This window comes from Gobio gobio (genome assembly GCF_949357685.1).
Source record: "Gobio gobio genome assembly, chromosome: 12".
NCBI classification, from domain to species: domain Eukaryota; kingdom Metazoa; phylum Chordata; class Actinopteri; order Cypriniformes; family Gobionidae; genus Gobio; species Gobio gobio.
The window spans coordinates 13,889,343-14,003,546 of NC_137105.1; the positions used below are offsets into that span (position 1 = coordinate 13,889,343).

The window sequence follows — 114,204 nt, forward strand, 5'->3', positions numbered from 1 at the left end:
TACACAAACCCTTCAAAAAGCCTTGTTAACCCCCGGAGTCATGTGGATTACTTTTATAATGGATGGATGCACTTTTGTGGGCTTCAAATTCAAATTCAAATTCACTTCAAATTTTGGGCTGCAATTATAATGCTTGGATTAGCCAGGACCTTTTTTTTTATATATATAACTCTGATTGTATTGGTCTGAAAGAAGAATGTCATATACACCTAGGATGGCTTGAGGGTGAGTAAATTATGGTATAATTACAATTTTTTTGTGAACTATCCCTTTAACTCTAATTGATGGTGTGTATCTTTTCATTTCTTAAACAAGAGTCAAGAGTCAAGCATTCTGTAAAGTCTACTCCAGCACATCCCAAAGACTTTCAATGAATTTAAGTTCTGGACTCAGAGGTGCCAATTCACGTGTGAAAATGATTCTTCATCTTCATGCTCCCGCCCAACCATTCTTTCACAATTTGAGCCTGATGCAACTTGCTTCTGACATTGTCATCCTGAAATATGGACATGATGTGTTTTCGAAAATGGTTGTTTTAAGATATGCTGCACACTCCATCCGTTAGGGTTAGAAGAACTGTCGCCAAACATAAAACATGCAAGAAACATAATAATCACAGCAATAATGATCCAGTCATAGACTCTTAAGTATTTGTCAATTTAAACCCAAACAGCAACGTGAGCAGTGTATAAATAACCAAAGTGAGCAGTGTATATAAATAACCAAAAACACAACCTTTTCTCACCTATTTTGAAAAATACTGTAACCTATAATTGCCCACTTGAGTCCATCACTGTTTAATAGATGTCATCCAGTAGCAGACATACAAATTTGCCTCTGTAAAACCTACATTATGATATAAGACAGCCAAAGAGGTTTACAGTGGAAAATCCCTTGCCACAGGCACACAAATGATTCCCAGAACTAACCATTAAGAGGATGGAGGAATGAGGATTAAAGAACTACTGCCTCCTCTTAAAGCAGCATTGCAGGGGCCAGATACTGTGACCTGGACTATACGTTTTCATCGAAGTTTATCCTTACCTAAGACAGTGTAATAAAGGGATAACCTGCAAAAAATACACAACTTTAGTCGTCACATTTCAAATAGCGTAATGAAACTGGACACTTTTATATTTAGACTTACTGTCACTCACACGCCATATTATCTCAGCCAAATCCACTTATTACCAGCATGTTATTGCTTTTTTATATTTTAAACACACCAGGTCACTGGAGATGATGTGTGTACAATCCTATTTTTTCCTCTGAAATATTCAAAACCTCATATTTATCTAACTCGACCTAAGCCCCGTGAGCAAAACGAGAAAATGCAAAGAAAATATAAAGCATGCTGACTGCTGTGCAGGCTCTTCACCTACTGTGGGGTTTGATGGGGTCTGCCAGAGTGCAGGAGTGCTCCACAGTTTGCGGTTAGCTGTGGGGAGCGTGCAAGAGTTTCCAGAGCTGAGGAAGCTTGTTCACAGTAAGTGCACTTGAGTGAGATGCATGTGTGGTTCTAGATGAGTGCGCCCACCAGCAAACCAAAACTTCATCTCATTCAGTTGGCCCCAAGCTCTCTGACATAGGAAGCTCAGATTTCACGTCCAAAATATGTGCAAGAGTAGATCTCAGTGAAATGCGTTTATTAGCGTGCCAAAATTCTTGAAAACACAGATTAGGTGGCCCATCTCACAGTCGAAAAACATGCTTGCTAAGTACATAAGGGTAGTCAGTTAGTCCGCCCAGCCAATCTATTTTGGTTTTGGTTTTCTTGGGGTTTATTTTGCGATCATGACTGGATGATTTTACATTATACGCCTACTCCTCAAATAAATAAATACAATACACAAACATAAAATATAGATTTGAGCTGAAATTATATAATTATCTTGCCGCTAAGAAAATAGTCCATTAACATGCAAAACAATCGGACTAGCAACAAGACAAACAATATGACTGTAATTGCCTACTAAAGCCCTCTTTGGTCTGACTACTGTACAATCTATTTTTCAATACAACCGATGTACGTAAGATGGTGCAATTTAAACAAGAGAGAGCTGGCCTGTGGTATAATACAAGAGATAAAAAAGAAGCACCAGTTAAGGTGGTCATGTCCCAAATGGAGCGATAAGCCCTCGCTATCTTCCTCTGAGTTCACATTTTCGTGATGTCTTGCCGCTTTGAATGTCGGGTAGAAGTCTGCTGCGGAGCTCAACAAAAGTGCGCATTGAGGGCGCATATCAGACACAAATGGGGCGCTCACGAGCACCCTTCTGAAACCTAAAATGACAAATGGGACACTCTATGGTCTTGTAGACTCAACGGACATGCGCACACAGTGGCCATTGTAAGTCCACAAGACCGTAAGTGCGCATGAAGTGTGTCATTTGGGACAGGGTCATTGTAGTAAGAATGGTCTGAAAAATTTTACCAACACAAGATTTGAGCTTTTTGGAACGCTCTCTTTTGACTCGTCTAGATTGCGATCAACCAATCAGAATCATGTATACTAGAGAGCCGCAGAACATTATTTTATTCAAGTTTATCAAGTAGGCTAGTGCAATACTGTACCCAACACGTAGCCTGAAAAACCACACCCACATCAAGATGTTGGGTCTGGGAACACACCATTGGCAGGGCTCAATCCGAGGGACGGGTTAACGGTTGTCTTTCAAATTCCCTCTGCATGCAATAGGATAGCGCTACAACCAACCAGAGCAACGAAGAAGGTGAAGCGGAGCTAGTTGATAGATTAAACTTTTGCCGTATCCGGTCGGCAAAACTCCGAACACATCTTCCTTTTGTAAGAATGACTTCAGTGCCGTTCTTTGTTCTTTTCTCAAAGAAAAGCTTAACTCCAAGTCTTCCAGAGTCGCGGCCAAAGCTGATTCGAAAGACTGCTGTTCGCCAGCTTATTTGTTTGCAAGTAGTATGCGGAACTGCCGCAACTCTGTCGTCATTATGTTAAGCCCGCCCACCGACTCTATACACGATGTGATTGGCCTGACTAGAGTTAGTTTTTTTCAGCTCGCAAGCCAACAGAGAGTTGCTAGACTACCCTGGCTGCAAATTACATTTGCTGCCGCTAGGGTGCGTCTAGATTTCTAGGCTACCAAACACGTGTATAATGAATTACTGAAGGGGTTACTCTTATGCCGTAAGTTGACTTGCGTAGGCGACTCTAAGTCTGTCAGAAGCTAGTATGTGTTAATATGTTAATTTTTCTTACACAAATGCATCGCTTTGCTTCAGAAGACCTTTATCAACCCCCCAGAGCCGGGGTGTGGATATCTTTTATGATGGATGGATGCACATTTTGGGCTTCAAAATACACTAGTTTTGGGACGCCTGCCTTTACATGCACATGAATGTTAATGACATCCCAAGTTTAATATGGAGTTGGCCCACCCTTTGCAGCTATAAAAGCTTCAACTCTTCTGGGAAGGCTTTTCACAAGGTTTAGGGGTGTGTTTATGGGAATTTTTGACCATTTGTGAGGTCAGGCACTGAAGTTGGATGAGAAGGCCTGGCTCGCCATCTCCACTCCAATTCATCCCAAAGGTGTCCTATCGGGTTGAGGTCAGGACTCTGTGCAGGCCAGTCAAGTTCCTCCACACCAAACTCGCTCATCCATGTCTTTATGGACCTTGCTTTGTGCACTGGTGAACAGTCATGTTGGAACAGGTAGGGGCCATCCCCAAACTGTTCCCACAAAGTTGGGAGCATGAAATTTTCCAAAATGTCTTGGGAGAAGGGAAGTGCAGTCTGCTCCACACAGGATGAGGCATCACCTCACCTTAGGTGGCACAGGAAATTTCACGAATGGACTTATTGCACAGATGGCAACCTATCACGGTAACACATTTGAATTCACTGAGCTCCTGGGAGAGATCCATTCTTTCACAAATGTTTGTAGAAGCAGTCTGCATGCCTAGGTGATTTTACACACCTGTGGCCATGGAAGTGATTGCAACATTTGAATGCAATGATTTCTTGTCATGTGACCTCCTTGCCCATATGTGATCATGTCATGTGCTTCCCTAGTTAATGTGTCTTGTTCTGATTGGTTCCCTTGTCTGTGTCATGTTCTCATTGGTTGGTCTAGTCATGTGTCCATAGTTCTCATTGGTTCATTGTCTTGTCATGTGGTTGAGTTCGGGCTGTTCATTGGTTGTCATAGTCAAGTCAAGTCAATATAGTCCTCCATGTTTGCTCCCTCCATGGGTTCATCTACACTCGCCTCCAGTGGATCTATGTTACAAGGACAGAATTATCATGACTGATGTGATCTTTTTGGAACGTTCTCTAGATCGCTGAATGCCACGATTGACCAATCGTGTATGCCAGAGAGCTGGGTAAAACTTTTTATGATTCAAAGTAATGCAAGACCAAACATGTGTATAATGAATTAACAAAGAAATACTGCCTTTTTTGAATGCAGTAGGAAAAACAAGCAGTGACTGTCGAGAGGTCTGCTGATGTGATGGAGTTGTGGTTTGAGGCTGGCCTACTCTGCATTGTATATGTCTCTTTAGATTTTCTATTAACTTAAGAAAGTTCATAGCCTAGTTTATAGCCAATAAATGTGCAATGGCAACCATCATTCAACCACATTTGAAGAGTTTAAGGCACTGAACCGCAAGTTTTAATGCAGATCACAGGCGGCGCGTAGCGCAATATATCAGTCTTTCGGATACATTATCATCATGGTTGGAGTTGTGTGGGGAAAGCCATGCTAATCCCTTTCCCTCGTATCAATCTCTGGTCAGGTCTGCAACAAGATCCCATGTAATTAGTGTGAGTTGCCCGTACGTACGTATACCAGCATGACATTGTAGCAAAGTGCACTGTGGCAGACTATAAACAGACTATCAGTGTCTCATTAAAATGTTGTTTTGTTTACAACAACATAATGCTATGGACCAAACACTGGAGCGGGCACTGATGTTTGGACTTGTTTGCAGACATCAAAGTCTGCCCAATCAATCTAATGAAGAGAGCGAACGCACACATCTGCCCCTCTCAACCGCCTCCTGCTTACCTTTGTCCTGGTTCTGCCAATTACATGTCCCTTCTCAGAAACCATGTAACAACTCATAATGTAATAACTGCACATAATGTAATATATACACAGGTATATACATTTACAACATTTGAACACAGTGTTGGTATTTAACACTGTTTGTCATTGAACAGTTAGTATAACATATGTATACTATATAAATAGTAGAAATAGTAGTAGCAGTAGTAGAAGTAGTAGTAGTAATAGTAGTAGTAGTAGTAAAAGTAGTAGTAGTAGTAGTAGTAAATGTAGTAGTAGTAGAAGTAGAAATAGTAGTAGTAGTAGAAGAAGATTTTTAGGGAATGCTAATATTTTTTATATTTTAAAAGCTATTACAATAATGAAAATATGACATGTTTTTGGTGAGTTGATAGTGTAATAATTTTCTAATAATGTAAAAATTGTTATTACATTATGAGCTCAAGATTTTATTACATTTTGAGATTATTACACTATGAACATTTTATTAAGATAATAATGTAATATTTCTTTCATTATGTGTAATTTTTACAATATGTGCAGTTATTATTACATTATGAGTTGCTACAAACCTCCCACTCTAATCTCACAGATAGCCTAATAAGGAAATATTATTCATTAATTAGCCTACAATTGCCTCCAAATTTGGTTTCATTAGTGTCCTACGGTTAACGGCAGGGAATGTGATTTGTTCCAGAAACATTTTTTGTTATGCTGGAATATTTTCACGAAATATTTATATAAAATTAATAAAATTATAACTGTCCGTCATTTTGTCAGATTCCGCTGAGGGTGATCGATTGTAAGTTGTAACTGTAATTCTCACCTCTGTCCACTTGGTGGCGAGTGCGCTCTTGTTGACTAACTATCAAGACGAACAGACAAATGGCAGTTAGTTACGACATTGCTTACACGCTGTTTTATTGACGTCTGTGGTTGAAACACTGATTGAGCGATTACATTAGAGACATGATACGGATCTCGGTAAGTTGGACTGTATCTTTCAACATATTTTATGATGTTCCTTCATGTTTATTTCGTTCTGTAATGTAGTAAAGAGGAAGAGATAATCGTGTTCACTCGCACTCCTCTTCGCTTGAATAGCGCCACATAAAAGAGCGCCAAAATTGTTGAATGTAGTGATATAATGGACAGAATTTGAAAGCCTAGACTTAAACTTAAACTAAGTAACAAATCACAGAGCTTAGTGTGATTTATCGGACAGGCATTTATTATGAAACCTGAAAAGTGAGCCACAATCTCTGTTCAACTTCCTCAAAAAAAACAACAACAACTTTCTCTTCAAAAATAAATAAATGCCTAATCTAGCCTATCTGCTTGTCATGTGAGTTTGTCAATAAAATGAAAATGTGAACAAAAACAGGGGCTATTAAATGGCGTATTATTATTAAAATATTAACATAAAAATGCCGGATAATAATAGATTAAAGCGTTTAAAATGTTGTCCAGAGGTCGCGTTAGACTTAAAAATTCCATAAAGTTTTTTTTATTAATATTTTTACATTAGTATCATTAGATATTTGAGTAAGTTGAAACCCAATACTTACATTTAAAAGTGTAATTTGGCAACTTCTCTCAAACAAATCCTCACTGGCGCAATGAATTCTCTGGTAGGCAAGGCGTGAAGGATTTATCTGTTGTATTCTCTTGGGATATCTGTTGTATTTATCTGTTGTATTTTAAGGGAAACGAAGCATGCATTTGGAGGTGACGATTGAAGGAACCTTTGAATTTGGACAGCCTTCATCGCTCCGTGGTGATGCAGCCTCTGAATTGGGACGCAGCACCAGACAGACGTCAGCTCGAGCACCGCAACCGAAACAACAGCCACCTTTTACAGTTCCTCCTGTACCAAAACAATGAGCATATGCTCCGTCCACCGTTCATTTGGAAGTATTGGAAAACCGTGACTTTATACTTGGAGAGGTTAGTGACTGCGAATTTATGCGTTTCTATGGCAACACTATCAACGCCAAAATTAATCTGCAGCAGTCAGGTGGTACAGGTAAGTTGCTTATGTTCATTATTATTGTTATGTTATGTGCTTTGAGTTTGAGACATGGGACCTTATTTTAATGATCTGAGTGCATGGTCTGAAGCGCATGCCGCAGGTGCGTGTCCGAATCCACTTTTGCTGGTTTAATGACGGAAAAAACGGTTGGCACGCCAGGCGTATGGTACAAAAGGGTTGTACCTAGTTTCTTAATGAGTCATGGGTGTGTTTTGGACGTAACGTGCAATAAACCAATCAGAATCTCATCTCACATTTCCTTTAAAAGCTAGTTGCGCTTGCACCATGGGGGATTTGCTTTTTTATACATGGCGGAATTTATACATGGCGGAATTTGTGAGTGGAAAGACTGAACGCTTCTCCATAGAGGAATCATGTTATTTTTAATATTAAAAAATGTTTGTGTGCTGCTGCGCGTCCCTGTGCAGGGCTCCAGACTAACTTTTTTCACTAGGAGCACAGTGGCCCCCAACTGAAAATTTTAGGGGCACAACCAGAAATTTTAGGGGCGCACACCGTAAATCAACATGCTAACCAAATCTACTAATTTCCACTGTATTACTAATAGGGATCGGTATCGTTAAGGTTTTACCGATACTGCTTATCGATCCGGTACTTTAACAGTATTCTTACCGGTTCTTTTTTATAATACTTTATTTTATTTTTTATATATATATAAAAAAAAAACATAATTAAGAACATAATTAACATGGCTTTATAATCTGAAAAGTAAAATATCTATAGCAAAAGAAACCGCAAAGTTTGAACAAAAATATAAAACATCTATTTGTAAATGGACCAGTGTGCAGGCATTCGGAAGGTCTGCTAACATTAATATTACAGTAAAGAACAAACCTACAAAGAAATCTAATAAAGTAATGAAATGTAAAATAACACTGCATAGTTTTCACTGTATACATTGATAGATTAATGCTTATAAAAGCTCAAGTTATTAATTGAAGAGATGTGAATATTTTCTATTTGCCTTTTGTTCGATTCGAATTAATGGCTCAATCGTCAGCAGGTTTATTAGACGCTGCCCCTTTAAGACCGATCGAACGTAGAACTAATAATATATTCTCCTATTTCTCCAAACTATTTACGCCCATTTAAAATATAAACTGTTAAAATAACTACTCTCCAATCCGGTCATTTTGACACCGGCTATTTGTTGTTTATTTGATGGTTTAGACGCGCACACAAAGCCTAAAATATGAAGTGCAAGACGGTCCATTTCGCAGCACACACACATAAGCCGCCTTGAAGTTGGAAACAGCGTCTCTTGCGCGGATTATTGTGCATTTAATAGCTCTTTATTATCAAACACATCCGCAGTTTAGCAACAGTAGAGACTGCAGTTTACAACAATCACTGAATCTGACGTTTAGTTTAGGTTTAAGGAGAAATGACAGCGCAAGGCTGTGACGGGAAGGATGTCGCGCTATAGGAATAGTTTTACCTCATACCATCTTTTTATAATTCTTGGAAGCCAAAATCGAAAATAAAATTAGAATAATATCACAGCACATCCCTAAAGTTTAAGCAGAATAAACTTTTGTTTAGTTCTTGGCCATCGTCACTCATTAAGCTGACTGTGGTGTTGTGTTCGCTCGAGCTCCACGTGAGATCGCTCGCTTTCTCTCTCTCTCTCTCTTCTGGATTGCGAATGGCAAAAATGCATCACGGACAAATGGTTTAATATTATCTCATATAGAAACGGCTGGCAAAGATAGAATTTGCCAGACATAACGTCTATCAATTATTAGTAAGTGTATTTTCTTAATTTCTCCAGTGCCGACAGCAGGCAAATTTACTGGTCGCACATGTGCGACTGGATGTAAAATTTAGTCGCACACTCTCAAATTTTAGTCGCAAAATGCGACCATTTAGTCGCACTCTGGAGCCCGCTGTGTGTGTAACAAGTGTATGCACGTTGTGCACCCGCCTATAGGCGCACATTACTAACGCGCCCTTTAAATAACACAAAATATTCTGCGCTATTGACTTTAGACCAGGTTTTTGTTGGTCAATGGCGCAGTCGTTTTCAGTTGCCTCAAAATAGCAACGCGCCAACAATGCACCTGAACACACCTCGTTTTCAGACCAGCACGTGAAAATGATAACTGCGTCGGGCTGAAACTAGCAAAAAACACTTTACGATAAGGTAGTTTAACGTCATCTATGGTGCCGCTTTTGTTCGCTCCCTGCTGTATGCGTTCACGTGTTTTGAAGCGGGTGTGGCTTTGGAGATGTTCTGAAGGAGGGTGGGATCTGCTTTCAAAACTAGAAAATTGCCTACCCTACCTTTAATCAAAAAACATCTACTCAGATTGTGAGCTTTTTGGGTGGAGGATGGCAGGACCGCAGGAACTTCAGCATCACTTTGTTGCTCAGGTGCTTTTTAAATTCCAGTTCAGTTCCTGAATTTGAATTGAGGTAGCAAAGCATGTGAATATAAATAAGTATTAAAAGGGATTGAAAGTTATATGAACGACACTGTTTTCAACAATGATAATAATAAGCACAGATACAAGAATGATTCCTGAAGGATCATGTGACACTGAAGAGTAATGGCTGCTGAAAATTCAGCTTTTCTAATTTTAAAATAATTATATACAGGTGCTGGTCATATAATTAGAATATCATCAAAAAGTTGATTTATTTAACTAATTCCATTCAAAAAGTGAAACTTGTATATTATATTCATTCATTACACACAGACTGATACATTTCAAATGTTTATTTCTTTTAATTTTGATGATTATAACTGACAACTAAGGAAAATCCCAAATTCAGTATCTCAGAAAAATAGAATATTGTGAAAAGGTTCAATATTGAAGACACCTGGTGCCACACTCTAATCAGCTAATCAACTCAAAACACCTGCAAAGGCCTTTAAATGGTCTCTCAGTCTAGTTCTGTAGGCTACACAATCATGGGGAAGACTGCTGACTTGACAGTTCTCCAAAAGACGACAATTGACACCTTGCACAAGGAGGGCAAGACACAAAAGGTCATTGCAAAAGAGGCTGGCTGTTCACAGAGTTCTGTGTCCAAGCACATTAATAGAGAAGCGAAGGGAAGGAAAAGATGTGGTAGAAAAAAGTGTACAAGCAATAGGGATAACCGCACCCTGGAGAGGATTGTGAAACAAAACCCATTCAAAAATGTGGGGGAGATTCACAAAGAGTGGACTGCAGCTGGAGTCAGTGCTTCAAGAACCACTACGCACAGACGTATGCAAGACATGGGTTCAGCTGTCGCATTCCTTGTGTCAAGCCACTCTTGAACAACAGACAGCATCAGAAGCGTCTCGCCTGGGCTAAAGACAAAATGGACTGGATTGCTGCTGAGTGGTCCAAAGTTATGTTCTCTGATGAAAGTAAATTTTGCATTTCCTTTGGAAATCAGGGTCCCAGAGTCTGGAGGAAGAGAGGAGAGGAACACAATCCACGTTGCTTGAGGTCCAGTGTAAAGTTTCCACAGTCAGTGATGGTTTGGGGTGCCATGTCATCTGCTGGTGTTGGTCCACTGTGTTTTCTGAGGTCCAAGGTCAACACAGCCGTATAGCAGGACGTTTTAGAGCACTTCCTGCTTCCTGCTGCTGACCAACTTTATGGAGATGCATATTTCATTTTCCAACAGGACTTGGCACCTGCACACAGTGCCAAAGCAACCAGTACCTGGTTTAAGGACCATGGATGGTATCCCTGTTCTTAATTGGCCAGCAAACTCGCCTGACCTTAACCCCATAGAAAATCTATGGGGTATTGTGAAGAGGAAGATGCGATATGCCAGACCCAACAATGCAGAAGAGCTGAAGGCCACTATCAGAGCAACCTGGGCTCTCATAACACCTGAGCAGTTTCATTACACAAAGACTGATACATTTCAAATGTTTATTTTCTTATACAAGTTTCACTTTTTGAATGGAATTAGTGAAATAAATCAACTTTTTGATGATATTCTAATTATATGACCAGCACCTGTATATTTTGAAAATGACCAATGTTTTCGCTAGATAAGACCCTATTCCTAGTCTGTGATCATGCAGAGCCCTTCAAAGCACTTTGAAACTGCATTGATTTGGACCTTCAACCCGTGGTTACCATATAAGTCCATTCTGTGGAGAAAAATCCTGGAATGTTTTCCTCCAAGAACATCGGGACGGGACAGGAACTTGGTCGGCTCGGATTGCATTTTCAATTCCTCATTGAATTTTGCTACATTCAATGCGGGACATTTAATAAAAATGCAATCGCAAGTATCTTAACTGTGAGTGTAAATGCAAGTAAGAAAAATAAAATTTAAATGACTAATTGCATAAAGGACTTCTTTTAAAAACATTAAAAACTGACCCAAAACTTTTGAACAGCATTGTAGATCGTTAGATATGTTTGAAATGCCACCTATAGAAGTTTGTATTCACTTTATATATTTTTTATCATTATAAAATGAACTTTTGTGGACGAAGTTGGGAAAACATTTTATTTCCCATACATCTGTGTTGAATTTCTTTGAACTACAATTCAGAAAATTAATTTTCCAGTTATTCCAATTCCAATTCTACTTCCTGTGATATGTTTTTAATTTAATTTCACATTTATGTAAAATGAAAAAGTGCCAGTTCTTCAATTCTGAATTTTTCACAGCCCTGCAGGTCTGCATCCTGTATCATCCCTTCTCCTTCTCATGGCCCATTTGCTTGAGAATGAATGATGCATGTGATGCGGTTTATGATGGTCCCTGTGGACTTTGAGATTTGATTGTTATTTACTCTGTCGGTGGCTTTCATCATTATCTTAACATGCTATAAATGATACGGTGTGTATATAAAACGGTCACCAAAAGCAATTGGGTTTCCATAGTCACACCACACATTCCATATCATTACTGTTTATGGTCACAGCCTGTCCAAATATACAGATCACACATACACACCTGCAGAGATATTTAAAGCACAAGGTGTGTATCAATAATGGAGAGGTGTGAAAAGACAGATGGTTGATGAGAGGTGTGCAAACACTGTACTTTCGCTGGTTTGGTGATGAAAGTGAGTAAATAAAAAAAAGGCAAACATCCACAATGGCAATATGATAGCTGGGCAAACAGAATTATGAGCAATAATAGCATGCAGATGCTTTTGGATGTGACGCCCGGATAAGAATAATTCCCTCCTTATGCTGAAGTATTTCCATTACCTGTTCGCAACAGGTCCCTCGCCAGATTCTTGTTTAGAAATAAAGCACAAAATGTTTTTCAATGCATTTATTGGCTTTTATTTTAGGCCCTAAACCTGTCACTCAGGCTGTTAGACTGTTAACTGAATCATTCAACTAATTAAAATGTTGGGTTGTCTGCAGTGTTGGGGAGTAACTAGTTACATGTAAATAGATTACATAATTGAATTACAAAATAAATGTAACTAATCAGTTACAGTTACTGAGATTTAAAAAAAAATTAAATTACAGTTACATATGTTAATAATTTCAAAGGGGTTTACATCTGAATATTTTCTGTAAAAAGCTAGGATATGTTGAATAATATACATTTTTGTTGCTTTGCCTATTTTTATGTGCACAATGCCTCTGCCATTTAAAGGGTGTTTAGTAAAATGATGCAATTCTGATGCTTTTGATTGGTTTTCGTTTGAATTTGCAGCGCACCACGTCTGCCAATTACATCAATTCACATTGCCGCTGAATATGAAAGCTTATGGGTAGCAATTTTCAATTAGCAATGTAATATGCAAAATGGCACTGTGATGGCCGAACCTGCGGCCACACATTGATAAGGGTAACTTGCACAAATTCATTCATTCACAGTGCATTCCCCTCAAATACATTTCACTATATATTTATTCAAGAGTGCACACTTACTGGCTTGTGCCTTACTATCTGGCTTTATCACAGGCACTGCAATATGTAAAATGGTTATGCATTTCAGTATTTAAATTTACATTTTTAAATACCATGTGTGCAACATTTGGAGCAAAATGATAATTCAAAGTGAATAATATAATTTACATTTGCTATTTCTTATCATTTAAATTTAGTCTATATTTTAACGTTTTATAAGTTGCAAAATGAAAATGAAAATGTATTACAGAAATGATTCGATATGTTTAACATGTTCAAGCACAAATTGTAGCAAAATGGTCATTTAAATGTTATTTTTCTTACTTGCATTTACACTCACAGTAAAGATACTTGCGATTCCATTTTCATTAAATGTCCCGCATTGAATGTAGCAAAATTGGAAAATGTGGAATTCAAAATGCAATTCGAGCTGACCAAGTTCCCGTCCCGCCCTGTCAACCATTGCATCATGGCAGGGCCAGGTGTTGGAAACATGGCGGCCGGCAGCAGAGCTATTAAAGGGATAGTTTACCCAAAAATTAAAATTAGCCCATGATTTACTCACCCTCAAGTCATCCAGGTGTATATGACATTCTTCTTTCAGACGAATAAAATCTGAGTTATATTAAAAATGTTCTGGCTAATCCAATCATTATAATAGCAGTAATAGTTGCTTTGTTTTTGAAGTCCATAAAAAAAATGCATCTGTCCATCAAATAACGTGCTCCACGCGGCTCCGGGGTGTTAATAAAGGCCTTCTGAAGCGAATCAATACGTTTGTGTAAGAAAAATATCCATATTTAAACATTTATGTAATTTTTTTTTCTCTGCATCAGCTGTCCCCACGCCATCACTTCCGGCAAATAAGGTCAAAATGCATGCAAAATACCGGCGCGATCATAGATATATATATAGATTCCTCATTAGTTCCTGTGCGGATCGGTCGAATGAGGCATATATGTATATGTATCTTTGACCCCGCCAGTATTTCACCTTATACGCCGGAAGTTATGGCGCTGGGAATACTAGATGACATGCGTCTGATAAGAGGTAAAAAAATAACATAAATACTGTTCGGTTTCTTGCAGAAACCAATCGTTTTGTGTCTTAAGATATCTGTGTGTCGCCACAAGCCGCATGGTTTAATATGGATTTGTATGTCTATGTGTTTTTACTCTCATTGCTCTCATACTCTAAAATATCCCCATTGACATGCATTATATGACTATCACACTCTAACAGTTAGAGTTAAAAATCTTCATTTGTGTTCTACTGAAGAAACAAAGACACCTACATCTCGGATGCCCTGGGGGTAAGCAGATAAACATAAACATTTAGTTTTTGGGTGAACTATCCCTTTAAGAGCGAGGCATTTATTGGAGCAAGAACTGAGAAATATCAATGTTCCTGACGATTATGTGCGTCTGCCAGTGATAGAACCATTACGTTATTAGAACCATAGATATTTATGCTTAGAACGTCTCGCAGAGAACGCGCCTGGCGCCCGTGCACCTTTTCATGAGCGTGGTCGCATGTCTGCTGAAGAGAAGAGCGAAGATGGTTCTAATAACGTACTGGTTCTATCACTGACAGACATGCATAATCTTCAGGAACATTGATATTTCTCTGTTCTTGCTCCACTTAATTTGCCAGTAAATGCCTCGCTCTTAATAGCTCTGCTGCCGGCCGCCATGTTTCCAACACCTGGTCCTGCCTTGATGCAATGGTTGACAGGGCGGGATAGGAACTTGGTCGGCTCAGATTGCATTTTCAATTCCACATTGAGTTTTATACATTCATTGCGGGACATTTAATGAAAATGCAGTCGCAAGTATCTTAACTGTGAGTGTTAATGCTATTAAGAAAAATAAAATTTAAATGAGAATTTTGCTACAATTTTTGTTGAACATGTTAAACATATCTAATAATTTCTGTAATACATTTTAATTTTGCAACTTATAAAATGTTAAAATTTGTTTAAATGGTATGTTAAAACTAGTGTAGGAAATAGCAAATGTAAATTATATTATTCAAATTAAATGATAATTTTCTCCTAATGATGCACACATGGTATGGAAAATGTCAATTTAAACACTGAAATGCATTGCCATTTTGCATATTACATTGCAAATTGAAAATTGCTACTCATGAGCTTCCATAGTTGAAAGATTTAGGCTGCAACCTGTCTGAGAGTTGCCACCATGACGAGTGATAAAAATGTGTTCCAGTGCTGGAAAATAGAAAAGTAATCAAGTGTAATCAGTTCCATTACTTTAATAAAGTAAATGAAATTACACTACTTATTACATTTTAAATAGGGTAACTTTCTAATCTGTAACCTATTACATTTCCAAAGTAACCTCCCCAACACTGGTTGTCTGTGGAGAGAGATACCATTTTGTGATCTTATAGGAGCTCCTGTGTCTTTCTGTTATTGTCTAGTTTTATGCATGGATACACTATTTTCATTGAATTAATTTGGTGTTCAGCCAAGAGTGTTATTTTTATTCATCATTGGTGATGTAGACCTTTAGAGTAATATCAGCAGTCACACTTCACTACGACTGTGTTGTCTTTCATTAAAAGACTTTATTAAGATAACAATCCTTTTCATTGACTATATTCAATGAATCTCACTGCATTTGACAGACAACCAAAAGTCAAAAATGAGCCAGTGGCTGTTAAAACATGCGGTTTGATTGTGAGAATGATGTCCTTCCTGATCTGTGGAAAAACATGAGGACAGAATCCGTGTGTGCCAAGTCCACCGTGGAAAACATTTGCACTTCCAGGCATCAATGTATTACCGCTTTCTGTCAGTTGTCAACATCAAACGCAAAGCTTCTGTCTCACGGGATAGAGGAGTCTGCAATCACTGCGCTTTTATCTCATGGAAACATGTTAAACGCCTTTTGCAGGGGCCCCTGTGTGATTTCCAGGGACCTGGAAAGTGAGATAGACGTTCTGGGATTAGGTAGCACACACTGAAAGTCATACTGACCATGAAAAAGAAAACTATTCAAAGGCTACCACTACACAATTAGGGGTCAAACTGAAGGCTAATGCATGGGGCATAATATCTATCAGGTGACACACTAAAATTATTATAGGAAATGAGTACATTAAAAAATTAGTATTTTTTGATGTTTTTCATTTTTTTCATTCTCAACAAGGCTGCATTTGTTTGATAAAAATGTAACATTGTGAAATATTATTACACATTTTAAATAACTGTTATCTGTTTTAATATATGTTAAATGTAATTTATTCCTGTGATGGCAAAGCTGAATTATCAGCAGCCACTATTTCAGTCTTCAGTCAGTGTCACATGATCCTTCAGAAATCATTCTAATATGCTGATTTGATGCACAAGAAACATTTATTATTATTATCAATGTCGAATGTTGTGCTGCTTAATATTTTTTATCGAAACCTGAACATTTTTTTTCAGGTTCAAAAGTTCAAAAGAACAGCATTTATTTCAATCATTTGTAATCTTATAAATGTCTTATTTTTTGACACTTTTGACAAATGTAATGCATCCTTGCTGACTAAAAGTATTCTTTCAAATAAACAAAAAAATCTTACTGACCCCAAATTTTTGAACAGTAGTGCTTTATGTGACACAGCCATGACTTCATTTTATTATTTAGTTATTAATAATATAGTAAAATGTAAACATTATAATGAAATAAAATTTAATATTTTGGGATAGTTATATATATATGACATAATATATGACATTCTTCTTTCAGATGAATACAATCTTATATAAAAGTTATATAAAAAAAGCAAGCATTATAATGGCTGTGAATGGCAGCCCAAAATTTGAAGCCCAAAAAAGTGCATCCATCTAGTATAAAAGTAATCCACACGGCTCCAGGGGGTTAATAAAGGCCTTCTGAAGCGAATCAATGGGTTTTTATAAGAAAAATATCCATATTTTACATATATTTTAAAAATATCTAGCTTCCGGCGGACCGCCTTCAGTATTCAACTGTAACTGGTGCGATGATGCCGTTGGACGTAGTGTTTTGAGAGAGAGAGGCCTTACACTTGCCTGACGTCGTCATACACAATTCTAGTCAGAATATGAGACTGAATATGGGTCTCCATTGGGCTGTAATGGCACATGAACACAGATATTTAGAAGTGACACTGTCAGGCTTTATCATTTACAACAAAGTATGCTAGCATTGTAATATAACAATTAGCCTAATATATAACGATACAGTTTACAGTGGCTTCATAGATTAATTCAAAACGTAAAAGATTAAAACTCACCTGATGCGCATTCTTTGTTCTTCATTTTCTATAAGCAGCGTTAACAAATCTTGCTGTATTTTCGTGTAATTCATTAAAAGAAGGTACACCGCCATCTTGCTACGACCAAAGAGACTTGAACACACATGATGCCGTAAGAACGACTTCTCACCTCTTAAATACGAACATCCCGGGAGGACTTAAACGCACCATGATTATGAGGTGTGTTCAACCGAACCAGGAAAGAAAATGCCTCTGCACTCAATTGGATAGACCTTCAACCAATCAGAGCAACGGAGCGACGCATAGTTGTCAACAGAACTCAACTGCACGCACACTGGAAGAAGTAGAAGAAGAAGATGAGTGTAAACAACCTTTGCCTGTGTTGTAAAAATAATTTAAGGATACACGGTGGTGTACAGCAGGTACAGCAGGTGTTCACCAACACGATCATCACTTTACTATTTTTGAGAGAAATAGTAAAGGTGAATGCATATACTAACAAGTTCTCTGTTTAGGATTAGAACGAATTCAACCTAAGCGCTCTTTGGTGACGTGGATGATTACGTTACAGTTGATCATCTGTCCATCATCGTATAAAGCCCGCCCGATCGTTCCGAACAGCTCTGGTTCGAGCATAGTTGCTCCTCAATGGATCAAGTCCAGACCAAACTTACTGACCTCAAATGTTGTGGGCGGGGATACATTTGGCTGGCAGAGCGACACGCGTCATAATCTGAAGAACTCGCCCACCGGGGAGGAAAACAATCAAACGCTCTCCATTAACTTTGCATTGCGTGAGGCTGCCTCCTTGTCATTTCGGACTTATAACAAAAAACAGAACAATGTCTAAAAGTGGATATGTGACAAAGTGTACAGCAAACAAGCTAAAAAACACAGAAGTTTTTATAAGCTGTTGACCCAAAAAACGAGCTTATAAGGACACAAAAGTGGATACAAGCCATTGAGACAGAGCGCGACTGCTATATTTCACTGAGAACTTCACCCACTAGAGGGGAACGTAATCAGCGACACAAAATATAATATATAAAACTGACATTTGGATATTTGACTTGACAGTGACTAAATATTTACTGCACACATATGCAAACTGAGGCATACTGAGTGTCAGGATCCCAAAATTTACACATTCTTCCTGCTGAAGCTTCACATTTTATTGCCTTTATCCACTTTTGTCTCCTTAAACGCTCGTTTTTTTGTGCCGACATCTTATGAAAATGTATTTCTGTGTTTTTTAGCTTGTTTGCTGTACATTTAGTCACATATCAGCTTTTAGACATTGTTCTGTTTTTTGTTATAAGTCCGAAATGACAAGGAGGCAGCCTCACGCAATACAAAGTCAAAGGAGGGCTGTCTCTATCCAGGCTATAACGTTACATTTTCTTCATAAGTTGAATACGGAAGGTGGTCTGCCGGAAGCTAGATATTTTACTTTATAAAGTTTAAAATGTGGATATTTTTCTTACACAAACCCATCGATTCACTGCAGAAGGCCTTTGTTAAGCCCCCGGAGCTGTGTGGAGTACTTTTATAATGGATGGATACACTTTTTTGGGCTTCAAATTTTGGGCTGCCATTCACTGCCATTATAATGCTTGGAAGAGCGGGGGCATTTTAAATTTTTTTGTATTGATCTGAAAGAAGAATGTCATATACACCTAGGATGGGTTGAAGGTGAGTAAATCATGGGATCATTTTCATTTTGGGGTGAACTATCCCTTTAAGGTATAATCAGCCCAAATTTGATCAGATAATAATGCAATATAATTCTCAACCACCAGAGGTCTTGAGGCAGCTCCTCAAACTAGGGAGAACTTATTACTGACCTTGAAAACTTTCCAAAGTACTATTTTTCAAAATTTCAAATAGATAAAATCTTAGTATATGAAAGAAAAAAAAAAACATTAAGGATTAATTTAATGGTTCCAATGGTGTTATTTCAACAGATATTAATTCAAGAATTAAGTGATTCATTATAAATCCAGGCAGGTGACCTCTTGCAATTGAACAAACAACGGCATTTTCTTTTATAGTCAGCAGACCCATTAAAGCAGTATTTGAAAATGGTATGGACTCTTGAGACTTTAGGTGTGTCCGCTCTCTGGGCTTTTGTAATTTTTATATGGTAGTTTTACAGCTTTGGTGCATGAGATGAAAGGAGTTCTTTGGCAAGGATTCACACATTAGTGCCCTGCCTTATCACAGAGACAACCCGACCTTTGTCAGGTGTAACATATTCTTATGTAATTTCCTGGCAGTGTTAAAAGAGCAGAAAGAAAGCTCTGGGATTCCTGAGAATGACGTGTTCCTGAGTATGAGGTTAATCACAGTGATGTGAAAGCCGCACAATAGTCGCAGATTACTGGGGGTAAAACTAGGAGTGGAAAAGGGAGAGGCAGATCCCTCTGTGTAAGCTCTGCTGTCGAAGCAATATTACACCATTTCTACTGGAGAAACAGATACAGCCTTGGGCTATATTCCTCTGTGTCATATATAGGCGAGAATGTGTACGTGACATCTCTCAGATTGTTGATGCGCAACGAGAAGTGGGACTCTGTGTCTTTAAGAAAGCATGAGGAAGTTCACCACTGTATGTTCCTATTGACATCTTGATTACAGAGAATGTGGCTTTAGATTAGCTATTTTTATGCGGCTTATTTCAGATCTGCTTTATTTCAGAAAGGAATAGAAATTATAAAACAAAGCACACTACTGTTTTTGAAAGAAGTCTCTTATGCTTTGATTAAAATGTACAATGTAATTACAATGTAACTTAATTATTACAGTTTCATATTTTAAAATGTGATTTAATCATGTGATGCTGATTTGGTGCTTAATAACATTTCTTATTATTATCGTCAATGTTGAAAACAGTTGCTTAATGTGCTGCTTAATGTTGTCGTGGAAACCGTGATACATTTTCATACGAATTGAAAGTTCAAAAGAACAGCAATTATTTGAAAAATAAATCTTTTGTAACATACAAAATGATTGATTTGATCAATTTAATGCACCCTTGCTGAATATAAGCATTAATCCATGGTATTTTTATTGCCCAAAACAACTTTTAAGTCTTACTACTTTAAAACCCACCCGCCATGCAAATCTGGAAAATGAAAGAGACACAGTAATATGTGAATATTTCAGAATGACTCAGTCATGTTCATGCTTACACCAGCATGTATTTCTGATTAAATACAAACACACACACACACACACACACACACACACACACACACACACACACACACACACACACACACACACACACACACACACACACACACACACACACACACACACACACACACACACACACACACACACACACACACACACACACACACACACATGTTTGTTTTTGTGAAATGTGAGGACATTCCATAGGCGTAATGGTTTTTATACCGTACAAACCGTATTTTCTATCCCCTTACACTGACCCTGCCCCTAAACCTAACCCTCACAGGAGACTGTGCAGTTCACTTTCTGTGAAAAAAAACTTGTTCTGTGTGATTTATTAGCATTTTGAAAAGTGAGGACATGGGTAACGTCCTCATATTTCACCCTCTTTTTGTAATACCTGTGTCATACCCATGTCATTATACACATTTGTGTCCTGATATTTCACAAAAACATGCCCACACACACACACACACACACACACACACACACACACACACACACACACACACACACACACACACACACACACACACACACACACACACACACACACACACACACACACACACACACACACACACACACACACACACACACACACACACACACACACACACACACACACACACACACACACAGTATGTACATTCTGTGGTACAACAGCACATACAGATATACTGGACAAACAAGGCCCTCCCTTCTTTTCCTTACTTGTAAACAAAAGCTATGACTTCTGTATTTGATATATACGTATGTACACTCACCTAAAGGATTATTAGGAACACCTGTTCAATTTCTCATTAATGCAATTATCTAATCAACCAATCACATGGCAGTTGCTTCAATGCATTTAGGGGTGTGGTCCTGCTCAAGACAATCTCCTGAACTCCAAACTGAATGTCAGAATGGGAAAGAAAGGTGATTTAGGCAATTTTGAGCGTGACATGGTTGTTGGTGCCAGACGGGCCGGTCTGAGTATTTCACAATCTGCTCAGTTACTTGGATTTTCATGCACAAACATTTCTAGGGTTTACAAAGAATGGTGTGAAAAGCGAAAAACATCCAGTATGCGGCAGTCCTGTGGGCAAAAATGCCTTGTTGATGCTAGAGGTCAGAGGAGAATGAGCCGACTGATTCAAGCTAATAGAAGAGCAACTTTGACTGAAATAACCACTCGTTACAACCGAGGTATGCAGCAAAGCATTTGTGAAGCCACAACACGCACATTCTTGAGGCGGATGGGCTACAACAGCAGAAGACCCCACCGGGTACCACTCATCTCCACTACAAATAGGAAAAAGAGGCTACAATTTGCACAAGCTCACCAAAATTGGACAGTTGAAGACTGGAAAAATGTTGCCTGGTCTGATGAGTCTCGATTTCTGTTGAGACATTCAGATGGTAGAGTCAGAATTTGGTGTAAACAGAATGAGAACATGGATCCATCATGCCTTGTTACCACTGTGCAGGCTGGTGGTGGTGTAATGGTGTGGGGGATGTTTTCTTGGCACACTTTAGGCCCCTTAGTGCCAATTGGGCATCGTTTAAATGCCACGGCCTACCTGAGCATTGTTTCTGACCATGTCCATCCCTTTATGACCACCATGTACCCATTCTCTGATGGCTACTTCCAGCAGGATAATGCACCATGTCACAAAGCTCGAATCATTTCAAATTGGTTTCTTGAACATGACAATGAGTTCATTGTACTAAAATGGCCCCCACAGTCACCAGATCTCAACCCAATAGAGCATCTTTGGGATGTGGTGGAACGGGAGCTTCGTGCCCTGGATGTTCATCCCACAAATCTCCATCACCTGCAAGATGCTATCCTATCAATATGGGACAACATTTCTAAAGAATGCTTTCAGCACCTTGTTGAATCAATGCCACGTAGAATTAAGGCAGTTCTGAAGGCGAAAGAGGGTCAAACACAGTATTATTATGGTGTTCCTAATAATCCTTTAGGTGAGTGTATATACAGTAAATGAAGTTGCAGAGGAGGAGAAATATATGTCAGTCATCACAGTCATGGGAGATATGTTTTGCTTCTAGGAGTGGTGATCAATTCTGGGAAACTAGTGCGCATTGTGATTCATGACATTCAAACGCTTATAATAGCACGGAGCAGTGTTTTTATCCGGTCCACCGATAATTAACTGAGAACAGCTCTGTGCTGCTGGGAACACCCTTGGTGTCCTTGAGCAAATGACTCTGCACACTGAATACATGCAGACACCTGCACAGGCACTCACCAGAAGCAAACGCCAACCAGTGCGGCAAGATGACTTGATAAATGTTGATGAAGCATGCCCTTTGGGTCAAACGCAGACATTTCCATTTCCACTTTATTTCCTGTGGGAAAGCGCCATTGGCTGTGATGTCTAAGCTTGTCCGGCAACTCTGAGTTATGTCTGTGCGCTGCCGATTATGCTTGAGTGACTCAGATGCCAGTGTTTCTTTGGGGATGCCCTTGCTGAGGATTACAGAGGAGATCCCTATTGCCAAAGTGATGGGAACTCCAGGTCACAGCTGATGTGATCACGAGCTCCTTAAAGGAAACGTAAGCCACTCTAACCTAGCCAGTAATCCATTTAACACAATACAGAACAGATGCACCACTCCTGACAAGACAATACACGTTTCATATCACTTACTGATTTCTAGTGACTTTATAATGAGCTAATGATATTTTCTATATCCTACCCCTTAAAGGGTTTGTTCACCCAAAAATGTGAAATTCTGTCGTTAATTACTCACCATTATGTCGTTCCAAACCCGCAAGACCCTTGTTCATCTTTGGAACACAAATTTATGATATTTTTGACTACAGTAGGGGTGTAACAGTACACAAAACTGACTGTTCGGTACGTACCTTTTTGAGCCTTTGATATATAAAAGTTTATCGTGATATAAGAATATCCTGTAAGTTTCAGAGCTGAAAACGCCCTTGTTAGTCCAAGAAAAGCTTTTATTGACACCAGGCCCAGAAAACGAGAGATCTCAGAATATGTCGACCACTGACGTCATAGAATGCAGAAGCACCACCTCAAGCCCGCCCACCGACTCGTGGAGCTAAACGGGTCGCGCTACCGAGCAATAAACATGCCGGTTCCAGCTCACCTGCGTAAGACATTGTGCGTTTGTTCGCTTCAATTCACAGCAGAATCGATTGTAAACAAGATACAGGTTGAGACTGGATTTGCAGACATATTGAGATTAAAATACAATGCTGTGCCTTCTATATTGGATCCGACAGGAACAGTGCAACACACACTTATGTGAGTAAAACATGTTTTTTTATGTGTGTTAGTATTGCATTGTTACAGATCGTTTGATATCTATCGATAACATACCTTAGCACTCGGTCACAGGCTGGAGAAAGTGTTATTGGTTCATTTGTGATCAGACTCGGACTTGTAACGCCAGTGCTCGCAAAGCCCAACATCCCGGGGCTTATATATTTGCGGTTATATTCACCGATCGGGCGGGCCAAGTAATACAAAAATAACATTCCAATCTATCGCAGGTGGATGAGAGATGAATCATTGTGTTTGTTTGATAAAGGCATTTTGCGAGCCCTGTGAGCAATTCCCCAGACGCTTTCAAAACAATCCCCACATGTACTGAGGGGAGCTGAAGCTTATTAAATATGCAAATCTTATCCAATCCTAGCCGTGGGCGTTTACTTCCAAGTCTTCAGTGCGGCACGCCCATCAAAACCGAGCGTTTTTCAGAGAGCCTCAAAACCCTGGCAGAAAATAGCCTATTACTTATTCATTATGATGTTTTAGAATGTAAAAACCACGCGAACGGCATAAGTTGACCTCAGACAACAGTATAAAAAAATAAAAAAAGCCAGTTCATGACACCGTTAACTTCTAAATCTAATTATAAAATAGTTTTTTCTCCAATTCGTTGTTGAAATGTAATCATTTATACACAGTGGCTGTCATTTTCATGACAGATTTATTTAAACATACATTAAATAAACAAGAGATCACTAATAGGTTAAGTAGAATATAATGAATTATATAGACTAATATAGTGCATATATTTAGCGAAAGAGTTGAACACACACTGTAAAAAATGTAAGGCCTCTCCAATCTTTCAGTTGGCCAAATTGAATTTCTGTGAATTGACAATTTAATTCACAGAAATTCAATTTGGCCAACTAAAAAATTTAGATGTGATCGGTCACTAGCAATTTTTGAATTGGAGAAATGTTTTACAGTGAAACTGTGAGATTGGTCCAATTAAATGTTTTAAATTGTAGTCACAATTGTTTATTTCTCACTGTCCCAAAAGACAAAAATGACTAAAAACATAGCCTAAATGTATTAAGCAAAATACAGAACACAGACAACAGGGTTGACATTTTATCACATTACTTTATTAACAAGTAAATTCCAACACAGGATATTTGGTGAAAATACCTTATTTTCAATAAGGAAAAACTCTGAATACATTCAATAAGTCTTCTGCATAACAGGATGTCTTAATGTGGTGAAGAAAACGCGGCACTGCATAGGCTAAAAACCTGCAATTAAAAATAAAAACTAACATTAATGACAAGGTTCCCCTGCATCACATCTGGCAAATGACAGAACAGAAGTTACTTCATTATATAATGAGGATGAGACGAATTAATGGATGAATAAGAAAATCACGAGCTTGACGTGTTTGAAAATAAAAGGCTCAAGCCCTGAAAGAGGCCGACTCCAAATGCAATCTAACGGCACTGGGTCGCATGGCACACATATCACACAAATGACTTAATTTACTTATTACCTATTGTTTTAGACATATAAGACATGAGGAAAATAAAACTATTGGCTACAGGCTACCATTAGATAATTATGTGGTAAGCGAGAACACACGCATGAAACCAATGAATGCATTCTACAAAATGTCTTTTAAACTTCATACCGGGTCATAAAGCAAAACTCCATGAATATCTCTATTATCTTGGGAATGTCTGTTTCGGTCTTCAGCACCTGCTGGTTCGTCTCGCGCTGCCGCTCCCGCGCTCCGCATTTGAAATCTCCACACTAACGGTTTTCTTCAAGTGCATTTTCGCATGGGTATACCGTTTGTCGGACGTAGGACTTGTTCAGCCAACATGGATTTTTCACTTCGACTTCATAGATTGACTGAGCACAATTAAATATGTTCGGTGAATATACAATTTTAATTTTGAGTGAAGACCTTAAGCTATGATTAGTACAATGCATCTTTTTGCATGGGGATAATTATTTGGAAGTCATTTATTGGGCCAATATGTAATGATAAATTTGCACAATTTTCCCCCCCCAATTTTTTTTTTTACAGTGCAGCCGCTTGAAGTGAACTGACGCACATATACAGTGATCTGTCACGTCACATTAAAGAGCGTCAAAACGGCATTTATCATTTGAATTTCGTGATAAAATGGACCGAATACTTAAAGGGTTAGTTCACCCAAAAATGAAAATTCTGTCATTAATTGCTCACCCTCATGTCGTTCGACACCCGTAAGACCTCCGTTCATCTACGTCATATTCTCGCGCATGCGTCGTGGAGGCACACACGGAAGACAAGAATAAGTTGGATAAAGGCGTTATTTTGATTTTTTTTGCGCACAAAAACTATTGTCGTCGCTTCGTAAAATTATTGTAGAGTCACTGTGGTGAGATGGACTTTGTAACGACGTTTTAAGTGCCTTTTATGGGTCTTGTGAGTGTTAATGTACTGAATGCCAATGGAGGCCTATCTGAAGCCTTTCTCAGCCATCAGCTTTCAACAAAAATATCTTCATTTGTGTTCCGAAGATGAACGGAGGTCTTACGGGTGTGTCGAACGACATGAGGGTGAGTAATTAATGACAGAATTTTCATTTTTGGGTGAACTAACCCTTTAATATGTTCATTTGGGAACTCGGATTGAAGTGTGTTCCGCGCTTAAAACAAGCCGACTGTTAAAGATTGCATTCGGAACCGTTCGGTACACACGTGCACCGTACCGAAAGCCCTGTATTGGAACGGTTTGGTACGAATTCGTGTACCATTACACCCCTTAATTTTATGAAGCGATGATAATACTTTTTTTGCGCAAAACCCCCCCCAAAATAACAACTTTATTTAACAATCTCTTCTCTTCAATGTCATTGTCCTAAGCTATCCATGTAGTAAAGATGGTTGAAATACTGTGGTTCAACTTTAAAAATGAGCCAGCATTCTGACATAGAACCTGGAAGCGGGTTTTTATTTGGACACAAAAAGTATTCTCGCTTCATAACATTAAGGTTGAACCACAGTATTTCAACGATCTTTAGTACCTTTCTGGGCCTTGAAAGTTGCAATGCCGTTGCTGCCTATGGCTGGTTCAGAAGCTTCTCAGAAATATCTTCATTTTTGTTCCAAAGATGAACGAAGGTTTTACGGATTTGGAACGACATGATGGTGAGTAATTAATGACAGAATTTTCCTTTTTTGGTGAACTAACCCTTTAAACTGAAGCCTCAAACAAGCCTTCCTGCATTTTTGGCTTTCCACAATTTAGATGACAGTTTTTTATGGTCCTCATGGCGACATTTGGTCCCCACAATGTAGGCAAAAGCCGATTCACACATGAAGTGAACAGCAACAGGTCCTTGAATAACTATGTAAGAAATCCTCCCAGTTTACTTTAATAATCCCTGTTTATTTTGGGCCAAACAAGATACATGCACGTGAACAATGACCATGTTTACATGTATATAATTTTCCAATTCTGGTTAAGACTTTACTCAGAAAAAGATGTACTCATGTTGTGCTGCATTTTAAGTAATATTGGACAATGGACATAGTAATGAACATATTCATTCTCATTTGTGTCCTTAACAGTAACACAGAAATGTGTGACATTACTTTTAATGTTTACAAAATGTTGAAGCACCGCCTTTCTCTATAAGATCTTTCTTACCCAGAATTATCAGGATAAAGGGATAGTTCACCCAAAAATGAAAATTCTATCACCATTTGTTTTCGTGATCTAAAATTGTAGTTAATACAGGGATATCCAGTAATTAGATTGCGATATTGATTTAAAGTATGGCAATCAGGATATACATAATAATCAAAACATTACCAAATTCTCATTAATATCAAAATATTCTGTATGTAAACAGTCAATGAAGCAGAGTTGACAATTAGATGTCTCACTATTTACCGCCTACACTTTTTCTTTCCTAAACAATGTGTCATGCATGTGGGCAGGGAAAACAGGTCACTATGATTTTTGAATAGAAAATGGAAAAACGTGATGTTGAAAAGTGCAACAGTTCATGGATGATATACATCTCGGTAGATACTAAATCTCATTCTGTCATTTAATAGCTGCTCCTCTAACATTATGAAAGGGCATTTCAAAATTAAATCTTGGGATGTGCAATTCAAGTAGACCTAATGTCACTGCGCGTTCTCGCCCTGCCCTGATGCATCAAATTGCAAGAAACACAAGACATCTGTCGCGGTTTGGAGTCAGAGGAGCGCCTTCTGGAGAAATTTCACCAAGGGAGTTCCCTCCTATCAAGACAAGGAAGAGGCCGGGCGGGTAGTCTCGGTCAACCCCACTCCCTCCTCCCCCCTCCTGCTGCTCCACGGGGACGCGCGCTGGGGGATCCGATGACGTCACAATCACACTGACACACACGCGCGCAGATTCTCTCTCTACTTCTTCCCTCTCGCTTTTCTATTCTGGGAAGCGACGCTAGGAATAACCCCGTCTGCTCCCCCCCACCACCCCAGCCGGTCGTGAAGCCCCAGCCGAAGCGGACTAACTCACTTTCATCTCTTCCTGAAGCAAAGACGCACCACACTGTACTCCAACACCTGGCGTCTGCAGCAGTTGTGTCCCAATTCGAATTGAACTGATATTTTGTGCCAGTCTGGAAGCGACAGTGGCTTTGCATGAGGCGTTTGACACTTTTTTTTGGAATGTTGTGGGCGGATTTGAAAACGTTCTACCGGTAAGTGCTACACCTTGTTCTTAGCATGTCAGGGAGTGACAATTCTTTTGAAAGCGTGATTAAGTAACATGCCTCGCGGATGGGTCTCCTCCAGTTATTGGGACATGTGGGGAATACCCAGTTTGCAGATAGTGAATATTGCGTAATATGCTAAAGAATTTGCAGGTCTGTTGCGAAAAGCGAGATAAATGTCTATCCTGAGAGCGACTGTCATGAATGTAGAAGGGTCTGTGCTGTTTGTGTTGTTGTAGACCGTTCGTTTTTTCAGCATGGGTAATGTTGTGATCTGTATTTTCATGTACACACCGCCAGTGCGCGTGTATGTGTGTGAGCAGGAGAGCAGGTGGGTGGGACTTTGGCTCGTTCCGGGAATGTTCCATGACGCGCTCGCAGTCAGTGAAGGGCCCCTTTAGGGAGGCTCTCGATGGGCGATTGTTGCTGAAGTCAGGTGGCACCTGCTATAAATGACCATGTTGTGATATGATAGAACAATTAGCCTATTATTATTTTCTGTTTAACGTGGTAATTCAAACATGCATTACATACATTGTCTTGTAATTAGAGAGCTGAAATAATTAAAAGAATGTTAAAGTGTGTGTGTGTACATGCATATATATATATATTGTACTGTATGTATGTCTGTATGCATACATACACACATATTCTTGAATATATGGTTTACGGGGACTCTCCAGCGTATTGGGTTTTATACTGTACAAACCATATAATCTATCCCCCTACACAACTCTACCCCTAAATCTACCCATGACACAAAACATTAGAATTTTTTTTAGGTAACACTTTATTTTACAGTGTCCATGTTACATATGTTACATGTACTTACCATAGTAATAACAGTAAATTATGCATAATTACATGCAACTTACCCTAAACCGAACCCTAATCCTACCCTAACCCTATAATAAGTACATGTAGTTACTAAATATTACTCAGCACTTAAATATATAATTACACTGTAACAATAACACCTTAAAATAAAGTGTAACCGTTTTTAAAATTTAATATAAACAGTTTAGTATGTTTTTTAAGCCATTTGGTACACAAAGACACAGCAAGCGTCCTCATAAGCCATGTTTACCTTGTAATACCCATGTACACATTTGTGTCCACATATACCTGTACACACACATCCAATGACCCAAGTCACGCATCAATCAATTCAGCCTTTTTTTTCCAAAATAAATATGTTTATTTGCATTCTATTTCATTTTTAGGCTGAATTTGTACTATTTTGTTCTTTTGATTAATTTAGGACATTATATATTGTGTATAGGCATAGGCAGTAAGGTTATGTAAGCAGCATCATAGCAGTAGAGCAGGGTCAAGGGTGTAACCAAGTATTTACAACCCATCAGGCAAATTAGTTTATTTGACTATGCCAAATAGATGAGCCAGTGCTCTTTGCTCTGGCTTGATATATATGTCCAGGGCAATGCATAAACTCACCCACAGTATCTCTTCCTGACACTGACATATGATACATAAACATCATTTTGTTTTCCATCACCTGGGTTCTATCCATCAAGAAGCAACAGACAGAGTTGGAGGTTTGACAAATGTCCTTACGCATTTTTTCCACAACAAAATCAATCACATTGATTCCATGTTGAGCTTTGACACATCTAGGCTTTCTGGCAATTTGTTTGCAATTGTTTCTGTTGGAAAGTCACTTTTAAAGGTAAACTGACCCACCTTTTATGTTCTCACTTTAAACCCACACACACATACACACACATTTTTGATTCACCTCTCGAAATGGCTTTCATTCCCTAATGCCAACATAAACAAATGGGTTCCTGGAATCAGGGAAGCATATTCAAAGGCTTCAAATTCTTAAGTGCCCCTTTGACGGAAATTTTAATAAGCGTTCTTTGTGACAGCCTGTTCCTCGGTGCAAACCAAACCATTAAATGCAGAGAACCCTCAGTACAATTTTAGGAAGTCAAAGGTCACCCTCCGGCACTTACTCAAACCACAGCGCTGTCATTGGTTACAGAGGGCACTGGTTTCAAGTCTTTTAGAGCTCATGCCATTTTAATTGATGAAGGAACAAACTGCACACAAATTGCATTTACAGTTTAGCAGACTAAATTATCCAAAACAGCTTTTGCATTCAATGTCACAATATATCACAATACAGAAATGCAACAGTATGTATCGTGGATGGCGACAATATGTACTGTGTATAGTTAACCCAAAATGAAAGTTTAGACAGATTTTATTTAGCGTCAAATATGATAATGGTACATCAAGTATGGTAAACCCAAAAGGTCACACATTTGAGCTTCCGTGTTAATTATTATTGAAATGAAAAATAAAATACATTATTTGGGACAGAGTGCAAGCATATGTGTCTAACATAATTCTGTATTTTTAGCTAAGCAGAATCATAAATATGTCTATTCTGGTGTCACCATTGTCCTGTGCTTGGGGGAGAAGGGAAAAGACCAAACCTATTCAAGTCGATTCCTGATATAATGCCAAATTTAGCATTTTAATCCAAATAACTTTTTGTCAAATGTTATCATATTTCCGAGATTTTTGTTGGCTCTACTTTGGCTTTGTTTGAGATCATGTATCGAACCAAATCGTGACATGAATGTATTGTTGCACCCCTAATTTAAAGGGTTAGTTCACCCAAAAATGAGAATTCTGTCATCATTTACTCACCCTCAAGTTGTTCCAAACATGTATGAATTTCTTTCTTCTGCTGAACACAAAAGAATAAATTTTGAAGAATGTCTGTAACCAAACAGTTGATGGGCCCCATTGAGGAAAATAAAATACTATGGAAGTCAATGCGGTCCATCAACTGGTTATTGACTTTCAGCAGAAGAAAGAAATTCATACAGGTTTTGAACAACTTTAGGGTGAGTAAATGATGACGGAATTTTAACTTTTGGGTGAACTAACCCTTTAAGATATACATTTAATCGCTTAAACCCATGACCTTGGGGTTGTTATCGACATGCCATTTGAGCTACAAGAAAACTGGCATGCACCAGTTGTGGTTAAATGCTGAATTGTGCAGTGAGCCACTGTTGTTTTTTGTTTGCGTGATGAGGGGAAGGATTTGTTCTCATGGTGCTGGTATGGAAGGAAACAGTTGAGGCGTATCACCGCTTACACAGTGTGACAGAATGGATGCCTGCATCTGGGCTGTGCTTTTCCACCTGTTGCTTCAGGTTACATAATTGGATTTCTTGTTGAAGATACAAGGTTAAGATGGAAGATAGCGATCTGGGGGGGCGGGGGGGGGGGGCATACTTAGGGCCGATTCCTTATCGAGGGGGATCAGAGATGAGTGATATGCCTATGTGCTTCTTTTAATGTGGTTTTAATTGTCTCACAACAGTTTGTACAGCATATACAACCAATACTCTTTTAAAGTAGTATTAAAACATTAGATCTAGCTCTCCAACTCACATCGCAGTGTTAAGTTGAATCTGGGAAGGATGCTGGGAAGAATCTGCATGTGTGTGTTGTAATCCTGAGGTCGTCTTGAGAGTGTCAAGATGAGCCGGCGTCTGTGTTGACACCCCGCCAGAGTGAGAATGCTGCGCGTGACGTCCTCGCTCGCTTCAGCTGCACAACAGGAAATACTCACGGCCTCCCCTCCTTCCTGCTTTGAAAAAGAGGTAGTCTCTTGCTCGCGCTCACTCTCCTGCCCTTCTTTTCTTTCGTTTTGTGCAGCAGCAGGGCAAGGCGAGACCTATTTTAATGCCTGCAGCCATTGCCCGTGTGCCTTCGCCTTGGTTGACACCTCCTTCGGACCATCCGGCCAATCAGAGTGCAGCTGCTTACGTCGAAGAAACATGATCATTTTTTTCACTCTTTTGCTCCTTTCTCTGAGCAAGTGAAGGTAGCAGGAGTGGGAGCAACCAAAGAGTGTACGAAAGAGGAGGAGGGAGAGAGGGAGAGAGAGAGAGAGAGAGAGAGAGAGAGAGAAGGCTGCAGACAGCGGTAGGGAAATAGCTTCTCGCACAGAAAGTGAGCGAATGGTGATTTGTACGGGCTTGCGCGTTTGCCACAACAGAGAGGAAAGAGGTTTGGAGCCCCTGAGGATCTGAAGGATGCCATGTCAGGTGAGCGACTGACCTGGGCAGGGGGAGATAGTAGAGGAGCGGTGAAAACAAATGAGAATGAAAGTAAAGAAAAGCTGCTTGTGTTGTGGCTTGTGGTTTTGTGCTGCTTTGCTGCTGCTTGCTGCTTGTTTTTAAGTCCTATATGAAGTCTGGCTGAACTGACAGCTGGCTAGTGGGCACTGACAGGGAATCTGACCGATGCTGGACACAATCGCACAAGTTTATTGGCTTACGGGAACAAGTTTGCTAACCCACTGTCATACCTTTGCTGATAATGTGTAGTGTTAAAATACAGATACCTTACCCGATTATTGGTAACTTCTGCACTAGACTAGATGACATGGCATAATGAATATTGCTGCACATATTTTTTTTGTAGGTATGTGTGTGTGTACTTTAATAAAACCAGTGTTGCAGGCACTAATGACATTTATCTTTTTCTGAACAGGGTGTGTGAGGAGGGTGTGTACCTGGATTAGATTCCTGGGACCGTCAGGAGAAGAAAACCAAACACTGGGTACAGTATGTTTGAGATACATTGTGCCATGTCGATTTACATAAATTAGCACAGGTGTTTATGCTATGCTTATAGCTGCATCAATCAGAAGTTCGTAAAGTGGCGACGTCATCGGTTTCTGTGCGTTTGGTTAAGCGTCCCCAGAAACGCTCGTGCAAGGGTGGATTCACACTTTTTTAAACTGCAGTTTCCGAGCTTTGTTAATAGGACTGAATAATTAATGTGCAGGTAATTGAGTTGGGCTAATTATTCATTATTAGAATGATGAATATCATCGCAACAGACCGATTTGGGAAGTATTTCTCGGCTCTCATTATTTTCAGTCACTTTTTGATGAACTTTTCATTCAACTTGGTTCAGGGATGAGTTTAAGATAACAGAGAATGGATTAGTGGGACTAGAACCGGAAAGAGGAACTGAAAATAGTAAAAGTAAATGCACTTTCTATTCTATTCTAGAATTTAGTCATCTTCAGTGCATGCATTGTTTTAGCGGAGGTTTTTGAGGTAGGCCTGATAGACTTGTATTATGCCACTCTTTGTGTAGACCAGACCTCTTCTGTTTTTCTTTCTTTCAGTGTCCCTCAACCATATGCTCGGTTTACAAAGAGCTGTTTGTGACTGTACATAGTTTGCACCATATAAATAGATGTATAAAATGGTGATAACTATCAGGCACCACACAAGCCTGCGAGCGGATCAACAAAATTAAGGCACCAGCTACGCTGAGCAAATTTTACAAGAGTTTATAAAAGTAAATTGAACGTGCGTTGGTTGATTCAGGGTGTGGTGAAGTCATGTTTGTTTGTCGATGTGAAGCTTGGTGGTTAGCACCACCGGTCCGTAGGTAGTGTGTGAACTGTTGTGTCTGTCTGGACCGGAGTATTGTGGGTGGCAAATGTTGATCCATGCCTGAAGCAATCCAGTGATGTAACCACAGTTTGCTCGAGGGGATGGAACAGGCAAGGCATTGAACTTTTCTGTTTGTTTAGTCTGTAAAGTTCAGATAATGTTGAGCAACAAAATTTAAATAGTTTGATCGATAGGCACGCCGATGTTTATCACTGTGGGTTAAATGCCATTTGATTGTTCTTGAATCCTGTTGGCTAGGAGTGTTGGGATGCTTTTTGCTGATTTGAGTTGACAGTAAAGTGCCCTCTGGTTATCATACGCCGTGCTAATTGGAAAAACATGCGGCCCCTGGAAGAAAGACAGCTGGACGAGAGTCAGGCATTCTTATGCCCTCTTCTGAGTGGCATTTGCCCTTGTTTACCTCAGGGAGCACGAGCGCGGTGGGCATGAAGAGGTCAATAGGTCATTCTTCCAATCCTCTCTGAGCAAGGGGTTGGGTTATATTTGGGTCAAAATGACAAAGGTGATGAGAGGAACTCTGTATGGGTGCTTCTGAATCTGAGTATGGAAAATACTTCCACATTTTGGACTTTGTCAGCCTTTACATTTATGCTGTATGCAACTTGAAGTGAATCATCATGCCAGATAATATGTTAACTTGAACATTGGCATGCTGAGTATGACTAGATATTGATACAAATCTCCTGAGCTCAATTTGTTGTTGTTGTTGTTGTTGTTGTTGTTGTTGTTGTTGTTGTGTAGCCTATATTTCAGTGATAAAGTTCTGAAATACTGTAAATTATATGGGTTTTTCAGATGGATTTTATGGGTGAAATTATGGGTGTTTCAGATTGATTCAAATCAATAACTTTTTGAACTGTTTATTAAAAGAACCGGTTCAAGAATGAATTTGTTTCGGGTTTCAGTCTACATTGGTCATGCTGTATGTTTCTGATTCAAACCCTAGGACAACACAATAGAAATACTTTTTTTGTCAATATTTTGGAATTACATAGTATTTATTTTAAGTGTCCAGCACACTGTAAATTTAATCACATAACTAATATTGTTTCTGGTGTCTTATGGTGACATTCTGACTGATGTTTGAGCCCATTATTGTCATCAGCAAGTTGTCTTTGGCATTTTTAGTGTGTGTTACTAAAATGACTGTGGTGTAGTAAATAATGCATTTTGAAAATGCTAAAAATATTTTCTTTCAACATCACATTTTTGTGACATTAATGCCACCCTTGAATACCAGTTGAACTTTTGACCAGCACGAGCATGATGTCATTCACTCAGCTCAACAACAGTCCAGTAATAACAGTAATAAGTCAGCACTGATTAATGCTTCTCACCTGCTCACCTTTTCAGCTCAATGTGGCGATGGAGGATTTTTGTTATGGATTATCGTTCATAAAATGGTCATGGTCAGGGCATTTCCTGACCTTTGTGTGTGTGTATGTATAAGTAGATGTTTGTCCCTATAGTGCATGACACTTTTCACCCTATTGAGGGGCTGTCAGGTCAGACATCTTCCATCCAAGGCAAAAAGGTCAGAGCTGCCAATGAATGCAGTGACCACAGTTCTCTGGAGAGAGGCATGCTTCCTGCCTTACAGCTCTTTAATGTTTTGGTCTACAATTAGTCTGCGACAAAAAGCCTCTGATTGCTGCCAATTCAGAGCGCAAGCTGTTTAAAATCTCTCTGAATGGTCGTCAGGTGTGCATTCTGAACCAAATAGGGAGAAAGCAATAAGCAACTGAATGAAATTGTGCAATGAGAGAGTGAGGGATTGAACTATTTGGCACATTTTTCTCTTTTATTTGTACAGATTAATGCAAAAACATTTGAAAGCTCTTCTTCCATGTTGCTTGACATGCGATGTTTCTTTACTTTAAGGAATATTCTTTAAGTTTGTGGGATAATGTTGATTAAAACAAATCATTTTGACTAAAAAAGCAAAAATCAAGGTTACAGTGAGGCACTACAAAGGATGCAAATGATTATAATATTATAAAAAGAACATTATTTGTTACAATATTTTTACAACACTAAGTCACTTTTGGTGTATTTTGTGTAAACTATTAAAACAGTGAGTCTTTTAACGTTAACACAGTGGCCCGTTTTCTTCCATGATGGGCTGGACAATTGGGTGCATACGTTTTAGGGCTGCACAATATTGGAAAAAACTGACATGGCAATATTGAGTTTTTCTGCGATATGTATTGTGATATGAAAACAAATTACTTGAATGATTGAGGTGATTTTGTAGGTGAGTGACTCTGCATAGAAAATAATAAGCAAGCACATTACAAGCATTAGATTAATACAACAGAACAAAGATACAACTGAAATAAACAGTGCTTTATGTTTTTCAGGAAAGTTTAAAATAAATTAATAAGCAAAAATAACACTTAACTGTATAAATAAAATATAATTCATCTTTGTTAAAGCTACAAAAGTTTTTTCTTTGAGTATTTTGTTGTTTGATTAACATTAATGACAGACAGCAGCGGGTATATTAGGCTGCTGTCGCTTTAAGAGCTAATGTACAAATCCATTGTTTACGTTGACATAAGCCATAAGTGACTGTGATTACAAGGATAATCGCCGAGTTGGGTATTTTATCTAACATTATTTTGCATATATGTGCCTGTTCAAGCTCAAATAGAGGCGGAAGAGAACGGAACTCTGTGTTCGTGTGCTGTCGAGCACAGCAAGTTCGAAATGCGTCTTCTTGCGCTCGCATGGCTTAAAATCACTTGAATGTTTAAAGTGACAGGACCTAAAACACGTGCAAAGGATAAGCTTTCACTCTATGATGGTTAAACTTTGCAATTAATCCGAGAATCACATGCGTTTCAAACCGCTGTGCTTGATCCATACGGATCGCATATTTTTGTGATACACATACCATAATGGCACAAATGCTGTCGATTGAGCCTGCCTTGTATTAAAAATAGAAATTTGAAATCAAATATGTGTTGGGAGATGTCGGTCTTATAGTATGCACTATGAAACAAATTCCATCTCAGACATAGTGTGCAGGTAGTACAGCATAATTTACCCAGATGCACTGCCTGTTTACAGTTCCTTTATGCCATCTGATATTACTTAAATCCTTCCTTGATACATTTAGTCGTCCATTAGCCTTTAAGTGGAGGAGGCGGTCTAGTATGAGCGATTGACTTAGTAAAACACACGGCGCAGCAAAAACACTATGCATGATGATTATACGAATATTTCCCTGTCAGCAGTTGCGTGTAATATGCTAATGAAGGATCTTGCTCATCAGAAGAGCACAACCTCCCTGATATTCAACACTGAGATGTTTACAACGGCATGGGTTCCAGGTTGCGCCGACGGCTCAAGGTTGAGGAAAACGAGAGCTATTGGTCAGCCCGCCGCTTTTGTGAGAACCCCGATGAAGACAATGCACAAAAGCCCCCTAAAGCAGCAACACATACTTTGTTACTATGGGAACCTACCAGAACTGTGCTTTGTCCTTGATGGAATCAGATGGATAGAGAAGCTGTATTAGTGGAGCTTAGAAGAGAGAGGAACAGACAGAGAAAGAAGCATAAAAAGCAGGAAGCAGCTTGTGTGAGGATGAATGGAGACACAGTACATCTACCTTTGAGTGAATTTCATCACGGTGGGGAGACTCTTGACCCTCAACCCTTGCTTTGATTGATCTGTCTGTATTGATTCAATACATTAAGAATTTATAATGCTGCTAGACATGTCACTAGATTACATGAGCTCTTTGCTGACTAATTAGGTAACGTTAAAACAGACAACAGTGTATTGGCAAAGCAAAAGGTTCTACGCACACGTGCACATGTGAAAAATGAAGCACATGCTGCACAGGGACAAAACCAGTCTCATCTTTCCCAAGCAGAACAATAGTATGTGCAGGTGTTTCATCTGATCAGAAATAGAGCACCCACCCACCCACACACACATACAGTTATACAAAGACACACGGAAACTCGTACGTACGCACCAACGAGCACACACATACACCCTCATTCACCTAAACCGTTTATGAGTAACCACGCATGGAGCACACCTTTCTTTAAAACACAATGTTACATTAGATACAGTGTCTGTGGGTCGGAAAATAGGTTAACGGAGTTGTTACACAAAAATGAAAATTCTGTCATCATAATTCACCTTGATGTCGTTCCAAACCTCTATGACTTTCTGTCTTCCGTGGAATGCAAAAGGAGTTTTTTTTTTGGACAAATGTCTTGGTCACTCTCTGTTTAACTGCAACGAACGGGGAGCTTTCAAGCTTCAAAAAAGCACCATAAAAGTATCAGAAAATATCATAAATGTGGTTCATACAACTTGTGTGCTATATTCGAGAGTCTAGAGTCTGTGAAGCTGAAATTTAAGTTGATTTTTCTTCCAATCCAGTGGGCCTGCTACAAATGGATCATTGTGTTAGTGAGTTGAATTTGAGCACCGGATCAGTCTGATTCGTGAATGAATCTGGTTTTGTGAACTGGATTAACCAATTAATTGAAAAAGATTTGATTCAAAAGAATCGTTTGGGCAGATTGAAAGGTTTTTAACTTAACTTTGCTCTTCACACCAATCTATTGTATTGCTTTAATTGTAATATAGAAGTGCTGTCAAACGATTCAACGCGATTAAAAGGTTTGTGTTTACATAATATATGTGTGTGTGCTGTGTGTATAATTATTATGTATATTTGAATACACACAAGAAATATTTGCATGTATATACTGTATATATTTTTATATAATTTATATTATATATATATATAAGTATATAAATATATTTTTCCCCCCCTAAATGTATACATGCATGTGTGTGTATTTATATATACATAATAATTATACACAGTACACACACATATATTATGTAAACAAACCTTTATTTTGGATGCGGTTAATCGCTTGACAACACCTATAATATAGTGCATTAGTCACACTTTTATGATTTTTCTCTTTTTGGACCCCATTTACTTTCATTATATTGAAATAATATTCTTAAAACATTCTGATTTATTAAAACGCCTTTTGTGTTACACAGGATGAATTGAGGGTCGTGAATGATGACAGAATTTTCATTTTTGGGTGGACTATCCCTTTAAATAACTGTATTTTTACTGCCAGGCCATACAGTAGACATTCAGCACCGCATAGCCCCTCATAGTTGTTCTATTCTTCCTCATGCCACTTCCAGATAACAGAGCATTTGAATTTGAATAGTCCAGGATTGGACAACAAGCTTGTGCGCTGCTGTTTCCTGTAGCCGGGCAGAGACGAGGCGCACGACGTGTGTCCGTAGGCAAAGCACATGGAAAGCAGCGAGAGAGCGAGCAGGAACTGTCCTGCCTTGCTCTCCCACACATCGCGCCGCACACTATATACGGCGTGCTGGCAGAGAGCTGAAATACGCCCTCCTTTCGTTTCCTTCTCTTTGTCAATGCAAATCGCACACAGTCCAAAAGCTGCACCGCTGCAACGGAGCACGCTTCCTGTTTGACAAGGTGCATGCGTGAGCTTCTGCAGAGGTGGAGGGATGCGTGCTGGAGATGAAGCCGGGCCTGTGGTTTTCATGCCCACTCGGTTGCCACATGCAAGTGCGTGTGCGGGCGCTCAGCTGTCTTGATAAGGTCAGATGGCGATGCTGTTTCTGGCATGGTATTGCATCACAGCAATACCAGCAAGAGACCCATTACATTTGCGGCGGTTTCACGAGTAGAACTCTGGGTTCTAGTGATGCATATCTCCCTATCTCGCAGGCTCCCCTGTGCACTGCTGTCTCCGGATGTGTGCGGAGACAAAGGCGGACAAAGAAGCACTTTTATGACACCTCTTTAACTTAATCCTATATTTGAATCATGCTTAATCCGTCGTAATCTAGTAACCCAGCATCTGCAGATGACCCTCAGAATGCATTGCTAATTTGCATGCAAATCTGTCATTACATTACTAATACACGGTATGCTGATTACTAGATGTATGTAAGATAGCACCAGATGGCAATGAAATCAGAAATGTCTTTTTTAAGATGTCTTGACATGGATTTTTGAGGTTCACTTATGGTTGGCTAACGTCATTGAATAGAAATGTTTTTTTGTTTTGAAAACATTATCCATATAATATAATGAGGAGGACATTGTAAGCTATGAAACACGCAGGACATTTTAATGGTAAAAATACCTCTTATACGTCAAACTGTCAAGGAAAATTCGATTTTTCACGTCAAAAAGAAAAGAAAAAAAAAGATCCTAGGCTTCTTTAGTTTTTGTCCTTTGTCTCAATGTTTTTGTTGTTGATCAAATATTCCTGGATGGAGTATTATGTTTATATCATATTACTGGCTTAATACATGAATCGACTGTAATTGCTCATCATAATGACTTTTTGGCAGTGGTTTGTCAGAAAGCTGGAGAAAATAGGAAACCCTGATTGGGGGTTATTCAAGGAGAGATCTGTTTTTACTCTCTCTTTTGCTGTGGTGCTTGTTGAACAGGTGGTGAGCTGAGCTCGGTAGGATTGGTTGGCATAGGCTGTTCGTTGAGTTGGTGAGGTGGCAGCTGTGTTGAGCACCGAGCAAAAAGTAGCGCTTTCCTCCCTCCCTGTCTCACTTTCAGCACACCCACGTGCCACCCGCATGCCGAAAAGAGCTGCTCTCGCCCCACTCTCGCTGCGACGGGATGAGGGTGTAGTGAGGGGGCGGTTCGGGGGGGGGGGGGGGGTGGTGGTGGTGTGGTGTTGCAATCAGTGCAACGGAGAGATGGGGAAAGATTTCAGTATAGACCAATGTCATTGTTTATTCCGTCAGTGAAATATTCATTAAAAAGTTTTTTTTTGTCAATGATAATATAGACATAAAAACTGCACATTTCAATTACACAATTGAACCTATTGTTTACAAAAATATGAGAATACATTACAACTGCTAGATATTAACAATGCGCTAATCTTTCATTTGATAAAATAATTTTAAATATTCTGTTTATTTAGTTTTTTCTTATAAACTGAAACATTATTTTCTAATTAGATGCATTTTAATATTATTTATATTCTATTATAGTATTTGTTAATAATTTGAATTTGACTTTTATTTTTATATGTACAGTTTACATTTTAAATTTTAGTAATTATTTTGTGCTTTTGTCATTTTTATTAGTTTTTTAAAAAATGTTTGTTAAAGAATTTTGCCTTCGTTTTTTATACATATATTTTTTTATATTTATATTTTTAGTTTTAGTCATTTTAGTTTTTTCAGTTAGTTGCCAAGAAACATTTCTCTTAATTTTTTTTTATAAAATAAAGGTTTTAAAACTTATTTTAAGGAATAACTTTTTCATAAATATATATATTTTAATTTTATTAAATTAACATTTATTTTAATTTTATTATTTTATTATTATTCTTTTATTATTATTTTAGAAATATTATTTTATTTCAGCTTTGTCTCAATGAATGGAAATTATTTTTAGTTAGTTAGTTTTAGTTAACACTAACAGTAACAACACTGATTAAATGTCTTTTTAGTGTAAAATAAATTATGATAATATGACAAAAATATTGACTAAATTTAATGACAAAAACAATGACTATAACAAAAACTGCTAAAATGAACAGTGCAAAATAGCCATTTAATCCTGCATTCAGGGGTAATTGTTTGCCTTTTTGACTGTTTTTAGTGTCTACGCACTATCTAGTCATTGTTTTGCTCATTTTGGCAGTCGTCATATCCAAGATTTACTTCCTATCTCTATCATAAATGCTTGATTTCTGTTCACTGGTGCAACAGCAATCTCATCTGTCTCCTCTTTTTGAAGGTGACCTACTTCTAAGTAGACATGGAGTATTTTCCCCTATTGTGTGGTATAAGGCAGGTAATCCTTACTGTATGTCATCTGTCATCCAGCACTCTTGCATATGGAGGATTTGGCTGGTGATGAGGGGTATAGAGGGGGTAGGCCACCCCCCTGCCTGCACGATGAGTGCCCTGCTGGGAATGGAGCACCTCCGACACTGGCCTGTTGGCTCAACTTCCCAGGTCAATAATCCAACATTCTGTCATTAGCGCTCCCACGCTGTTCCTCAGCAGCTGTCCTTCACACTTGATAGCAGTACATTGAAGTGCTTATTAAACAGAGCACAGGGTGGACAGTGTGCTTCTATTGACTCAAATGAGCGGCGGATGACACTCAGCTTCTCTGCAATCAGGAAGGGTGCTTGTGATTAATTAGCGGTGGTCTCTCCAGCTGAAGATGCAGCCAAGAGGTGCCCTAAGATGTTTGTACTTTGGTCAGGTGGCTAACAACAGCACACATGGGGATCAAGAAGTGGTTACTTAGTTCTGAGTCAAACTAAATTCCTAGGTTTGTGGGAAACAGAATCCGATAACCAACAACATCAAATTGAAATTGTGCGGTCGGCCAATTAGCAAAAGTTAATATCCGCCAAGGCATGTCTTTGACAATTGACCTTTCACTAAAAGTGAATGTGGGTCGTGGGTCGTGAATGATGACAGAATTTTTCTTTTTGGGTGGACTATCCCTTTAAATAACTGTATTTTACTCCATTGTTGATTCGAATAGTAAATGACTCTTACTGCACACACCGCAACAGACTTTTAGGTTGAAATAAAATTCCCGAACTTTAAAAAAGTACTACCTCGCAAGCAGGGCCGTTTCGAGGAGGACATTTTTATTTAGACCCCAGTTCCTGTGGTCGAAACACACCAAGTACCACCCCAAAGTCCCTAGTTCCTGGGGAAAGTTCAAACAGTCACCTCTGAAAACAGATTAGAATAGTAGTGAAAAGTGCTATACAAATAAATGTGAATTGAAATGAATATATTTAAGGCCAATTATTGCATTTATGCCACCTCTAAAGAAAAGTAATTTTGCTATAATTTGCTATTTATTATTTAATTATCTCTAAAAAGGTCTAAAATGAATGGCATCAAGGAAACTGGAATCATCAGTTTTTATTATAACCCTTTTATTGTAATCGTGCAGTATTCGATATGAGCCACCCTATTTTTTCAATAGCCATTGAGAAAAACCCCCCACATTGTTTGGCAACTATTGGACATCTGTAATCGGTCAACGGATGTAATTATGCTAATGAAGTATTATGAGGTGAGAGACAGAAAAGAAGAATTCTGGATGGATAGTACACACGTGGTTCTGATCTTTTCCCCGTTTGTGATGGACGACAACATTTGAATCTGCATCTGTGTTAATAATCCCTCTCTTGCCCTCCTCGTAGCTTTTGACGGATCCATCCAATGCAGGATTGCCAGCATTTCATATACCCAGGAGTGTTCATTTTGTTTCCTAATGAGACATTTTGTCATGAAATGGCCAGAATGACTCTTATAATTTGTTGTTCTTCCTTGCTAAATAAGAAAACTCTGAACTCTTTGGACTACCCAATAGACTGCTTGGAATGTTTTTATTAAAACTGCCATCTTCACATATTCGTCTGGTGATGAATGGCCTGCTAAATCTTTCCCTTGTTCCAATTTACTGCAGGGATTAATAGAAGCCAAAGTTTAATTACGGCATGCGAGCGGAGACACGTATTAAAGCTCTTTGTTCTCCCTGTACATGAAAGGTGATTACAGGTGTAGTACAGATCTATGTATCACTGCCTTGGAAATACACCTTAGCGAGTCACCTTTACTAATACTCAAGTGGATGCATCAAAATGTCGGTTATCTTAGGTCTGTCAGTTAGCTGATTAGGTTTTAAAGGCCAGTAAGTTCATTTACTGTATGTGTTGACATTTCTCTGATTTCACTGTAGCTGCTACAGTATGCATATGTGGCAAATGTCTTGATGTATTATCTCCTCATTTCCTAACTCCGCATTTGTATTGGGATACAGCTTTGTTTTATACCTGTTGAGGTTGGATTAAGGTTCTGACTAAGGAAACTCTTACTATATCTCACACCGCTAAGTCAGGGAGTTACAGACGTTATGAATCAACTAGCAAAGCTAGCAAAGTGCTGACAGAACCCACGACGTATTACTCACCTGACTTCTCTGTCACAGAATTTCTTTTTCCACCATAACAGTCCCTCCAGACAACTTGGAAAGAGATGTTGGAAACAACAGCATCATGGGATTGGGTTTTTCTAATGTGCCTCACAAATTAGTGTCATATTTATCTCTAGCTAGACAAAAACGTTAAGACATTTCATATATTTGTACTCTATTCAGTGCTGTAACCAGTATAGACAAATGGCCAAATTGTCCCCCTCAAATCCATCATGCATCGCAGTTTGACAAAAAGTTTTAAGTAAAATTTTTAGGCTGGTTTGCCTCAGGGGTCTAACACACGCCAATGTCAAAATGACTGAGATAGCCAATCAAATCAAAGAAGGCGGGATATGCAAACATGAATTACAGCACTATGCTTCCGTTTTAGCGGTGCGACAATGCGAGGTAAGATGTAAATAGCTAAATATTTAATATTCAGCAACTGTTTTATGATAGAAATGTTAAATGACCGATAGTAATATATGCAAAACTACTCTGCGTTTTTGTCAAATTTCACCGCTTTGAAACTTGAAAATATATAATTTATGTGATTCATGTAGGCTAATTCATAACAGAATGTGACGAGACAAGAAACATTAACCAAGCTGTAGGGCTGGGCGATAAAACGATAACGATATAATTTTCCTTGATAAAATGATAACAATAATTTGATAAAAGTTTGATATAATGTTTATGTATAATTAGTAATTACAGTATTTTTTGTGATTAAGCTATAGCATTTGTGCATTTATTCTAAATGTATTTAGGCTACAATTACTGCTTTCATACAAATACCATAGAATACATGATACATTTTACTATGGTATTGAGGTGCTTTATTTTTAACTGTGGTTATCATGATTTAAATTTATGCTACTATGGAAGGCCAGTTGTTAATTTTAATCAAATTCAAACAGTCAGAATATTTACATTTTACCAAGTAAAAATGAGGTTGTTACAATTTTTTCAGATGAAATATCTTTTTTTTGTTAATGAACATAAATTTACATCTGCATCCTAACTCAAGCTACTGTCAAATAAGACAAAACATGTAATATTATTAATATTGCAGCCTGCACTGCAAACTGTGCTGAAAATATGCATCATCATAGTCAGGCAACACTAACCTGTTTCAAGACTTGAAACAAAATCACCCATTAGCACATGCAGAAACTAAGAAATTATTATTTTTTTCCAGTAAGATATTTATTTTGTCACTTTCTGACAATAAAGAGTAGTTTAAAACCACAATTAACGGTCTGGTTCCTACAACTTTCACCTAGGAGCAAAAATCTGCCTTTAAACTTAACTTTAAACATCTAGGCCCATCATGATAATTATCAATATTGACTGATTTTGAAAATGTAATCGTGATAATTATTTGGCCTTATCGCCCAGCCCTATGATTAAGAGTGAATGTGTGCATATTTTTAAATAAAAAATCTTATTTTAAGTTCAAACTGAATGTAGTTCTTTTACTGTTCTTAAAATAAAAAGAGCCCATTCCCCAAAAAAGGTTCGGTTACGGTCTTGCTCTAAATCACTGCATGTTTTGAACAAAACTGAAGTAGCAAAACTTTTGGTGTGCTGTGCCCAGCGTGTTTCTGAGGCATTTAGAAGCACAGGCTACTGATGTACACGCATTTTGAATCTTTGCATTTGATTTGTGTTAAGCTCCTCTTCATCACAGGAGGACGGAAGGGCCGCCACTCTTCCTCCTTTGAGCCCGGATCCCTTGATCTGCGCATTCAGAGGCTTTACAGCCGCCTGCACCACCAAACATGCAACCGCTCGACGTACAGTATGTGTGCCGCACGGCGCTTCAAAGACCCGAGCTGTCTGCCTAGGAGCATTGATCCCAGTCTCTCTGAAAAAAAGAAAGAAATAAAAACACTGACAATATTAGCAAAAGAGATGAGCTCTCGAGTTGACGTGTGTCGAAACATGCCCTGCTTTGAGAGCCCACTGAGTCTTTTGAATAAGAAGAGGGAGGGGGTAACTACGCTTCATGACATGCTTTTTTAAACGCTTTTGGCTGTGAACGGCTGTTTCTTCGTGCAGTGGAAGAAACGGTGGCTTTTTTTTTTTTGCTTGAGCGGCAGGATCAACCAGCTTGTCTGGGCCACCGTGTGACAGGAAGCATCGCAAATAGAGATGTTATTACGCTGACAGCCAAAATAAAATACAACATTAAACATGCACTATGCCATACCAGATGTGTGAAGTTTGTGATGAGATAAAATAGACCTGTGCTATCATTATTTGAGTGTGTTTACATCTGGCCACATCCATCTGGTCTTCTTCACAACCGACCCCATTAGCATGGTTTGGTTCATTATGCCAGATATGTCTCCTGTTGCCAGACTTTTGACTATGACAAGTCAGGTCTTTACTGCAGCTTATTCTGGCAAAGTACTGCCCACTTACACCGAAAGAGAACATTTGACCAACCACAGTTTTTTTTAGGTGCTAATGTTTAGGATCAGTATGATTTTTTTTTTTTTTAAATGACTAAGTTAATACTTTTATTCAGCAAGGATGCATTAAATTGATCAAAAGTGAAAGTAAAGGCATTTATTAGATTTTTATTTCAACTTTCTATTCATTAAAAAATCTGAAAAAATGTACATGGTTCCCACAAAAAATATAAATTAGCACAATTTTTTTTAGCATTGATGATAATAATTTCTTGAGCACCAAATCATTATGTTTGATTAATACTGAAGGATCATGTGATACTGAAGACTGGAGTAATTGCTGCTGAAAATGCAGCTTTGCCATCACAGGAATAAATTAAAATGTAACATATATTCCAATAGAAAGAAGTTATTTTAAATTGTAGTAATATTCTGATAAAATAAAAGCGATTATGAAAATAATCTTACCAACCCCAAACCTTTGAACAGTTGTGTGTATATAATAATGCATTTTATTTATTATATAATTTATTATTATTATTATTTTTTTCTCTCTCTCATACCATTTTCTTTGTTATTGCTTATTTGTAATTGTGCAATATTCACAATATATCAGATTGTCATTAAACAGTTCATGGGCAGACTATAGCACAGTTTTGAAATGCCATTTCATATCACTAAGCTGAGACAATCGCAGTCAAAACAAAAAACCTGATGATAAAAATCATTATTTGATCACTTTCCAAGCTTCAGAATGTTTTTTTTTTTTTTGTGGTCACGAGATAGATGGAAGATTACACAGCCGTTTAGCGGAGCACTCTCATTTAGCTCGATGACTTTCTGATCTTTGTTTCCTCTTCTTCGAGGGGTAGCCACCTGCTCAATGGGATGTCAGTGATGTCTGCTTTTCCTTGCTCAACATGTGGTGTGATGTAGGGTGGTTGAGAGGAGGTGTTGCTGGTGCACGCGCACACGCGCACCCTCACACATGCACACACCGTACTGGGAAGGCTTAGGAAGTGTGAGCTGCCACAGTGTCAGGTCTCTGGTGCTCCCAGCAACCCACTCTGAATACACTCGCAGCTTCCTGCCTGAGCCGACAATCTGCTCTCTTCTGACTGCTTGTGCGAGCATGTGTGTGCGTTTGTGCATGCAAGTGCAAACACTGTGAAATTCTGTTCCTTTGAAATGTCAGGTGCGCAGGCCTAATGCAAAACCGTGTTAGTCACAAGGCATCTATCGGTTCCCTGGAAAGATTTTGCTAGCCTTGAAAGCTTTGGAGGAACAACATAAGAAAGTGACTGTACAATCTCTGTAAATTGCAACCTGCGAGTATGACGTCCGAATGGTTTCGGAACCAAAATATCTCAGCCCTTGCTCACTTTCTCCCTCCAGTCACCCTCTGGCCAAAACAAATTGTGTGGCAAAGCAGGAACATTTTAAGTGAGACTCGAGGCGCTGTTCCTGGAGGACTGGATCTTGGCAGGGCTGTACCGGTAGCGTGGCAGGAGGGGGGTTTCACTTTATCTCAATTCTGTCTGTTTCCTCATCCCATCTGTGAGCTTGGCAGCCTTGTTAAACTGACATTGCTAGTCTCCTATCTCACCTTCTAATTTTTGCCCCACAGCCCATCCAAGAATCGCAAGTGCATCCGTTCTCCCGTGCTGCTGGTTTCCATGGCGTTGAGGAAACGTGGTCTGTGGTGGCATGCCAGTTTGTTGTATACTGTGCACCAGTGCACTTCCTGAAGTACTGTACAGGTTTTTTTTTTTTTTTAAACAGACTGTCCTCAGGATTTTTGAAATAATAATTTCTCGGGTCATGATTTAAAAGGATGGTTCAGCTAAAAATGAAAATGCTGTTATCGATTACTCACCCTTATGTTGTTTATGTATCACCTGGATGTAAAAAACAAAACGTAATTTTTTTTTTTTTTCTCCAAATGTCTTTGCTTGTGTTACAAAAATCATACAGGTTTGGAATGCCATGCAGGGGATTAATTAATAGAAACCTGTGGAATTAAATCATCATTTAATCCAATTTTTTTTTGCTTTAAATAATTTTTTTTTTTTTGCTTTAATTTAAATTATTTGTATTATTAAATATTTAATATTAATTAATTAATTAATTAATTAATTAATTATAAAATTATATAAAAACTAAATTTTTATATTAATAATTATATACGAGTACATGATAGAAACCTTCAATAAATCTAGGCTTTTGTTATTGTAGTCACACCAACTATGGAATTTTTAATTTTATTTTGAAGCAGCAGATTTCGAGGCTCGACACTGTATTTCTGACAAAGATTTTTGCTGAGGTTCCTTTCCATAAATATATGCAGGGGCCATCTGAGGGTTTCGTAGCCAACATTTAACACTGTCACGGGCTGCCAGTTTGCAGCACGGTGAGTAATGTTTTGAAGATCCAGGAAGGGAATCGAGGGATGCAGGAAAAGTTTAGAACACTGACATTTTTGCTGTGTTTACCACGACTAGATGTGGCTCCCAATGAGACTGGGACTCGGCACAGGAAGCTGAACCATGTTAATTAGCCCTAAATAGGTACGACAGTGTTCTGCCCAAGCCGCTTTGGGATTGTAGAGACACAGTTCATTCCCATTTGAGAGGGGAACTCCCAATTACTATGGAGAGCCTTGCATTTTAATGTGTGAAATATTTTGGTCTTGCTTTACATTTATATTCAGTCTTGGATTTGCACGGCCAGAGTAGCTGGAAGAGAATCGTAGTCTGGATTTGTACAAATATCCTGCTGAGAGAAGCACTTTATTGGCTTAGACTATCTGCTTTGTGTAAATACACAGCACTGGAAGCCCTGGCAGTGGCGGGGTGAATTGATTTCCTCTGGTGGGACAGACCCTGGATTTGTGTGCGGAGGAGTGACACAGCTGCACTTTTCTCTCTCTCTCTCTTTCTATCTATCTCTCTTTCTCTGTCACTATTCTGCATCAAGGCCACTTCCAACCCTAGTCCTTCCCCCCTTTACTGTTTTCTACTCCCTCCCTCTCCTCGCACTCTGCCGCTCCTACACTTTATCATGTTTTTTTCCTTCTGACACTCAGTTTTTTTCCCCTCTATCTCTGAATATATTGTCGCGTCTGGCTGTGAGTGTGCTTTAAGCACATGCTGCAACCTTGATAGATGTTCTCTTCCTCTTTCTCTCTATCTCTCTCTCCCTCCCTCCCTCCCTTCTTATCCTTCTCTATTTCTGCATCCTGGCTATTGTAGGTCTGTATTTCTCTCCCCCAACAAGCTCAGGATCTTTCCCCTGTGTGATGTCAGATGCGGATCTGGGTGAGCGAATGGGCATCCGTTCATGGATCTCTAGTTCTGCGGATGGGCTCTGGGAGAAACCTAAATTTAGCAGCTTCTCGCTCTCTCTGTTGTGTTTGCCGTGCATGGCTTAATTAGCACACAGCATGGCAGAGTACGTCTTGGATGCATTATATAATATGTTATATAATTGGATGCATATTTCATGTTGAATGTTGGAGAGGGAGGCTCTTCGCAGTCCCATCCTGTAGTTGAAGATGAGTGCTAGTGTCAAGAAGAAAGTACAAGCTAGTGTTCCATTTGGAGATACGAGGCAGCTTGAGGGGAAACTGCTGCTGTCATTAACCAGGAACATTTTATGTCAGTTCTGTCAAATCTGAGCTAGTAATCAAAAGGTTTCAAAAGGTAATAGTTATCAAATTATATTTCACTTTTGCGTTAGTACAGTGATAATATTTAAAAATGAGTGATGTCAAATCGATTAATTGCAATTAATCGCATCCAAAATAAAAGCATGTGTTTACATCATATACTGTTTGTTTGTGTGTGTACTGTTCATATATATATATATATAAAAATATATATAAATATTTTATAAATACATTTAACACTTTTTTCTTTAATATATACATGCATGTGTGTATTTATATATACATAATAATTATTCACAGTACTGTTATGTAAACACATATTGTTTTTGGATGCGATTAATCGCAATTAATCGATTTGGCAGCACTAATTAAAATAGATAGATAAAAAGAAATTATATCAGTATCAGGAGGCACTGTTCCTGTAGAAACTAAAAATCGCTTTGGATTGTTTTATCGTCTTATAATGGACTGATAAGCTACTAATGTAAAACGAATCTGATCTTCTGCTAACATAAAAAAAAAAAAAATTCTGCCGCAAATGTGTTTTTGAAGTCATTGCATAGTTGGCATCTTATCATTGTTGTGCGTGATTAGCTTGTCAGAATCTCTCTATGAGTGATCAATTCAAGATGTTTTCTAGTACAATGTTCTTTGTAAACGAACAGGTCTTGTTGATTGTTGGAGTAATTGCTGAAAGCCTCAATGAGTCATTTCTTTTCCCAAAAGCGGAGAGGTTTACAGTAGATGTAAACAAGCTCATGGCATGGCACCAGCTCACAAATATCTGACTGGAAACGGGCTGCAACATAAAAACCCCTCAGGAGAGGAACATTTGTGTAGTTTACAACTGGAACGTTAAGTGTCATGACCTGGCCGTGATATGGTAATGTAACGTGAGTTAACACAGATACACCCAACTGAGTCATTCCTTCACAAAGTCTTACAAGGCAGATTTGATGGTTGTGTTTGTTTCCCACTGCAGGAAATAATGTCACGGCATGTTGAGGTTCGTTCTCTAACTGCTAACTGATTGCGTTGCAATGGCCGGAGATGATGGTGGCACCTGGGGGGTGCTCGGATGGGGCACTTGTGACCAGGCCACCGCTGTGTGAGTGGATCACGTTTCCAGAGAGATAGATATACCGTTGCCCTGCTCATTGACAGAAATTCATTTATTTGTCAGCAAACTATTCATGTTCATTAACTTCTCTGCTTAGCCTTGGAATAAATCCTCCCACTGAAAATTTTAACCACCTGTCCAGTCCTGACAGCTTTTATAACCACTTATCTTAGTTTTTTACCACTATTTTCATACTAAATCTGCTTCTGTTATCACTGACGTACATTTAGAGAATATGAGTGGCTCATACACTTGCTCTAAGAATGTTCCAGTCTTTCAGGGACATCCACGGGACAGCCTAGCATATTTTTAGAGTCCAACAATATGTCCAATGTGCCCTACTGTTCATCCAGGATCAAGGGCCAAGTTTAGACCTGCCGCACAGCAGGGTTGTGTGCGCCATTCAAAAGTAAATTGAGAATGCCTTTTAAATTCGATTCCTGGATTTGAATTGACTTTGATTGGCTGTAGCAAACATGATTCAGAATTGCAATTTTGGATGGATGGATTGATGGATAGATGAACAGAGCAAGCACTGAATTTCAGAATATTTGTTTTAAAATGAGTGGATTTGACTTGTATCTTTTTTTTTTCACTCGTATGCATAATTAGCCTTGTAGAGTGCATTCTATTAATTAAGAATGAAAATGAAAAAATATACTGCAAAACAGATTGTGATAAACTACCATAAAATCTAGAGTTCGATGCATAAGCATTGATAAAAAGCTGCAATTGTATCATTCAGTGTCTTTAGCTTTTGTGCTTGACATTTCTTTTTAATTCCTATGTTGCTGAAACGTGTTGTCTGAGCAATTGAGTTTATTTTAGCTGCTAATGTTCTATTCACAGTAATTGCTCAGAAGTGGAAAAATATAATTTCTCAAATTACCCTCATCTAAGGTCCTTTTTCCATGCCCCGGTGGACTACATCCGGTTCTGGGCGCTGAATTAGAGGTGGGCGGCATTTATAAAGCACAAATCTGTTTGCTGTGCATTTTAATAGAAGTCTTGTTCTTGCATCGGGCAGGCGGCAGCGGGTGAGACACCTGCGCCGCAATGTGTTTTGGTTCGGGCAAGTGGAGGGGAATTGGACGCAACAGGGGGTCTTCTGTTTGGGAAGCCCCCGGTGTTCATTCCAGCTGATCTGACTCAGGGCCAGGGCTAAAATTGGTCGTGCTTGTCTGGGCGATTTTTGTAAACCGACACTGCGGACAAGGGGTCTCTTTTGGGGTGGCCTTGCCCCCTCCGTGCCTTGCCTCTGAACGCAACAGGTGCAGCGGGGCAACTTGAGCTTTGTGGAATGACAGACTGCTGAGAGAGCTGCTCTGGGGAGTATGCTCAGAGGGGTATTCGCGCCAGAAGGTTTCTTTCCCCTGGTTTTTTCCTTCTGGCAAAATTGGAGACAGCTGCCGGGGAGAGGCGCAGATAGGAAAACACGCTCCTGGGTTGCATAACAGGAGAAAGCAGGTCCCCGATGGTGCACGGAGTGTGAGCCACTGCCTTGCACTCCAGTGAGCAATTGTGCAGCCCTCGCTTGAGAGCCTGTTTGTTTTGGAATGGCTGCTGAGTGACTGTTTTCATCAGACTACACACGCACCCCCCGAACTCCCACCGGGCCTCCTAGATCGGAGAATCACTCCTGCCGCGAGTCACGCCGGGGTTGAGAGGTCAAATGGAATACTGACATGAATTTGTTCTCAGTTCAACAAGGCCTGAAGTGAGATGTCAGAAATCTGTGACTGTGACCTTGCGGTGTGGTGAATGAAAAGCTCATTTAATCTTGATTTCCATGAACCCTTCAGTTTGGAATGCAGTGTTTTAAAGGGGTCATGAATTGAGAAATCAACTTTCCATTGAGCTTTTGATGTATAAAAGGTCATCTTAATATAAGAATATTCCGTAAGTTTCGGAGCTGAAAACTTCCTAGTTAGTCAAAGAAAAGCCTTTATTGATAGCTGGCTCATCAAACGATCGATCTGCGAATATGCTTCCCTGTGACGTCAGAGAGCAGTGAAACGCCGCCTTAATCGAAGAAGAAGAACGCCTAATTCTGCAGCCCCGCCCACCGATTCACACATGACATGTAGTAGATAAATAACATGGGCCTTCGTGGAGCTAAACCGGATTGAGCTACCAAGCAATAAACATGCCGCATAAGCTTCCTTTGGATTTCAATATTAGCAATGCATGGTTGAACTTTGGGGTAAGACATTGCGCTTCATTTCACCGCGGATTCGTTTGTAAACAAGACAGTGGTCAAGACTGGATTTGCAGACAGAATGAGATTAATTAACGATGCTGTGCCTTCTGGATCCGACAGGAAGGGTGCAACACACTTATGTGTGATAGTATTGCATTGTTACAGATCGTTGGATGTCTACTGATTATGTGTGTGTTAGTAATGCACGGTTCGCGTTATATCCACCAATCGGGCGGGCCAAGTAATAGAAAATAACATTCCAATTAATTGCGGGTGGATGAGATAAATCATTGTGTTTGTTTGATACAGATATTTTGCGGGCCCTGTGGGCAAATCATTCCGGTTGCCATTATTCCACACGTTTTCAAAACAATTCCCCACGTGTACTGACGGGGAAGCAGAAGCTCATTATAATATGCAGAACTGTTATCCAATCACTGCAGTGGGCTTTTACTTCCAAGTCTTCAATGCGGCACGCCCATTAAAACTGAGCGTTCCAGGAGCGACGCTCAAAACCAGGGTAGAAAATAGTCTATAACTTATTCATTATGATGTTTTTGAATGTAAAAACCACGTGAACGTCATAAGTTGACTTCAGACAACAGTATAAAAAAAAAAAGCCAGTTCATGACCCCTTTAAGGAAGATTTTCCTGAAAGTTGTATGATGCAAATCACAATATGAGTTTTTTCATAATCTGTTTTTAGAGTGCACAATTGTGATGAATGAGTATAAACAGTCAGAATGGTCAACTAGTTGATATAGATATGTATATACAGTAGGGTTGGGCGATGTCTACCAAATTGTCATCAGACATATGTATACAGTGGAACATCGCGATGGATTAAGACATCCGAGGTTTTCGTATGAGCGTTAAGCTCTGTTAATGTGGCGCGCGTCTGGAGAAAGAGAGAATCTGCACAGAGCTGAAAGGGCTTGAATGAAGCGCGTTTGGCTTTAGATAAAACTACTAGAGGATATAGCTCTGAAACATCATTACCACAAATGATCCTGAGTGCTTGTGGTGTGATCCACACCACAGTTTTGACACTCTGCTCACTTCAACTGGAAAATGGTGCTACCGTTCTGTCTTGCGGTCCGGATGGAAACCGTGGTCCGCCATTTGAATGTCATTGGTTTATTTTGTGTAAAACATCTAGTAGCCTATTATTCGTTTGGAGTCTTTTTGCACAATATAATCTTTAGTATTTAAATAAATTGTGTTCATTAAACTGTTTTGAATGTATATATGAAATCATGTAGCTTTAGATTAAGATTACATTATTTTTTACTCAAATCATGTACAAATGAATAAAAGAATGCATTTATTTCATTTTGGTTCATTGTGGCTGATTGATTAATTTCTTTTATATCCCAGATAATCTAATCAATAATAGTATTCTTCTCGCGATCACTCTGTATTTACAGTTGAACTATCACTTCCTGTATGGAGGAACATTTTGTAGGTATTTGATAGCTGTGATGTTTTGTGTTAATTGGATACTGCAGTGCTTTTGGTGCACTGTGCCTCAGTTCCAGACTATCTTCAGGTTAATCACTTACTGAATCTGCAAACCCCTCTGTACTGTTAACATGTTAACATGCTCTAATTGTGTGATTCATTTATGTGTGCGTAAGCTCTTGTTTTCGAGCAGTTGGCTGTGCCCTGTTCTCATGCGCTTGAGGGATCTGATGGAAAGTACTGTGCAGCGTTACAAATGAGACCCAGCACAGGTTGCCTCCCAATTTTCTCTGCTCTAGTTATCAACTATTGCATGATTTTCCCTCTTTTTAGCATCTTTTCACAACCCCAGATCTTCCAGCAAACGTGAATGAATGACTGCTAAAGTAAAACAAGTTCAGGAGAAGTGATTTCAGGATGTACCCTGCTGATTTGGCTGCTAGTTATATACAATTGTACTCTCCCTTGACAAACACCGCTCTGGAGGATTGATGGTTCCTAAAGGCACGCACTTCTGTTGTCAGCTAAGCATGGAAACAAAACATCCCTCATTTCCGTTCTAAACAGATGCTTTTTCATCACAGCTCCACAAATAGACTATGATGCTAACACATTGTTATAGAGAAACGTTTAATTTGATGTATTTAATGTATTAAATGAATCCACTTTGAAACAGATATGGGAAACAATACTTTTAGTTATACGTAATATTACTAATGGATACAGTAAAGGTGTACTGGGAGAATTAACTTTGTCCTCAAAGTTGATGTGTTAGAAGCAGGATAAATGGCTAAAGGCCTGTACACACCGGGACGAATATCGCGCACGCTTATCGCCAGCGTTTTTCGTGCCGTTTTTCGGCGCGTCTTGAGTGTTCACACCCAAGCGATTTTCACTGGCGCTGCGCCGAGTGAACGTGCACATTCAGTCGATGCGCTCCCGGTACACAAGATGGTGCTGCGGCACTTTAAGCCTCTGACACTCGCTTGTCACACAGAAGGAGAAGAGAGACAGTATTTACGTGCTTGCCAAAACCATAGACATATTATGTATATGGACAAAACCATTCACACACTCTTTGCTAACTGGCAAGCAGCATTAGCAGTTCATCTTCTTCTTTGTCTACTTACTACTTCTTCGTCGTATCAATGTGTGCTCGGCAAGACCGTTTTGTGCTTGAGCGCCACCAAGTCGTGTTTTACTGTCACTTCAGCAGCTCCAGGCACGTGAACAAAAGCGCCGATCTCATTGGTCGGACAGTTTTTTTACGCGCCGCGTCAAAATAAAAAAACAAACCCGAGGCGTTTTTTAAAAAATGACGCTTTTACGCCTGGCGTTTTGCGCGTCGGTGGGAACACTCATATTGGCGCCCATTGTTTAGTCCCGAGGCGTTAAACGTCGGCGATAAACGCGTGCGAAAATCGTCCCGGTGTGAACAGGCCTTTAAAGGGTAACTAAACCCCTGCTCGGAGCTTAACTCCACCCACTGGCAATTTTCAAAAAATGCTGGAAAAGTGGGCAGAGCCCGGCGGACACAGAAGGGACGAACCGAAGGCAGGGCTGAGCGGAGGGCGTGCACCTGAGACCCGCAGTGACGGATTGATTGACAGCTGTCTGACTCGCGAGTCGCAAAGATGGAGAATGACTGGAGTGACTGGAGAATGACAGCCTTGCAACAGAGCGGTCATTTCTCCCACTCCTTCACCTGAAGTGGAGGAGGGTGGATTGTCTGTTACAGACACAAACCCGGAGCCTTATCACTGCGAGCCGCTGCTCAAACTGCGTTAACTCTCGATGCCGACGATGCTAGTGAAGCAGCCGCGCAAGAGAACTGACCTAATCTATCTGCGTCCGCGGCAAACACTTGCGTGTCAGGGTTTGAAAGCGCGTCTCATGTATGAAAATTATCTGTACACATGATGGGCAGCAATAATATCGCAAGAAAAGCCTGACGTGTACTGACAACTGCATTAGTTAACCGTATTTTCTTCAATACAATGTTAAAGCAAGTGTCAAGTCAGTTTCATTCATAATGTTTCTACTTCATGTAATATGACAGTTCATACTGGAGTGAAGCCGTTCTCATTGTGGGATTGGGGGAAACATTTCTGAGGGCGTGGTGAGCTCGTGCTAGGGGCGCGGATAGTGAGCCGTTGGAGGTACCATCCTACGTCACGATGTACCACAACGTCCAATAGGAAAATTCAACTGCAGTAGTCACCGTTCAACCTTAAGAGGGCAGCACTTTGACGGTTTTACACCATATTTTAAAGAATTAAAACACTTTATACTCAAATGTCAAAACATTTACTCGAATCAATGAACAGCATTAATAAAGCCCCAGTATTACAGATCATTAACTAAAAAAAGTTGGTTTAGGGTTTAGTTACCCTTTAAGTGTAAGGATTTGAGCGAGGCCTCTTTCAGCAGGATAATGCGCCCTGCCACAAAGCAAAAATGGTTCAGGAATGGTTTGAGGGGCACGAGTTTGAGGTGTTGACTTGGCCTCCAAATTCCCCAGATCTCAATCCAATCGAGCATCTGTGGGATGTGCTGAACTAACAAGTCCGATCAAAGAAGGCCCAACCTCGCAACTTACAGGACTTAAAGGATCTGCTGCTAACATCTTAGAGTCAGATACCACAGCACACCTTCAGGGGTCTAGTGGGGTCCATGCCCCGATGCGTCAGGGCTGTTTTGGCAGCAAAAGGGGGACCAACACAATATTAGGTCATAATGTTATGCCTGTTTGGTATATATGTGTGTGAACTTCAGATGCAAAGCTCTAAGCCCATCTGCCATTCTTTTCTTAAATGAGCATTTTTATTAGGCTCTTATGTTTAGGTTCATTAATTTCACTTTAATGGCAATGTAAAGGTTATTAGTCAGTTATTGAAATGCTTTATTTAAAAAAAAATTCACTGATAAGAGTAAAATAAAAAACATAAAAATGCTAATTTAAAAGAAAAATGTCAGACGAACTTAGAGTCTTATATATGGCCTGTTTATTTATTATTATTATTGTTTACAGTGAATTATATTATAATAATAGTATATATTAAACAATACATATATATACTATATATATTGGGTCTGTTTCTAAATTCTGGAAAAGTAATTGAGAGTTATTGATGTACAGCAAGTGTGTGCAATAAGTTTTGTGTCCTCAACTGAAATGTCAAATTAAGAAATACTGCTTGAAATGCCCTGAGGGAAGATGGCGATTGATTTTGCTCATAAGCACAATCCTCTGCTTATGACACAGTTTGGAACAGATCCATCTGATCTTAGAATGAATACATGCTAAATATACAAGAAACAGAGGTTGACACGTCTTGCATCTTGTTTCACAAGAACTTCACTAAGTTCTCTGTGGTTACTGAAGAAGTAATGATAATCCTATGAATAATACCCTGACTAATCAGTTGCAATATATCAGTGTCAAAAAAGTTCAAAGGTTTGGTATGGTAACTGCAATCTCACTACAGTGGTAGTTGGACAGCGAGTTCACTTCTCAAGGTAGTTTGTACAATAGATTTGCCATTAACGTCAAAGAGGGAAAACTTCCATGAGAGGGGGAAAAATGAAGGCCAATGCCAGCTAGGGGTTTGTGAGGTAAGCAGAATGTACTGTGGTGATGGGAGGATCCTTCAGTTCCCTGGAGTCCCTCCCCTCATCGCAGCCTGCTGATTAGAGGAGTGCTCACAGCTTGGCAAAGGTCCACAGCCTCACCTCAGCCATTAAACTTGTTCATTCAGCACTAATGCCAGCTGAGATCTTGTTCCTGTCCTATTGTCCCTTGGCCGCAGACCTGTCAGGCTACTTGCCTACTGAGGATGATGCAAAGAAACAGCCAGACGTCCATCCTGTCCTAGATCTTGTCCTAGACCGTTATCTCTTCTCTGACCATTACCGTGAACATGACAGGCCTGTACCTGTCTACAAGGATGGCATCGCAGCCTTTTTATTTGCTCTCACGCTCAGCACATTGTGTCATAAGCAATGTCTTGGGTTAAGGGGCACCTACATGAAGGCAAAATGTGGACTGACGCTGTTTTTAGATCAAGGGCAATCACTTTCTGAGTAGTTAAATATTAATGAAACTTCCCCTGCCTAGTTTAGCAAGAAACGCACTATTATGTGTTATTGCATTTAGTAGGAGTTTGTGTACACTTGTACGCTTGTATGCATGTGGGCATAGGTGGATAAATAATTAATTTGTGCAACAAAACAGTGGAACATAGATGAAGCCTGCTCTGTATTTCTCCACAGTAAGCATATGGCATTATTTATGATGAACTTGCTAAAACCCGGTGCAATGCATCTCTCCTTGTGTTATATACAGGGTTAATGTTTTATTGTGCACTGTCCCTGTTCAAATCAAATAAATTATAATAATAATGTACACCTGTAGTGTACCAACTGATCGTTCAGTAAAACAGAAAAAGATTGATTTAGAATCATAGATATTGATAGCGATATCAATATCTGGAAATCCTTTTCCATCTTTACAGCATGGGTTTGCAATATGTAGTATTCTTTATTTGCTGTAGCAACTTTGCAGTTAAAATAAACTTTACCATTCAAAAGTTTGAGGTCAGTACAATAAAAAAATAAAATAAAATAAAAAATACTTTTCTTCAGCATGGGTGCATTAAATTTATTGAAAGTGACAGTAAAGAATTTTACATTGTTACAAAAAAATCAATTTTGGTAACACTTTCATTTAGATTCCAATTCTCATTTTATATCTAGCTGTTTATTAGCATGCATATTACTAGGATACCGACTGTTTATTAGTACTTATAAAGCACATATTAATGATTTATTCTGCATCACCATATACTACACCCTTAATACTACCCAATAACTAAATTTAACAACTACCTAACTAACTATTAATAAGAAATAATTAGAGTTTATTGAGGTAAAAGTCATAGTTAATAGTTAGTTAACAGTTTGTTCATTCTCAAATTAATCAATTTTAAACTTTCTATTCATCAAAGAATCCTGAAAAAATATATTTAAAATATATTAAAATAGAAAACAGTTGTTTTAAATTGTAATTCTATTTCACAATATCACCATTTTTACTGTATTTTGATCTCATAAATGCAGCCTTGCTGAGAATATTTCATTTTATATATAACTTACCAACTCTGAATGGTAGAGTACATTTTAATAAATGTAATCATATTAATATGCTTAAAATATCCTGTGACCTTGAAACTATCACGCAGGTAGATTTGTGAGAATTAGACCATGAAAAACAGTAACTAACAACCCATAAATGTGGTTGTGTCACTAGTATTTTATTAAAGTTATTTAAAAAAGCTAAATGCATTAAAAGCTTCCATTTTACTGTATATACCATGCATTTTTAAATGTATATTTTTTTATTAAAAGTATTTTGACAAATTTGACGAATCAGACTCTATCAAAAACAATCCAACACATTTTAATGCGGTGCCCTATCGGGGATCTATTGGTAGCTAAACCAACAGAGTGGCTTACAGAGAGACTTGTTCAGACATTGAGTGACAACCTCCAGGGAACTGGTTTGGGTCCTTTTTGTGTTTTTCTTTTATTCTCTGCATCTCTGAGTGGGCAATTTCATGGGGGATACTGATTCCCAGTTGGCCAGATTCTCGGTTAGTCACTGAATCGCTCCCCGGAGGTCAGACCTGGTCATATATATTTAGCTGTGTAAATTGGATTCTGTGGTAAGGGCAAAAGTCTGCTGAATAGCTGTGTATGTTTAGCTCGCAGATGTGATTAACTGATTCATCTTTGGGATAACCGGGATGGTCGTTATCATGGTGACTCCTGACAGCTTGATGTCATCCTGCAGGTTGAGTAAATGCTCCCTGGAACAGCGCCGCAGCTGTGGGCCAATGTGCCCATAACTCTTGAGCCGACAGCTCATTCAGGTGACCCTCAGAAGGGCTGCATCGCTGTCATTCATGACACATAAATATATGACAATAAGTTTGAATTAATCTTCTCTGTGGTGAAGGGGGTGGCCGGAAGTCTCCGCTCAGAAGCCTGGTTCCCCCATAAAATCCTCTCTCTTCGGGATTGTCGCAGTGCACACCTGTCCAATGTCACCATTTGTTGTTACAGTGAAATAACCCTTGCTAAATGCATACACGCTCGCAGACTCACAATTACATGCCATGGTCTAAACGCTAATCGTATCAGGTTCTAGGCCTGGCCGAAAGTGATCGGTGAAAGCACATCTATAAAGGGATTTTGTAAGAATTAGCCTGGTGAGCTATTTATAGCCCTGCGGGAGGTGGGGAGGGAGGGGTGAGTGGTGATACCGTGTTGTTATACACCAGTGTGGACAATCCCAGGGTCAAAGGCATCGAGGCCAGACTGCAATTAAATCGCTGTCCGATAAGACCCAAGGGTCATTGCACACAAATGTAAGCAAAAGTTCAAAAGGTGATCTGTGATTTTTCGTGAAGCACTTTATCCCATCTATTTGTGTCCATGTCAAGCTTTTTTCGAGATTTAAAAGGCACCAAAACAGCCCAGAAGAGCAGGCGCTGCGAAAGTACCTCTCAGCGTAGTCAGTTGTATAATCCCTCTAGGGGCCCCAGTGCTATTTTTGTTCCTGGATATGCGTCACGACTGGGTATTTTCTCTGGTGACTAGCTTACATCAGTAGGTCTCCTAGTATACGCTCTATCAGCGAGAGCCTTCTGATTGATGGGAGTTTCGGCTGGGGCTGGCTGGCGTTTAATTCCTGATCTCCTAGAATGGACAAGGAGAATTTGAGATCGGCGGAATGTTGTGGATGACCGAGGACCTTGAGAAGCCAGGTTGGTTTACAAATCCATTTTTCCCCTTCTCGTGTTGTCTCTACCAGTGTATCTAGCGTTGATCAGAGAGGTGATATCCCCGTCTGCGCTTGTAAACTGACAGGGGGCTGATGCGAGGTACGGGAGCGGAGGAGCGTGTGTTAGCTGTTTATCTGTGGGTTGCAGCAAGCTGTCAGTGACAGAGTCTCTGCTTGCCCGATTTCCCCGTACGGCTCGCATGCTGCCATAACATTAACACAGGGAAATAACCTTGCATTTGTTAGGAATCTTTTTCCTGTGCCTTTCTTTGAACATTCTCTCCCGCCCCGTGTTTATTCTCTCCTGGCAGTGCACTTGTTGTTACATTTATGGATGGTACATTTAGACGTCCAATGATACTGATGCATCCTTAGCGTCTGTGTGCAGTGGAATGTCAGTTCCCTTCTCTCAGTCGAGGGACACCCCTCACATACCCCCAGCAAATCCCCCCTGGGTTCACATGCCTCATGTCATCCATCAATCGCACCAGGAATTATTAAAAAATGCCTGTTTGGGTCTCATCTGTCTCTGGATATGCTAACCCCCCCATACAGCTGTCTGCCTTATCAGCATGGCATAATTCATTACGTGAGGGAAGGCTCCGGCGATAATGCAGGGAAACACCATGCAGACACCAGGCGAATGTCACAGGCGCATCTATCCCAGTCTTAGTTAAACGTCACAAGTTTAAAGATGCAGCGATTTCTTTCGCATAGAGCCCACACTAATATGCATGTGCCATCTAATTTCCATTCAGAAATGCGGAACGTTTTCAACAGTGACCTTGAGATGCAGGAGAGCACATCCTCCTCCTTTCCTTCCATCCTCCTCCTGTTGTATGTCTGCTTGTGTAGCGAAAGAATTGTAATAGTCTGTCTGATAGCAGTGGAATGATCCTCCCTGCCAAGTGTGCTGAAGCATTTTCCATTCACAAATACGCCGCGCTTTGGATTCGTCTGCTATACTGTAGTTCGGGGAGGTGTCTCTGTGACAGGGCTCGGGAAATGCCCCGTTTGACGCGCATCAAGGAATAGCAGGCATTTCTTGTGTACAGATTGGTTTGTTGTTTGTTTGGAGTTTCCACTTTTCCCTTGGGTTCTGAACATCTAAAGTGTGTCAGCGGAGGGAAGCCTGCCACGGCCGATCTTGTTGACCTGCCGGCGTGAGGGAAAGCAATTAATGACCGGCTCGTGAGCATGAGAGTAATGCAATGTTAGCCTGCCACCGCTGCACTCACGGGATTACAGCAGACCCTTGTGCACAACAACCCGATACAGACCCCACAATCAATTGCTCTGTCTTGGCAGTGGGACAGGAAGTAATTGTGTCCAGGTTTGGGCACTGCATTCTTTACTGCTTGTTTTCTGCTTGCCATTATTTGATTTGCTCAAAGTCTTGTTTTTCTGGATTTGTGTGTGTGTGTGTGTGTGTGTGTGTGTGTGTGTGTGTGTGTGTGTGTGTGTGTGTGTGTGTGTGTGTGTGTGTGTGTGTGTGTGTGTGTGTGTGTGTGTGTGTGTGTGTGTGTGTGTGTGTGTGTGTGTGTGTGTGTGTGTGTGTGTGTGTGTGTGTGTGTGTGTGTGTGTGTGTGTGTGTTTGTTTCGCACCCAGAAGCCCTTGACATGGTCTACTAGTTTGTTTCCCCAATTTACTGATCAATTTTAAAGGAATTATTTAAATTCATTTAAGGAATAGTTCACTTAAAAAGACATTCCAAACCTGTATGACTTTTTCTTCTTCTTGTGGAACACAAAGGGGGACATTTTTTTAATAATGTGCTCTTTTCCATATCATTTAATTAAATTGGACTGAAGATTTCAAGATTTAATGCAAAGGAATTATAAAAGGATCATAAAAGTGGTCCATATAATTCAGCAGAATAGTCTTCTGAAGATAATTTCAGCTGTTAACTGATAATCTTCCATTTACTTAATAATCTGAATTTGTGAACCGCTTTGAATGAATCAGTCCAATTTGTGAACGAATTTTTCAGGTTTTGTGAATCAGCTGATTCATTAAAAAGAACAGTTTTCTGGGTTGTTTTAGTATTACAGTATGTATTAATATTTTGAATTATTATTACATTTTTTGTTATATTTTTTAGTTTTCTTTCTAATTTGATAAATGTCAAGTACTTTTGACATTTTTTAATTCGTTTTTTGTATTTCTTTTTAGCTTTAATTAGGCTATTTTTTCTGTAACTTTTTCATTTAGTTGCCTAGGCCATATTTCTATTTTTGTAACTTTTTCACCTAATATTTATATTTAACAACACTGATTGTTCATGAATCATACATCAGTACTTCTCTCAAGAAAGGGCAAAGGTGAGCTAGGGCAGATAATGACTGAATCTCTTAATCACACAAATGCTTTAGCTTCACTATGGCTTTAGAAATATGGTGCATGAGTCATATAGACCACTTAGTTTTATCATACTTATATGGTGCTTATTGTTTTTTTCTTTTCTGGAGCTTCAAAGCTCCGGTCCCAGCCAAGGAAAAGAGCGACCAGTACATTATTCAAAAATCTTTGTATTTGTGTCCTTTGCATTTCATAGAAGAAATAAAGTCATTTAGATTTGCAATGACAAGAGGGTGAGTATATGACGAGTCAAAGTGAACTCTTTCTTTAAAACCGCCAAAATGCTAGATAAATATTTGACCAACCATCAAGATTCTTTAATCCTTCAGAGAGCACAACTAGATGGCACTTCATTCACCATCTGACCTTGTCTTCCTTTGTGTGTTCTACACAGCGTTCCTGCATTTGCTGTCTTTGTACACTTCCTCTTTTCACAGTTTACTTGAATGAAACCATTTCTCTGCCGAAAGGCTTGTCACTCATTTTCACACATTAGTATGCATTTTCCTCATAATCATGACACATTTTCATTCCCTTTCCAGGCAGAAGTGGATGTTTTGCATCTTCGCATGCTGATTAGAATCAGACGTTTACAGTTAAGGACCTGATTTCTTAGGAGTATAGAAAATAGTTGATGATAAATTCTACCATTCGGTGGCTAAAAGCAGCTCCATTTGGAAACGAATAGAGAACCATAGAGTACAGATGGCAGGAGGAGGCCACCTGTACACCTGAGAGGCATGATCCTCTATGACCTTGCGCCACGGCGCTCCTCCCTCTGATGAAGAGGAGTGAAAGAGACAATCAGCACATCCACACTCACTCCCACATGATTTCCTTTTTTTTCCCAAGAATCTCTGTGCTGACACAGAGGTCCCTTTTTGTCATGTGTTGACAGATACCGATGAAGTAGCTTAGCCTTTTGTTGTCTCCTGACAACGGGTTTGGCATCTGCACAGTCTTGAATGATTCTGTAGTGACCATCAGTGCATTCAGTTAAAAGTCAAGACTGCTACCTGAGCAGCATTAGAGAGATGCATAGGAGAGAGTCAGCGTGTCCATGGTGACACGACTGGCATTCTGCCCCTATTAACTTCTCCGACCTTTGTGTGAGTAAATGTGGCTATTCTATGAATTAATTATGCTGACGTGTTTGGTTTGCATATTTCGTAGCTGCTTCCTGTGTTCTCTATTCATTCATTTCTATTTGGTTAATAATTTTTTTGATTATTCATTGTTTAGTGCATTCATTTTATTCTCCATATTATATTATATTATATTATATTATATTATATTATATTATATTATATTATAATTATATTATATTATATTATATTATATTATATTATATTAATTATATTATATTATATTACATTATATTATATTATAATATATTATATTATATTTAGGCTGTCAAAAGATTAATCGTGATTAATCGCATTCAAAATAAAAGTTTTTGTTTACATAATATATGTGTGTGTACTCTGTTAATTATTATTTATATATAAATACACACACATTCATGTATATATTTAAGAAATATTTGCATGTATATACTGTATATACATTTATATAATCTATAATATATATAAATATAAATGTTTTATATAAAAATATTTTTTTCTTAAATATATACATCCTTGTGTGTGTATTTATATATAAATAATAATTAACAGAGTACACACACATATATTATGTAAACACAAACTTTTATTTTGGATGCGATTAATCGCGATTAATCTGTTGACAGCCCTAATTATATTATATTATATTATTGTAAAGTATACCTAAAAGGCATACCCATTGACCCATTTTTGTTTTATTTTATTTATTTATTTTACCAAAGCGGAAATGTACCGCTGCAATTTTTTCTGTTACTTTAATATTTTTGAATTTATTTTTCTCTATATTCTATTAGTTAATTACAGTGAGAACATCTGTTCCAAAAAATCTGTTCAAATTAAATATTTGATTATATATTTATATTTTGTACAGTAGCTGTATTGATATAATAATCATATTTTATAATATGAATTCTATTTTTATACAGTAGCTAAAAGACAGATGGCCCATATAACTCATATTTTTTATTTTGACCAAAGCTAAGAAACATTGCTGAAATGTACAGCTGCCGTCATTAGAAACCACAGATGAGCAACTAGAGGGCGAATGCAGCAGGGTCCGATTGAAACAGCATGGCCAGGTTTTCATAATGAATGCTTAGGCTTTCATTCAAACCTACTCTAGCTGTGCCTTGTGACGCAAATGTCACTGATCCGAGTGCCAGAAGAGTGTGGAGGTGTGTGGATGGAGGCTGGACATACCCTGACTGCGTCCCCTCTCTGTGTCTGTGGCCTTGGCTCCGACTGGGCTAAGCTCTCTATACCTTCTGTTCGGTCCTGGCCAATGCCAGATCTGTAGCAAACAGTGAGACCTGGATACCCAACCTGAGCCAAATGGGCAAGCACTCTGTGACTCGCACTTCGGCGAGAGAGAGAAAGTGGAAAAGATGGGATTAAATGTTGACATTCAAAATCAAAATGTTTTGAACATTATTTGTGATCTCCTGACTAGATGACCGGATGATTGTATAGTTATTTATGCTGTGAATGGCTTGAAATGCATAATGTGAGCACAAGCGAAACAGTTTAGAGTGGGCAGGGAGTTCAGTCATGCTGACCCCTTGGCTTATAGCATGCTAATGTAGATTTCAGTGTTTGAGTGTGTACTGTGTACTGCCGGCGGCATTTTTTGTGTCTGTATATGTTTGTGTGCATCATACTGTATGTGTGTGTGCAGGCATTGCAATGGCCAGGCCCAGTGTGTGGGCTGAACTCAGGAAGTGGGCAGGCAGGCATGTGGCCCTCCGCCACTTGGGCCCCAGGGTTCCTATCACAGATGGCCCACTGACATGAGCCCAGGCCTGGGGTCAGCTAAGACATCATATGGCGAGAAAGAGAGAGCGAGACTCATGACATACTCAGGCCGAAAGGATGAAAAGACAACAGCGTGAGATTCTCAGATGAAAGACGTGCAAAGACAATTTACCTTTGCTCAGGTGAGGCGGCTTGTAGGGTTGACGAATTTGAGCGAGATTTTGAGAAATGGAGAGCGGAGATGCAGAGTTGAGAGAGATGCTCGAGAACAGCCAGGAAAATTGTGGGTTTATTCCATGAAATCACAGGTGAGACCACCTGTCTCTACTGGCCTGAATCAACCGCATTCCTGGCAGCTTTCACGGCAGAAAATCAGTTATCTACGATCGAGATTCACATAAAAGCAATTCACGATCCAGATCTATCCCAGGTACTGGTTTGATAGCATATATTCAATGACTTTTATTGCACAGGCATAAATTCATCAGACAACCTTGCCTGAACCCATCTTTACGGCATGGTTTAAAGGTAAAAGTTTGAAGTTGAACTTCATGCTTTTAAAAAAAAATTAGGGTCTTTTTTTATCTCTTCTTATTTCAAATAGCCTTGTCAGACAGATCATAGTTTTTTCCCCATCTTTTTGTCTCACCCAGACTCCCTTTGCTCTCTGAGAGTCTGTGGCCTCCATTATTAATGTTGGAAAAAAAAATCTGGCTTTACACACCAGGCTGGTGGACTGCACTGTACCCTATAAAACATATCATCCAGCATATGAGTCACTCCAGGCTGGACGCAAGATTTTATAGGCAATTGTTTCAACAAATCCTGTTTTTAGAGGGCAAGCATATGTTATATTTCAGTTGCTGGTATTTTAACCAGTGTTATTTTATTATCTTTACTATACTATCTTAGTATTTATAAGGGATGCACCGAAATGAAAATTCTTGGCCGAAACCGAAAACCGAAAAAGAGGAAACCAAGGCCGAAAACCCAAAATAAATTATGCCAATTATTAGTACCATTATTAGTAGTATTAGTACCATTGCATTTATGGCTATGACTGTGTACTGTGAACTTTACTAAAATCAAGGCATTGCAATTGCATAAATTAATATTAAACTTTAAAAGAAGAAATCAATTACAAATTATGCCAATATTTATTTAGCACATTGCAACAATGCACAGTATAAAATAAAATTCTAACTAAAATGTTTAACTTGACCCCACTCATTTGTACATTAAATAATAATGTACAGGCCTACAGAAAGGTTTTAAAATTAAATGTTCTCTCATAAAAACAAAGTGCATTTAGGTCTAGTTCATTTAAATTTTTTCTCTGTAGGACTACTACAAGAAAGTGCATTCAGAACAAGTGCAACTGCTTAAAGATACAACTATTTTCTCTTTAGGCCTTCAACATAATAGTGTATCAAAACAAAGACTGCCATAGCCCATATGTTAAGTGTAAAATAGGGGTGTAACGGTACACAAAACTGACGCTTCGGTACGGGTTCGGTACAGCAGTTTTACAAAATGGCTTTTTATTTATTTTTATTGGTTTACTGAAAAAAAAAGTATCTGTCCCCAAATGAATTAAATTAGAACTAAAAGTGTGTTGAAGATATTGCTGTAAACTATATAGGGAGCCCTTACTTGCACATTAATATTAAAGGTTAACAACAGAGCCCAAACTATTAGCCTAAATTCAGTTGCTATTTATTTTTAGGTCTAATAATCAACACTCAGATAACATTGTACGCAAATATGTAAACTTCACATAAGGCAGTTTTTGCAATAACTTCTACATCTAATTATAAAATAGTTTTTTATCCAATACGTTGTTGAAATATAATCATTTATACACAGTGTCTGTCATTTTCATGACAGGTTTATTTAAACATACTTGAAATAATCAAGATATCATTAACAGGTTAAGTAGAATATAATGAATATAACGGCTAATATAATGAATATAACGGCTAATATAGGTAATATATTTAGTGAAAGAGTTGATTTACTCTAGTGAATAAAATTCTGTGGACACTGAATGACTGCCTGAGGTAAATGTGATGCTAATGTTACATGACATTGTTTAGTTTACAAGCAGTTATATTGACGTCTTTCCGCCGTTGAAACACTGATTGAGCGATTACACCACATACGATACGTGACAGTTGTAATGTATCCTCAACATACCTTAGATGTTCATTCATGTTTATTCTTAAGGAAGAGATGATCGATCGCGCTAACAGATGATCGCGTTCACGCGCGCGCCGCTGACGCTTGAACTGTGATGTGATCAGTTATGCCACATTAAAGAGCTTCAAAACGGCATTTATCGTTTGAATTTCGTGATACATGTTGATCGATGTTGGTGTGGGAACTCGGACTGAAGTGTGTTCCACGCTTAAAACATGCCCACTGTTAAAGATTGCATTCGGAAACCGTTCGGTTTCACAGTGAAGTCTGGTCCTCTTCTCATCGAGAACATGAGCTCTCGCTGTCAGTGCTTGTGCATGGAGCAGACGTGGGTGTTTCTCAGATATACTGAAATACACCGCAGACATGTTGCTTCAGACAAGCACGTGCAGGTCGCAGTTTCTGTTTGCGTCATCACAACATTTCGGCCGTGTTGTTTCGGTGATAAAAGTCTTTCGGCCGAAAACCGAAAATGCTCTTTTGGGCCATTTTCGGCCAAAAATTTTGCCTTTGCAACTAACTGAAATATTAGTGCTGTCAAATCGATTAATCGCGATTAATCGCATCTAACATAAAAGTTTGTGTTTACGTTATATGTGTGTGTGTGTGTGTGTGTGTGTGTGTGTGTGTGTATACATAATAATTATACACAGTACACACATATACATTTGTAAACACAAACTTTTATTTTGGATGCGATTAATCGATTTGACAGCACTAGGTATATATATATATATATATATATATATATATATATATATATATATATACAAAAATATATATATACACACACATATAATATGCAAATACAAACTTTTATTTTGGATGCGATTAATTGATTTGACAGCAACAATTAATTAACAATTAACAGTTAATATTTAACAATTATTTCATGTCAATTATCATATAAAAATTTTTTTTTTTAATTTTTAGTTGCAACACTGATTCCAATGAGGCTTCTAGATTAACCAGCTAAACCAGCATGAACCAGCCTGGATTAACATGGGAATCATTCTGTGGCTGGTCTTTTAAGCAAGGAGGGGATAGGGAACTGGGCGTAGATGAGATTCAAACCTTCATTTCCCACTGGAGTACCACAGCTAAATATGTGAAGAACATGTTTTTGCATGCAAGCCGCTTCACCATAGCTTTTTAGTGCTGCTACAAAGATTTTAAACATAAAAAAAATAAAAGAATGATGTTAGAGGAGGATGCTGGTAATGCATCATCTGTCTTTATTTGTCAGACAAAGAGATACAAGATCCCTGTGCCCTTGGGAGACAGTGTGTGACACATCCTATGGGAATCATACAGAGTTTTCAGAACAGGGTAGAATCAGATTAATGGAGAAAGAGAGAGGTTATTCTAATGGAACCCACCTGAATCTTCAACCACTAAAGAGAAGAGAGCAGCTGATGTTTATTCAGCCTACTGACGCGCTGACACCGAGGCAAGGTGAGGGCCTCACTTATATTTTTAGCCTGTGAATGGAAGGAGCCATGAATTGAGTCAGAGGGAAGAATAGACAGAAAAGAAATGGAAGGAAACAGGAAAAAAAAAAATTGCAGGCAGATGGAGAGGCAGCAGCCGTGGGTTGCTGTGACTGAGATTGTGCTGCTCTATTTAAAAACCACAGGAGTTTGTTAATGCTGCCGTGGGGTACATGTTATGTGTGTGGAGATGGAGAGACAGGAGTGTGTAAGTAAGTGGGAGGACACAGGGTAGGAAATAGAAAAACTGCCGCTAGCATTGCAGCCCTCATTACAGTGCGACACAGATCTGGCCACATACTGCTGTGGGCATGACACTTATCTATAAACGTTATAGCATGACCATTTACGGTTTAACATCCCTGTCTTTTGACCCCTGTTCTTGGTGAGCATTGAAGTCATTGATTGATTTTTTTTTCTCTTCACTTTAGCATCAACTAGGTTTGTTTTGATAGCTGAATTTACAGCCATTACTCCAGTCTTCAGTTTCGCATGATCCTTCAGAAATGATTCTAATATGCTGATTTGGTGAAATCACGATGGAGATTTCAGAATTCTCGGAGAAATCAAACTTTCAAAAGAGGAGCATTTATTTAAAATATTTTTTTGTAACATTGTAAATGTCTTTACTGCAACTTTTGATCAGTTTGATGTGTCCTTGCTAAATAAAATTATTAATTTAATTAAAAAAAACTTACTTGCCACTTTTGAATGGTGGTTTTGTTGAAGTAAACAGCAATCAATAAAATATAAAATACTAAAGAACTTAACTTGAACTTGAATTGTTATCCCAATAGGAATAAGAACGTTGTTGAATCATTGTAACAGAGAGAGCCGATCACCATATGCCCGCTGTGCTGAGTGTGGTTCATGTTGTTCGTCTCTCATTGCCAGTTAAGGGAGATCGCTCCGTGATACCGAGGAGAGGAGACTGCCATTCGTCCATCTGTGTACAGTCACACCAAACAAAAGCTGAGCAGGAAGCCTTTCACCAATGGAAGAAACTAGATCTTTATTTGGTTTCTGTCTGCATTTGTCATCCGTGGAGATGGCTGTAGCTGCCCAGGTTGGAAGTAATTGCGTCCTTGGAGAACATGGGTATACGTTTTTGGCTTTACTGTTGGACTGTATTAATACAGCAGTTTGGTGGAGGCAGTCATTGGTGGCATCAGTCAGGATGTGGCCTTAAAGAAGGAATACTCAGCTTCCATTAGCACCGCTGTTGGGTGAGTTTGATACAGTACACTGTCCTTTAAAAGCTTGAGGTCAGTAAGAAATGAATACTTTAATTCAGCAAGGATGCATTAAATAGATAAAAAGTGACAATTAAGACATTTTTAATGTTACTAAAGATTTCCATTTCAAATATATACTTTTTTGAACTTTCTATTCGTGTATATATATACATATACAGTAAAAAAAAATATATATATATCACGGTTTTTAACATTGATAATATTTTTTTCTTGAGCAGCATATTAGAGTGATTTCTGAAGGATCATGCGACACTGAAGACTGGAGTAGTGATGCTAAAAATTCAGCTTTGACATCACAGGAATACATTTCATTTAAAAATACTGTTTTTACCGTATTTTGTCAAATAAATGTAGCCTTGGTGAGCATGAAGAGGCTTCTTTCAAAATGTTCTTTTCAAAGATCTCACCGTCTCCAAACTTGTGACTGGTAGTGTGTGTATATCTTTAAATCGTCTAGACTTGTTTCGGTCTGCATGTTCACAAATAAAAATGCCTTACAGCGTTCCAAGTCCATTATAAGTTTTGCAGTGTATATACTGAAACTCTGTCGGTGTGGATGCCTGTGGGGATATCCCGTCAGCAGGTAGACATAAACACACCGAGAGATCCTCACACACTCGGGCTCCGGCATATGCAGGGCACGCATGTCTGGCCCATGGAGAGGGAGGAATGTGGAAAACCTTGTAATGCACCTCTGATTTTTCCACTCCTGCTGCGTACACATCCCATTATCAGTTTTATAAGAACGCTGGAAATTCCTCCGTTGAGGTGGCTCCAGCGCACAGATGCGCTGGGCGGCACGGCCGCTACATTCCTGACTGGGGGGCCTCTTTCCGAGACAACTTAGGGTGGCCCCTTCATGGCTCGTTTAATAGTGGTATTAAAAAACTGGTATGCTCCTTTTCCCCACTTCTCCAGTCATCAGCATGCAACGCAACACCACATAATATGTGTATATAGTTGCTTGCATGCATGTTTTTGTGCGTGCGATATACTGTGACCTCATGAGCTGGCAGGTCAGGCAGTCATTCGCTCAGCGTTTGTTGATCCAAAAGTAATTAAATGCCAGTTAAGTGTTTTTCGCGATGGAAAATTGAAAAGGAACCGTTGATAGATTTCTAATGTGTCATGGAATAGGACTGGTTGTATAATATGCAGGGTGGACAAAGGATTTCTAAGCCAGACAGTTTGAATGTTATTTCATTCTTGTTAGTGCTTGAAATGGGCGGATTTATAGTTGTCAGAACATATTTTGACACGAACGATACCAGAGCACAACCTGTAGATGCAACACAGATAGCACAATGCATAGTGTAATGCAGCAATACCAGTTCTTACCTTCAAGAAGTCATATGCTTGTATTATCTGCGTCAGTTATATAAATACACACAAAGTTCACAGAGAGTGCAGTGGATATTGAATCAGGCTTATTCAGCAAATAAATGATCGTGTCTGGAATTCATATGGCAGTCTATTTTACACAGTAACAATAGTATCTGGGATTTTTTCCCCCCTTTGAAATCCGTATTAAACACACTCGGAATGTGTGACGTCTACGACCATGTCTGAGATTCTTCAACAGATTTGACGTCGCATTTCACTACAACTCCACAATAGAGGGTACATGAAACGGCTAATCTGGGTTAAAATAGGATCAGCCTTGTTTTGCTTGAAGTGTAACAATCCATTTTTGGTATTATTTGGGTGTTCTGTTCTGTTCTAAATTTACCTTAGAACTACTTTTAGATTATAGCAACATGTGTTGATCAGGTGCAGCTGTGACGTGGTAGCTTTGGAAAAGCATCATAGATTACGTAGTATTTTGGTGTCCTTTCTATATTAATCTAAACCTGCATCTCAGTCAGGTGCTGCAGAGACGTGGCAGTTTTAGCAGTTTACAGTTTTCACAAATGTGACAGATTAAGTTATTTAGATGTTCCATCCTATATTTACCCCAGAACTACTGTTAGACGACTTTAGCAGTTTTTGATTTTTGGGTTGCAAATATTACCGACTACTTACTGACAACAGGTTAATGAAACTGTGAACCCAAAAGAGATGCTAGACAGACTTTGACTAGTGGCATTAAGTTCAGTGATACATATCTCATGGAATCCTATATTTTTTATTGGCTGATATTAGACGTTTATTTAATTTAGCAGTATGGGTTGTGTATTGTGCAAGAATTGTTTAACCTGTTTTTACATTTAGATTACCTTTGCAATCATCTACCTCCAACTTAAAGATAATCTTTAAAAAAAAACTCTAATCATTGAATATCCCTGTGTAATCTTTAGCAAATCTCGAAATGAATATACTCTTTATATTGTACTATAAATGATAATGTTGTGATGCCTAAATTAGTTGTAGCATTTACAACTATGGATTTTAATAGTTTTTTTTTATTTATTTAGACAAAATAGTATAGAATTGTACATGTACTTCAATAGTTCAATTTAAATCAGACTCATAATTTGTCGAACTAATGGTTGTGTGCACACCAAAAGCAAATTTAATTATTTGCGCGAGTAGATCACATGCAAAGTCAATGCCGGGCGATGCAAATGACTCAAATAGGGCGCCCTCCGCTCAAGTGGAAACCATAGACTGTAAAAAAAATATGGACGTAGTGTCCGTGACGTCACCCATAGGATTCTGAAGAGCAGTTTTGAAGCGTAAAGTAGGGACGAGCTGGCCATTGCCATCTTGTCAGCGTGTCATTACGCGCCACTCCTGGGTAACAGAACATGGGCAAAGAGGCGGGACGTGGGTGGAGCTGAGGTGATGCGATGACTAACAGACAGCAGATAAATGGCTATCCACCTGTCACTCAAAGTAGCCACGCCCTTAATTATGCAGAACTTTAACGCTTTATATAATTTAAACGAATGGGTTATAAAAAAATTCACCCCCCTCACAGTTTTCATCAAGGGTAAAATTAGATATATAGACCAAAACCACAATTTGTACCAGGCTGTAAACATGTTTCTTTCAGCTGTAAATTGGGCATTTTAACATGGAGCTCAATGAGATTCTAGCGGCCAATCGATGAATTGCAGTTTAAGTCACTTCCGTATTGGCTTCAACAGAAACTGGGGGAGGTTGCCGCTTGGTGGAAACATTTCAAATCGTGCGGGAAATTCACATGACAAGTTGACATCCAGGCACAGTTCCTGGAGAAGACCGTGGAATTCGCAGAGTTGTGTGTGCCTCTGGATGGTCCTGTGAACCCAGACACATCTGTGTTTGGCTTTCCATCATATTTGTGACTTCCGCAACAGGTACAGAGCAGCAATAGAAGTTATCTCCAACATGGTTGATGACTGAAAAAATGGCAGAAATAAATGTTGTCGTCGATGTGCGTGAAGACACCCATCGTGCGAAAAACAAGTAATCCAGCGAGTAATCTAGAGCGAGTAACGTGATGCAAATTCACTTCACTTTTGGTGTGCACACCACAACAGACCTAGATAATATGACTGTAGCTCGCCTTCATCCAGCATGTATACATGACATTTTAATTGGATGACATTTGGTCTCAACGATGATAAAGACTAACTCAATCATAACTCCACATGAAAATGTATTTTGTGGGGCAGGAAGACCTCAGCTGCGACACAGCGTATCCGTTTTTTCCTCATTTACAAAGAAAAAAACCCAATCGGGATTTGCATATGCGGTTTGTTTGTGTTTATTTACTTCTCTTACCCCTAGTCGGATGTGTCTCCTGGGATAAATGTAAATACATGCACATAAACAAGCTCTCCTGGGCTGCGTACACACCCTTAAGAGACGTACACAAATAGTATGCGTACACACTTAAACATTCAAGAGGCCTCATGTGTGCGTTCCTGCTTCAGGCCAGATGATGAGGACTTGTTTGTGATGGGGGCCAGGAGTGACCTCAGACGCTTAACAGAGAAGCTAGTGTACCCTCCACCCCTCTGACACACACACACAGACTCGCACAGCACAGTTTGTATACCCCTCCGCCCCAGCGAGACAGCGCAGCATCTGTTATGCAAGTCACATATACACGCACTGCCAGAGTTCATAGCGAGTTTCTCAACTGAGTTAGCCGGTGGACCTCAGTGACACTTCGTCCCCTCCATCTGCAAGGAGGTCTGCATTGTCAGAGACACAAAAGAGGGCGTACTGGGTGTTACATAACAGACTCACATCTCAGGATTTTTGTCTTTCTTTGCAGTGAATTGTATTTGCTCCACACTTACCTCAGATCTCAGAGGACGCAAGTACTTCATTGTCTGGGTCTGATCCTGTAAGACAGGGCTTTCCCCTTGAGAGCCAACGTATGACATCAACTGAACATTCCTCTCATCCACAGTTACACTTTCCTGCACGCAGAGAAATGAAACAAGTTTCGTGTCTGTCAGGTGGAGTGAATGTTCGGGTTGTTTGAGTGTGGCAGACGTGTTTATAAGACCGAAATCGGAGGGGAAATTGCCTGTTGAAATTGCAATGGCCATTCAGACTGGAGCACTTGATTTGTGTCTGGACATGGATGTTGTTTCACTTTGACAGGTGCTGATAGACAATACTTTGCTTTTAGAATGACTCACACACTCAGTGTTGTTTTGAAAGTTATTAAAAAATGTTTAAAAGTACATTTGATTATACGAGGCACATAGGTGTGTTGTGATATTTAGGGGTTGAAAATTGTTGTTCAAAAAGTGGCAGGGCAGAGTTGTGAATTAGAGTTTGTAGTCTGAATTGAATGTGGTGAGATAAACATACATGTAAATAATAGAATACACTTTTTTCCTATTCTGCATGTCAAGTGTAGTGCGATTCACAAATGACATACAACATGACCAGTGTAGTCTTATTCAATAACAAATGATTATTTCAATAAGACTCACAAACTTAGGAGTTACTTATGTGAATCAGTCTGATGAATGAGTCCATGGTACAAACATGATATGGAACAAGCTGAGTGGGAAACACAAGCACATGGAAAGGCTCAGCTGCATGTCAATGGAACTGGAAAAACAATTATCTTAATTTCGTATTGAGGGGATTCGTCCCAGTGCTGGGAGAGGCTTAGACATTCTGAATGAGCGGTTCCATCCCCACTGTGCTGCCTTTGTGATGTAGTTGTGTCTTTTAGAAGTGGAAATCCATGGTCAGATTACACTACGGACCTGTCTCTGGAAATGAACATGCCCAGGGAGAGGACTCGTCACTTTATGACAGATGTGGAAAATGGAAGAGAGCTTGCTTGATTTTCCACTTTCCAAGAAGCTTGGAAAAATAATTTTTCGAAGAAACTCACAACAAGAGAAAGAAAAAAACAACAATGCCATCAGAAAGTACTTTGCGCTTGTTTGCAGAAATATGTGTGTTTGCGTGCTAGTGCCTAGCTTTTCCATGGGTAATATTTGGTCTGGGGAAATCTGGCCTGTTCTTCCATTTCTTTTTCCTCCAGTGGTACCCAGAGTTTCCAAGCCTGAAACTGTTAATAAGTGTTTGTTCTCAGCCCAAGTGCATGTGGCAGACCCCAATTCCATCGCCGGAAAACCTGGGGCCTGCCCTTCTAGTCGGATCAAACTTAAAAAAACAAACTAAAAAAACAAAACAATTCTTTACCATTCTTTACCTCACTTCCTTTGTCTCCGCACTCAAAGAGAGCTAAAGAGATTTGCATGTGTGCGGATGTGTACGTGTGTGTGAGCGAATCAGCCGCCTGCACTGTTGTGGTGTTGTAGCTACAGTCTTGTGGGAGTTGAGTTCACACCTTTACATTACCACTTCCTCCAACGTCACTGACACAGTTCCGGCCTCAAAAGTAGTAGTTGCTGTGTGGATCTGAGCGTTGCAACCTGGGATGCCACCCAAGATTTTACATTCACTGACTTTCTGTGATTTCTCATTTTAGTGTTAGTGCTAAAAAGTTTAGAGTTACCATGATCAAGTATCATCTTGAACATTAATGCGTAACAGATTAGTAAATGCATCAAAACCACAGGTCACGCTTGTGTATTCTCTTAATGTAATATCTCCTGTTTCTGATTTCAGCAGCTCCTCAGAGGTCAAGCCACTTGAGAAAAATCGAAAAAATCTGTCCCCACTGAGCACACGCTTGAGGCCCTTTCAGGGATAGAGACAGACAGATTTAGATAAGAAGACAGATTTAATATATTGTCTGGCACTTCTCTTTCACCATAACCCTCTTTACATCTGATCCGCAGAAGCCTGTTTCTGCCTCCAAGTACTAAAAAGAAAAGTCAATTGTGACTTTATATCTCACAATGACTTTATATTCCACAATATTATTTGATATGCCATAATTACAACTTAATTTTTTCCTATTTGTGACTGTCTCACAATTGTGACGTTATATCTTGCGATTGCAAATTTATTTCTGGTATTCACAACTTTATATTTCACCATTTGACTTTATAATTTCAATGACTCCATGACACGTTATTGTGACTTAATATCTGACTTTATTTCTTATTTTAAACTTTATCTCAAAATTACCTATTTTATGTTTTACTCTGAGATGAAGACAGGCTTCCATAGATCCCCATTTGTCAGGCATTGAAACCATTGTTGCAGCCGCTCTGTCAAAAGATGTTGGATAATAATTATTTAGCCACCTCTTGCATGCTGAAAAGGACTGGATGGATTGGTTGCAATTATAGGTGTACAATTAAAATAATTTCTCGGTGACCGTCTGTACAAATTTATTCCATTTCCAGGAATAAACAGACTTTTAGAAGTGACCACCAAAAAACACACGTGAAAAGACTGAAAATTCATCTTGCATTGGCCAGTCGATGTGTTAAAGGCACAAAGCCAGGGCTAAAGAGCAGCCGTGTACAGGAAATGGAGATGCTGTTATTTTACTGAAGATGCCATAATTATGATGCCACTGTGGCTTCCTCTCCTTCCTCACACAGCTGTGACAGTTCCACCCTCAGTACTTGAGCCAGACACCAAAGACGCTTTGTCTCTCTGTCAGATTCCTGGAAGTAAAGGCTTTAATCGCATTACACAGATAGGCCCAATTTGTGCAAAAGGCCTTACCCTGATAAAGATCTTAGCATCAAGAATTGTTTGCGGTTGGTGTCAGTAGAGCGAGACTCTGACAGTGTTCCTTTAGTGGGAAATGGAAATATGGCGAATCCTGGGAAAGTTGGCCCCTGGACAACATGACGAGGTGTTACTGGCTCTGTTGTTGTGTGTGTGGGACACAAGCTACTTTACAAGCTCTTCCCACAGGCACAGCATAAAGACAGGGTCCTGTTTTTGGAAATACAACCATGTCCTTAGGACTCAAGTTGCTCAAAAAGCTATCCCTCCCTCTTTGTTTCCGCTGGATTATGTGGCCTTCACTGCCGGGCTTGACTGTAGTGGGCCACTTTAGTCCTGCACTTCAATATTAATGCATCAGGAGGCTTGCGGAGGGGGGGCTGTTATTATCTCCTGTGCATGTCTGTCTCCAGCAGAGTGACAGTTAAAGGGACAGGCGCCACAGAGCAAACAGGCTCGTTTTCTCTATGATGTGGGCCAGCCAGCAGAGCCCAGAGAAACACTGTGGGGTGACTGATTGATATTCTTGGCCCCCAGGATCGTCCCCCGTGGCCTGTATTCACTCTTAATTATAGGAGTGGTTGGAGGGCAGGGCAATCTCTTTCCAGTAATAATATTATTCTATTGGGTCTTAGGGGAGAGCCGCAAAATGTCAAACTTTCTCAGCTCCGTTAATGGCTTTGCGATGCACTCTGATCATGGGTAAAATCCTCCTGTGTAGTTGGAAATGGAGCACGGTCGAGGTTGAATCAGCATATTGCACTGTCTGCTTCACTTTTGCTGTGTGTGAGCGACTCATTTATGTGTTAACCACTGTAGGCTCTTCTCAGGAAACTCTTTGTCTTGAAGAAGGGCTTTCAGCAGCGGCACAGCCTCATTGACGCTGGTGTTGGTTTAAAAACAGCTCAGTGCAGACACAGCAGAGTGGATATCAAAGGCCAAAGAATGGTATGACCACGGCACTGTTATCCCTGCAGTGGTGAATCAGCACTTCACCCTGTCGAAGCGGCTTTCTTCAGTGTTTGTGGTATAGCAATGCTAGATCCACTTTTCAGAAAGACAACAGGAAGTTTAATAACTCTTTATGTTCCCTAAAGTGCTGTTTGAGGAGACCCACAACTCTTTCTTACTTTTAACAGCTGTGATACTATTTTTCCTGGAAGTGTCTCTTGCTAAAAGTGTGTTCATGAGCGATGAGAGCGAGAAGAACTCTTGCGTTAGATCCTGGACTCAGAGTCACCTCTGACCTATTTGTGTCACTGGGGTTTGTTCATTGGGGTTATGGAAAAAGTCTTATGAGCAACTTCCCTTCAGTGTGAAACTCCTTGACTTCCTGTTCGGCTGTCAGTAAGTCTGTCTGTCCGTCCGTCCGTCCGTCCGTCCATCCATCCATCCATCCATCCATCCATCTACATTTTATTTAAGATATAAGGGGAAAAATTTAATGAAACTTACTTAATAACAACAGTTTCTATATTGATACCCTAACAAATAGAATAGACTGATGTACAGCTTGACTGATGAATAGTTTGTGACCAATGATAAACCTAAATGAGGTCGGGGTTTGGTTAAATCTGCTAATTAATCAATTTAATTCTACTTCCTTACATTCAAATTTGACTTGCAATTCTGCATCCTGTTTTGCTACCTTAATTCAAATTACATTCAAAATTCAAATCTGAATTGTGCACTTTCGGTTTAATATTTTTACACATACTGAGACATTGGTCATCACTGATTCACTCTTTTTTCTTTTTTGTTAGATATATTCTGGATACAGTTAGGTTAAAATAGAAGTTCAGAACCTGTTCTGGCAGTGACTGATTCTTTCTAGAATTACCGAAAGTTGTGCTTGTGCAAAACTCATTTCTCATGGAAACTTGTCAATAGAGCTGTATTGAAATGTTTCTGGACATCCTCATTGACTTTAAGTTCCTCCTGATGTATAGAAGGAAATATTGTATACTCATTCTTCACTTGTGAGCTGTGTATTGCAGGTTTCCGAAAATTTCATCATAAATCAAGACTGAAAGCCAGAGTTAGGTTTGCAGGGATGGAAGGAGTGGCGCCGTGTTACGAGACTGCTGCACAGGAAGTGCTGTTTACCCCCCTAGGAGAAAGCAGTGGGTTATTGGTTAGAGGATGCTGGTGAAAGCAGCTGGTTTCTCACTACAGGTCTATCAAAGACCATTACAGGAAGACCCTCTTCCTGCTGCAATACCTAATATCCAGAAAGAAAGATGCCCTGCATCACCTCAGCTCATTTAGCAGGGAATCGTACTGATCCTTTAGTATATATTCTCCCATTGCTCTCCAGTCAGCCTTGTGGAATGGCGTATTTTCAATGAAAACCGAAAAGGTGGCAAATGTGTTATTTTGTGTTTCATTTTGCCTGGTGCCATTGCTGATTGGGTGTTAATAGCCATTGCTGCCTCAAGTCTCCTGACTTGAGTTGGTATGTTTATATATGGTGGGCTTCTATAAAAGAAGCGCATGACTCTCGCAGGGTAATGGCACTGTGCGGTTGTTCTGCCCAAGCCCATCAATTACACTGCTGTAAAGCTCTCATTTCAACCCAAATAGCTGCCATTGCTGTGTCAAAGTCCCCACCAAACTGCCTGGGTACTTTTAACAACTGCCCTCCCCCTCAGCTGAAGTAAATTGGTGAAAAGGCATGTTAGAGAGAAAATGAGTGGAAACTGGACAGACGGGGCCTGGATGTATTTTACAGACTGACTCAGACACCAGCTCAGCGCCAGCTTCTTGACTTGTATAACAGTGCAGAGATTGGAACAGATAGAGCAAGCTTGACTCACGGTGCTATCATGGAGAATCTGCTCTTGTTTTTCTTGAGTAGAGGAAGGAGAGAGAAGAACAGAAGGACAAGTGGGCGGACTTGCCTTACACGGCAAAAGACAGCTGAACCTGGTGACCTTGGTGTGGTCCTCGAGGAGAGGTTCTTCTTCGGCCCTCGGCCAGCATGGATGCCGGGATGGGGTGTTCTACAAACAGGTTCCTCGAGCCGTTCTCTCAGTGTGCTTGTTACGGTTCAGTGTTACTATCACACCCGATGTAATGTGCTCAGCTTGTGCGATATGTCACACTTTCCCCGTTTCAATCTCGGGAGGATTCTCTTGGCAGCGGATGGACTCGCGCTGACGCTGGCACGGTTCCTTCGTCACGGCCCCCCTCTTATCCGAAAAGAGTGTGCTGCTTGTGAAAGGGGTGACAGGAATGGTAACCGGTCCACTCATCCCCCAATGACGTAAATGTCACTTCCCCCTTTCAGTCTGGGCCTTAGAGTCAGATGCACTGCGAAGGGAAGGGTTGGAGAAGATGACACTGATTAGCTCGCTCTGGGGGCGACTGTCGTGGCATGCGCAGGATGGCCGTGGCACTCTGTGATTTGAATGCCCATTAAACACCATGTGGCTCCAATTTGTTGCAGCCCAAATCCTGTCTCCCAATGCGCTGATTACAGAGCGAAAGCCCAGCTCTTCTACACCTGCTGGATTGAGGAGATGCTCATTGTGCCCCGCTCTTGCTCATGTGGTTCCACTGACTCTTTACATAAACAAGCAATGAAGAGACAGCACTCCCTCTGGAACTTTGCCTAATCAACGTTGTGTGATCGGGGGTTTATAGCGTGTCTAAATCACAATAAACCATGAAACTTAAATATTTTTGTTTCAGCAGTTTTGTTTGACTAGAAAACCTCTAGAGGTATTTGCCTCATGATGTTTCAAATTAGTCATGAGCAATGAATCAATTTCTCACCTTTTAAGACTAGACAACTCGTAAATCATTAAATACCTAAAATAATTTTCCACAGAGCTATCTGGCTAGTTCTGTTATGTGTGTCTTTTATTATCTTGAAGTTTTTGCAAGGCATTTAAATTGTTCTTGACATTGGAGTTGTGATAAAATGGTTGCTGTACACAATTTCTTTTATTATATAAGTATATAAAATAAAAATGATACATACACATATTAGGGGTGGAACGGTTCTCTGTAAACAATTAAACGGTTCTCCACCCTCGGTTCGGCATGCGCTTGCACCGCGGTTCATCTCAAATCTGACGACGCATCTATAATATTTGTTTCTTGAAAATAACTATAAAACAGACAGACAGAGTTTCTGTCAATGGATACACATTCTGGCTTCCCAATACATTACAACAGCGATGTCAAAAAGCGTGGACAAAACAGTCACTCTTGTATGCGAGTGCGTATGCTCGACCATGACCCAGTCATTTACGCTGCCATCACCCGGGTGACGATAGCGCGCGAGCGCAGGTGAGACCTGAGCAGCACACGCTGCTGTCTGTGTTAAACTAAACTCATTTAAGCCTTGCCAATTTAAACATTCAAGAGCAAGACACGAAAGAGAACTCGCTCGCGCTGAGAGAAGATGTGTGTGTCTGTCATAGGGGGAGTTTCACTTTTGTGCTTGGGGGGGGGGGGGGGCACCTTGGGGTGTAATTTATTATTATTATTATTATTATTATAATGTATTAAATAATAATAATAATAAAGGAATTCAATTATTAAAAGGGATTTAAGGGAATAAATAAATAAGAATGGTCAAATAAGTTGTAGTAGGCTAATGAAGTTATCAATTTAATTTGCAAATAATATTTTATTTTAAAATGTGCACAAATTCCCTCTTATTCGTATGTCTAATATGTACAAACATTCATTTATGAATTACATGAATCATGATCACATTTTTTCAATTCAAAACGGCAAAATTTCATAAAAGGTTGAGTAGTTTGCTTGCATCACTAGTCTATTACTGTCGTCCGCTGAACATTTCTATCATAAAACAGTTGTCTAATACTTGCATCTTTCCATGCACTCTCGTTGTGTTGTGACCATAGACGGTTGTGACAGTGACAGGCTGAATAGTATGACTTCTTTGATTTGATTGGCCATCTCAATCATTTTGACATTGACGAACGCTGATAGATACCTGAAAAGCATTTAGTTTATTTTATATGCATCTTTGCTCTATTGTATGCATTTGTGCTGTTGCTTGTAGTTTGATTATTTGTTCTTATTTTGTTATTTTTATTTGACAAATGTCCTAATTACCCTGAACATGGCACATACTAAACCGTACGGAAACGGAGACCCTAAAACCATGATAAAAACCGAACCGTGAGTAATTAGAACCGTTACACCCCTAAATACAACCCACCGATCAGAACTCTTCCTTAAGCTGGGTGCACTCTTTTGGCCACGAGCTGGCAATCTGAGACAAATTTTACAAATTCTCAAAGAGTCCTCTGATCCTAGGCTAAAATCGGAAGTATTTGATCGTTTGACAGCTGATTAATTTTACCTTCAACGGCAGTGTCAGAAGATTTGCCGCACAGTCCTGCAGTGTGACTTCTACGACGACCGTCAAAATGTGTTCGCTTTTCAAGGCAAACCATGACCAAAATGAGCGCTAGATTTCTTTGTAGCCAGCATTTCAATCCCGCGTGTAATGCAGCTCTCTGTCACCGAACGCGTCATTGATTGATGATATAAAACTCCGGACCAGTTTTCTTGCGTGCGTCCATTTTTAACGCGCCTTGACTATCGCACAGTCTGACATTAGTGACAACTTAGATCGTACAGTTTGACATGGCTAACAGCAGGGATCACGTTCGTACTGTCTGACAAGGAACATTCATAAAGAACTATTATAAATCGCACAGTGTGCACCCGGCTTAAGTCTGCTGTAAAGATCAGACATATTAGTTAAAAGCAGAGAGACATTCTTGCGACTTTTATTTCAGATCTTGATTTTAGCCCATCATTGGAGCTAATTCCAGTACAAGTCTGCATGTGCCATCAGGAAATCCACTTAGCCCGATTTCCCGGCTCTTGTGAGGGGTAACATGACACTGGACCCCGGCTGTCAGGGGAACACTCACCGCCCAACAATAAAACGTGTGACTCTGATGTCATGACCGCAACTATGCTCCAAATTCCTCTCTGATACACTCATCTATCAGAGGTGCTCTTTCCATTAGAACGCCCTGTCATGAAGAGACATGGGAATCAAAGGGTGGAAGGAACCAGAGAGAAAGACTGAAAGGGGGGTTTCGGTGGGGGATTGTGTGCAGCTGGGGCTGGAGGAGAACAACAGAGCCTACTGATTTGTTTGTTTGCGCTGGGAGACATGTGATGGTTTAACAGGGCCCTTTCCTTTTTTTTCTGCCTTCTTTTTTAAGCCTAAGCTAAAGGAGTGAGCTGTCACCTTTGTTGGTTGTGTCATTTGTCAAATGTACTTTCTAGTTTCCTTCCATAAATTTTTAAATCGGCCCATTAAATATAAGGTAATTGCATTGTCTCTATATGGTGCCTGAAGCTACAAGTCCTATTAAAGAGACTCAAAGGCAGTGAGTGTTAAGAGTATTTAATAAAAAGTATGGAATTAATAATGGAAGAGGAGGAGAGCGCAAGATGAGGAGAACTTGCAACGCTGCGAGGGTCGCGGTTGCCATTTTAACGTTAGCACGATTTGCTCACGAAGCTGTTAATACTGTGCATTTTGATGATTTGACTGGTGTTGGGCCGGCCTATTTTGGGTAGCAGCAGTTTCTCCTCACCCTATTATTTGTCCCCAGCTGCGCTTCATTAAACCGACTTCCTCAAGTAAAAAGAGTCTCCGTTTTAGAAAGGATGGCGTCATGGTTTGTCAGACATGCTAGAGAATGCAATATGATACACGGGCAGAGGGAAAGAGATTTAAAAGAGAATGAGTACAAGAGGAAATGAAAGAGAGTGCAGAGGAGGTGTCAGGATGAGGCAGGTGCACCTGACAGAGTGCTCATTGGTTCCCATGGTTGCAGGGCTGGTACGATGTGTGGCGAGTCAGAATGATGACAGCTCCACTAGCCCCAGGGCCCTTCCTCCTCCGTGATACATTTAGCTTCTTAATGCCACCTCAAATGATCTTGCTAACTTTCCTGTATTACTCTGCATGAATATTTTAGCACCCTGAATAATGTTGTGGAAGTGAGGCAACAGGAAGGCTCATCGGCTTGACAAATTTTACCTAAAGGATGTGGTCACTGACCACGTGCAACATTAGAGCCGGGTCAATGTAAATAAGGCTAAATGCACTAAGCTACACTCAGCTGCTGGGTTTTTGGGCAGGATGTGCTCAATAAACTGTCTGTATAAATCAGTATCTGAAATTCTGTGACGTATATACTGCAGATCTCTCCATAGAAATACAAAATACTGGAATGTTTACTTGTTCAGATCCACCTGAACAAGTAGGACTTCCTCCTGGTTTACCAGGCTGCTGGAGGAGTTTGTGTTCTCTCACTGAAGTAAATTAAATGGATTAGGGTAGGAAAAGCTTCATAATAATATATTTCCTGTGTCAGTTCTGTAATCCTATTCACTTTAAGACAAAGAGGCAGAAAATGGTGTGAGGATGTTGGGAAGGGGGTTGGAAACGCATTGATGACATGACATTATATGGCGCCTTTCCCTCTGAAATCATTTTGCAGAAATTACTCAAGCCATTGAAATAGAAAATATGCATTCACTTGTCACTCTTTACATTTTAATTCACACTCTGTGGAGTGGCACAGAGCATAGTTTATGAGAGCTTTGACAAAATGTGCCACATGTCCTCAAGTACTTTCAAATGATAATTTCCAGGGGAAAAAGTGGAGGCATATAATTACAGGCAGTTATTTATACCCTGTACATCTCCAATTCATCGCCTGTTCATTTAGCTAACAGCCCTATGTTGGATCTCTATTTTGGATGTTTTTTTTTAAGCACTCATCATTGCCCCATCACAGCACATCTCCGTGGCAAGAATCATTTCTTCTTGCGAGTTGTTGTGGGTGAGCTCCTTGGTAAAGTGTTTTGAGCAAGAAATCAAAAAGCATTATAAGCCTACATACTGTAGATCGTAGAAACCATTGGCACCAGTGGTCTCTAAGATCTACGGATAACAATGCTTTTGGGAAGTGCAGTCCAGCTATGCGAGCTACTTGCTCACAACCTTTTATCAAGGAGCTCCTTCGCTTAATGTGCATATGTAGAGACAAATCTCCGCTTTATTAAATAATTTTGAAGGAATTGTCATTCCTACAATAAGCTTAGTGAGTGGTAGACAATTGGAATTGAAGAATGTGACAATAAAAGCACATTTTAAATCATGTTCATCCGGCACAGTTTAGTAAATGCATCAGTTTCTGCTCATTCAGAGGTTGAAGATCACGCTGGCGCGACCACCTAGATTTATTTCTTATCAGTGCCAGAGACTCAAATAACTCTGTCGATTTGTATCATTCAGGCAAGTGTTATACATCATTATAATCTGTTAAGTATCTACTTTTCTTTGTGTATACTCATAATGAAATTTTTTTTGTGCTTTTTGCAAAATAAAGAAAACAAACATGATGCGCGATCTGCAGCCTCTCTGTCAATGAAGTCCAATCTGATACTCTTTAGAAAATGAACTGAAACTTAGTGAATACTTGTCACACAAACATGAGATATGTCTAAAGAAACGTTGAAATGTCAGGTTTTAAATAATGTAAATCTAAACGAAAACAAATATTCTCTGTTTATGTAATCTGTTTGAAAAGAAAGAGATGTCAGTCGTTCATGGGTGTCTCATTATCCACTAATGCGGCCACGCCCACGGAGCGTGCGTTCTTTTGAAAGTCAAATACTGACGCGATCCATGCGAGTATCCCCGCCCACATCGACTTGAAAAAACACATCAAGTTTAGAGCATGAACTTTTACATCGTTTTGAGACGCGGTGAGGAATAATCCTGGAATAATTTACCTCAGAAGAAAAGCTGTTTATTTCTTAAAGCAACGGATCCAGCCGATGATTGTTAGTCGGATCCAGAGTTTATTCTGTTAGTGCCTGTGAATATTAAACAGCAAAAAGACCATTTCTATATGAATCCTGCATGTGTCTGTGTGACGTATTAAACTGCAGATGAACATTTATAGGCTCTATAATATAACAAATGCGCTACATAAAATGTCAAGACTGTTTAGACAAGATTTATTTGGCCTGTTTTGGACAGAATATGAAGTGTTTACTGTAACATTTCTACTGAGATGCAATAAATAGGCTACAGTACCATACCAGTCAAACATTTACTGTACAACACTTCTTGTAGCTATTAAAAACGTGTTGCATATTGATGTTTAAATATTATAGCCTAATGTTGTTTTTTAATTTCATCTATGTTGATTATGAAAAGTGAACAGCATGAATAAGAAAGGACACATCATAAGATGCGTAATATGTCGGGAGACATGGAGTGGGTCAGTCATGATTTTGTCCACTTCATTATGTTTTGCTTTTGTAGAAAGCCTTTCTTTAAAGTTAATTTCATTTAGTATAAATTGTATCTTAATTTGAATCAATGTTTCATCAGCCAATTGCCTGGTTTTAATAAATAAGAAGCAAATATAGCAGACAATAGCCTATAATAGGCGCTGGCGCGATCATGCATTGCACGGCGCGTCTCATGAATGAACCGAACCTCGAAATTATATTTGAGTATTGTGTGTATCGGATAGTTTACAAAATCAAATTATTCCGAAAATTTTGCCATTGAAATGTGAAGTGTCCCAATCAACCTCTTGATTCACCTTTGAAATCACAATTGCATTAGATTATGTTGTTATAAATCCCAAATATTTTACTTATAACATTCATCATTACCAATTATTCAGTTATTTGTATTTACTGAATTATGTTCAAAGTCACAATATTACTGTTTTTTTTAGCACAAGACTAATTTAATCTTTTGATAATTTAAAATATAGTAGGCCTTTGTAATGTGCCTTTGGCTTTCACTGCTTTCACTACAATGCAGCTCATTATGCAGGTATTTTTACAACATTTAAATCAATATATTGTTTTATGTGAATGAGTAAGCACAATGATTATCATATCAGTTTGAAGCAAAAACTCTAGGCAACAACACCCATTAGTCAAGTCTATTGTGAAAATATTGTGGGCTTATTTTAGTGTCTTAATTTTTTTGTTTTTCAAAAACCACGCATAAACGTTATTCTATCAATAATATAAGCATGTACATACATGTTGCTCACATATTATGGTAGCCCAGTTTGTGCTGAATACAGTGTAATGACACTTTTGCCATTAATATGTTTATGAGAGATTTTTAAAGTCTGATGTCTTGATTTGGTGTGCAATGTGATATATGCGAGTCCTGTGAAAAGGTTTTTTTTTTTTCCTCTGTTTTTGCGGGTGAGAGGAAGTGTTGCCTGTGTTTACCCTGGGTGAGCTTCGCTGCAGATTGTGATGCAACCTTACAGAAATGTCTTGTTTTTCTGGGTTAGCTGAGCTTGTCTTAGTGCAGCAGAGCAGCATAATGGTGTTTGTAATATCTCCAGCCCTGGGGCACATTTTAGATTGCGGGGCTGAAGAGCACAGAGCACATTCACTCCAAGACAGGGAGCATAAAAGCACGGTGAAGCATTCTTCTCTAGATGGCCTTTTGGAGAGCAGGCCTCAAAAGGCCAAGCAAATTGTTTGACTACGAACTATATATATATATATATATATATATATATATATATATATATATATATATATATATATATATATATATATATATATATATATATATATATATATATATATAATATATATGTATCAGACATAATATTAGGCATTAGGCATCAGGCATAACTATGACAGGTGAAGTGAATAACGCTGATTATCTCTTCATCAAGGCACCTCTTAGTGGGTGGGATATATTAGGCAGCAAGTGAACATTTTATCCTCAAATTTGAAGTTTTAGAAGCAGGAAAAATGGGCAAGCGTAAGGATTTGAGTGAGTTTGACAAGGGCCAAATTGTGATGGCTAGATGCGTCAGAGCATCTCCAAAACTGCAGCTCTTGTGGGGTGCTACCGGTCTGCAGTGGTCAATATCTATCAAAAGTGGTCCAAGGAGGGAACAGTGGTGAACCGGCAACAGGGTCATGGGTGGCCAAGGCTCATTGATGCATGTGGGGAGCGAAGGGGGACCAACACAATATAAGGATCATAATGTCATAATGTTATTTGCAGATAAAGTATGTAGCATGAAGACTGATTGTCCTATTTAAATGTATTTACATTTAAAGTACAATATCATTATACAAATATTTTAAATTCATAGTTGTGTTCTATTTTAATCATTGTTCTGTTTCAGTCCTGGTATCATGAGCCCTTTTATAGCAAAATTACAAATTTCTTTCTCTATCATAGACTGCTGGCCAAGGTTCAGTCTCATCCAGGCACAAACAATGGATCCCTATGGTCATAATTTGGGTTCTTTGCTATTTTATTATTTTGCTATTTTGGTGGTGTGTAGTTAAAGGGAACACATTTTGTCAGACAATTTTCTATTTATGATAAGGATTTTTTATTTAGTCAGATTACCAATCAATGACACACAAATCTGTGAAGCGCTCCATATTTTTGGGGCAGTTGTGGCCTAATGTTTAGACTTGAAACCCGAAGGTTGCAGGTTCGAGTCTGGATTGACAGGAAATGTAGGTGGGGAGACTGAATGAACAGTACTCACTTCCACTCTCATTACCCACAACTGAGGTGAGCCCTTGAGCAAGGCATCTAGCAACACCCAATCACTCCCTGGGCACTGTAGCAAAAATGGCTGCCCACTGCTCTGGGTGTGTGTTCATGGTGTGTGTGTGTGTTCAATACTCACTGCTGTGTGCGTGTGCACTTGGATGGGTGAGATGCAGAGCACAAATTCCGAGTATGGGACACCATACTTGGCTACACGGAACTTCACTTCACATCAATATAATGGCCAGTGTTTGATTATGGTTTGAACAATTTTTGAGAATTTATGAAAAGCCAAAAGAACAATTTTAGAGAATAATGTGCAAGATTCATGTCAAAGGAAAGGGTAATTAGTTTGAATTGGTACTGCCATGTCTCAAAATACTTTGCCTATATATTATCCCACAGACACGCTCTCCAATGCAATATGGTTTGTGCATAAACACATCAGAGGATTCATATTAATAGAGCAGGATTGCTCCAAGGGGAGTGGAAATATTGTTCTAGCAGATGCTCAGTTCCAGTTTATTTATACGATATGAAGAGCCTTCAGCTACTCTGATAGTGTCTATAACGTCTCATATCACACATTATCATTAAACTTGTTTCGTTTCATTGTCTCTACAGTGGTCTGCATAATCTCAGCACCCTGGCCAGGGGATCTTACTTGTCACCCCACTGCCCAACCTTCGCCTGCCTAACCCGACTACCATAGAGGAAGCAGCGCGAGGCCTTTACCCTGAGAAACAAGCAGATCCCAAACTTGCAGAGAACATTTGGGTAAGTTCACAGTGTCACACCACACAAGAGCAGAGACAGCAGGATGCGGAATATCTGGGAGCCCATTGAAGGACCCAGGTGTTTAATATGGAAAAAGTGGAAAAGCAAGGTTAGGGAGACACATGTTCTGCGGGCTGTGCATCTGGCGGGACCGTGTGCTGAGGTTGCATGCCTCACAGATGCAGTAGGAAGATAAAAGTGCATTGCTGATGATATCTGATTTACCGCAGCTAATAAAACTCTTGATTAGCTTGTGAGTGGAATCATATACAGTAGATGTATCACTATTTAAGAGTAACTTTAGTAAGTTTAAAGTTTTATTGACAGTTCGCAAAGACGAACCTTTAGTTACTGTTGCTATGTCCGACAAGCCATGACGCTCTCACACCACACACACACACGTTGTCACATAGAGAAAATACATTGCGGAGCAAAGAGGGCACTGACAACACGCCGACAGAGAGGACAGAGCAAGTTACTTTTGATTTGAAACAAAGTCTCAACTTTGAAATTGTCACTTTTTAAAGAAATTTAAACAATAAATACCATTTTGTGGCTCTTTAATGTGTCGTGATCGCTGTAGCGCCTCGGTTAAAGCTGCTCGCGAACCGATTATCTCTTCCTTCTAGTTCATTGATAAGCATGAAATTAACATGAATGAACACTAAAAGAAATGTTGTTTCAACCGCGGAAAGACGTCAGTACACACCGTTTTTCCAAGTTCATGTCCACCGACGTTAATCTACGAACTCTCCTGACTGCTTTGTCGGACAAAACGGCAGATTTGGCGATATGATTGGTCAGATCGCTTGTGAATCAAACTTGCGGCGAAGGGTGAATTATACGCCTCATTACTAGTGTTCTAAAATCGCTCAAAATATCAAACGTGTTTGATATCCCCTGACTACAAAGAATCCGTCTAAAGCTAAAAAAAATCAGAGTCTGGGGCCATCATACACTACGCCGTTTTCTGTTCATTCTGTCAACTGACCAAAATCTGCAGATTGGCACTGACTTTGGGCAACTATCGTCAATGGGTCCAGACTGCAAAATTCTGGGCAAAAGTCGTGCAGGGTATTCCAGCCTTTAGTCCCCTACAACAGAACCAAAATCAGACAGTTGAATCTTTCCTCTAAGATGTGTTTGTGGACACCACAAATGCCAGTGCTTCAAAGCCTGCCTTCAGAACTGAAAACAGTGACGGTTTATTTTCAGTGGTGCTTAGAGTAGTGGCAGCCAGACGTCCCACTCGTGCATGCTCGCCCACCAGTGATTAAGCTTTTAACCTCGGACAGTGACTAGAGTCATTTATTTGTTTTACTCCAAGAGGCCAGGGCACACTTGTGGCAGATGTTTTAACTCTTCCATTCGGGATCACAACCTCCAGATGCTCCCTCTCTTGTTTTGCACCTTCCCTTTATAGAATTTTGGCTGTGGACATAGTTATGAGGTATACTGTTCCACTTGCTTTGCCTAGTCCTGTGCAGCACCTTCTTTTTTTTGATGTAGTTGCGTTCAGTAAGCTGTGGGGAGACCTTCATGTGGCTGAAGGGTTGACATGTGTTAGTTTGCATGTGTCCAAACCCCTTTAAAGGTAGAGCCAAGCTAAGACCTCCTTTGGAGGCAGGCATTTCCCTTTGGGTTCAGTGATTTTAAAAGTCAACAACTGGCCACAGCTTTTACGTTCATACACGCTTCAGACGACTTTCTAATGTAGGTGAGAGGAGGTGAAAAAAAGGATATATTTCAATGAAGCATAATTTTGTAAGTGGGAAACCAGTAAGAAAGACAATTAATCAGTGCCTCCACAGCTGCTTCCTGACATTTCTGCAAAATGTTGTGGAAAATTTAATGAAGGCTAGCTTGTAATGGTTTCAAGCTTACCCGGTGGAAAATATGACAGTCTTTCCATAGACAATTAAGACCAACATGAAGCCCTGTTTTTCACTTTTTTTAATCCTTCTTTCCTTCCATAGGGCAGTGTTTAGCCAAGGCTAAATGGAAACATGTACATTAAAACAGATACAGCTGTGGAGCCTGAAAAACCCCTAGGATTGTTGGCGCTTTGCTAAGCAATCTAAGCAATGGCACCTACAGGAAGATTTAGTGTCAAATCACACGTTCTCCCCCCCACAGTCCGCAAGGCGGGCATGTTTCTAAACACCGCCTCCTGGAATGTGTCATAAATCCATCTAATGACCTATACATGGTGCTGATGATCTTTTCTCCATTTACTTCCATGACGTTTTCCTGCATTGCACCAGTCCACAAATATGCAGCTCTTGTTTTGGGAGCGGGTTATTCACAGAGAATGTTTTCATCTGTGCCGTTTTCAATTATCAAGCAATCCTGTAATTAGGTTGCTATGCCTCATATTGGACTGCTGGTGTGCCTCAGAGTCCCGGGCCAGACCTCTGTCCCAGACCGGGGTACATTTTTCCTTCCAGGTCCCCCCTTTCTCTACTGGCCGGTCCGGTCACTAATTTGATTGGTAACAGTATCTCGTGCTGGGGGACAGTGCTTGGGCTTGTTTAGAGTGGCAGTTAAATTAGACATGACCTCATGTTGAAAGGGATTTATTCTCTCCTTTATAGCTGTTGTGTTTTCTATCAGCAGGCACTGCCTTTTGACCCGACACCCACAGCAGCACTTCGATTGTGGTATTGTCCCAATGTAGACCTCTTTGGTGACAGAGAAAGAAGATAAAAAAAAATGCTGCTTCATTGTGATAGGTTTATTAGGGGCATCCTATCAGAGCCCTTCAAATGGTTGTTGGCTTGTAGCAAATAACAGATATCTGTAGCTTTTTCGAAATTAGGACATAAATGGTGGACATAATAACTGGGCACTTTCTTAACTGCTGTTACTGTTCATCAAGATGAATCGCAACATTTCCCAAACTGAGACAGTGCTAATGTCTTATTTAATGACTGATGTCAAGGCCCAGTCAAATTTTAGCGCATAGCAATTTGTTGAGAGAGCAGCCGTCTGGACAGATGATGTTATTTAAATAATCACCATTGATATGATTATAATGACAAGCTAATGGATAATGTGTCCTTTCCGCTGCCGTATCTCAAAACCAATCAGAGCCAGCGAGCGTTTTCTCCCTCTTCTTTATGCAGTGATATTGTCCTTATGAAAGAATTGCCCATCATTCCCATGAATGTGAGTCTGTTGATGCTTGATTTTTCCGGTACATTCACTCTCTCACTCTCGCTGAGTCGCTGGCATCACAGCTGCTAGATAATTACGCATTCGACCAAATGTCTTGAAGGGTTGTATGCACCTCGTTTCCGGCTGCGCACGCATCACAGCAGCTCTGCCATCCCTCTCGGCCCACACAGGCAGAGAATTGGATGGGCTGGGTTGTGTAACTGAAGCCCCTTTCATAACGCAATTCATCAACACCATAACCCTGCATGGTATTCATGCCTTCTCCACCCACACAGGAACAGTCACCCACTCTCCTCACCCTGTCTCGAGATGGCTGTAGATGCTTCCCACGCATGCTTTCTCTCTCTAGTACACACATAAATGGTTCAGGCTCTCCTGTACAGAGTTTTAAAAATACTTCTCCCCTGTTTTAATGGATTTTTCCTCTCCTCCGTATAGCTTTTGAAGACTGAACTAGGGATCTCATGATATACTGGTATTGACAAATGTAATATTTAAGAAATTAAATATTGTTATCGGGGTAATTAGGGGTGTCGCAATATTATTGCCATTAACCGTAATATTTAAAATGAATAGTACACACATGATTATATGAGAGGTAAACAATCCAGCACCAGCATCTGGTTGACATCCCAACCTACAATAGTTGGTGGTATTGCACCTTAACGCTGGTTGCCACCTGTCATAAAACACAAGCAGACACAACGCCAGCTGCTACTGCTATTTAAAAACGTAGTCGGATATGACAGACAAGACACTCTACCCGCACTACAAGAAAGTTGGCGTGCCAGTGTTGAAGTTTTTTGGAATCCATCAAAAATGACTCGTTAATCACCACAGTCAGCAGGTCTTGCCGATCAACAAAGAGGGCAAAACCAACAACCTGTTCACTCACCCCCGCCTCAGTTATCTTGCAGATTTGGCCACAAGTGTAATTGTTCCTTTTTTATGCAATGGTGTGATTCTTCAGGGGAAAACACACATACACAAAAGAAACGCCACCTCAGTCAAAAATGAGAGAATGATATCGAGCGAATGCTTTTCACATATAGTATACGTTCATACTTTTGCTTCAAATCCACTAAATCCCAGCGTCAGCCCATTCAGAAATACCAGTTAGTTGCCAGAAACTGTTAAACGCCACAGAAACCAATCAGAAGACACGAATCAAATCATATGATTTCAAGATGAATGATGGTGTGTGTATGAGCTGGCTTTCAATTGCCGAGCTGCAAGTTTTTATCATGCTTTGTCCATCGTTACAGTGGCAATGACAGGATTTCGCAAGTAAACAACAGTGTTCTGTGGTAAAACTCTTATAGAAACGGATGTGTCACCTGAATCTCAGCTCCCCCTACTGTGTGGATCAGGTTCTTCATTGTTACATTTTGAATTCTGCTTTCATCATTTGCAATGTTTCCAGTTGCATCTTTAGTGAATTTGCAACTGTTTACTATATCTTGCTGTCCGAAGAGGTGGACAGCAATACAAATGAATTGACTAAAGTGACATATTTGAAAATAAGCCTTTTCAATAACTGACTAATAACCTTTTCATTGCCATTAATGTGAAATTTCTGAACCCAAACATAGGAGCCTGGTAAAAAATGCTAATTTAAAAGAAAACATGTCAGACTGAACTCTTCATATTATTATCGTGAAATCTTTTGGCCATGATGATCATGTAGTGAAAAATATGATATCGTGACAGCCCTAGTCTGAACTGCTAGTACGGCTGTCTTTCTATGAACTCCTATCGATCCTCCTATTTCCTACTTTCAGAAGGCATTGTAGCTATTGTTGAATAGGGAGTTATGGAAGTCCTGTGCCCTTGGAATGTGATTGTGATATTGCCGATGTGTAGAACTCCCCTATGCTGACCATCTGGACACGATTTTAGCAGGCCTGTGTCTCTGTGCTGGCCTCTCACCCGGCTGCATGTGGAGTTGGATGTGTCGCCGGCCCAAGATTCAACTTTGGAGTCTTAATGAGGAGTCAGTATGACACTCCAGGGGGCTGACTCACACACATTTTGGGTGATACATCCTCTGGTCCTGCTAACACAGACCAAAATCACACCGTAAAAGTTGCTGGATGAGCAAAAGGTGAATCTTGCGGGGAGCTGAGATAAACTGCAAAGACAAAAGTTCTGTGCGAGTGAAGGAATGGGTAATGTGAGGATAGCATTAGTGGGCCATAATTCAGGGTTGTCTTAGAAATTTCCTTTATTTGAGCAAACGGACGTTAGATTTTTTCAGTTATAGGAAGTCAAATAAAAGAACAGCTATTGAGCTCCTTCCAGCATGCAGTCGAGTTTGCTTGAATAATTGCTTTGAATAGACATGTGCCAGTTCCTTTAAAACAGAAGACTTTATTGTGGTGTCCTTACTTCAATCTATTTTCAGACTCATTCTCATCTGCTCTGTGCCAGATGATAAAGCTCAGTTAGAGTAGTAAAAGTTGCCTCCATCACTAATGAGTTGGAATAGCTGGAACAAGGGCCATGGAAAATCAACTCAGCAATATCTCCTCCCCTGCAAGAGTAGCGGTATTCGTGCACACTTGAAATTCCCTTATGGCAGTAAAGTTCCTCTAGAGACAACCAAGCAAGGTGTAAGCAAAATATAGATGCACAACAACAAGACAAATACAAATAAGGCGCAAAATAAAGTTTCAGGGATTGACCACAATTGTTTTAGTGGTAGGAATTTGTCACTATAACCTCTGTAAACCACTGAATTCAAACAATTAGCAGCTTATTGAATTATTCAGTGTCTGTCCTACAAGGAACAAAAAATTGTCCCACTTTGGACTGAGGGAAATGAGATCTGGCTTGTGTACCTCCCCAGCATCATGGCTGTGATGTCATGGGGGAGTAGACAAAAGGTGGAACCCAATCTCTGGAACATACCGCTCGGTGTCCAGGTGCACCTCAGTGAACTACATGATCTAGTAACACTGTCTGCCTCCAAAGAGTCCATTAGCTTAAGTATGTAAACAGTCACATATATATATCCTAATTCTTTTTTATTTGCACTACTGAATTTGCAGATTTTTGTACTTAAACCAACATATCACACCATAAGGGCTTCGGGACTGCAAAACCATCCCTTTAAAAAGTGGGGAGCGGTAAATGAACAAGCTTGACTGAATTACTCTAGTTGTTTATTGCTATAACCCTGTAACTTTGCCAGGAGCTAAACAGCCAGGCAGCTGATAATCACAATCCCTATTAAAGAGCATGACTCAGAATATTTTAAAAACATACTTTGGCAAATACCTTTTTTTTTTCTTCTTTTTTTTTTAGGTCTGCTTCTTTTTTATTCTTTATTTAGTTGTTAATTTATATATTTATTTGTTTGCAGTCTTGCAGTGTCCTGTGTTGAACTTCTGGGGAATAAGGCATTTCCACTGCATAATGGCTTTAAATGTGATGGCTCTTAAAAAAGACAGGGAGTCTCCCTTCAAGTGAAAAGGATATCCAAATGGCTTAGAATGTGACATAATGCCTCTCCAAATCCTTTTAGGACTGCTGCACCATGCAGCACTCCTTGACAAACAGACTTTGAAAAGACTGATGTTAATCCTCTCACTGAAATCTGACAGCAGAACTGTAAAATGCATAATCCTTGCATTAGATTAGGTGGTGTATTTTTATTCATGAGCAAGTATCCTCATAAAAGTTTTATGTTCTTTATTATACTGGTATTGTGCATCCAGTGTGGAGGCCTTGCTGTGGCCCCAGGCTACGAACCTCCTACACTTCGTATGTTAAAATGGGGCAGGAAGATGAGTGGGAAAGCAGACAACAGCGTACTGATCTCAGCCATGCATTGATCACATTAATCTTTGGGCATAAACACATTTCATAACCATCTAACAACATGTTGTGGTTGAAAATATGTTTTGAGCTATGTGTGTAAAACAGGACATACTGTAGATTCACATGTTAACAGTAGCGGAGAGCACAGGGACTTCATGTCATGTAAGATTTTTGAAACCTCTTTTGGTTTATGTAATATGACTTAGTCATGCTATTCCAAATTCAGATGGATTTGCTGTGAATGGAGGCACTGCTCTTATCCTCTTCACAGTGTGTGTCCCACACATGTGCTCTCAAATTGTAAGCACGTCCATTTGCCTCTTAAAACCTAACCTCCCTTAAAAACATAGATTATGCAATTCATTCAGTAGATATCTTGCCACCCAAAAATCCATCATGTAACGAAAGGTAGGAGGAAGTGGGGAAAAGCTCGAGCAATAGGGGTTGACGGTATGACGATATGTATCACGTGATGATATAAATTGTCTATCGATGGAGGTTTTTCTATATTGTTTATATTGGTAAATACCCATGCAGTGCAGTACTATTTACATTTATTGACAGAAACATTGATTAAGAAACATGCATGGATGAGAAAATAAAATGCTTGATATTAAAAAGAGTTAAGTGCAATAAGCAGCAAAATAGAACTCAATGCAGTACTCGTACTGTCTTGACACACACCGAAAACCAGTGTTCATGAAAATGTAGTCAGTTTTGTCTTTCGTGAATGTAAACATTTGGGAGAAGACCGGATGTCTGTCAATATATTGGATCGGTGCTGTAAGTCTTAAAGTGACAGCAGCTATATCTATCATATATATGTCCTTATAGGAGTGTCAGTAGTATATGTATCTTTGTTCTAAAAGCCTCACTAATATACATAACTGGGCAGACATTTTGTTGTGCATGTTGCTGTTGGAAACAATGCCTGACAAGGCTGCTATACATTTAAAATCACTGCTTTAGTTCAATTCATGGTTTGTCTTGGTTTGTGAACACATATTTTTCTGTGTCAGGCATGGAAGAATTATGAAAACAAAATGAACCAAAAGTTAATGTTTCAAGTGCTATAAATACCAGTGGTTTTTCTGCCCTGCTATTTTTAGTGCTCACATAGCTTTCCAGACACCAGCGTCACACAGTTTCCTCACTCAAACTCAGGCAGTGCTGTCTGTTGCAATCAGAACGAGCCCGAGATTAAGATATACATCACACAGAGAGCTTGTTCAGCATCTTCCCTTTACTAACACATTCGTTCGTTCTATTTATTGCTTTGAGTACTGTAAAGTTGTACAAAAAGTTGTCCAAAGTTGTACTGTACCTCAACGTTGTATTTTGGTCTGTAATGCTCTCTCCTTTGTCCTTAAGTGTTCACAGTGTTAATGTTTTTAAAAGCTTAGAAAACCCAAAACTCTTAAGGAAGAAAATGTTTAGAGTTTACCCTTTAAACACCCACCCACACTACTTCGAATGCCATTTGCATTCCTTGGGCTATTTTTATATGTTTGTGTCACTTTAGGAAATGAGTGGGCAAGGTTGTTAATGATGACTCATGTGCAGAGGGAGGTGGTAGCTCCTCTGCATCAGTTCATTGAAAACTCTTGACACACTTGACATACTTGCTAGGCGAGAAGTACACATCTGTGCAGCTGCCTAGATATCAAACTGAAATAAAACAAGAAAGCAAGCTGTAATTGAAGTATGATGAGCAAGAGTCACATGATCAACCACCATACTGTTTTGTTTAGACAGCTGAGTATGATTTCCCCCCAGCTTTTTTAGATATCAACTTTCAAAATCCTAAGGTAGTAGTGTTAAATATGTAGTATTTTCTTTAATACATTTAGAATCTTTGTCTTAAAAGCAATGCTCAAACTTTGATTTTATTTTTTCTCTCTTATAGATACTGAAACATCAGAGCTCTTTAAACAGAAGAGGAACAAGCGTGGATGGAACAAAAAGTGAATGGACTGCTGAAATGAGTGATGGAAAGATACTGGCCTGATTGTCACAGAGGGACATAATTTACATTTTAAAGAGGAGCGACACTTGAACTATGGAAGTAGAAGGACCTTTTATTTAGAAGTCACTTAAGTAACTCATCTGGCATGACAGCGTACATGAATGAAATTTAGCAAACACCCATCTTAAGAAACCCCATTGAAGTACTAATAAAAATGGAGCCACATGAACCTGCTATAGGCCAAAAATGCACCAAGGAGCAACGTGAAAAGAACCTCTTACAAAGAAAATGGGTCTCTGAGCCTTCTGCTGTAACGAAAAGAAGTTCCTTCGCAGATCCAGATGTTAAAAGACACTCGCATCGTGAGAAAAGTCTTACAAGTGGGACAAGCCTTGCAAGCTCAACTCAAAAGTTTAGCTCTGGAAAGCTGATTTCATCTGCAGTGACACACTCATCACAAGAAAGTCAATTTCAACAGGTTTTCCCTCGGCCTTACTCCTACCAATTGCCACATTCATACCCGCAAGAGCCTTTCCTTGGCGGTTCAAAGCCACAACCTGGGTTAGAGGCCCATGCCTGGCCTTTCTCTGGTCAACTGCAATCTCTGCCACCAGATGATATGTTTCCTGTCCACTCCCGCTCTCATGGAGTATTTCCCCGTCAGAAGTCTCCAGCTGGTTTTGGCCAGTTTTCCCAATCCGGACCTGAGCAGCCAGATGAAAGTCATAAGAAGGAACAAAAACCCAAGAAGCCAGGAAAGTACATATGTCACTACTGTGGCAGGGCATGTGCTAAACCCAGTGTGCTCAAAAAACACATCCGGTCCCATACAGGGGAGCGTCCTTATCCCTGTGTTCCATGTGGTTTCTCATTTAAAACCAAGAGCAATTTGTATAAACATAGAAAATCTCATGCTCATGCTATCAAAGCAGGACTTGTTCCATTCTCTGAGCTAGCAACTCGACCAGACACTGATCAACCATCTTCAGTTGGGGAAGCAGAGGCACACTCTGATGGTGAACAAAGCACAGACACCGATGAAGAAACTGCAGAAGGGGCAATGTTCCCTGAAAAACGTAGCCCACAGATATCATTCGAGTCTGACAAGAGCCAAATGGAAAGGGGACCAGCATATGCAGATCCAGCAGAGGAACTGTCCGTGGCATCTATGAAAGTGCCTATCTTAATTGTTCCAAAACAAGGGGTTCCATCACCTGCCACAGAGTGTCCCCAGTTTACAGACATTAAAGGTTCAGTTATTGGTGGACAAATGGGCAGAGGAGATGAGTCTCATACAGTTAAACAGAGACTTGCCTTAAGACTCACTGAGAAAAAGGACCAGGATTCAGAGCAGTCACAAAATCTTTTAAGCCCCCACAGCAAAGGTAGCACTGATTCTGGTTATTTTTCCCGCTCAGAGAGTGCTGAACAGCAGATCAGTCCACCCAATACCAATGTAAAGACATATGAAGAGATAATGTTTGGAAGAACTTGGTACCACAGAACCAACTCCAGATCTAGACAATCAGTCACAATTGGGATGGTAGCTATTGCTAGTCAAGACACTAATATCAACACGTCTAGTGCCATGCAGGAGTTGGCCATGGGAAAGATATCGGAGGGTCATGTATTTTATCAAAGTGATTGTGCAGAATCTCAATTAGTTGCTGGATGTGACCCAAAGCATTATCATGCTGGCTCTTGCCAAACTAACACAGGTCTTCTTGAAGCACCCTCTGATTCAGGGCCACTTATTAGAAGCAACTCAATGCCAACACCTTCCCCTACCAACCTCAATGTCCCACCAAGTCTAAGAGGGAGTCACTCATTTGATGAGATGATGACCCAAGATGACGTCTTTTACCCAGGAGCCGTGGGTCTAAAGAGGTTAAGGAGACAGGGTGCCTTTGAACACCCTGCCCAAGAAGGGCATGGAGACTCAGAGAACTACGGGAAGATCACAGGTCTAAACTCAAGTTTGAAAATGGGAGAGAGGGGGTCTTTGATGCCTGAATTTAAAGGCTCTGGCTCAGAGATGGCTTGCCCAGAAGTACGCACAGCATATGCTTCATATGGTACAAAGGCAGAGATCACCACAAGAAAACGGCGCATGAAAAAGAGTGTTGGTGATGAGGAAGATTGCCTTGGACAAGATGATGGCAGTCGGAGTGGCTCTACTGAAATCACAGGAGACTATGACCTAAGACAAGGAAGTCAAGACTCTGCTAAGGCTGCTCCTGCTAGTAAGGGATCCATGTTTAGAGCACACAGTCCATCGGACAGTTTTGACAGAGGCTCATGTATGACTCCAGAGGATGTGGTACTTGTTCAAGATTCAGACACAAAGACTGCTGGTAATGTGATATCTGTCATTCAACATACTAATTCACTGAGCAGGCCAAACTCATTTGAGAAGACTGAATCAATTGATCATCCATTTTATCAGCCAGATAAGCATGCTGGACATCTTTCTGAGCAATCAGACACAGAAAATATTGATGATGTGCAGAGCCCTGATACTCATCATAGATCAGAAAGCATGGAACATCAGCAGCAGGGTGACAATGAGCATGGATCTTTCTCTTCTAACTCGTTGTGTCATATGCCCCACAAACTTGTACGACAACCCAACATTCAAGTGCCTGAAATAAGAGTTACGGAAGAGCCTGACAAACCAGAAAAAGAACCTGAAGTACCAGTGAAAGAACCAGAGAAACATGTTGAGGAATTTCAGTGGCCACAAAGGAGTGAAACATTGTCCCAGCTTCCGGCAGAAAAGCTACCCCCAAAGAAGAAACGTCTGCGTCTCGCAGATATGGAGCACTCTTCTGGGGAGTCGAGCTTTGAGTCCACTTGTACTAGCCTTTCAAGAAGCCCTAGTCAAGAGAGTAACTTATCTCATAGCTCAAGTTTTTCCATGTCATTTGACAGAGAGGAAAGCATCAAATCTGTGTCCCCAACTAAACAAGATGACTTTGCCAAGCAGTCTGAGTTCTTAACTGTTCCAGGCAGTGGCCATTCTCTGTCTATACCAGGCCATCATCAAAGAGAGATGCGACGCTCCTCATCAGAGCAGGCACCCTGTGCTTTGCCCACTGAAGTTCCAGAAATACGTAGTAAGTCATTTGATTATGGAAGTCTTTCAACCGGTTCAAGACAAGGAGAAGTATATGCAAGTGCTTCAGCTATGAAGGAGCGTAGACGAGGTTACCTGGTTAGACAGGCATCTCTCAGTGTCTATCCTGAAGTAGTGGTTCAAGAGCCAATCTCAGAGTTGAATATCAAACAAGAGCATTCTGACTATGTTGCTCAAGCTGCTTTATCTGGTACATCCTATTGTGTAACAAGTGACATGGCAAGACCCAGAAGAGCTACACAGTCAGTTCTGGGATCGCATCACTTGCTGCAACAAAGCATCAGTGAGGACAGCCAATCTGAGGATCATTTTCAGAACACTCCTCGTTTGCCTACACAGCTTTCATCAGATAGTGAGCATTCGGTACATGAGCACATGACCCAGGATATAATTCAGCACTCTTCACTTCAGAGCAACCTGGCATCCTCACCCTTCTTGCCATTTCAGCCAATGCTCTGGCATCCTGAATCGACACAAAGAAACAAGCAGCACCTGGCGTTTCAGACACATCAGTTACAGAAACTACATATCAAACAGCCAAATCTACAGCCCATTCTACAGAAACCTTACCAACCTTCTCATCAAATTCAAGTGCAAACAGACTCAAAAACCGATGGGGCAAGTCACAACTATCCATATTCCTCAAGAGCCTCTCCACAGCAGCTTGGGGTCTTGTCATCTAAAGTGCTGACTACAAACTTCTTACAACAAGTTCAGCCTATCTTTGCTACTCAAAATGTAGGTTCACAATCATCACTCCCTGGACTGCTGGTCCCGGTCAGAATCCAGACAAATGTGCCATCTTATGGTAGTGTTATGTATACAAGTGTTTCACAAATCCTTGTCAGTCATGCTCAGAGCACAAATTCTATCAGAGTTGTATGCACAGATAATGTGTCAACTGCTTCACTAACAGGCACTGCATCAAAGCAACAAGTAGGCATCAATTTATCCAAAATATTAGGACATTCAGAAGGGTCCTTCAATTTTCCAATATGGAAAGTTCCTGAATATTTACCTGGGAGCCTTAATACAGGAATTCCTTTGTCTCTGACATCAGGAACTATCTCTACTACAGATGCTTCCTCTAATATTGGGGGGAGCAAGAGAATGTTGTCACCAGCTAGCAGTCTTGAGCTTTTTATTGAAACCAAACAACAGAAACGGGTCAAGGAAGAGAAGATGTATGGACAGATAGTGAAAGAGCTTAGTGCAGTTGAGCTGAGTAATTCTAGTGCACCGAAAGTTGTCAAGTCCCCCAAACCTGAATTTTCAAAGAGAGATGACTCCATAGATGAACAGGAGAGGATGTCCTCATCTCCACCCACTGATTTCTTGTCATCTAAATTTCTTGGGTACCCATCTGCACCTCATTTACCTGATGTGCCTCCAAAAGACAACTTCATTCCACCCTTGCAAATTATCACAAATATGGCTAGCAGAGCAGATTCCCCAGAAGAGCTTGATGTAGACGAGTCTACGCCAGAGGCAAGCTCAAGCCCACAATCAGTAATCTCCTCAAGTGATATTCAAGAAGAATCCAAGCAGAACATGAGTAACAAGTTCCCAGTAAACATGCTGGTGCAGCTAGCTGCCAATCAGGGTGGTGGAGTTGTTGGTAACACTCTCCTACTCACTGACCTGGCAGATGTCCATCAGTTTTTTCAATTCCCAAGTCTTCGCACACCAACTAGTGTGAGCTGGTGCTTCTTAAATTATACCAAGCCAAATTACGCACTTACGACTCCCCTAACCTCTGTGTATGGTTCTTGGTGCGTCAGCTCTTATAACCCAAACCCACTCAACCTCAGCACCAAGGCCACCCTGGCACTTCTTCGGTCCAAACAGAGGAAGAACACAGAGATGTATACAATGGCTGCTATGCATCAACCTGGCACTGGAAAACTTGTTTCATCCCTCCGGTGGAAACAGAAGTTTGAGCAGGTAGTCCTGACTTTCCAAAAATATACAAGAATGTCAAAACATAAAAGTTGCCAGTTACACATTTTTAAGTGTCTTAAATAATAATAAAAACATGAATGACAAGAAAATGCACAGACCAACTTGTTTTTTTTAATGTTTTATGCTTATAGTTTTAGGATTCATTATTCAAACTGTTTTCTGTTTACATTTCCAGTTGAAGCCTGAGCTTATACAGTTTGATGTTGGAAAGTTTGGGAAGAAAATGAAGGGAATTAGCTCAAGAGACAGGGGAAAAGAGGACCACGGAGAAAAAGAAGTTTCTTCAAAGCAGGCTGAACCCACTCGCATCAAAATCTTTGAAGGAGGGTATGTGAAGATGTATGGCTATTTTTGAACATCTATCAGAGTGTTCTTTATAGAAGATGAGACTCCCCCTTTTGCAATTAAAGTTTAATACTGCTGGGAAACAAATATTAGGAGCTGAGGAATCCAACATCTATCAACATACAAATTCATTTAATGGTGCCTAAATCTGTTAAAACTGAAACAACTGAAATGTGAATGACTACTACATTCAGACCGAAAAAAAAGTCAGAATGATGTATTTATTAGACAGCATTATTTGATTCTTAGTAATATTATTGTTTTATGTTTTTGAATCATAATATGGATTACAGACGTATACGGTACATGCATGTGCCTTCGATATATATTTAAAATGAAACCCATGCTTTTAAAATATTTGCTGCTCCATATAATATTATCCTGTGCTGGAACAAAAAAACGTAAATCGATACAGCTGTGAAAATGTTTTCGTTTAAAACATATAAAAGAATCATGCCTTCCAAATACATAACATAAGCTTTTTGATGTGTGGGATTTCATTCCCCATCAGCAGCATTCACCAATATATTTGATACCTTCCAATAATGTTAATAACCCTTGCCTTGTTTTTATTTCAGGTACAAATCCAACGAAGACTATGTTTATGTGCGTGGCCGAGGCCGGGGAAAGTACATCTGTGAGGAGTGCGGGATACGCTGCAAAAAGCCAAGCATGCTGAAGAAACACATCCGCACACACACAGATGTCAGGCCATATGTCTGCAAGTTTTGCAACTTTGCTTTTAAAACAAAAGGTGGGTTTTCTCATCCATTTCTAATAACAACACATATGCAAATACACACGTGTTATAGTTTGAATAAAACCATGATTCATATACATTTTAAATAAATATTTAAAAAACACAATGAACGGCAAAATATCTCTGTACTATTGTATTAGAATAACTTGAGGGTTAGACATAATTTTGGGTATGCCAATGCAAGCAATTTAAACAATTTAAAATCTTTTTTCAGGAAACCTTACGAAACATATGAAGTCAAAAGCTCACATGAAAAAGTGCTTAGAGCTTGGAGTGTCAGTGACATCCGTGGATGAGGCGGAGGCAGAAGAACCAGGTATGATTTTATTGAGAGGACCCAACATTGCAATTTATTTCAAGGTGAAAGTAGTACCAATACTCCATTTCTGACAGTTTTAAATAACTAAAATTAAAAACAAAATTATTTTCTCATTTTGAGCACAAGAGGCAAAGAAACCCAGCAACCTTTCTAGGCCAAGATTTATGCATTTTTGTTCAAAGGAATAAATTAAACACTATTTGATTTCACCACACCACACCTCATATTGACCTGTGGAAGTCAGTTAAGAAAATATGCTATTGTTCATGTTTTCCCAGACACCACTGAGGATATCCACAGAGCATCAGAGAAGATGTCAGAGATAATGGCAGAGCACCAATTCTCTGACGCTGATGATTCAGAGGGTGCTGAAGAGGATGGTGATGAAGTTGATGAAGATGAGGATGAGGATGACGAGTACGATGGTGATTCAACACCTAAAACGCGTTCTCGAAGCACAAGTCCACAGCCATGTGCCATCCCTTCACACTCCATCACAGTCGCTGCTTCACAGGAATCCACCCCAGAGCCTCTGGCCTCCGTTTCCAAACAGCCTCTTTTCACTTATTTCACTAGTCTGCCCAGTATTCAGATCACCCAACTCATGGCACCCAGTGAGAAAGCTGGAGAGGCCCAGATGGCTGAATACCAGAAGCTCCTTCAAGGGGCTCTGGGTGAAGATCACAGAAACAGACTGGATGTGCCTAGCTCTATGGATGAAGACCTGGAACACAGCTCATCCTCCTTTGACTTCTCCTGCTCCCGCTTGTCTTCACCAGGCTGTGATTCTTCCCCTCTTCGAGAAAGCTCACCTTCCTCTAGGCAGTATTTGTCCCCTCGAAGGGACCTCTCCCCACGTGGACGTTTGTCACCAAGGCGAGAAGCATCTCCTCTTAGACACATCTCCCCCAGGCGGGATGTCTACAGAAGGGATCTGTCACCAAGGAGGGACCTTTCTCCTAGAGGACATCTCTCTCCCATCTCCCAAACAGGACGGCCGACATCCCCAGGAAGGGATCTCTCGGGTAGACTTTCTCCCAGAAGCCGCAGGGGCATGATCAGACCTGTGTCCCCCAGGAGGGCTCTCCATTATCAAAGTGGCCCATGGGCGCTCAGCCCCAGTCCACATGCAGAGATGATATCATTAAGCCAAAAGACCAAGGGCCATGCAGAATTGGAGATGGTAAGTTATTATACATGCCTCATAAGTTAAAACATTATAGCTCCAGTCCTTACTGAACTGTTTTTCACATTTAATTTGTTTTAGAAAATGAATATGGCTGTAAACAGTGCACTAGCTAGGCAACCGTATCAAGTCCATCTCAAAATTGCACAGCATACTTTGGCGAGTTTTCACTTTAGGTATAAAAAGTCATTGCTGTTCAAAATCAGTAATCATAATAATAATAATAATAAAAATAATATGCTAAAGGAAGGCAATATGAATCCAGTATATGTTGGATTCTGGATGAGCAATTGCAAGATAAGTAAATTGCAGTGATAGCCAGTTATGTCTCTAACAGGGCCCAGCTAACAAATTGCCGTCATACATCAGAATGGCGCATTTCTATTTATACTGTGTAGTAGTTAATTAAGAACCCTCTGGAGAAAATGTGAAACTGCAGTGTCTATACAGTGTATGCAGTATAGTAATTCGTTTCAGTGCTACCTGGCTTGTTACCATGAAGCTAGAGGGATAATAAGACAAATGAGTAAGGTCTAAGCTTGGCCCTTTTTACTGGCAACTGTTGTTTTTGTTCTTTGTGGTCTTGTTAAATTTTCCAAACTTTCCAAGAGGTCCAGTTTAAATAACTGTGAAACAGGCCACAGATAAGCAGAATAACAGACAAGTATTTCAAGAACCATTTGCAAATCTTATCATCTAACTTCACAAGGATTTATTCGAACAATTGGAATTTTGAATTTCAATGTAAATGAACCATGTCTTCCAACTGTTTAGGACCAGCGAAAGACATCTCATCTTCAGGGGGATGCTCACAACGCAGATGCCTCCAGCATCCACCAGGGATTATTTAGCCACCTTCCCCTGCACTCCCAGCAACAGATCCGCACTCCGTTCTCCATGATACCAATTGGCGGCATCCAGATGGTCCATTCTGTGCCCGCTTCTGTCACAGGTCATGCCCACCCTGCACGCCTTCCCCTGCAGAAGAGCACCTCGGAGGACTCCAGCACCAGTGAGGTGTCCTACCACCTTTCTGAAGGCAGAGGGCCCTCCAGCAGAGGTCCGGAAGACTCTCCTCAACCCTATGAAAAATCCATGTCCCCCAAGGCTCCATCACCTTCCTCACAAAAGTCGCGCGAGGACAGCACTGACGTGTCCGACAAGGAAAGCAAGCAAGAAGAGTGCATCCAAACGTGTACTAAGGCAATTGCGTCGCTGTGCATCGCCTCTGAGGAAACTCCCGAAAAATCGTCAGTTCCCGTTGATCCTTACCATCAGCACACGTTATCTCACTCACCCGCAGCTCAGCAAGACAGTGCGCCAAGAGCGCAGCACTATTGCAGCTCAGAGATCAGTCACCCCCTACACTCCAGAGCAGAGAGCAGTATGTCTGCCACATCAAAGACTCCCACAGCAAGCCATCCCACTCTCTACAACACAGAGACGGCAGAGCGAGCGTCTGGCCAACAGGGCCGTGGAGAGAGGCCAGCGACCATAAAGAAAGGCAAAGATTTAAAAGACGCTATTAACAACAGGTGAACACGGTCGAAGGGAGAGTGGTAAATTATGCTAACACATTTAATATTTACAAATGTACATCCATGCACACACAAAATCAGTCTCGGAAAAACAAGCGAACTGATACCGTGGTTTCAATGTACATGTATAGCATGCCTTTTATAACACGGTTTGCTATCTCAACTATAATTACTTTCTTATTTAAAGTTTCAAAGAATATATATATATATATATATATATATATATATATATATATATATATATATATATATATATATATATATATATATATATATATATATATATATATATATATATATATATATATATATATATTAACTTATATATATATATATGAGCCTGACCAAAATTGCTTATGGACTTTGTCTGGTACTTTTAAAAAATGTACAGATGTGTGTGCCTTTTCTTTACTTTTCGCTTATATTCTTATAAGCATTAAACAGGAAGACATGTAAATATATATCGAGTTTTGTGTACCCCGCTTTGTAATAAATGCAATTTACCGTCTTTTTGGACACTTTCGGTCTGAATGATGTGAAGTATCAATACATGTAAGGTTGCACTAAAACATATTTTTATATGTGTGAAATTAAATGGCTTTTGTGTACAGCAGCGATTCTATAATACTATTTATTGTATCTTGTTTCATAAATTGTACATTTTTCTTAATGTTGTGGATGCCTTTTCTATGTAAAGCATGGGTTTTGCTATTGCATAATTAGAGCAAAAATTATGTACATGTAATATGGCTTTATATATTAGAAGTATGTGTGCATATACTTCTCAGTAAACTCGCTTTATTTAGAATTATATATAATTTAAGTAAATGTTTATATACCTAGTATACAGAAAAAAACAATATATCTGCACATATGTTTTAGATTGACACCCACATACAGTATGGTAGTTGGTTCTAAGTGCTTGTACCCTTCTCTTTCCTATTGGCTGGTAGGCTACACTAGTTGTGATTTCATCGTTCACATTTGAAATGTAGAACTGTTAAGCATTAAGCAAGTGAATCAACTTTCGCACTTCTGCATTTCCTCCACCACTTACTGAGGTAGATGTGAAAGGTATTTTGATCTTCTGTGAATTATGTTGCTTGAAGTACTTGACTTGTTGATTAGTATGGGGAACATTCCAACAGATGTAAATATTGGATGCCTACGGTTCTGTACGCTCATAGCCATACATATTCATACATTGAAGGAGTTCGTCATGGGCCATGTCATCAGTCCTCAAACACTTTTATAACTATACATACATACAACTCCAATACTGAGAACTCCTAAAATGCACCTTATGTTTCCTAAACCTTCCTAAAGAATCCCAAATTATATCACTTTAAGAACTGGGATTGGAATTTTTATTTTTATTTTTATTGTTTTTTTTTACATGTTTTGAGTTGAAGCAACCTAACTGAACTGGAGTATGGAGCCAGTGCACTCTCGTGTGTATATCTGTATTTTGTATTGTGTGTATATGATCTATGTAATTGACTCCTTTGACATTTTTGTCGGTAGTCCCTGCTATCCACTTAACTGTATTAACATGTCTTTAAAACCTAAGGTATCAAAAGCACAAATCATTGTATTGAAACAAACAAAAAAGAATAAAAGACAAACATAATTATAAAAATTATAAAAATAAAAAGGGTATCTTTGTGATTTTCAGTGGAAAAACTATGTACAATATCGGTTTTGACGAATCACAGCACAGGTGAAAAAAATACAGATTGCTGTTTTCAAATAAATACAACTATGACAACTTTGCATGTCCGTGATGTCTTAATGCTCAAAAATGCAAATGCTCAAATTCTCTTTCAACTTTTGTGAAAAGAGAGGTGAAGAAAGCAGAAGACGAAACAAAGAATTCGAAAGGGATCAGATGCATGATCAGATTGATGTCGGTACACAAAGACGTGTCTCGCGTTGCTAATTTTAGTAGTCTGACTGTACATGAAAACTGTATCGCCAAAACGTTAATACATGATGACACAAGTAGGTTGATGTGATCTTTTGTGCATTTACCGATAAGATCAACCTATCAATCTTTGCTTTTTATTTTGTTTTTCTCAGTCTTTCAAATTAATTTGAATCTCAACAGCAAGAAAAGTAGTTGTAAACTTCTAATAATCATTGATGATTACAAAAAAAAATGCAGTTTTAAAGGAAGACTGACCTTGAAACTAACTCTAACTTTTGCTCCCCAAAATTCTGTTACAATATAAGAACTGAGGAAAATATCTGCACATTTTGTACATGTAACATATTTATTCTCTGAGACTCTCCGATAAACAAGTTGACCTTGTCATCCCTGTGCTGATCAAGTGCACAGATTATTGGGAAAAATTCTGTTATGTCACAGTACTTTTAATGGTATCATCATTACTATTCTTGATTATTGTCAAAGAACGACGTCATCCATTTCATTAACTATGTGGTGTCACATGACACATCCATTACTGTTCAACTGCTTCCTGAACAATGTGGTGAAATCTTGAGGTGTTTTAAGAAATGTGACATGGTCTCTCTCCTTATACATAATGAAGCGTTTCCCACGCTTCCCTCTATAGAATGATTGCGCAATATAGTCTTATGCAGCTGAATCATTTTATAAGCCAAGAAGAAACTTGACTGCAGCCATAAAAATGTGTGTAGCAGAATTCTATAAAAGTGCACAAATACCAAAAGTCTCAACAAATAGCGGCAACCTTGTACAAACTGATGGTGATTAGAATTAACACAAGCTACAATAAATATTTGTGATCTATTTAACCAGACTGACATATTTTCCTCTGCTGTTTTATATCTAAACAGCTTCTGTACAGACCGAATTTGGAGAAAATAATTGATAATTAGTACGTTAGACCTGTACATAGATTGCGGCCCCCTTCCATGGGAACATATGTTTGGAACAGTTAACAATTTTCCAATTTTTTTACTAAGGCAGCTTCTTGCCAAGAAGAGAAGAAAACCACAGCCCACATTTTCCATGTGTAGTCAATGTTCCTACACAGCTTTGTTCAAGGGCGACAACAGTGCCTGTCCTGCAGGAGGTGACCGGATGTCATCTCGGACAAACTCTGAGAATAAGATCATGTCTGGAGATCATTATAGACATTTATTGAGAGGCCTCAAGCTAAATTTAGTGTCATTTCAAACTTCTCACATTGGCAGTATGTCATAGGCACATGCTGCAGTGTTACAGTGTGTGTGTGCGTGTTAAAACCAAGTATGCTTCCTAGGTCTTTTCTTTAAGACATACTGCCATCTGTTGGTTTCTAACTGTTTTTTTCAAACACTATACATGAACAATAATACAGAACAAAACACACTTGTGACTTGCAATATTTTAAATATGTAATTCTAACGTCAATAGAATGTTTGTCAGATCTACTGATCTTTAAAATATGCAATAACAGGAAGCAAACAGTATTTAATAAAGGCCATATCTTTTCTTATACACACTTTAGAGCAGGATGTCGATACTAATTTCCCAATTCATGTAGGATTTTAATTTACTTAGATAGTGTATTTTTTATTATACTTATACAAAATAATGTGTCCTTCCTTGCTGACTAAGACATTTATAAAGTTACATTTATTTTATTCTTTTGAACTTCCTATTATCAAAGAATCCAGAGGGTGGGTGGGGGGGATATTATGGTTTCCACAAATATGTTACGCAGCACACCATTGATTATAGGAAATCAGCATATTAAAATGATTTCTGAAGGATCATGTGACACTGAAGACTGGCATCATGATGCTGAAAAATTCAGCTTTGTCATCACAGGTAGTGCTGGGCGATATGACCAAAAATATATATCAGGGTATTTTTCAAAATGATATCGGTTTCGCGGTATAAAACGGTATTTTTTCCCCTACGCAAGACCGAGTGTTAACCGCATTTTCTACTGATTGAGAAAGGAAATACTGCAGTAGATTGACTTAGAATGTCCTATTTTACAGTCATGATGAGTGTATATTGTAGAACAATTGACCTGCAACACACTCATTACAGACACAGAAAAAAACTGAGTTGAGGGCACCTTATGCATTTAAAAAAATCTAACCCTACAACAACAAACTGCCAAAATGACGGAGAAACACGGAAGAACATTTAAAAGGTCTAAAGGATATTTTCAATACGCACTACAGTCTAAACAAACGACATGCGTCAGTTTAACACAGAAAGAATAAAGGCGTAGTTACTTCTGCCCATTCTTCTTTGAATTGTCAGTCTACATCATTGTCTTCTGTGTATCAAAATAATCCATCGTGTCATCGCGTTCATGATCAGTACGGCTGTATTAGTGTCCCTATTTGCACATATATTTCATTGGAAGAAGACGTGATGAAATATGTGCTCATACACGCTGCTGGTTCATGTTTAGAGCATTAGAGTATATGAAATATGTCCATAAAAACCTTAAATGTGCTCACTCCGATCTGTAGCTATCTGATCTATGATCCACATGGTGAGCGTTGTTGAACTCATTGTGGCGCTCCGCGCAGAAACCGCTCTCTTGCGCGCCACATGTTGTTTGAATTCTCAGCTGTGACCTCACTACAGTGCAACAGTGTCTCAAACAGTGTCGCGCTGCGACATACACCGGTATTGCAGTACAATAAAAATTCATATCATAACAAAAATAATTAGGCTACTGGTATTCGGTATGAACCGGTATACCGCCCAGCACTAATCACAGGTATAAATTACTTTTTTAAATATATTCAAATGCAAAACTGTTCTTTTAAA

The 114,204-nt window shown here is 39.5% G+C and overlaps 1 protein-coding gene across 5 annotated transcripts; it reads left to right on the plus strand.

The window, feature by feature from the left end:
- Positions 1 to 28,215: 28,215 nt before the first annotated feature.
- On the plus strand, positions 28,216 to 109,669 carry hivep2a (HIVEP zinc finger 2a). 5 transcript variants are annotated; one of them, XM_079832105.1, is made up of 9 exons: positions 28,216 to 28,388; positions 32,943 to 33,011; positions 91,076 to 91,228; positions 100,134 to 105,273; positions 105,467 to 105,630; positions 106,215 to 106,390; positions 106,611 to 106,712; positions 106,994 to 107,898; positions 108,676 to 109,669. In XM_079832105.1, the coding sequence occupies exons 4-9, from the start codon at positions 100,408 to 100,410 to the stop codon at positions 109,438 to 109,440; spliced, it is 6,978 nt and encodes a 2,325-aa protein (XP_079688231.1). In that variant the 5' UTR covers positions 28,216 to 28,388; positions 32,943 to 33,011; positions 91,076 to 91,228; positions 100,134 to 100,407; the 3' UTR covers positions 109,441 to 109,669. The 5 variants fall into 5 exon arrangements, with proteins under 5 accessions (XP_079688231.1, XP_079688230.1, XP_079688234.1 ...); XM_079832104.1 differs by lacking the exon at positions 28,216 to 28,388 and adding an exon at positions 32,086 to 32,494; XM_079832108.1 differs by lacking the exon at positions 28,216 to 28,388 and adding an exon at positions 32,086 to 32,494 and having other exon boundaries at positions 105,467 to 105,618.
- Positions 109,670 to 114,204: the final 4,535 nt, after the last annotated feature.

Coding starts and splice junctions, on each gene's coding strand:
- hivep2a (XM_079832105.1), top strand. CDS start 100,408: ATGGAGCCACATGAACCTGCTATAGGCCAAAAATGCACCAAGGAGCAA. Junction 105,631..106,214: donor GAAGGAGGGTATGTGAAGAT/GTATGGCTATTT, acceptor TTTTTATTTCAG/GTACAAATCCAACGAAGACT. Junction 106,713..106,993: donor GGCGGAGGCAGAAGAACCAG/GTATGATTTTAT, acceptor ATGTTTTCCCAG/ACACCACTGAGGATATCCAC.